General features: G+C 37.2%; 9 protein-coding genes and 1 long non-coding RNA gene across 10 annotated transcripts; 5 read left to right on the top strand and 5 right to left on the bottom strand.

The window, feature by feature from the left end:
- The first annotated feature begins 6,862 nt into the window (after positions 1-6,862).
- LOC138904449 (uncharacterized) lies at positions 6,863-19,263 on the top strand. Its single transcript, XM_070192949.1, has 3 exons — positions 6,863-7,460; positions 7,755-7,991; positions 19,205-19,263. Exons 1-3 carry the CDS (start codon positions 6,863-6,865, stop codon positions 19,261-19,263), a joined length of 894 nt encoding a protein of 297 aa, XP_070049050.1.
- A 4,573-nt stretch (positions 19,264-23,836) lies between these two features.
- Positions 23,837-26,610, top strand: LOC104112444 (polyubiquitin-like). Its single transcript, XM_009622374.4, has 2 exons — positions 23,837-23,976; positions 24,878-26,610. Exon 2 carries the CDS (start codon positions 24,878-24,880, stop codon positions 26,477-26,479), a length of 1,602 nt encoding a protein of 533 aa, XP_009620669.2. The 5' UTR covers positions 23,837-23,976; the 3' UTR covers positions 26,480-26,610.
- A 19,345-nt stretch (positions 26,611-45,955) lies between these two features.
- On the top strand, positions 45,956-49,189 carry LOC104107754 (aquaporin PIP2-1-like). Its single transcript, XM_009616636.4, has 4 exons — positions 45,956-46,383; positions 46,914-47,209; positions 48,574-48,714; positions 48,825-49,189. The coding sequence occupies exons 1-4, from the start codon at positions 46,077-46,079 to the stop codon at positions 48,936-48,938; spliced, it is 858 nt and encodes a 285-aa protein (XP_009614931.1). The 5' UTR covers positions 45,956-46,076; the 3' UTR covers positions 48,939-49,189.
- Positions 49,190-51,193: 2,004 nt separating this feature from the next.
- On the bottom strand, positions 51,194-53,577 carry LOC104107753 (putative serine/threonine-protein kinase). The gene is made up of 6 exons (XM_009616634.4): positions 53,354-53,577; positions 52,826-52,941; positions 52,412-52,628; positions 51,996-52,233; positions 51,745-51,895; positions 51,194-51,578 (listed from the first exon to the last, which is right to left on the bottom strand). Exons 1-6 carry the CDS (start codon positions 53,430-53,432, stop codon positions 51,213-51,215), a joined length of 1,167 nt encoding a protein of 388 aa, XP_009614929.1. The 5' UTR covers positions 53,433-53,577; the 3' UTR covers positions 51,194-51,212.
- Positions 53,578-69,104: 15,527 nt separating this feature from the next.
- On the top strand, positions 69,105-74,280 carry LOC138904448 (uncharacterized). The gene is made up of 2 exons (XM_070192948.1): positions 69,105-69,304; positions 73,827-74,280. Exons 1-2 carry the CDS (start codon positions 69,105-69,107, stop codon positions 74,278-74,280), a joined length of 654 nt encoding a protein of 217 aa, XP_070049049.1.
- A 13,546-nt stretch (positions 74,281-87,826) lies between these two features.
- LOC104107752 (fasciclin-like arabinogalactan protein 12) lies at positions 87,827-88,724 on the bottom strand. Its single transcript, XM_009616633.4, has one exon. It carries the CDS (start codon positions 88,707-88,709, stop codon positions 87,906-87,908), a length of 804 nt encoding a protein of 267 aa, XP_009614928.1. The 5' UTR covers positions 88,710-88,724; the 3' UTR covers positions 87,827-87,905.
- Positions 88,725-92,764: 4,040 nt separating this feature from the next.
- Positions 92,765-97,439, bottom strand: LOC138906394 (uncharacterized). Its single transcript, XR_011413727.1, has 2 exons — positions 97,208-97,439; positions 92,765-93,069 (listed from the first exon to the last, which is right to left on the bottom strand). It is a non-coding gene; the product is annotated as an uncharacterized lncRNA (long non-coding RNA).
- Positions 94,174-97,212, bottom strand: LOC104107751 (pentatricopeptide repeat-containing protein At2g32630). The gene has a single exon (XM_009616632.4). The coding sequence runs from the start codon at positions 97,101-97,103 to the stop codon at positions 95,283-95,285; it is 1,821 nt and encodes a 606-aa protein (XP_009614927.1). The 5' UTR covers positions 97,104-97,212; the 3' UTR covers positions 94,174-95,282.
- Positions 97,440-115,092: 17,653 nt separating the features above from the next.
- Positions 115,093-117,275, bottom strand: LOC104107750 (pentatricopeptide repeat-containing protein At2g32630-like). Its single transcript, XM_009616630.4, has one exon. The coding sequence runs from the start codon at positions 117,219-117,221 to the stop codon at positions 115,254-115,256; it is 1,968 nt and encodes a 655-aa protein (XP_009614925.1). The 5' UTR covers positions 117,222-117,275; the 3' UTR covers positions 115,093-115,253.
- A 1,842-nt stretch (positions 117,276-119,117) lies between these two features.
- Positions 119,118-122,048, top strand: LOC104107749 (uncharacterized). Its single transcript, XM_009616629.3, has 2 exons — positions 119,118-120,146; positions 120,745-122,048. Exons 1-2 carry the CDS (start codon positions 119,639-119,641, stop codon positions 120,759-120,761), a joined length of 525 nt encoding a protein of 174 aa, XP_009614924.1. The 5' UTR covers positions 119,118-119,638; the 3' UTR covers positions 120,762-122,048.
- Positions 122,049-144,179: the final 22,131 nt, after the last annotated feature.

Below are 144,179 nucleotides of genomic sequence, written 5' to 3'. Positions count from 1 at the left end.
ATGTATACCGATCACGAAAAATAAAATACTCCGTAAGAAAATGTGTTGAGTGAGAGAATGACAAAAATAAGATATTTTTATGCCATTATTAATTTTTGGACCCCAATAACAGACTTCGGAAAATAGACCAATGTCAGGATTTGTGTCAAATATTGACGATCACCAGAACTTTCAGCCACAATGCTGAAAAATCTGATAATCATCATGATTTTGCACAAATCATAATTAATTATATAGTATAATAACATTACAGAAATAAAGAAATATCTAGTATATTTACTCATATATAAATACTCGAGGAATTATTGTCAATTGGTTGGTGACAATCACACAGCTATAATTACAGCGTACATAACAACACAACTGAAATAGATGGCAACTAAAGAAAGCTTGAATTTGGTCTCATTTGACGTGCATGTTAATGGTAGTTTCTTCGTTAGTTTTCTAAATGTGCGATAAATTGTTAAACTTGGAGAAAACCTCTATCTAGAGGGAATATGCTGGAACTTTCTAGAATATCAATAGCAGACCTTCCAAACTACTTACGTAATAAAGATCAGCAGGTCAAAATCACTGTATTAACACTGAATTTAGAAAAAGTTTATAGCGTTTCACATTATAACAAGTAAAAAGCTATAGAAATGCAAAAAGAAGAATAATCAAAAGTCAATGTCTTACACAAGTCTAATGATTATGGTTCTAGAACAATCGAAGCTTTCAAAGTAGTAAAACTAATAGCACAATCAAAATGGACTTAAAAATTCTAATAAAATCATAAATTAATCGGTGGAAATTTCAACTCGCCTGAATGAGCTAAAACCATGTCAATAAGGTCTTGTCATGTTATTTTCAAGCCAAGGTTGAAAATGTTAAAATCACGAGTTCTAGTTTAATTATGGAATTGTGGATTTATTTTTAACCTTTTTCTTTTGTAGAAGTTGAACTCTTCTTATTTTATTAATAACTAGTAGTGCGATGCCCGTAAATATTTAGTTAACTATTATATATATATTGGATATTTTTGTACAAATATGTTAGAGTCTCATAAAGTACAAAATTCAGTTCTAGGGGTTAGTGTAAGGTCTAGTAGAAAGAGTATACCATGAGATATGTGGATTAGGCGCATGTAACATATAAGTATTTTGATAAAAGTTTGGTAATTAAATTAAACAAATTAAATTAAACAAGAAAAGAGAATAATTCGACCAGTTATGGTCTCATACCAATTATGTCCTCTCCAACATCTGCATCAACATCCCCAATCCTTCGTCTCTGTGTAATCTGCTAAAGAGAAAAAAGTACAGCAATCCAATAAAAAGTATAATAAAGAACAAGATCGTTTATAGTTAAAATATGTCGGAACCCAAAGTAAAGGCAACTCTTAAAGTTGCATCTTGAGATTGCCATTTAGTAATATACTAAAAACTTGTTAACTCGGAAGATATTTTTTGTCAATGTAATTAATAGTCACTCGTCCTCCATGGAATTACCATCAAGCGAATTGCATGTGCTTGATCGAGAAAATCCACTCACATATTTGTATAGAGCATAAATATTTGAAGCCAACAAAAATTATCCAAAATATTCAGATTGATTATTTCTGCCAATAACTTAAAGTCAAACTAAATTTTGAGAAAATACTTTTAGCAATTAAGTAGTTTAACAAAAGAATAAGAAAATCAAATATATTATGATTAATGTCCATTACTCATCAACAAACACACTACTTAAAACAGGAATAAGTATAACATAAAATAAAGTATACTTTAGAGAAAACAATGGGAGTACACAGCTGAAGCAGTTGAACTTAGGGAATTACACCATAAAGTTATACATTATAAAAAGCAAAGGTGAATACAATTTGTATTCAACAAGAACTACATACACTTGTCACTTTTGGACAGGGATTCAGAGTCCTAATTACCTGTATGTTCGGTGAGAATAAAAAGTATCAATGAAACTCTATGTAGAGATGGTAATAGGACGTCAAAAGTATTTTGTTTGATATGAAATTATATATATAGAATTCTATACAAATAGCTTTAAAAAGTTGAAATCGATACCTATTTGAATGATCGAAAGATTCACATTCCAATACAAATTATATGACTCCTAGTACTAAAAATTATTAGGCTACTATCGTCTAAACTGTATTCCCCTCTAAACCATGCATAGTGGCAGTGAGTAGCAGTCCAAAACGATTAGTTCCGAAAAAAATTATACCAAATTTTTAAAGTTGACGTATGTGTAATTTAAATCGAAAAAGAATTTTATCCTTGAGTTATTTATATTTTTATCCTTAAATTATATAAATATTTAAGGGTATAAAAGTTGATCAATATTTCGATGATATTTTAATTATTCAATATTTAGCATAAATTATTCGTGCTTTTATAATAATATAGATATAGATAGATATGATATGTTGTACATGATACTTCTTTCTGTCAACAATTTTATTTCATAAATTAATATTTATTTTGAAATATCCAACCACTACTAAAAAATCAGGTTTTAGCGACGGACAAATTTTATAGCTAAACAGAATAATTTATCACTAATCTCATTTAGCGACGGATTATCAAGAAATTTTTCTAGCTACGAGCATTTTAGCGACAGATTAGCGACGACGTTCGTAGCTAATTCCAGTTTGTTTTTGTAGTGAACGTGTTAGAACGGTAAGAAGTATTTTTCCTTCAAATTCAACGTTGCTGCTTAAATTATTGGACTGCTAATAGAGATAAATATATTTTAAGAAAAATATATAATAATTAGAGCTATTAATACCCTTCCTTGGCGAGTGCATACAAATATTTGAAAAACAATTAATGTTTTGCTCCTCCTGATAGAAACCTTGTTTCAAATATTTGAGTCTCCGCATTCCAATTTTGTATACCATCTTCTCAAAAGTTGAAGTTGGCAAAGATTTAGTGAATAAATCTGTGATGACCCAAAATGTCAATTTTAAATTTAATAATTAATTATGTGTTCTAAGACCTTGAAAAGTACTATTTATCATTCCTCGACTTGTGTGCGTAATCCATAAAATTTTATGAAAAGTTTTTATATGAAAAATAGATTAAAATGTGGATTAGAGCTTTAAAACTCAATTGAGTTGACGTTGGTCAACATTTTGAGCAAACGAACTTGGATCAGTATTTTGACAGTTTCGGTAGGTCCGTATCGTGATTTAGAAGTTGGGCATATGCCCGGAATTAAATTCCGAGGTCCCTAACTCGAGATATGAAATTTTGATAAAACAATTAAAAAGTTTAAGTTCAAATAGTGACCGGATGTAGAATTATGTGCAAATGACCCCGAAATAGAATTTTGATGATTCCAACAGCTCCGTATGGTGATTTTGGATTTAGGAACGTGATTGGAAGTCCGTAGTGAAATTTGGGCTTGAAATGGCTAAAACAAGAATTTAAGTTTGAAAGTTTGACCGGGGAGTTAACTTTTTGATACCGGAGTCGGAATATAGTTCTGAAAATTTTTATAACTCCGTTATGTCATTTATGACTTGTGTGCAAAATTTGAGGTCAATCGGAGTTGATTTGATAGGTTTCGACATCGAATGTAGAAGTTGGAAATTTTACGTTTATTAAGCTTAAATTGGAGCATAATTCGTGGTTTTAGCGTCGTTTTATATGATTTGAGGTTTCAAATAAGTTCGTATGATGTTGTAGGACTTGTTGGTATATTTGGTTGAGGTCCCGAGAGCCTCGGGTGGATTCCGGGTGGTTAACAGATCGAATTTGAAATTTGAAGAAGAGTTGAGGCAGCTGATATCTGGTGTGATCGCGGGTGCGAAATATCAACCGCGGATGCGAAAAATTCATTGCGGATGCAAAGCCGCGGGTGCAAAAAATCCATCGCGGGTGCGAATCCGCAGGTGCGAAAAATCCATCGCGGGTGCGAAAAATCCATCGCAGGTGCGAAAAATCCATCGCGGGTGCGAATCCGCAGGTGCGAAAAATTCATCGCAGGTGCGAAGCCGCGGATGCAAAAAATTTTGCCGCGGGCGCGATGATCGCTGGGCAGTGAGTGTTTAAAGCGGGGATTTGAGCATTTTTGCTCATTTCTTCATTCTTGGACGATCTTGGGAGCTTCTTGAGAGGAGAATTCACCTAGCAACTTAGAGGTAAGTTAATTCACACCTATTGCAAGTTAAATACATGGTTTATAAATGGATTTAGATATGTAAATTTGTAGAAATTTGGAGTTTTGAAGAAAAACCTAGAAATTGGTATTTTTGATTTTCACCGCGGAAATGGTTATGGAATTGGGTAGAAATTATATATTCAAGTTCTTGAGATTATGGGTAACGTTTTCATCCAAAAATTTCCAAAATTCGAGCACGTGGGCCCGGAGTGAATTTTAAAAATTTTACCATTTTGAACAGGGTAATTTATTTAATAGATGAGTTTCGAATTTATTGAACATATATTAATTATTTTTATAACTTTTGAATAGTTTCGGATTTTTTCGGCATCGAATCGAGAATTTTACACGACGCGATAATTGGAAAGTGGACCTTGAGACGAGGTAAGTCTCTTGTCTAATCTTGTGAGGGAAAAATTACCCCATAGGGATTAAATTGAATAATTATTGATAATTGCGGGGGCTACGTACGCACAAGTTGACGAGAATCCGTGCGTAGCTACTATTAATGCTAAAGTCCGGGTAGTTTAGTACTCAAAGCATGAATTACTTGTGTAAATTGTATTCCTTGTTTAATTAATATTATTTGATATATATATATATATTGTGAATTGTTAGATCACAATATTAAAGGATGAAAAAATTTATATGTTTGATTTTCTATTTAAAATTAATTAATTGTTAAAAGAAATTATTCTTCCTCCCGAATTTATCACATAATAAATATATTCTCCTTCTGGAGGTACAGAAGAAAATGTCCTCCTTTCTTGTGGAGCGGGCCGAACGCCTCGGCAGGATAGATGCATCTATTGATCGCGCCACACGTCCCTCGGCAGTGTACACGATACTCTGGATCGGGCCGTACATCTTCGATAGAAATCGTGCTTAATAATATTAATAATTACATGATACTTTAATAATTTATTTTAGCTTGCGAAGCTAATTGATAAATTGAAAAGAAAATCTTGGAATTTAATTAATATATTGAGAATTGTTGCATTTGAAGAAATTTGATTATTTCTGCTGATTTGATAAATTATTTTAAACTCTGTAAATCATACTGATTTAAATATCCTAGTTGTATTTCAATTATTATTATTATTGACCCATAGTGAGTGTCAAATTCGGCCATCTCGTCTCTACCACTTCGAGATTAGGCTTGATACTTACTAGGTACACGTTGTTCACGTACTCATACTATACTTGCTGCACTTTATATGCAGGAACTGAGGCAAGTACTAGTGGGGACCTATTGTCTTGCACCCACGTTATCCAGGGGCATAGTGGTGAGTTGTTTCTCTGATCCGTTCTGTAGCTACTAGTGTCTCTCTTTGTATTTTTTTCATTCTGTCTATTTTTATTTCAGACAGTATTTGAGGTTTTGTATAATCTACTAGATGCTCATACACTTGTGACACCAGGTCTTGGCACACACATTGGTCGAGTTTGGATTTTAATATATTTTTTTGATTTTAAATTTTATCAATGTATGCTTAATTTATCAGTTGGCTTGCCTAGCTGTGGTGTTGGGTGCCATCACGACTTATAGGTGAAATTGGGTCGTGACAACATGGTATCAGAGCACTAGGTTCACTTAGGTCTCACAAGTTATGAGCAGGCCTAATAGAGTCTTGCGGATCGGTACGGAGACGTCTGTACTTATCTTCAAGAGGCTATAGGGTATTAGAAAATTACCTTTCTTCATATTCTATCGTGCAATTAATGTAGTACTAAATATCCTTCTTTTATTCTCTCATAGATGGTGAGAACGCGTTCGAATGAAGTTCCAGACCAGGGAAGAGCTACTCCCCCAGTTGCTAGAGGCCGAGGTAGAGGCCGAGGCCTAGGTAGGGCTCCAGCCCATAGTAGAGGGCGAGGACGTCCCAGGACTGTTCCAGTTATGCCGCCAGTGGGTCCAGCAGAGAATCCCATCATTGAGGAGCACGGTGAGGTGCCTGTGGCAGAGCCAGCTCCGGTGGATTTCACATCTGTACCGGAATTTCAGAATGTCATGGGTCGCATGCTGCGGTTCATGGACAATATGACTTAGGCCGGTTTATTTCTGGCAGACCCAGCCACATCTCAGGCGGGAGGGGGAGCACAAACCCCTACCGCGCAGGCTCATGCACAGGCAGCTATTGTATATCAGACCCAGGGTACACTACCCGTGGGTGGAGCCCACCCAGTTACAGCAGCTACACCTGAGCCCAGGCCAGCTGTAGCCGCCGATCCTCAGAATCTATTGGACAGATGGACTAGACTACATCCTCCTGTATTTGGGGGTGAGCGGCATGAGGATCCACAGGACTTCATTGATCGTTGCAGGGACAGACTGCACAACATGAGGATATTGGAATCTCATGGGGTTGGCTTTACTACTTTTTAGCTAGAGGGCAGAGCCCGTAGATGGTGGCAGTCTTATGATCTTGGCAGACCAGCAGATTCTCCTCCTATGACTTAGGACATGTTTACCCGTATCTTCCTTGACAGGTATATTCCACCCTCCCGGAGGGAAGAGTTACGGTTTCAGTTTGAGTAGCTCCAGCAGGGTCAGATGTCAGTGACTGATTATGAGGCGAGGTTTTCTGAATTATCTCGCCATGCACTTATGATACTCCCTAATGAGGCAGAGAGAGTGCGGAGGTTTGTAGCTGGTTTACATACTGGTATTCAGGACACTATAGCTCGAGAGGTTGAGATGGGTACTTCTTATGAGCGAGTTATGGAGATAGCCCGGAGGATTGAGGGTGTGCATCAGCGGAGCCAAGAGCAGATTACGAGAGATAAGCGGTTCAGGTACTCTGGAGAGTTCAGGGGTGCTCTGTATGGGGGCAGAGGTCAGTTTGTGAGGGGGCAGTCTAGCAGACCCCCATATCCAGCACCACCACCTCCTCGAGATGCTCCAGTGCGACCTTATCTCAGTGCTATACCAGAGAGTTCTTACCGCCCACCGGCTATTCAGGGTCCTTCAAGTGGGCATTCAGTTCCCCAGGGCCAGACACTTAGTCAGCAGCCCATCGCACCGAAGAGTTGTTATGAGTGCGGGGATCCCAGTCACATGCGGAGGTTTTGCCCCAGGCTTCGGGGTAGACCAGTACAACATGGTCAACAACCTATGCTTACCGGACCAGTTGCTCCACCAGTAGTCCGACCACCAAGAGGTGGGGGACAGGTGGGTAGGGTCCGTCTTAGAGGAGCAGGTCAGCCAGGCGGAGGTCAGCCAGTTGGCGCTCCAGCTCGGTTCTATGCTTTTCCGGCTAGACCAAATATAGAAGCCTCAGATGCTGTGATTACAGGTATTATTTCTGTTTGCGGCAAAGATGCCTCAGTATTATTTGATCCAGGATCCACGTATTCATATGTGTCATCTCTATTTGCTCCATTCCTGGGTGTTTCTCGTGAGTCCTTGAGTACTCCTGTTTATGTGTCCACTCCTGTAGGAGATTCTATTATTGTGAATCGGGTCTACCGGTCTTGTATTATTACATTCTGTGGTTATGAAACTAGAGCAGATCTCTTATTGCTCGAGATGATCGATTTTGAAATTATTCTAGGTATGGACTGGTTATCTCCATATCATGCTATTCTAGATTGTCATGCCAAAACCGTTACCTTGGCTATTCCATCTTTGCCTAGGCTGGAGTGGAAGGATTCGTCTGTTAGTTTATTTAATCGAGTTATTTCTTTTATAAAGGCTCAACACATGGTTGAGAAGGGTTATTTGGCTTATCTAGCCTATGTCCGGGATACTAGTGCAGAGACTCCGGCTATTGATTCAGTGCCTGTAGCTCGGGAGTTCTCCGATGTATTTCCTTCAGATCTTCCAGGTATGCCACCTGATCGTGATATTGATTTATGTATTGACTTGGCTCTAGATACTCAGACTGTATATATCCCACCGTATCGCATGGCTCCGAAAGAATTGAAAGAGTTGAAAGAACAACTTGAAGAATTACTAGCCAAAGGGTTTGTTAGACCGAGTATATCGCCTTGGGGTGCACCGGTATTATTTATGAAGAAGAAAGATGGCACAATGCGAATGTGTATTGATTATCGCCAATTGAACAAAGTCACTATTAAAAACAAGTACCCGTTGCCGCGTATTGATGACTTATTTGACCAGTTGCAGGGTACTAGGGTATTCTCTAAGATCGATTTGATGTCGGGGTATCATCAGTTGAAGATTCGAGATTCGGATATTCCAAAAACTGCTTTCCGTACTAGATATGGTCATTATGAGTTTCTGGTAATGTCTTTTGATTTAACTAATGCCCCGACAGCATTTATGGATATGATGAACAGGGTATTCAGGCCATATATTGATTCATTTGTCATTGTCTTCATTGATGACATTTTGATCTACTCACACAGTAAGGAGGAGCATCAGCAGCATATGAGAGTAGTGCTTCAGACATTGCGGGAACAAAAGCTATATGCTAAGTTCTCTAAATGTGAGTTCTGGCTTGAGTCTGTAGCATTTTTGGGACATATTGTATCGGGCGAAGGTATTAAAGTTGATCCCAAAAATATTGAGGCAGTTCAAAATTGGCATCGTCCCACTTCGGCGACTGAGATCAGGAGTTTTCTAGGTTTGGCAGGTTATTATCGTCGGTTCGTTGGAAGGTTTTTCATCTATTGCAGCACCTTTAACCAAATTAACCCAGAAGGGTGCTCCGTTCCGATGGTCCGATGATTGTGAGGTGAGCTTTCACAAGCTCAAGACAGCATTGACTACAGCACCAGTGTTAGTGTTGCCTTCCGGTTCGAGGATGTATATAGTGTATTGCGACGCTTCACGCGTTGGCTTGGGTTGTGTATTGATGCAGGAAGGGCAAGTTATTGCATATGCTTCACGTCAGCTGAAGCCCCATGAAAAGAATTATCCGGTACATGATTTGGAGTTAGCTGCGATTGTTCACGCTCTTAAGATTTGGAGGCATTATCTTTATGGGGTGTCTTGTGAAGTTTACACTGATCATCGCAGTTTGCAGCATTTGTTCAATCAGAGGGACCTAAATTTGAGGCAGCGCAGATGGCTGGAGTTACTAAAAGATTATGATATTACTATCCTGTATCATCCGGGCAAAGCAAATGTGGTTGCAGATGCCTTGAGCAGAAAAGCAGAGAGTATGGGTAGTTTGGCTTTCATTTCAGCAGAGGAAAGGCCATTAGCCTCAGATATTCAGTCCTTGGCTAACAAACTTATGAGGCTGGATATTTCAGAGCCCAGTCGAGTTCTTGCATGTGTTGTGGCCCAATCTTCACTATTTGAGAAGATCAAAGCTCGCCAGTATGATGACCCATACTTGATGGTTCTTCGTGAAACGGTACTACGAGGTGGTGCCAAGGAAGTCACTATTGGTGCAGATGGTGTTTTACGACTCCAGGATCGTCTGTGTGTTCCTAAGGTGGATGAACTGAGGAAAAAGATCTTAGAGGAGGCACACAGTTCTTGGTATTCTATTCATCCAGGTGCTAGGAAGATGTATCGTGACTTGAGGCAGCATTATTGGTGGCGACGAATGAAAAAGGACATAGTTGAGTATGTAGCTAGGTGTCTAAATTGCCAGCAAGTTAAATATGAGTACCAGAGGTCATGTGGCCTACTTCAGCAGATAACTATACCAGAGTGGAAATGGGAACGAATTACTATGGATTTTATAGTTGGGTTGCCGCGGACCTTGCGGAAGTTTGATGCAGTTTGGGTCATTGTTGATAGGTTGACCAAGTCGGCACATTTTGTTCCTGTTGTGACTACGTATACTTCAGAGAGGTTGGCCTAGATTTATATTCAGGAGATAGTTCGGTTGTACGGTGTGCCAATTTCCATCATATCAGATAGAGGCTCTCAGTTTACTTCACATTTCTGGAGAGCAGTACAGAGTGAATTAGGGACCCGTGTAGAGCTTAGCACAACCTTTCATTCGTAGACCGACGGGCAGTCAGAGCGGACAGTTCAGATTTTGGAGGATATGCTCAGGGCATGTGTGATTGACTTTGGAGGTCAGTGGGATCGTTTCCTGCCTTAAGCCGAGTTTGCTTATAATAACAGTTACTAATCCAGCATCGAGATGGCTCCATTTGAGGCTTTATATGGCCGTCGATGTCGTTCACATATCGGATAGTTTGAGCCCGGCGAGGCTAAGTTATATGGTACTGATTTAGTAAAGGATGCCTTGGAAAAGGTAAAGTTGATTCAAGAGCGACTTCGTGCAGCACAGTCCAGGCAGAAAAGTTACGCGGATCAGAAAGCGCGTGATTTATCATTTATGGTAGGTGAAAAGGTTCTCTTGAGGGTTTCGCCGATGAAGGAATCATGAGATTTTGGAAAAAGGGGAAATTGAGCCCAAGGTTTATAGGCCCATTTGAGGTGTTGAGACAAGTTGGGGAGGTTGCTTATAAGCTTGCATTGCCACCCAATCTATCGAGAGTTCATCCGATTTTTTATGTATCTATGCTCCAGAAGTATCATGCCTACCTATCACATGTGTTAGATTTCAGCACAGTTCAGCTAGATAATAGCTTGGGTTATGAAGAGGAGCCAATTACCATTGTTGATAAACATGTTCGCCAGTTGAGGTCCAAGAGGGTTTCTGCAGTAAAAGTCCAGTAGAGGGGCCAATCAGTCGAGGAAGCGACTTGGGAGGCCGAGAAAAACATGCGGAGCAGATATCCACACTTATTCAGCACTTCAGGTATAATTCTAAACCTGTTAGAGGACGAACGTTTGTTTAAGAGGTGGAGAATGTGATGACCCAAAATGTCATCTTTAAATTTAATAATTAATTATATGTTCTAAGACCTCAAAAAGTACTATTTATTATTTCTCGACTTGCGTGCACAATCCATAAAATTTTATGGAAAGTTTTTATGTTAAAAATAGATTAAAATGTGGATTAGAGCTTTAAAACTCAATTGAGTTGACTTTGGTCAACATTTTGAGCAAATAAACTCGGATCAGTATTTTGACAGTTTCGGTAGGTCCGTATCGTGATTTGGCAGTTGGGCGTATGCCCGAAATTAAATTCCGAGGTCCCTAGCCCGATATATGGAATTTTGATGAAACAATTAAAAAGTTTAAGTTCAAATAGTGACCGGATGTCGAATTATGTGCAAATGACACCGGAATAGAATTTTGATGATTTCAACAGCTCCGTATGGTGATTTTGGACTTAGGAGCGTGATTGGAAGTCCGTAGTGAAATTTGGGCTTGAAATGGCTAAAACAAGAATTTAAGTTTGAAAGTTTGACCGAGGAGTTGACTTTTTGATACCAGAGTCAAAATATAGTTCCGAAAATTTTCATAGCTATGTTATGTCATTTATGACTTATGTGCAAAATTTGAGATCAATCGGAGTTGATTTGATAGATTACGACATCGAATGTAGAAGTTAGAAATTTTAAGTTTCATTAAGCTTGAATTGGAGCATAATTCGTGGTTTTAGCGTCGTTTTATGTGATTTGAGGTTTCAAATAAGTTCGTATGATGTTGTAGGACCTGTTGGTATATTTAGTTGAGGTCCCGAGGGCCTTGGGTGGATTCCGGGTGGTTAACGGATTGAATTTGGAATTTGAAGAAGAGTTGAGGCAGCTGATATCTGGTGTGATCGCGGGTGCGAAACATCTACCGCGGGTGCGAAGCCGTGGATGCGAAAAATCCATCGCGGGTGCGAAGCCGCGGGTGCGAAAAATCCATCGCGGGTGCGAATCCGCAGGTGCGAAAAATCCATCGCGGGTGCAAAAAATTTTGCCGCGGGCGCGATGATCGCTGGGCAGTGAGTGTTTAAAGCGAGGATTTGAGCATTTTTGCTCATTTCTTTATTCTTGGACAATCTTGGGAGCTTCTTGAGAGGAGAATTCACCTAGCAACTTAGAGGTAAGTTAATACACACCTATTGCAAGTTAAATACATGGTTTATATATGGATTTAGACATGTAAATTTGTAGAAATTTGGAGTTTTTAAGAAAAACCTAGAAATTGATATTTTTTATTTTCACCACGGAAATGGTTATGGAATTGGATAGAAATTATATATTCAAGTTCTTGAGATTATGGGTAACGTTTTCATCCGAAAATTTCCAAAATCCGAACACGTGGGCCCGGGGTAAATTTTAAGAATTTTACCATTTTGGATAGGGTAATTTATTTAATAGATGAGTTTCGAATTTATTGAACATATATTAATTATTTTTATAACTTTTAGATAGTTTCGGATTTTTTCGGCATCGAATCGAGAATTTTACACGACGCGATAATTGAAAAGTGGACCTTGAGACGAGGTAAGTCTCTTGTCTAATCTTGTGAGGGGAAAATTACCCCATATGGATTAAATTGAATAATTATTGATAATTGCGGGGGCTACGTACGCACAAGGTGACGAGAGTCCGTGCGTAGCTACTATTAATGCTAAAGTTCGGGTAGTTTAGTACTCAAAGCATGAATTACTTGTGTAAATTATATTCCTTGTTTAATTAATATTATTTGATATATATATATATATATATATATATATATATATATATATATATATATATATATATATATATATATATATATATATATATATAGTGAATTGTTAGATCACAATATTAAAGGATGTAAAAATTTATATGTTTGATTTTCTGTTTAAAATTAATTAATTCTTAAACGAAATTATTCTTCCTCCCGAATTTATCTCATAATAAATATATTTTTCTTCCGGAGGTACATAAGAAAATGTCCTCCTTTCTTGTGGAGCGGGCCGAACGCCTCGGCAGGATAGATGCATCTATGGATCGCGCCGCACGTCCCTCGGCAATGTACATGAAACTCTGGATCAGGCCGTACGTCCTCGGCAGAAATCGTGCCTAATAATATTAATAATTACATGATACTTTAATAATTTATTTCAGCTTGCGAAGCTAGTTGATAAATTGAAAAAAACAATTCTTGGAATTTAATTAATATATTGAGAATTGTTGCATTTGAAGAAATTTGATTATTTCCGCTGATTTGATAAATTATTTTAAACTCTGTAAATCATACTGATTTAAATATCCTAGTTCTATTTCAATTATTATTATTATTGACCCATAGTGAGTGTCAAAGTCGGCCATCTCGTCTCTACCACTTCGAGATTAGGCTTGATACTTACTGGGCACACGTTGTTCACGTACTCATACTACACTTGCTGCACTTTTTGTGCAGGAACTAAGGCAAGTACTAGTGGGGGACCTATCGTCTTGCACCCACGTTATCCAGGGGTATAGTGGTGAGCTGTTTCTCTGATCCGTTCTGCAGGTTCTAGTGTCTCTCTTTGTATTTTTTTCATTCTGTCTATTTTTATTTCAGATAGTATTTGAGGTTTTGTATAATCTACTAGATGCCCATACACTTGTGACACCAGGTCTTGGCACACACATTGGTAGAGTTTGGGTTTTAATATATTTTTTTGGTTTTAAATTTTATCAATGTATGCTTAATTTATCAGTTAGCTTGCCAAACTGTAGTGTTGGGCGCTATCACGACTTATAGGTGAAATTGGGTCGTGACAAAATCTGCCGGATCGTCACTTGAATAGATTTATTGCACATCAATATCACCATTTTTCTGAAGATCATGTGTGTAGAATAATTTTGGTGAAATGTATTTCGTTCTATCTCCTTTTATAAATCATCCCTTTAAATGGGCTATGCATGCAGCATTGTCTTCGTATAAAATTGTGGATCTTTTATCACATTCCAAACCATATTTTCCTTGAATAAAATGAATCACTGATCTCAACCATACGCATTCCTTACTTGCTTCACGAATAACTATTATCTCGGCATGATTTGAAGAAGTAGCAACAATAAATTACTTTGCGGAGAGTCATGATATGATAGTACCTCCACATGTAAACACGTACTCGGTTTGAGATCGAGCTTTATGTGGATCAGATAAATAACCTGCATCTGCATAATCAATAAGATCTGCACTACCTTTGTTAGAATAAAATATACCCATATCAAGTGTTCCCTTTAAATATCGCAATATATGCTTAATCCCGTTCCAATATCTCAGTGTAGGAGAAGAGCTATATCTTGCTAATAAATTAACAAAAAATGTTATGTCATGCCCTGTAGCATTAGCAAAATACATAAGTGCATCGATTGCACTAAGATAAGGTATTTCGGGACCAAAAAGTTCATCATCCTCTTCTGGAGGTCGGAACAAATTCTTATTCACTTCAAGTGATCGAACAACTATTGGTGTACTCAATGGGTGTGCTCTGTCCATGTAAAAGTGTTTTAAGACCCTTTCAGTATAGGCAGATTGATGGATAAAGATCTCGTCTACTAAATGTTCAATTTGCAGACCAAGACAAAGTTTTGTCTTTCCAAGATCTTTAATCTCAAATTCTTTCTTAAGATATTCAATTGCCTTTTGGAGCTCTTATGGAGTTCCAACAAGATTTATGTCATCAACATAAACAACAAATATAACAAATTCTGATGCCATTTTCTTTATAAAAATACATGGACAAATAACATTATTTATGTAACCCTCTTTCAACAAATATTTACTAAGACGGTTATACCACATACACCCAGATTGCTTTAAAACCATACAAAGATCTTTGTAATCTGATTGAATACATTTTCCGAGAATTTGGATTTGCTTCATGCATTTTAAATCCTTCAGGGATTTTCGTATAAATTTCATTATCAAGTGAACCGTACAGATAAGCTGTAACTACATCCATGTCACGATCCAAAATCCCACCACAGGTATCGTGATGGCACCTAGTCTCTAAGACTAGGTAAGCTTATTTCTATTACATTTCGAAGCCTTTTTTTTTTTTTAAACTATCAATTAAATAGGTAATCAAAACCAACATCGGAACACATATAAATATAACAACCTCCCAAGACTGGTAGTACTGAGTCAGGAACTCTAACTGAATACATGAAATGATTTCAAGGATCGAATACCCAATACTGTTTGAATAATAAATAACAGTACAATAAGATGGAAAGACTCCAAAGAACTGCGACGACCAAGCAGCTCTACCTTGAATCCTTGTGATCTCACTCTAACTCTGTCTGAGTCAGATATCTCCAATACCTGGCTCTGCACAAAAATATGCAGAAGTGTAGTATGAGTACACCACGGTCGGTACCCAGTAAGTATCAAGACTAACCTCAGTGGAGTAGAGACGAGGTACAGTCAAGACACTCACTAGTCTATTAACCTGTGCAATATAATATACAAAATAATAGGAAACAAATAACAATAAGGGCAACATAGTACAACCAGTGATGTACACAACAAAACAACAAGAACACCATTAATATTACTCAACGAATAATAAATACAAGTACACCAAATTAAATCAAGTTCTTCAAATAAATGTCTTTCCAATGTAAGTACTTCAAGTATAAATCTTTCAAATATAAGTTTTGTTTTTCAATAAAAATCCTTAGAATATAATCTTGTCAAATAAATATATATTTCGAATATACTCCCTTCAAATAAATTTCTTTCAACTATAATTCTTTCAAATAATATTTTTGGAATATAATTCCTTCAAATAAAAGTCACCTTGTGACATCTCATTTCATAATCATAAAAATACGGGTCTCAACCCACTTCCATATTTTCACGGCACCTCATGCCCATATTTCTATTACAACTGCATGGACAACTCACGTGCCAATAATATCAATGTATATAAGATCCACATGATCAATTAATTCCACTAAAGTGAGTTTACAATTTTTAAATCAAGTAAGAAATCAACAAAGAAATGAATTTATTTTAGAAATCATTTGGGTGAAGAAAATAACATTGCACTTAAATTAAAGCATCAGTTAAACTACTGATTTGGATGTAATACTATTTAATTTAAAATATAATAATAATTTTTTTTATTTAAATCAACTCAATCATCGAAAATCAGTAAGAAAACCCAGAAATATACTTCTTCAAAGTCTCGTACTAAAAAGCCAAAGCTAACACGATACAACTAGGAGCACAAAACACATAATAATAAAGTCAACTAGTACATCACGGAAGAAGACAAGAATTTACATATTAAATGGAACAAAATTACCCCAGACAAGAACATAAATAAAGATATATCAACAGGGCACTCCAGAGGTACCGCCTCGTAGTCCCAAGTCATAAATAAATTCACAATATCTCATTTACTTATATTACCGCGGGAGCCTTCACATTTAATATTTTTTAAAGAAATTATTTTTTTCAAAATAGCATCCCGCGTTTTAGCCACCCTTATCACACCGCATGACTTCTAGTAGTTCCCCTACTAGCCACGCGTTTCAAGCCACCCTTATCTCACCGCATGCATTTCAACACCCTGGCCTTATATCACCGCATGACTTCTAGTAGTTCTCCTACAAGCCACGCGTTTCAAGCCACCCTTATCTCACCGCATGCGTATCAATAGCATAATATTTCATAAATCGCACCTCAAGTGCTCAAATATCACAACATAATACAACTTGCACCTCAAGTGTCCCAATATTACAACATATCACAAATTGCACATCAAGTGCTCAAATATTACAACATATCATAAATTGCACATCAAGCGCTCAAATATTACAACATATCACAAATTGAACATCAAGTGCTCAAATATTTTAACATATCACAAATTGCACATCAAGTGCTCAAATATTTCAACATATCACAAATTGCACATCAAGTGCTCAAATATTATAACTTTTCACATAAATCAATAATACCTTATTTTTCCTCCATAAGGAGCCCACGGCTCGATCATAATGTGTACAACATCTTAACAAAATGTTCGGGAGTGAACAACTCAACCGAATAATATTTCACAATTTGGCACTTTACCTCGACATGATTCACGACCTTTATAATTCAATACCAAATTTTTCAACAACGTGAACTGAAAAGTAATTCATCAAGGAACAACACCTCCTTTAAATCACAACTTCAAGAAATAAATAGATTTATTCTTCTTATTAACTAAATTTTCCATTTAAATTATCTGTAGGAAAAATCAATAATGAAAGTGTTTCCCATAAAAATGGCAACTCAAACAAACACAGAGTTCACATAAAAATCAAGTGGCAATCACACCAAATTATCATATAAAAATAACCTCGGCAAACAAGGAATGGGGCATGACAAATAAGGGATTTAATAAGTTACAATAATTTTTCAATTTAATACTTAAGGGCGTCTACGAATTTCAATCGATATAATATGCACATATAAACCAAGTACGTACTCGTCACCTCGCGTTCATAATTTTCAATTACACAATTTTTCACATAAGACTCAATGCCTAAGGGTAATGCCCCACTCAAGGTTAGGCAAGATACTTACCTTTTTGAAGTTAGGTCGATATTCCAAAATAGCTTTCTTGCTTGAATTGACTTCTGGACGGCTCCAATCTTTCTTGAGTCTTCCTTACATTACTACGAATTTTCAAAAATTCTAGCAACTTCAATCTATTTAGAAACATAACAAAAGTGAACCATAATTAGGAAGATTTTCATGATTTCAGCTCATTTGAGCATTTTATCAATCACTAGGTGTGCAAATTTGGCTACAAGGTTCTTCTACAAGATTTTCTTCATTCCACAACCCAATCTTTACTTATTTGATCTCAACAATCTTCCCACAAACCTTATTGGTACAAGCATATGTACATAATACTCTTATACCCAAGAATCATACTCCCAATCACCAATCTTTTACCCCAAACTCGAAATTGAAGACTAGGGGTTGAATCTTACCTCTTTGATGAAGATCTTGTGATTAGCTTCCTTAATTCTTGAAGATTGGATGATTAGAATGTTAGATTCCCTCCTTCTCTCTCTAAAATGCTCTTACCTCTCTCTAAAACCCACAGAAAAACACCCCAAAATAAGCCCTAAAGCCTATTTATCAAAATGGGGACGTGTTATGAAAATAGAAAAATTAACCCTCCGAAAGCAGGTCTGCGGTCGCATAATGGACCGCAGAATGGGTATGCGGGCCGCAAAATTGATCGCAAAATCGGTGCCCAGAACTGGGCTCTTCTGGTCCATTCTGCGACCAGTTTACGGTCGCAGAAGCAGTTTTGCGATCGCATAACTGTTTTGCTATCGCATAATTGGTAGCAGAATTGCATTTTTCTAGCCTTTGGTAATTTAGTCATAACTTCTTATAGGAATGTCCAAATGATAAACGGTTTAAAGTGTTGGAAACTAGACACATGGAACTTTCTTTTGATAGGTAACACACCATATATCTCTTCATATAAAGAGACGTATGCTCGTTTGAAGTTAGGTCTTATGCGAACTCACTTGAAACTTTAGTCTATTATGAAATTTCCAACTTCAACATTCGATGCCGAAACCTAACGAATCAAGTCCGATTGACCTCAAATTTTGCACACAAGTCATAAGTGACATAACAGACCTATTTAAATTTCCAGAATTAGATTCCGACCTCGTTATCAAAAATTCAACCTTCGATCGAACTTTCCGAAAATCGTCTATTTTCCAACTTTCGCCAAAATAAGTCGAATTGTCCTACGGACTTCCAAATCCAAATCCGAATACGTGCCTAAGTCCAAAATCACCATATGAAACTATTGACATCATCAAAATTCTATTCCGGGGTCGTTTGCTCAAAAGTCAACTCTTTCCATTTAAGCTTCAAAATGAGAATTTCTCTTTCAATTAAATTCTAAATCTTCCGAAAATCAAACTCGACCACACCCGCGGGTCATAATACATATTATGAAGTTTCCAGGGACCTTAAGTCGTTGAACGGGGCGTTAATTCTTAAAACGACAAGTCGGGTCGTTACAATCCATTAGATATATTTCAAGCTTTTCATGTAGTGCTAAAATGATGAGATATCGAAATGTTATGGCATCCATAACAGGTGAATATGTTTCATCAAAATCGACTCCAGGTCGTTGTGAGAATCCTTGTGCAACAAGGCGAGCTTTGTATCTTTTAATTTCATTTTTATCATTCCTTTTTCGCACAAAACCCCATTTATGACCAACTGATTTTATACCACCAGGTGTTTGGACTACTGGTCCAAAGACCTCTCTTTTAGCAAGTGCATTCAATTCTAATTGAATTACCTCTTGCCATTTTGGCCAATAAGATCTTTGTCGACATTCTTCGACATATCGGGGTTCAAGATCCTCACTATCTTGCATAATGTTAATTGCAACATTATATGCAAAAATATTATCCACTACTACTTCAGATCGATTTAAATTAATCCCTTCACCGGTAGAACTTATTAAAATCTTCTCACTCACTTGAGTCTCGGGTTCATTGATTTCTTCAGGAATCTTAGAACTAATCAGATCTTTGGTCTCTTCAGGAGATCCATTCGTAGTATCGTTATCATTTGTCGCTTTTCTTTTTCGAGGATTTCGATCCTTAGAACCCAAAGGCCTACCACGCTTCAGGCGTGCTTTAGGTTCATTAGCTCTCATACTAGTAGATGGTCCTGCCGGGACATCAATTCGGATAGACACATTCTCTGCAGGGATATGTGACTTAGTTATCCTTTTCAAATCAGTAAATGCGTCTGTTATTTGATTTGCTATATTTTGTAAATGGATGATCTTCTGGACCTCCTGAGTACATATAGGGGTACGTGGATCAAAAATGAGATAATGATGAAACTTTTCACATAATTTCTCTTTTGATTTCCTTTTTCTCTCCCCCAATTGTGGAAAATTTATTTCATCAAACCGACAATCTGCAAATCGAGAAGTAAATAAATCTCCCGCCAATGGTTCAAGATAGTGAATAATAGAGGGTGATTCAAACCCAACATATGTTCCTAACCTTCTCTATGGGACCATCTTACTGCGATGTGATGGTGCTACTGGCACATATACAGCACATCCAAAAATTCGTAGATGGGCAATATCTGGTTCATGACCAAAAACTAATTATGATGGAGAATATTTATTATAATGTGTCGGTCTGAGACGGATAAGTGATGCTGCATACAAGATAGCATGGCCCCAAACAGTAGTGGGCAATTTTGTTTTCATAAGTAGTGGTCTTGCTATCAATTGCATGCGTTTAATAAATGACTCTGCAAGGCCATTTTGAGTATGAACATAAGCTACAAGTTGTTCAAATTTTATCCCAACTGATAGACAATAATCATCAAAAGCTTGAGATGGGAATTCTCCAGCATTATCTAGGCGAATAGCCTTTAAAGGATAATCCGGAAATTGTGCCCTTAATCGAATTATTTGGGCTAATAGCTTTGCAAACGCCAGGTTACGAGATGATAGTAGGCACACATGAGACCATCTTGAAGATGCATCTATTAGGACCATAAAATATCTAAACAGCCCACTTGGTGGGTGAATGGGTCCACATAGATCCCCATGTATATGTTTTAAAAAGGCAGGAGATTCAATGCCAACCTTCATTGGTGATGGTCTAGTGATCATTTTGCCTCTATAACAAGCATCACAAGAAAATTCATTATTTGTAAGAATCTGCAGGTTCTTTAATGGGTGCCCACTCGAATTTTCAGTAATTCGTCTCATCATTATTGATCCAGGATGGCCCAAACGACCATGCCAAAGCACAAAAATATTTGAATCAGTAAACTTCTGATTTACGATAGAGTGCGCTTTAACTGTACTAATGTTTGAATAGTATAAGCCAGAAGATAAAGTTGGTAACTTTTCTACAATGCACTTCTGTCCAGAAACATTCTTTGTAATACAAAGATATTCCATATTCATTTCATCTACCGTCTCAATATGATACCCATTTCGGCGGATATCTATAAAACTTAACAAGTTTCTTTGGGACTTGGAGGATAATAATGCATTGACTATAATAAGTTTTATTCCCTTAGACAGAAATATAGTGGCTCTTCCGGAGCCTTCAATCAAACTTATATTATCAGAAATTATTGAAACATTTGCTTTTTCCTTATGGAAATAAGAAAAATATTTCTGATCTTTGAATATGGCATGAGTTGTTCCACTATCAATTACACAAATATCTTCATGATTGGTCTTCGATCCAAATATAATTTAAGGATTATCCATATTCTCTGATACTTTCAAAGTATTTGTTCAAGATGACAGAGTCTCGTGCTGATAACGTGTTATAAAATAAAGACTGTAAAGTAAAGACAAGTATAGAGAGAAACTGATATATTATTCAAACTTCAAACTTCTGTACGTAATGAACTGAAATCTCCTCTATTTATAGAAGAAAGGAAGCTGTTGTGTAAGCTGCTTTTGCAAGCTGCTACTGTACCCGATATAGATAATCTTCTATCGGGGTAATGTTTATCCATAACGGAGTACCGAAAGGATAAGCTCATTGTACCATATATAGATAATCTTCTACCGGAGTACCGAAAGGAGAAGCTTCTTCGGGAGGCTTATTTCCAATAGAGTACTAAATAGATAAACATATTTACGGCAGAGTCTCATATAGATAAGCTTTTTCAGGAAGCTTATTTACAATGGATTACTAAATGAACATCCATAATATAATATATTTATAACAGACGGGAGGTATATTAGGAGTAATAAAAAAATACCTCCCACTCCGAAATGGGAAAAGAATGGGGTAACGATTATAATCCTTAGCTGGCAACTAGGGGTGTATAAATTGAACTGAAAAATCGCACCAAAGCGAAAAGTCAAACCAAACCGATTAAAAAATCCGATTAGGTTTGGTTTGATTTGGTTTGGTATTGAGTAAAAAAAAAAAAACCCAATTAAACCGACATATAAATATATAATTTTTATATATATTTTTAAGATTTTATATAGAATTTTCTTTAAAAAATATCTAGAAATATTTGGGATTCTCTTACGGGGTATAATATTTAATAAAATATGAAGTGCTCCATATTTATTAACCTTAAATAATGGGTTGTGTGATCATTTCATATCAAGTGTTACTGAAATGCGTCAATCTCTTTATTCTTCCATATTCATATATCAAGATCTATCTATTAAATTCTTATGTCTTTTTCGAATTTGAAGTGGTTATTATTATTTAGGTATAATATTGATTTTTATGTTTAATTACTAAATACGATTAACCTTGAAAGTGTACATCAACGAAAAATTATTGTCAGACGACTAAAAATATAACTATCATGTGTGACTAATTAGATTCTCCCATAAGAATATTTAATATATAATATGTTTGTCAATTTTTTTAAATTTTACTAAACATATATTTACTTATAAAAAATTGAACAAAGTAAGATTGAAACAATATCTAAGTAACAAAAACCCGAAAAACCCCGTCAAAATCGAACTAATCCAAACTGATATAGTTGGTTTGTTTGGTTTTGATAATAACCGAGCAACTCGGTCCATGCACACTCCTGACAACTACTCCTACTATTATTTAATTAGTCAATTTTATTTATTATTCGGTTGGCAGTGCATTATAGAATGGCGTAATGGCCTCATAAACACTCGTAGTTGTTCGCGTTTGTCATTCCGGTCCCTATACTCAATAACATTTCATCTAGACACTTATAATTATTCAAAATTGCTATTTTAAACCCCTCTGACCATTGACCAAGTTTATGTGGCAACTTAATTACTGAACTGGACAAAATACATGTATTTCACGCGTGTAAGGAGCGTGAGCATAAAAATTTAAACCAAAAATTATTAAAATAAGGAAAACGGAAAAGAAAAATAGAAGAATCAAATTAGAAGAAAGAAAAAATGGTCAAAGATTGCTTTTCTCTCACATATGTTCTGCTTGCCCTGCGCCGCCCCCTTCCCCCACCCTTACCCCCACCCCCTCCCAAATCCCATTTTTCTCTATCTCACTCCCTTCTCCACGATACTCCTCCTCCCCCATTTTAATCCAAAACTCACTGCAACAGCCCTCCCCACCACCTTTTCATCTACCAGTGACATCCCTCATCGCCACAGAAAAGTAATTTCCACGGCAACCACTAGAGATAGATAATTGGACCATTTCTATTGGGGGTAGGGGGGTATTAGGCGATAGTGGGTGGTATTACATTTCAGAATTTCAGATCTCGGTAACCTTTCAATTGAAATAACTGTGGCCATTAAATTTAATGGATGTTAAGATTGTATCCATAATTTTTTTTTTGGTGTCTTGCTTTATGAAGACAATGAACAGAAAGTGAAAAAAAGCTAAAGATGTGATTTTTTTTTCCTTAAGAGGATTTTGAAATTCTTCATTGATAACGTAGAGACTGATACATAGTGGGTTTTTCGGCCGGTGATGTTGTTTGTTGTTCTATATCTCTGGTCCGTTCGTTGTTTTTGTTTTGTGCGAGGAGACCAGCTACAATTGTTGAAGGGGGAGGCGGAAGCAGAAGAAAAGAAGGCATAAAAATGAATCTTGGATATATTGAAAAAATAATATTTTATAAAATAAATAATCATATGGTTTAATTTAGGTGAGGTGTATCTGATATGTTCTCTGGGTCAACTCGAGTAAGCAACACGTAGTGTCAAAAGTGCTTAAAACATATGTTTTGATCTGATTGAAACTTTATACAGTAGGAGGACCGAAATGTAAAAACTTTACGGTAGAAGCGTGGGGTATTCTGCCTTATAGAATCGCTTAAATTAATGGTTTACCTAAACCTATCCAAAAGTGGATCCCCCCCACTCCGTTATTTACAAGGAGAAGGTAGGCCATCACGTCCTATATAAAGGGACCCTTCTATTCTAATCTTCCTCACTTCTCGTTCTTCTCTCTATAATATATTTGTTCTGCTTTTCCTTCTCTAAGAAGCTCTCTTCTCTCTCTCGTTTGATTCCCAACAACCTTTTCAAGGTACAATTTTCTCCTTTTCTAGTTTTCTTCTTCAAATTCTCTTTCTTCTTTTGTTTTCCTTTATGTATGTTGTATATCTGATTATTTGTTTCAGATCTGTTAGTTTCGATCTGATCTTAGCACGGATCTGATCTGTTGTCAATTTTTTACCTTTCGTGAATTTGTTTAATCTCTGTTTCTGTTAAATATATTGATCCGGTCGATTGAAAATTACAGAATTTACTTGCTTGTCTTTATTCTCGTTGTCTTTGTTGAGCGCTATGTATTGGCCTTTTATTAGATCTAAGTTTTAATCGGTGATGTTATATTCCTGCGTCTTTTATTGATCTAGATCTAATTATTTCATTATTAGCAATCCTTGTGGTAAACTATCTTTTAGTCAATTAGTGCTTGTGTTTATATGTGAAAAAGCTGCTTTTTTAATTACTCTGTTTATATCAAGCCTTGGTAGATAGAGTTATCTGGTACCTGTTGCTGGTGGGAGGTGTCAGGTATCCCGTGGAATTAGTCGAGGTGCGCGCAAGCTGGCCCGCACACCACGGATATCAAAAAAAAAAAAATTACTCTGTTTACCTATAACATCATATATGAAATTATGAGGACGAGGGATTGAATTGGCTTATAGACCTATGTGGTATGATATATGACTTGTGTTTGAATCTAACCTTATTTTAATACTCCTCTCTTTGTAAATTTTGGGTTATTACTTCATGCTGTTATGTAGATCTCACGTAAATCAATCAATTTTTATGTTTATGCACTCTCTCGATATCTATATCCATGTGTTAAGGAATTGGTTCATGCTATGTGTTCTTATGTGCGTGGTTTTTATTTCCCTTACCTATATTTTTAAAAATTAGTATTTCCTTTTGTCTAATGCTTTTCTTTTGATTAAATATAGATGCAAATCTTTGTAAAGACCCTCACTGGCAAAACCATCACCCTCGAGGTTGAGAGTTCAGACACTATCGACAATGTTAAGGCAAAGATCCAAGATAAGGAAGGAATTCCTCCAGATCAGCAAAGGTTGATCTTTGCTGGAAAGCAGTTAGAGGATGGCCGAACTCTTGCTGACTACAATATCCAAAAGGAGTCTACCCTCCACCTTGTCCTTCGTCTGCGTGGTGGTATGCAGATCTTTGTAAAAACTTTAACTGGGAAGACTATCACTCTCGAGGTTGAGAGCTCAGACACAATTGATAATGTTAAGGCAAAGATTCAGGACAAGGAAGGCATTCCTCCGGATCAGCAAAGGTTGATCTTTGCTGGAAAGCAACTTGAGGATGGTCGTACCCTTGCTGACTACAACATCCAAAAGGAGTCCACCCTCCACCTTGTTCTCCGTTTACGTGGTGGTATGCAGATCTTTGTAAAAACTTTGACAGGAAAGACTATTACACTTGAGGTTGAGAGTTCCGATACAATTGACAATGTCAAAGCTAAAATCCAGGATAAAGAAGGCATTCCTCCAGATCAGCAGAGGTTGATCTTCGCTGGAAAGCAACTTGAGGATGGTCGTACCCTTGCTGACTACAATATTCAGAAGGAATCCACTCTCCATCTGGTGCTGAGGCTGAGGGGTGGTATGCAAATCTTTGTGAAAACCTTGACTGGGAAAACTATTACTCTTGAAGTCGAGAGCTCGGACACCATCGACAATGTAAAGGCAAAGATTCAAGATAAGGAAGGGATTCCACCTGACCAGCAGAGGCTTATTTTTGCTGGGAAGCAGCTTGAAGATGGAAGGACACTAGCTGATTACAATATCCAGAAGGAATCCACCCTCCATCTGGTGCTGAGGCTGAGGGGTGGTATGCAAATCTTTGTGAAGACATTAACAGGGAAAACCATTACCCTTGAGGTTGAGAGCTCGGACACCATCGACAATGTCAAGGCTAAAATTCAAGATAAGGAAGGGATCCCACCTGACCAGCAGAGGTTGATTTTTGCTGGTAAACAGCTTGAGGATGGAAGGACTTTAGCTGATTATAACATCCAGAAGGAATCAACCCTCCATTTGGTGCTGCGCCTGAGGGGTGGTATGCAGATCTTTGTGAAGACATTGACAGGGAAAACTATCACCCTTGAGGTTGAGAGTTCCGACACCATCGACAATGTCAAGGCTAAAATTCAAGATAAGGAAGGGATCCCACCTGACCAGCAGAGGTTGATTTTTGCTGGGAAGCAACTTGAGGATGGGAGGACTCTTGCTGATTATAACATCCAGAAAGAGTCCACACTCCATTTGGTGCTCCGATTGAGAGGAGGGATGCAGATTTTTGTCAAGACTTTGACTGGGAAGACGATCACCCTGGAGGTTGAGAGCTCGGATACCATTGACAATGTGAAGGCAAAGATTCAGGACAAGGAGGGTATTCCACCAGACCAGCAGAGGCTGATTTTTGCTGGTAAGCAGCTGGAGGATGGTCGTACCCTTGCTGATTATAACATTCAGAAAGAATCAACTCTTCACCTGGTTCTTCGTCTCCGTGGTGGCTTTTGAGAATTTAGTGTTGTGGCTCTTGGAACTATTGAAAAATGTTTTTAAACTTGTGTGATTTGCGTTGATGTTCGCTTGTTTTTATCCTGTTTGAACACTCGTTTCTTTAATAAATTTAGCTTGGCTTGAATCAATCTTTGATTATGGTCTTGCAACGTTATGCCATAATGGTATCTCTAGGTCCTTCATTCAGAATTGTGTTAAGTCAGATAATAACCAAGTGCCTTTGGGTCTATTAACTAATCCTACTCTACTCGTTTGCCATTTTATAGCTCCAAATCCTATATATGCTAAAGCACGTAAAATTAGTAAGTTTGTGTTAGCTTTTCTACTAGCTATTGACGAAGTTATTGTTCAATTTGTAACCTGCCTAGATATCGTCGAAGTATCTTTCTCCCTCCTGACCAAAACAAAAACTCTTTTTTATTAGCTATTGACGAAGTTATTGTTCAATTTGTAACCTACTCCGAGTCAATTGTTTTGTTTTTAGTTTTATGCCTCTTTTTTTTTTACACATGAGAGATTTATTTTTACACGTAAGAGTGATTTACACATAAAAGATCTAAAAAAGTCATTTTCTTAAATTCAAAATTGTAAAGAGTACAAATAGCACTACAATCAACTGGTACAAAAGGCACGATTGTTAGGACCAATCTACTCAATCTTCAAAGAACATTGTTTTTGGCATGTATACGTATTCTAGGGATATCTAATTAAGAGTTGGAAGTTAAGGGGCACAAAGAAGATGAAGAGCCTGGCGGTGTATGTGGAGGCTTTAAACGAATGACTGTCGATCCAGATAATTTGAAGGAAAACATGGATATCTCAAGACCTGAAAAAGAAAAAGTAGATAGCTTGATGAGATTGCAATATGTTTCTCCTCTCCGTTACATTTTATCTGATTTCATTTGAGTGGATACGAAATTTAAGAAAAAATAAAGTATTAGTATTATGCTTGTGATATTAAACATGCCATAGCATTTGTGCGGCGGCTATAAAAATATGTCATTAAGATTAATATGAGAATTTTAAGTTAAAAGTATTTTCAATATTTACTAAGGGATCATTTTTGTGAAACAAAATTTAAGAAAATAAGGTTATATTATATAAACTGAAACAGATGGAGTACTAAGTCGCGAATTAGAAAGTGTCTTATGATCTATAGAAGTAGAGTTAGGAAGGACCGTAGAAAAAAGAAATTCAAAGAAGATGGGACGAATTACAATTAAACAATTCGATGTTTCTTCCTCCCTTCAAAATCGAGCATCATATACGTACTTCATTGGACGTAGTTTTTGGCAGTTAAAATCGTTTCAGGTAAGTCATGAATGTATTCTATTTTCAAGGTGAGCCATTTGAAAGGAAAAATCTCACAATTGAATAATTCAAGAACCAGATTGAAGCATTGTCCTTTTCTTAAGGACTAGTCTACCACTAATTCTCCTTTCCGCACCAACTATATAATGCCCAACCAAAATGATCTCAATTCATCAAAAGATCAAAAGTTATCAAAGAATATATATATAATCTTCCTAAAAATACAACTCATTTTCCGATCTCTCTTTCTTCCACAAGCTAAGCTAGGAGGAAAGAGGGCAAATAAATCTAAATTTTAGGTTACTATTTGATTTATATCCGCTCTAGTTTTGGCTTTGACAAACAATTTCAATTAAAGATGGCAAAGGAAACTAGAAATATACGTTCTTGGGTAGAGGTTGTTCCAGCCCTCATAACATATCGACGAAAACCTTCACATACATCTGGATTAGAGACCATCAGAGAAGAGATCAACGAGGGGTTTGACGATGACACATAATGTATCTTCTATGTAAAAATTCATCACCTTGGAGCAACGGTAAAGTTGTATCCGTGTGACCTATAAGTCACTGGTTCGAACTATGCGAGCAGCCACTAATACTTGCATCAGGGTAGGATGTTTACGTCACACCCGCTGGGTACGGTCCTTCCCCGAGCCCTACATGAATGCAGGATTTTTTGGTGCACCGGTCCGCTCTTTTTTTATTGTCAAGTGTAGTGAAGCTAATCTCTTTTTACAAAATGTGTATACATTCTGAAAGTAGCTCTTAATTAGCTTTGGTCGATGTAAGATTGAAGTTTTTGGCCCCAGCTGAAGAATCGGAGAATATTTTAGCTAGAGGGATTAATGTATATTTTGCTTTTTATTAGCTTTTCGTTGTTTCATATATGCAGTGAACTAACAATGCTTTAGATTATGAATAGAGTTTAATGGTATTATTTAGAACTTAGAATCATTGCTATCAAATAATCTGATGAGGATAACAACTTGAAGTTTTTGCCACTTAATTTTAAAAACCATACAACTGGTGAGTTTGTTATAGCTGAAAATGTTTTTCTTATAAAACATGTTCTAGTTTAATTACTTGAATAGTTGAATTATTTTTCCAAGGGAATTTCTTTATTTCTGTAAAAGGAAGGAATAATTTCCTTCATCTGTAAAAGTTAATTACTTTACACATTTAAACTTAAATGCCATTGCTATTGTTGACTAGTAGGCAAGTTACACATTTGACCTTGTATACGGTCGAAATAGATTTCAGCCTTGGCATGTCCGATCGAGTTCGAAGGGTGATGTATCGAAGTAAGATCCCGAAGGGGGACGAACTAACCTCGAACCCGGGGAGGCCGGTCCGTGTCGAGATCGATATCATAATCAAACTCGAATAAGAATCGAACCATGATGCAGGGTAGACCTATCGTGCTGATAATCCAGAGACCAACCAACATTGACCTGGAATCAATTCGAGGGCTCGAACCAGGATCGGGCTCGAACCAAGATCACAAGTTCGAGCCGAAATCAAGCTCAAATCAAAATCGAGGATTCTAAGCAAGATCGAGCTCGCAGACAAAAGCCGTTGCAATCCCACTAGAGAGAATCTTGGCAGAAATTATGGAAAAGCTGACTTATCATGGGTCTTCCACTGAATATTTATTTTATTATGCTTGGAGCCGAATCCCTCCACTATAAAAGGGCTTGGTTATCATTTCTGTAGGACAAGTTTTTGAGACTTACATTGTAATAAAAGTACTATATTCTTCTACAGTAAAGAATCGCTCTTTCAGTTTCTTAGATTGATTCTATTTGTCGAATCCTAAGGTTCATTGTTCTTGATAACCTTATCTAAATTGCATTCTCTCCAATCTACATTTACATTTTATTTATCCTTGCATTTTGTATCAAGTTACGCCACATATCCTCGGAACTGCGTATAAATTCAACTCTATCCATTTTTCGGGTAAACAGTTTGGTGCCCACCGTGGGGCCGAGGATAACAGTGGTCATTTGATACAAATCTGAAAAAATACGCCATTGTGCTTTGCACTTATTTTCGAAAACATCTTGAATTTCGGGTCAGCTATGAATAACCACCGATCGAATGGCTTCACCGATCGATTACGAAGCCGGCCTTCAAGATGAAACCAACAACTTGGCAACCGAGGCTCGAATCGAAGTACCCGAAATTCGAGCCGAATTACCATTAGATGTCAATTCACAAATAGCTTTGGACGCGAACTAGCGTTCCGAATCGGAAAGAAGTATTCGGGGCGGTACTCGATCCGTAGCCCGAGACATCCAAAACCCAGGGAAAATCGGGGCCAGCTTACGTATGATCTTCGAGATGCTGCAAGCCCAACAAGTAGCGATAGCTCAGCTACAGAGTCAAACTCGCGCACAAAGCATGCCGGTTTCCAATCCACTTCGAGAAGTCACCCCCAGAACAGAGCGTGCCATAGTGAAATCTAACGAGCAAGAATTGGGGACTACTCCCGGAATTACTAAATTGCTCGAGGAACTCACAAAACGAGTCGAAGCCAACGACAAGAGGGTGAAAACGTACAATGCTAGGGTCGACCAAATCCCGGAGGCTCCACCAACGATAAAGGGGCTTGATTCAAAAAAATTCATATAAAAGCCTTTTCCGTCGAGTGCGGCACCGAAGCCAATCCCCAAAAAAATTCCGTATGCCCGAAATTCCCAAATATAACGGTACGACTAATCCTAACGAACATGTCACCTCTTACACATGTGCCATAAAAGGCAACGATTTGGAAGACGATGAGATCGAATCCGTGCTGTTGAAAAAGTTCGGGGAGTCCCTCTCGAAAGGAGCTATGATCTGGTACCACAATTTACTGCCGAATTCCATCGATTCTTTTGCCATGTTAGCAGATTCATTCGTAAAGGCACGTGCTGGTGCCATAAAGGTTGCAACGAGGAAATCGGACCTCTTCAAAGTAAAGCAAAGGCAGGATGAAATGCTGAGGGAATTCGTATCCCGATTTCAAATGGAACGCATGGAATTACCCCCGGTCACAGACGACTGGGCCGTACAAGCCTTCACCCAAGGGTTGAACGAACTAAGTTCGACAGCATCACATCGGCTGAAATAAAATTTGATCGAGTATCCAGCGGTAACTTGGGCAGATGTGCACAACCGATATCAATCGAAAATTAGGGTCGAGGATGATCAGTCGGGAGCCCCGTACAGACCCATTCATCAGAACAGGATAGTTATTAATCAAAAGCAGATCGACAGAGAACAAAGGTCGAATAGAGACCGATATCGACCGTACGTCGCAGATCGGGTGAACAACGGTTCAGCACGCAACACAGTTCGGAACAATCGAAGGATTAATCGAGGACAAAATTCTCAGGGGCTTATGAGTAAGAGCGGCTTCGATAAATATGCCGATCCTATAGAAGCACCTCGATTATCAGAATATAACTTCAGTGTTGGTGCATCCGCTCTCATGTCGGCCATCGGACGCATCAAAGATACTAAATGGCCTCGACCAATGCAGACTGATCCTGCCCGAAGAAATCCCAATCAAACGTGCGAATATCATGGTACCTATGGCCACAGAATGGAAGATTGCAAGCAACTAAGAGAGGAAATAGCTTGCTTATTTAACAAAGGGCACCTTCGGGAGTTTCTGAGTGATAGGGCAAAGAGCCATTTTAGAAGTAGAGATTTCAGCAAGCAAAATGAGAAAGAAGAACCGCAGCACGTCATCCACATGATCATCGGCGGCATCGATACCCCTCAGGGACCAATGCTTAAACGCACTAAAATATCGATGGTGAGGGAAAAGCGATCTCGGACTCAAGATTATGCACCCATGGGGACTCTGTCCGTTGATGATGAAGATGCGGAGGGGGTCATCCAACCTCACAGCGACGCACTGGTAATATCCGTACTCGTGAATAAAACTAAAATTAAGCGTGTGTTAATCGATCCAGGTAGATCGGCCAACATCATCCGATTGAAGGTAGTGGAGCAGCTCGGCCTACAGGATCAGATTGTACCCGCAACTCTGGTCCTAAACGGGTTCAATATGGCATGCGAAACCACCAAAGGTGAGATAGTCCTACCAATAAATGTGGCCGGAACCATCCAGGAAATAAAGTTTCACGTGATCGAAGGCGATATGAGATATAACGCCCTTTTCGGAAGGCCATGGATCCACAACATGAGAGCTGTGCCTTTGACCCTACACCAGGCCCTCAAATTCCCAATGTCGAGAGGTGTCAAAATGGTGTACGGAGAACAACCAGCCGCGAAAGAAATGTTCGCCGTCGACGAAGCTAAACCAGTGTCCTCACTTTCGCCGATAAAAGGATCAGGCCCGGAAGGAGAACGGGACACCAAATAGCAATCACAGACATCGGCTTCAACCCAGCCAGACAACCAGAAAATCGAAGAGGATGGTGATCAAAGGGTCCCTCGATCTTTCATGATTCCCGATGACTCCGAAGCCACAAAATCAACGATCGAGGAGCTAGAGCAAGTCATATTAATCGAGCACTGGCCCGAGCGAAAGGTATACTTGGGAACGGGGTTGAGCCCTGAACTCAGGAAGAAACTCGTTCAATTTCTTATCGATAACATCGATTGTTTTGCCTGGTCCCATTTAGATATAACAGGGATCCCGCCGGACATAACGACGCATCAGCTAAGTTTGGACCCCAGGTTCAGACCGGTGAAGCAAAAGAGAAGACCCCAGTCTGATAGAAAGCACGCATTCATAAAGGAAGAGGTAACCAAGCTTCTCAAAATAGGGTCCATTCGGGAGGTGAAATATCTCGAATGGTTAGCCAACGTAGTTGTAGTCCCTAAAAAAGGGAACAAACTTAGAATGTGCATGGACTATAAGGATTTGAACAAAGCATGCCCCAAAGATTCCTTTCCGCTGCCCAATATCGATCGCATGATCGATGCTACGGCCGGCCACGAGATCCTCACTTTTCTCGATGCCTATTCCGGGTATAATCAAATCCAGATGAACCCGGAGGACCAGGAAAAGACTTCATTTGTCACCAAATATGGAACGTATTGTTATAATGTGATACCCTTCGGGCTAAAAAACGCAGGGGCTACTTACCAATGCCTAGTAAATAAAATGTTCGAAGAACAAATAGGAAAATTAATAGAAGTTTATATTGATGACATGTTAGTTAACTCCCTGCACGCAGAGGACCATTTAACTCATTTGCAGGAAACGTTCAAGATTTTAAGGAAATACAACATGAAGCTCAACCCCGAGAAATATGCTTTCGGGGTCGGTTCGGGAAAGTTCCTCAGCTTCATGGTGTCACATTGGGGAATAGAGATTAACCCCGATAAAATCAAGGCCATCGAAGACATCGTTGTTGTAGACAGCGTGAAGGCCGTACAAAGGCTAACAGGTCGGATTGCCGCCTTAAGCCGGTTCATCTCAAGATCTTCTGATCAAAGTCATAAATTTTTCTCTCTACTTAAAAAGAAGAACGATTTTTCTTGGACCCAGGAGTGCCAACAAGAATTAGAAGAACTAAAGCGATATCTATCAAGCCCACTACTACTTCACACTCCAAAAACAGACGAGAAACTTTATTTGTGCTTGGCAGTATCGGAAGTCGCCGTAAGCGGTGTCCTAGTTCGAGAAGAGCAAGGTACGCAATTCCTCATTTATTATACGAGTCGAACCTTAGGAGAGGCGAGAACTAGATATCCGCTCCTAAAAAAATCACTTGCACTGATAAGCCCCTCAAGAAAGTTAAGGCCGTACTTTCAATGTCATCCCATATGTATATTGTCCACTTACCCGCTTCGTAATATTTTGCACAAACCCGAGTTATCAGGCCGACTGGCCAAATGGGCTGTCGAACTCAGTGGGTACGATATCGAATATCAACCCCGCATGGCCATCAAGTCTCAAATTTTAGCAAACTTCGTGGTCGATTTCACACCAACCCTCGTACCCGAAGTCGAAAAAGAACTGTTGAAATCAGGTACATCATCAGGGGTATGGATCCTTTTTACGGACGGGGCTTCGAACTTAAAAGGGTCCGGGCTGGGCATAGTTTTGAAAACCACCCACGGATAGCACTATTAGGCAATCTATTAAAACTATCAGGTTGACTAACAACGAGGCCAGTGTGAAGCCATGATTGCAGGTCTTGAGCTAGCTAGAAACTTGGGAGCAGAAGTCATTGAAGCCAATTGCGACTCCTTGCTGGTGGTGAGTCAAGTAAACAAAACCTTCGAAGTTCGAGAAGGTAGAATGCAAAGGTATTTAGATAAACTGCTTGTCACTTTGCGCCATTTCAAACAATGGACTTTACGGCATGTACCACGGGAACAGAATAGTGAGGTCGATGCGCTTGCGAATTTAGGGTCATCGGTCGAGGTAGATGATACGGGCTCGGGGAATGTTGTTCAACTTTCGAGATCGGTAATCGAAGAAGGTCACGCCGAAATAAATTCTACAAGCTTAACCTGGGATTGGAGAAACAAGTATATTGAATACTTGAAAAGCAGAAAACTCCCATCGGACCCTAAAGATTCCAGAACCCTACGGACCAAAACTGCTCGATTCACGTTGGCTTCGGACAGAACGCTGTACCGAAGAATGTTCGATGGACCGTTGGCGGTATGCTTGGGTCCGGGGGATGTTGATTACGTCCTACGGGAAGTGCATGAGGGTACTTGCGGGAATCACTCTGGAGCCGATACATTAGTCCGAAAAATAATCTGAGCAGGGTATTATTGGATCGATATGGGCAAAGATGCGAAGGAATTTGTTCGTAAATGTGACAAATGTCAAAGGTTCGCACCGATGATCCACCACCCCGGAGAGCAACTCCACTCAGTCCTATCCCCGTGGCCATTCATGAAATGGGGAATGGATATCGTTGGCCCTCTGCCATCGACCCCAGGTAAAGCCAAATTCATTTTGTTTATGACTGACTATTTTTCTAAATGGGTTGAAGCGCAGGCGTTCGAGAAAATAAGAGAGAAAGAAGTTATAGACTTTATTTGGGATCATATCATAAGCCGATTCGGAATACCCGCCGAAATAGTATGTGACAATGGAAAATAATTCGTTGGCGGCAAAGTAACAAGATTCCTCGAAGACCACAAGATAAGATGGATACTGTCGACGCCATACCACCCCAGTGGGAATGGGCAGGCCGAATCGACAAACAAAACTGTCATTCAAAACTTAAAGAAGAGGTTGAACGACGCTAAAGGGAGATGGATAGAAATCCTGCCCGAAGTCCTTTGGGCATATCGGACAACGTCAAAATCCAATACGGGGGCGACCCCGTTCTCCTTAGTATATGGGTCTGAAGCATTGATACCAGTCGAAGTTGGTGAACCCAGTGCCAGATTTCGATTCGCGATGGAAGAATCAAATAACGAGGCTATGAATACAAGCCTCGAACTATCAGACGAAAGACGAGAAGCTACTCTCGTCCGAATGATCGCCCAAAAGCAGCGAATCGAAAGATATTATAACCGAAGAACCAAGCTCCGCCATTTCAAGCCCGGGGACTTAGTGTTGAGAAAAATTACAATAAATACCCGAAATCCGAATGAAGGGAAGCTAGGACCGAATTGGGAAGGACCATATCAGGTACTCGAGAACATCGGAAAGGGGTCGTACAGGATCGGCGTTATAAACGGCAAACAGCTATCAAGCAGCTGGAATGTATCACATCTAAAACGGTACTACTGCTAAGGTACAACCTTTCTATATTCGTTTATATCTAAAAACTGACCCCTGCAGGAGTCCGAACAAGGGACGAATCTCTCGCTAGAAAGCACGCGTTGCACTCTTTTTTCCTTAGACCGATTTTATCCCAAATGGGTTTTTCGGCAAGATTTTTAATGAGGCAACCATTGATCGTGCAGCATTTACGACAATATCTGAGGTCCCGCAAGAAAGTTATTTCACAGCAACAGGGTCCCAATAGGAAAAACTGTAAGAGCCAAATGGTCGAAGAGAACCATGCTCATATAGATTGGCCCGATCCCAGGCGTGTAATAACATGCGAAGAAAGTTCTCTTCTTTATCGGCATCTTATATCCAATGAAAATTCCTCTATTTTGAGATTTATTGTGCAATCAGAATTAAGATACATTCGACCATTAAGCCTATGAGCTACATTACTTCGAGTTCGAATGATTCACTCGACCAAGCCTATGGGTTATTTTTATTTCGAGTTCGAGCAAACACTCACTCGACCATTAAGCCTACATACTACATTACTTCGAGTTCGAATCATTCACTCGACCAAGCCTACGGGCTATTTTTATTTCGAGTTCGAGCAATCACTCACTCGACCATTAAGCCTACGGACTACATTACTTCGAGTTCGAATCATTCACTCAACCAAGCCTATGGGCTATTTGTATTTCGAGTTCGAGCAAACACTCACTCGACCATTACGCCTATGGGCTACATTACTTCTAATTTGAACCATTCACTCGACTAAGCCTACGGGCTACATTACTTCGAGTTCGAATCATTCACTCGACCAAGCCTACGGGCTATTTTTATTTCGAGTTCGAGCAAACACTCACTCGACCATTACGCCTACGGGCTACATTACTTCGAGTTCGAACCATTCACTCGACTAAGCCTACGGGCTACATTACTTCGAGTTCGAATCATTCATTCGACTAAGCCTACGGGCTACATTAATTCGAGTTCGAATCATTCACTCGACTAAGCCTACGAGCTACATTAATTCGAGTTTGAATCATTCACTCGACTAAGCCTACGTGCTACATTTTCGAGTTCGAGCAAACACTCGCTCGACCATTACGCCCACGGGCTATATTTCTTCAAGATCGAATCATTGGCAACTAATAAGCCTAAAGGGCTACATTGCCCCAAGTTTGAGTAAACGCTCGCTCGGTTACAGAGGCTACGAGGTCTAAATTTGATTAAGTTGTTTAAAACATTGTGGAAATATTCATAAGGTGAATAAAGTCCTCGCAAGATGGGAAACAAAAACAGAAGCAAGTCGGCAAAAGGGGAGATATGTCTATACACAAATTTATCTGCATGGGTGATTACAACGTAAAAACTAAGAACTAAATTTCTCGACAGCGAGCAGTCTCTTCTTTATCAGGTTCCCCCCCATTTTCGAATCCGCTCTTGCTCCCATCGTTGTCGTCATCAGCATCAGAAACCAGAGCTTCAGCATCAGCTTTGAGTTCTTTTGCCCTTTTTATCTCTTCAGCGAGATCGAAGCCACGAGCATGAATCTCCTCAAGAGTTTCCCTTCTGGATCGGCACTTAGCAAGCTCGGCAACCCAATGTGCTCGACTATCGACGGACTTGGCTGCCTCTCTTGCCTGGACTTAGGCAGCTTCAGCATCGGCCCGATAGACGGCCACGAGCGCATCCGCATCGGCCTTTGCCTTTTCAGCATCGGATTCGGCCTTGGCAAGTACAGAGGCCAACCGAGCCTCAAGCTCCTCAATTCTTCTTGCTTGAACTAGGCCTTTTTCCTTCATTTTCTGAAGTTGGGTTTCGGACGATGATAACTGGGCTCGAGCAGTCTCTTTTTCTGTAGCAAAGCGGTCCATACCTTCTTTCCACCGCAAGGACTCCATCCTTATCACGTCGACCTCCTCACGAAGCTTCCCGATCATCTCGATTTTTTGCTGCAGCTGTGAGACAGAAATGTTAGCTATCATTCCGGTATCAAGCCCATAGGCTTTCAAAAGCATCATTACTTGCTCAGACAAAATCATTCTGATCTCGATAAGCCTTAGCCAGCTCAGCTCGGAGGTCTTTTATTTCCTCCTCTCTCTACCCTAAGGAAAGTCTAAGGGAGTTTCTCTCGTCAGTAACGCGGTGTAGGTCGGCCGCATATCGATGCAGCTCTATCTGAGAACGAGAACATTGTTCTCGATGGACTGCCGCTGCCTACAAAGAAACAAGAAGCGAAGTTACGAAAAATGAACATAAAGATAGTACCGACAAAATAATTTTAAAGGCTCACCTGATTCAAAGCATGCCGCAATCCGTGAAAAAAATCCGATTCATCACCAGCACTGGCAACGTCCTCAATACCGGTAAACAGGTCATGAAACAGATCTTCTTTATCGTGAGGTCTGTCTAGATCGAGGGCTCCCAGAGCTTGAGTTTCCCGAATCACCCCTGCGGAAAAAGTGGGAAAGGTAGGCGAATCCTCGATCGTTGTTGCCCCAAATGACTTGCTTGGAGCATTCCCCTCGGCTCGGAGGGGTTCGAGGGGCTCTTCGATCGTATCCCCTGCCGGTTGACTCCGATAAGAGGCATCTTCGACATCCGATAGTTCGGGGACTCTACCTGAATCTTTCTCCAGTATATCTTCAGTTCGAGGCGGAGCCTCATAGAGCATCATCGATCCAGCCGGCGATGAGGCATCGGTGGCTCTCTTCGTTCGGACCGCCAGCGCAGACTCATTGTTCTCTTCTTCTTCTTCTTCTTCTTCTTCTTCTTCATCTTCATCCCTTAGACGCAGAATGGATTCCACGGTCAAAGGAATGACATTCTTGTTCGGCTTACGAGCCGTCCTCTTCTTCGGTTTTGGATATTCGGGAACCAAGGCTCTCTTCCTTTTATTTTCCTTCACCGGCTTTGGGACAAAGGTCGAAACATCCTCCTCATTGGACAGGGGCCTCAAGACCGCGTCTTTACCCAAACCTGCATATGGGAAACCTTATAAAAAATATTTTGAGAAACGCCTCGTTCGGATCATCAGAGTCCGAGAAATGAGCTTACCGTGATTTTTGGCCTCCCACCGACCCTTTGACAAATCACGCCATGAGCGCTCGGCATATGTGGAGGTCGAAACAAGAGCTCGTACCCAGTTCTTAAGATCGGAAACCGCTCCGGGCATCCAGGGAACCGCTACATCACAAAAGGAGGAGTGTTGATAAGAGAATAAATGGAAGAACAAAATAGAAGCAACAGCAAGATCACACTTACGTTTCATATTTCACTCCTCGGAAAAGGGCATCTTTTCAGTCGGAATCAGGTCCGAAGTCCTTACTCGAACGAACCTGCCCATCCAACCCCGGTCCCTGTCCTCGTCAATTCTCGAGAACATAGCCTTGGTAGCCCGACGTTGGAGTTTTATTAATCCTCCTCGAAAAAGTCGGGGACGGTACAGCCGGATAAGATGATCGAGGGTGAACGACATCCCCTCGATTTTGCTCACAAAATATCGGATCAGGATAACGATCCGCCACAAAGAAGGATGGACCTGGCCTAGGGTTATTTGATATTGTCGACTGAAGTCAATAATGATGGAATCGAGGGGACCCAAAGTGAAAGGGTAAGTATATACATTCAAAAACCCTTTCACGTAAGAAGTGATATCTTCGTCAGGGGTAGGTATTATTACTTCTTTTTCACCCCAATTGCAATCCTTTTTTAACAGATTGAGGTGCTTTTCGGTTATCGAACACATGTACCTCGATACCGGCTCACACCGGTCAGGGACCGATGAACCTTTATCAACCTTAAAATCTGAAGTAAGGACACACGCCCCGGGAACACACTCCTCAGGCCGTGGTTCTGCCGGTGTCTCATCGGCGACACACTGTGAAGATGAAGCCTTCTCTTTCTGAGGAATGGTTTGCGATGTTTTTGCCATTTTTGAATTCAAAAGTAAGGAATAGAAGAAAGTGACAGAGATTTGGTAGAATTGAAGAGGGGTTTTTGCGGAAAGAAATTACAGCTTTACTGGTAAGTTGGAGAGTACGAAGAAGAACTTGGGAAATTTTGGAAGATAGAAGATGCAAAAATGGTAAAAGATAAAAGTAAGGGTTATTTATAGGTCCAAACGATGGCGGTTCAGTATCAGCAGTGGCCGACCACCGCCTGACATGCATTAAATGCCTTGAAAGACTAAACCGACGGGACAGCTACCAGATGCGTCATGGTCGAACCCGATGGAAACGACAAGATATCATCCCATCGAGCTGTTGAAAATCATATCGTTTCTCGCCATATTCTTTTTGAGAAAAGAGGGGACTATCTGTATACGGTCGAAATAGATTTCAGCCTTGGCGTGTCCGATCAAGTTCGAAGGGTGATGTATCAAAGTAAGATCCCAACGGGGGGACGAACTAATCTCGAACCCGGGGAGGCCGGTCCGTGTCGAGATCGATATCATAATCAAAGTCGAATAAGAATCGAACCATGATGCAGGGTAGACCTATCATGCTGATAATCCAGAGACCAACCAACATTGACCTGGAATCAATTCGAGGGCTCGAACCAGGATCGGGCTCGAACCAAGATCACAAGTTCGAGCCAAAATCAAGCTCAAATCAAAATCGAGGATTCTAAGCAAGATCGAGCTCGCAGACAAAAGCCGTTGCAATCCCACTAGAGAGAATCTTGGCAGAAATTATGAAAAAGCTGACTTATCATGGGTCTCCCACTGAATGTTTATTTTATTATGCTTGGAGCCGAATCCCTCCACTATAAAAGAGCTTGGTTATCATTTTTGTAGGACAAGTTTTTGAGACTTACATTGTAATAAAAGTACTATATTCTTCTATAGTAAAGAATCGCTCTTTCAGTTTCTTAGATTGATTCTATTTGTCGAATCCTAAGGTTCATTGTTCTTGATAACCTTATCTAGATTGCATTCTCTCCAATCTACATTTACATTTTATTTATCCTTGCATTTTGTATCAAATTACGCCACATATCCTCGGAACTGCGTATAAATTCAACTCTATCCATTTTTCGGGTAAACAGACCTGTCCGTCAAAAATAAGTACATCCGCTAGCCAAGTATACAAACATATGTATATTATATATATAATACATTAATATACAAAAAATATATATTCTGTTTGGCTATTATTTTGAAAGCTGTGTAATTTTCTCTGCAATATTATAGCCATAAGAAATTACCTTACAAATGCGACAACCATAATAATTGTTAACGTCATATAAAATTCGACAAAGAAAGTACCAAATCCTCTCGTAATTTTGAATCATGAAACAGAAGACAACATTTTTTTTTTCCAAAGTGGGTTCACTACACCATTTCCACACTCAAAAAATGAGGTTTCATTAGAGAAATACAATAGATAACCGTCCAATTAATAGAGTCCACAAAAGCAGCATTACCACTTTTACAATGATCCTTACTTGCTCTACATATGGCAAGCCTATAACCACTTTAAATGACAATACTTCTGGGGCGGAGGCACAAGCCGAATAGCCTGTACGACCAAGCTGAAAAAATCAACGAATTTTGAAAAGTGATTTTTTTAAAAATACTTTTAAAAAAAATATTTTTGGAAAGAAACACTTTGTATTTGGCTAATCATTCTGAAAAATACTTTTGAGCAATATTTTGTATTTAACCAAACTTTTCAAAAAGTGAATAGTTAATATTATAAGTAAATAAATATCTCAAAAATTTATTATTACAGGCAATAATTAAATTTTTTTATTTTATTTAAGTAAAATATGAAAATAAAATTAAAAAATACTTTAATTCTTTTAATAATATTCAAATATATTAAAAATCATTCAACAAATATAAAAGTATTCACCCCTAAAGTCACTATATATTAGAAAATTATCCTAAAAATAAGAAGAAATATGTATACATTAATATCCTAAGTACTAGACTTAACAGTTATTTTGGTATATACTATAGTTTGTTAAGTGTATTTTTGGTAAGAAGAAAAGTCAAAAATGTTTGTGCTTCTACTTTTGGGAATAAGCTACTTTTTCTGTTTCTTTCAAAAACACTTTTTTCCCCAAAAAAGCTTGGCCAACACCTTAAGGTAAGGAAAAAAAAAGTACTTTTAAGAAATAAAATACTTTTGGCCTTTGAAGAAGCTTGACAAAATATGCTAGAAATACGGGTTCGGCTGAACCCAATAATTTTTTTACTCAAACAGTGTATTTAGTATTTAGAATTCATTAAATATGTATAAATATTAAATTTATAACGGGTCAATTGGTTTTGTGGCTCATTACAAACTTGTATTTAGTTTTATGACTCCATCTTTTTTTTTATATGAGAGATTTAATTTTACACATAAGAGTTTTTTTTTTTTGACACGTAAGAGATCTAAAAAAGACATTTTCTTAAATTCAACATTGTAAAAAGCCATGAAGGCCTAAAATACCATTTAGAACTCAGTCACTAACACTTGAAATCATTTATATCTATACTATATTAAAAGCACGAAGGCCCTTAGCGAAATGTCGTTCGCTTTTTCTACCCTTAAAATTTGATTTTATATTGGACAAGATTATCATTTAAATTATCTCCTAATATTTTGAAGTTTTAAATCAAGTAAAAGTTTACTTATTAAAGTTTTTCTTATTTAAACGGTTACATATAAGTCTAAGATTTAGGACATTAAGTCAATTAAAGTTTGACCTTGTATTAGATCGAACAATTCATTTATAATAATTTGTTCGTACTTTTTTAGACCTACAAATTAGGAACGTGTATTTATAAATTTGATAAAGCAGGTTAAGATTCCATTCAATGTACAGTTTTCTTCCAAATTAAATATTTAAACTTTTCGTTATATATCAAACTTATATAATTATTTTCTTAAAAAGATAGTTTACCATTAAAGTTTATTCCATATTTTGACTATCTATAACTTTAATCCATTATATAGATTTGGGTGAGAAGTAAATGAATTAAAAAGTAAATTAAAGACTAATGTCTCCTTTATTGACATGTTTTGAGAGGCAACCAAGTTAAGAATTAAATAAATTAGCAAACAACATTTCCTCTTAGAGGAATAATTCACAATTACATATTATATTACCATCGTGTAATTCTAATCTATATCTATATTATATTAAAAGCACGAAGGTTCTTAGCGAAATGTCGTTCATCTTTTTATTATTTTAAAATAGAGTTCACACTAGACAAAATAGTCATTTGCTTATTCTCCTAGCTAATATTTATGAGTTTTAAATTTAATCAAATTTATTATTTATTAAATTTTTTCTTATTAGAATTGAGTAAGAAGCCCTTATAATTAGGACTTTAATATTTAGGCTTTTCAATATAATTTAAATTTTGACTATTAAAACTTTCCTTATTTGAGTTAGGTAAAAACTCTTAATACTTAGGAATTTAACATCAATTAAGATTTTACTTATATATAAATATAAATTCTTTCCTTATTTAAATTATTTTTTTGGTAAGAATTATTACTTAAGTTTTTTAATATCTTCCAAAACAATAGGAATTAAATGACTCTAGAAGTCGTTATCCAAGTTTTGAGAAATAATTTTTTGAATGGGATACAAAAATGTGTGTGCCTGTCAAAAAAATACTATAATAATTATTCTATTTGCTTAAACAACATAGTAGGTGGCTTTAAGAATTTCAAATATGTTGTGAATTTCTAGAAATGATTACAACTCTGTTATTTTGGCCATACCTTTTTAATTAAGCAAGAAAATAATAAAGCTCAAGCTAATTTTTTTTTATTGATTTAGCCCAAAAATAAAAATACACAATTAACATAGATAGTTATTTGCATCTAAAAAAATAACAGATAATACACAATTGGTATTTTATTATTTTAGCTAAACTATTTTTATGCTAATGTGTTGGAATTCCGTCTAAGTTTTTTTTATAAATTTGACCCGAAAATAAAATAAAATATACAATTGGATCAAATTGCCATTAAATCTAAAAAAGAACTTAAAAATACAAAACTGGATTAAATATGTTGTATATTAGATGCATTAAGAATAAATACATAATTGTATTGTAGCAAATAAATAATTATATTAACGATTGAAAAATATTACATCAGAAATTTGATTTTTTAATTTTTTTTCACTTTCACGCGCCTAAAGGAGAGTGTATGTATCCACGCTCTTTATCACATTAACATTCCGGAGTAACAATCAAATAGCCAACTTCGAGGGTTACTAAGACTACTTTATTTAGGTATATAACGATTCCGTGCAAAGTTTAGGGAATTTTTTTAACATAAGCTTCATATTTTTGGCTCATAGATTGACATGGTCCTTTTAGAATCTATTAGTGTTTATTAATTTCATTACAATCTTAGATTCTTACTTCCATAAAAGAAAATATTAGGATGCATGGTTGTGTGCTTGGGCAAAAAAAGAAAGTTTCCTCCAAAATAAAGAAATACGTTGTAGATTAATCAAAATATAGTGGTTGAATAATACATTTTGTAATAATAATTTAGACTTTTTTAATATGTTGGAAACAATTCATATGATATATCTTCTTGATCATAAAAATAGAAAAATTGTGTTTTGGTCTTTGAGAGTTTCTTCCTTCGTTGAAGTTAGCTAATTAGGATCAACAACTTGTAGAAACTTAAGCTTTTGTTAATTTTAATTTTATAACTCAAACCCAAATTCAAACATAATATTTATGTAATTTTCTAAAATTTTATATTCAATTGAGTTAGGTAACACACAACGCAAGTAACCTAATACTAGTAGTTCTAATATCGAGAACCCGTAAGGTTCATACCGCCTTTTTGTTCTTTCTCAAGTGGGGTAGACAATGTCATGATTTTGCCCAATTAACACGTACGAGTATATTAATCCTTAATAAAACCAAATGATTGGAATATGGCGGCTGGTGACATGGCATTAAATTAGTGATTGGTAATTACAATTGCTGGCTGAGTTGGACTGGACGGTGGTGGGAGCCACCATCAAATAAAATTTGTGGTTGATCATGATGTATGAAAATGGTCGGTCCACTTTAGCATTATGTTTTTTTTAATAATATTATAATTTGGTGGGTAATTATATTGATGCGCGGGTAAAATTTATTTTTGTGTGACCGTCAGCGGTTTCGAACCGTGGAGATATTCACTAACATTTGTATTAGAATAAGTTGTCTACATCACATTCTTGTAGCCATTTCTCGAGCCTTGCGTGACGCGAGAAACTTTGTGCACCAAATTATTTTTTTTCCTTTAATTTGATGAGCGGGTAATCTCAGTCTTTTTGTGTCCAGTTAACTATTATCCGTGGTATTTCAAATTCTCCATGACATAAGGTAAGAAAGGGAAATCGGGAAGAGAAGAACAGTGAGAATTACACGGATACTAATAATTACATAGAAGATTCTCACATAGAGTATATTGTATAGTTGCCTAGTATTTTGATTTTTCCAAGAAATTTATAGTATTCTATCTGCTAATGTATAATGTGCTGAGTGCTGAGTGCTGACCCTCTCCCCTACTAACTGCATACGGCCTGTCTCCTGGTATTCGTAGCTCGATCAGAGGTCAAAGGTCAAGACTGTGGTCGAAAAAACAGAAGTCATCTATATCAGGTTGTATTGTTAAGTAGCGATTGGTATCTAAACTCAAAGGCGGATCCAGGATTTGAAGTTTATGAATTTCTACCGTAATTTCAAATTAATATGTAATAATATCTGGGTTCACAGTTAGATATTTATAAATATTTAGTAAATTTCTTAATATAAATACAGGATCTACGCAAAAATTACTGAGTTCCCGGAAACCCATAGCCAATGCTCTAGGTCCGCCCCCGGCTAAACTATATAATCAAGACTAAATGGACACACTATTATTAATGATTGTATGGATAATTAGTATCCCCGTCAGTGGCAGATCCAAAATTTTCATCAAGGGGTGTCAAAATATAAATAATTAGATACATCGAAAAGTCAATGAAAGTCAACATATAGTAAATATATATAAAATAAAAAAATTATCTAGCAAAATAGTGTAATTTTCCGGCGAAGGGTGTTGCTTGACACCCCTTGCTTCAATGTGGCTCCGCCAATGATTCTCGCCCTCAAGACCCTGTAGCTAGAGGATGAGGCAAAGCGAAAATTTGGAGCTTACGAGAATTCTAGTACTTTTAAGTTATTGAGTTCTTAATTAATAATTCATATATACTCAATGAATTATTAAAGATAAATACAAAATGTGGACAAAAACTAAGTGAATTCAATCCAAATCCGTAACAAATATTCTAGCTCGGCTCCTGGCTAGAAGTGGGGTATGTTCACCATGAAAGTGAAGAGAATATAAATACAAAAAACAAAAGGTAAAATGGGTCGGCAGGAAATGAGTTAAATTAATGCTCCACTCAAGTCCAAACCCTCTATATAAATTTTCCTCACTCTCCAGCAACTCCACCTCAATCAATTTTACATATTTCTATCTAAATAAAAGCTCTCAAAACCAACATTATTCAAGATTAGCATAATCTTCTTTTGGTGAGCCTAATACAGAGACAGAGTGCAGGATTAATGGCCAAGGATATTGAATATGGCACTGATCAGTACGCCCCTAATAAGGACTACCAAGATCCACCTCCAGCACCACTAATTGATGCAGAGGAACTTGGAAAATGGTCATTTTATAGAGCCATTATTGCTGAATTTATTGCCACTCTCTTATTTCTCTACATCACTGTCCTCACTGTGATTGGCTACAAGAGCCAAAGTGACACTAAACATAATGGTGATGAATGTGGTGGTGTTGGCATTCTTGGCATTGCTTGGGCCTTTGGTGGCATGATTTTCGTTCTTGTTTACTGCACTGCTGGTATTTCTGGTACGTAATTTCTGTTACTGTCTCATCTAAAATAGCGGCTATATACATTACACTTCCTATTTGCTTAATTTTGTCTTTAACATGCCTTTTCATGTGTATGTCCGATTCTTTTTCATGGGTCAAATACATGAAAAATCTTTTTGATATGGTTGGTTTAAGCTTTATAGGTCCTAACCTTTAAAATTTTTAGCATTAAACCCATTGAATTTTCAAAGTTATGAGTTTATATCTACTAGTATTTATTATAATTTTAGTGTATATTTACACTTAAATTTATGCTTCATCAGATGAACCTGGTACTAGTATTCTGCATCTGCCTTTGTAAGTGGCGGTGAGACTTGAATCTAAGAGGTCTTACCTGCCCCGAACTACGTTGAATTGATTGACGATCTAATGTAACAACTTAAGTTTTCATGGATTAAATATTTTTATTTACTTAATTATGTCTTCAATAATACTTTAACAAAAAATGGTTTTGGAAAAGGTTCAGTTCAAGAGATTGATGGGGGGTTTTCATTTTGTGTATGCAGGAGGACATATTAACCCAGCTGTGACATTTGGGCTGTTCTTGGCTAGAAAAATCTCATTGGCCAGAGCAGTAATGTATATGATAGCACAGTGCTTAGGAGCCATTTGTGGTTGTGGTTTGGTGAAGGCATTTCAGAAGTCTTATTATGTTAGATATGGTGGTGGTGCCAATGAGCTTGCAACAGGCTACAGCACTGGCACTGGATTAGCTGCTGAAATCATTGGCACTTTTGTCCTTGTTTATACTGTCTTCTCTGCCACTGACCCCAAGAGAAATGCCAGAGACTCCCATGTTCCTGTAAGTAAAATTTTGCAACACTACATCTACTAATCTACTTAACATTTTGCCTATAGTTTCTTGAATTAACTTATATACATGGGCGTAAAGAAATTTTTATACTATCTAGTCATCTAAAAGATAATTACAAGTGACTGTTCACAGGGGCGGCCTGATGAATTTTGTGGCCTAAAGCCAAACTTTATAAGGGGCAACTTTTTTACAAAAAATATTTTTTTATTTAAAATCTACTTTCTAGCTTTTTTTAGATGCAAAGTTATTAATAATTTTCTTATAATCAATTTTTTCTAATAAATATTTCCCAATTGACAATATAACTAATTAATTTAACCTCTCTTGAGACATTGATCTTAGATAAGATTTTATCAATTTTACTTTTGAAAAACTTCTACTTGTACCCATGTCTGTTTAGTGCTTGTATCTAATATCATTTCGTGTAGATAATGGACTATGTAGTTGGGGATGTCAACTACTAGATAGGATCAGATTTAACAAAGTTGTGTGCAAGGCATGTTTTTATCAAATTTTCATCTAGTGATCTCAGTTTTTTACCGCTAAATAGAAAACCAAAAATATTTTCATGTGCTTCGAATTGTTCAAATCTCTTTTGAAGTAAAAACAAAAATAGCCTTGTATAAAAGGTAATCAACTCTAAAGGATTCTTAGAGTGATTTTGAGATTTCATTATCAATATTCTCGTCAAATTGTTTCTTCCAATATACCATAAGTTTTTTACGAAATTCGGGTTCGATATTCATTTTAAATCGTAGAAATCATAGCAGTTACAAATCTTTCTTCTCTATATTTGTTAAAGAAAGAAATCAAGCATTTTCACCTGACAAAATATTTTTTTAAACTTATATATAGCCGATTAGTTGTAAAAAAAAATGGGCCCCTCATAAATATGGGGCCTAAAGCAGGTACTGCTTTAGGGAAGGGCCGCCCGTGACTGCTCGTAATTCAAAAAAAAGGCAGCCTGATGCACTAAGCTCCGCTATGCGCGGGTGCGGGGAAGGGTCGGACTACAAGGGTCTATTGTACGCAACCTTACCCTGTATTTCTGCAAAAGACTGTTTCTACTGTTTGAACTCTGCATTTCTGCAAAAGACTATTTCTACTGCTTGAACCCGTGACCTTCTAGTCATATGACAACAACTTTACCAGTTATGCCAAGGCCTCCTTCTATTGCTCGTAATAAGTGGAGCCAATTATTTTTTTAAAGAATAAGACAGACAATTTGTTACAACAGGTTAAATTACATTGACAGTTATTTACATGGTCAATGTATGCAAGTTAAATCCTATTTTTAATGCTTCTTTTTGGTAACTTAAGTTGAAGAAGTCAATATTTGTAATTGAATTAAGGTATTGGCACCACTTCCAATTGGATTTGCTGTATTCATGGTTCACTTGGCCACAATCCCAATCACTGGAACTGGTATTAATCCAGCTAGAAGTTTTGGAGCTGCAGTCATATATGGCAAAGACAAAGCCTGGGATGACCAAGTAAGCAATATAATTTTACTTTAACAAGGAATTGCACATCCTTTGGTTTTTATTATTTTTATCCAAAATATACATTGGTAACTTATAATATTGCCTTTTTAATATGACAGTGGATTTTCTGGGTTGGACCTTTAATTGGTGCTGCAATTGCTGCATTATATCACCAATATATTTTGAGAGCTGGAGCAGTCAAAGCACTTGGCTCATTCAGGAGCAATGCCTAATTATATGATTCAGCAGTTAGAGCTATTTAAGGAGATGGAATAAATATTAAATGGTCAAAATTGTATAGTGGTATTGGTGGAGATGGCCTCTTTAAATTGTGCTTTGTGGTTTGGCACTTAATTTTAAATGTGCCAAACATTGTGATTTTAATGCTTTTCTTCTTGTTTGGTTGCATTTCCTACTTTTGTTTCCTTTCCCTTGTAAATTTCCTTATTCTGTCTTCATTCAATAATAATACTGGATTGAGCAAGGGCTTCTTTGTATTCTACTATAAATAAGAGGGTTTGGACAAGAATAACCTTTCACGTGCTTTCTGTTTTCTTGTTCTACACGCGCTTGTGTAAGGGTCTCAGACCCATATTTTACGAAAGTGGCGTTTATGGTTCGGTTTGGATATTTGTTTCCCTAAAAAAATCAAACCAAGTAAGTCGGTTCTTCAAATATTGGAATCAAATCAAGCCAATTAAGTCAGTTTTTATCGATTTGGCTTTCGTCGTTTTTTTGTCGGTTTTTCGGTTATTTATCGATTTTTTCTTAATATATGAGACATATACTACTAAACACATATTTCGGCGATTACATTTTCAACGTAACACTATCAAACTAATTGCTTTTTGAGAAATCTATCATTTATCAAGATATATTGATGATAATTGAATCAAATACTAGTGATGAATAATTTAAGTAGTCAATTAAAAATCGATTATTTTTAACATGAAATAAATTCTTGTACTTAGTAAAAGAAAACTACCAATCAAACTAGAATGTAAATGCAAAGAATTAGATTATTATAATAGTAAAAAATTAGACTAAAAATACAAACAACTAATATGTACCATAAAATTTTAGAAACTTTATATAAAAATATACACATATATGGGTATAATAATAAATTTAAATAGCTACTTCTATAGTCGGTTTGATTCGATTTTTTCGATTAAAACCAAACCCAAACCAAATTTGATCGGTTTTTAATGGAGAGGGGGAGAAATATATATTAAGCCTTCAGATAATATTTACATCTTTTCTGACGCCATAAAGAAGAACATTAAATATCACAACTGTTTTACAGTTAAAAATATTTAAATAGTGTTAGAAAAAATTATAATCGAAGACAAAATTTATTTGGCCCCTCAAATCCTAAAAATTGTTATCCTTGTTTGTTACCCAAGGATAATATCTGCAGCTTATGGAACTAAACATTCAAATAAAGGCTAAAAAAGAAAGAAGTCGGAAGAAAGACCTATTCTAAGCTACATTTGTTCAGAGCATTTTCATTTCAGTCTCTTCGTAGCCTGAAAAGTGAGCTCGGTGCACTAAGTTCTTGCGTGGAGTCACATGAAAGGGCCACACCATAATGATGTATTGTATACAGTGTTATCCTGTATTTCTGCAAGATGCTATTTCTACGGCTCGAACGTGTGACCTCCTGGTCACATAACGAGGGCCGGTTTGAAGCCAAAAAGTAAAGCATTGGCTTGAGGCCCCCAAATTCTAGGGGCCCCAAAATTTCTTATAGTTAGCTTTATGGTTTAAAAATATTTAGAAAATATTGAAATTTTTAGAGAAAAAAAGGTAAAAAGAATTTGTAAACTTCATAATTCATGTTGACCCTCCCCAAAAAAAGCTCAAAGAAAATGAGAGCAAGTGAAAGCTTACTGTAATGAAATGCATATAAAAATTTGATTTATTGGCAATACAAGTTCCCTTCTAATCTTATCTTCCTAATTCATATTCATACTAATGCTTTTTCTTTTCTTTTTTCGTAAGCATTTTTATATTGTGTCAAACAAAAAAGTACATTTATTAATATGAATTGCATATTCCTTCCATCCTAGTTTATAACAGGCTGTACTTTAAAACTTGTTGTCTAGAAAATATGAGTCATGTTAGAAACTCAAAAAAAATTTGAAACTTTAATACAATCACAATCTCAAAAAGGCACTCTTATTAAAGTATTAGTAAGAGAGTGTTCTTTTCAAAAGTGAAACTATTCAAAATCTTATATAAGATCAACATTATTTCAAGAAAAATAAATGGGTTAGCTTTATTATCATTGAAAAAATATTTATTGAAGAAATCAATTATAAGATATTAATTACTCATTTCAAAATCTAGAAAAAAAATTTACAAATAAAATATAAATGAAATTTATTTAAAATATTTAAGGCCTTTTCTTAAAGTTTCGCTTTAGGCCCCACTTATATTGAACCGCTCTTGCACATAGCAACAACTTTACTAGTTACGTCAAGTCTCTTAAAAGCCTCATTGATTTATATCTTCTCAAAAAATGTTGGCCAAGTTTGTGTGTTTGAAATATACACTTTGTACCAACACTTTCTAGCCATAGCTACAGCATTAGATAAAAAGCTGTTAGAACATTGCTTTTGACCTATCTTAACATCTTTCAGATCAGCAAGAATTCCAGGTTGAGTAATCTTTACATCCTCTAATTCCATATAATTGGTACTGCTCAACATCTTTATGACTGCTGACATTTTGGGGCGGAGGCTGGCGATTTCTTGCACACAAAGTAGGCCAATCTTCAAGAATCGGATAGCTTCATCGCCATGAAATTCTCCATTTAACACAGGGTCTACTAGCTCTAATAATTTGTCAGTATTGTACATTTCCCATGCCTGAAATAAGTACACCCGTGAGATTATTGCTATACAAAGTTACTTGTATTATTTTTCAAGTTCTAATTTCATTTATTGCTTGTAATTACCTTTTACATGACCTGATAGTATAGTATTCTTTAACACTGATGATGTATAAAAATTAAACGTAGCTAAATATGATTACCTTGTTAACTAGGAAATATTCTCCTCTCTCAATGTCAAAAGCAATAACAGGGCAACCGCTGACTATTTCTAGCAATAAGACTCCAAAGCTATAAACATCTGATTTCCGAGTTAAATGTCCACTGATGGCGTATTCCGGAGAAAGATAGCCCCTTTAGGCATAAAGTAATTAAGTCAAGAAATTTACAACATGATCAGCAATAAACACTCCAATGTAGAATCTAAAATGAGCAAAATGTGGTTTGAACTTACAATGTTCCGGCAACTCGGGTAGTAATGTGTGAAGTTTTCTCAGGAAATAGTCTAGATAAACCAAAATCTGCAATTTTTGGTGTAAAATTCTGATCAAGAAGTATATTGCTGGCCTTAATATCTCTATGTACAATGTGGGGAGTCACTTCTTCATGTAGATATGAAAGTCCCTTTGCTATTCCTTTAGAAATTTCTCTCCTAAGTTCCCATGTAAATTTACTTCTGTTGTGATCTTCCCCTGCTTGTCAAACAATTAATTTAAGCCATCTCGTTGTTATAGCCTCTTCCAAAATTTAATGAGAGAGATATTAAAGAATGCGTTTAAATTATATATACCATTAGCGTAACAAATTTTACACTATTAAATATTTTACATTGACGGTATATATAACTTAAACTGTTTAAAGAAATTTTACCTAGAAGAGATTGTGTTAGACTATTATTTTCCATGTATTCATAGACTAAGAGTCTGTCGGTCCCATCCACACAATATCCTCTGAGGGTGACAAGATTTTCATGTCTAATATCAGACAATGCAGCTATTTCTGATATAAATTCCCTTTCACCTCGCATTGTTTCTAATTCAATTGATAGAACCTTTACAGCCACACTGCTTCCATCTTCAAGCCGACCCTTTTCAAGAAAAAAAACCAAATGATCATCAGCATCGAATGCAGTCGAAAAAAATAGCCACCCCCCTCTCCCCGAACTCCACTACTCTAGTTGGAGTCGGCTATATGAATCCTCATTGTTCATGTCGTTTCATTTAAAACCGTTTCAATTCAATAGCACTAACTCTCAAAATGAACTTGTTAGGATAAGAAAATCACCTTGTAAACAGAACCAAATCCTCCCTCTCCAATTCTACTTGATGCTCTGAATCCATGAGTTGCAGCCTTTAATTCCTTGTAAGAGAACACTGAGAACTTCTGAGCTCTTTGTCCATCTGTTGGTAGAATTTATATCCTTAAGTAGTAGAAATAAAATTATAGGGAAAAAGGACAGCCCGGTACATAAGATATCCCGGTCAAGAAGTTGGCTCATTAGACGGATGGCTAGCCAGGGAGCTCGTAGCAGATCTGTACTTAGCCTCATCAAACAAGTGCGCCAAAAGTGGGGATCGTATCATATTCTCTTATTAGAGAGGCACGCGTAGGGTAATGGCCGCACCCTAAGGATGTGATGCAGACAAGCTACCCTAATGCAAACATTAATGGCTGCTTCTACAACTCGAAACCCGTGATTTATAGATCACACGAATACAGTTTTACTGTTACTCCAAGACTTCCAGGAATAATATTATCAAGACTATAAAAAATGATAAGAAGTTCAGGAGAAGAATTTGAGAAGTCACGTACCATATGGGTTAATTTGGCTGGTATCCATTGTACCAGATGAGGAACTAAAACAACTGGTAAATGGAAAAGGAAACTTCATGGTAACTCTTTGATGAACTCAAATCTTGAATTTGGCTTTCTGCAATTTAGTTTTTGGTATGTTGATATTTCCACATTAATAGGAAAGGACATGTAAAGCAAGAAGAGAAGAGGGTGAAGGGAAATGAGCTTCATTTAATGGAGAAATAACGTGCCCACAGATATTGACGATTTCTGATCTTTGAAATATACAGTGTTTTCTCCTTTTTTAGTAATATTTTATGTATCTTACTGGGAGTAGTACTTTTTTTTTCCCTTTCAATAAAGCCGTCACAATATATAAATTGATAGGAGTATATCAATCGATAGATACTTTGCCATGTGCTTTAATTTAATATATTATTGTATTGTAATGAGATTTGATTCGAAATCCACGACAAAGTTGACGTTCTGGTCAAAGTACTAATTAAAGTAGACTCGTGACATTTTAGTTTTAGAAAACTAGACATAATTTTTAACAAACTAACACAATTTTTAACAAACTAACAATAAAAAATTTACATTTTAAGTTATCGGTAATTAACAAATTATTTTGACAATCTCACAAAATATGGAAATATAGCTAAGATAAAAGTTGTCATAGGGAGAGTTGTTCAAAATCATATAATGAGACAATAACTGATTCTCTTGACCACACTGAACAGTTGATCATGTTTTGTTTATAAAATATAATACGAGTTATAAATGTTAACACTTCAATGTAACTATTTGATTCAATTCCCGTAGCTATTCGAAAGCTTGGTTTTCTGGATTACTTACAAGTTAGAACACTTCACATAATTCGTCAAAAATGTTAGGCTTCGATAAAGCAATAATCCACAAAGGATGATTTCACAAAATTGAAGTTGAAACTAGGGCGTGTTTGGGATGAAGGAAAATATCTTTCTTGAAAATAAATAGTTTTCTTACTTATTTATGATATTTGAAATAAGCATAATATATTGTCGCAAGAGTATTATTAATTAATATATAATCTAGGCATATACTATTGGGGAGCAGGGGTGGAACAAAAATTTCAATCTTTAAGAGTTTCGAAATTTTGAAAGATAGACTTTAAATGCTAATAACTATATACTATATTTAATATTTACATATATTTAATGATTGTTTTAATACAAAAATACATAGTTTGAATAAAAGGTACAGGGTTTGATCGAATCCGTAGCTTGGCTTATACCTGTTAATCGGGCCGGGCCAGCCCAATAACAACCTGGTACGCTAGGGGGTGGGACGGGTAGTTGTTTGGGGGGGGGGGGGGGGAGTCGGACGGGAACGAACATATTTTGGTAACTGGTGCCCCGGAACCCGCCGGAACCTGGTTAGCCCGGTTACCCACTATCGAGCTTTTACCGGGCTACAACTCGGTCTATCCCGGTTACCGTTGGAATTTATTTTATTATTTTTAAAATTTTTTGACCGTTGCCAACGGTCAAATTCAAAGGTGATCGTTGGGCAACAACCATTTTTTGCAAATTTGGCCATTTCGGCCTACCCCTTAAGAAAATAGCCCCCACTCCTAATAATTGATAAATTATAATTTTAACCTTTTAAAAATTATAAATAGCCCCCCCTTCTTCTTTATTTTTTCTCACAATATGCTCTCTTACTACTATAATTCTCTCTCAATTCTAGATAATATTGCTTATTGCTCTTAAATTTTCAATTACTTATTATTTCAAGTTTCATCAAATATTTACGTTAGTCACTACAAAATTATAATGATCAAATATCAAGTATTCAAGTGAAGTGTGATATCAATATTCAATATCATCAAATAGCAACTGAAGTGTGATATCAAATTTAGTGCGGCATCCTGAATCCCGGTACACTCGTTCCATCTCTTTCTCTTCTTTGGTGTATATTTTTATTTTATTATTTAGAATTATTAATTTAATTTCTTAATTTAATTTAGATAATGGATATATTTAGAGCAACCAAAAAAGTGTGTACTGATATGGGTGGTAGTAATAAGAGTAAAACTCCTAAAAGATCAAGAGGTAGTGCTGGTTCTTCTAGTAGCTTTACACATATTTCTGAAAGTTCACATAAAAATTTAAATGTAGATTATGAGCAACGTCAAGAAAATTATGGTATAGATGATAATTTAGATGATATTCAATCACGTGATAATCTTGAACACCACCAGTTACAACTGGTAATATTAGTCAAACTCAAAATACTAGGGGTGGAGGTCGTGCTAATACAGGTAGGCCTCCCCTCCCTATTAAGAGGAATCGAAGATTAAGAAGTAATTGTTAGAAACTTTTTTGAAAGACTAGAAAAAGATAAAAATTATATAAGATGTCAAATTTGTAAGGAAGTTTATAAATATGAGACTGAAGGTAAGCAAGGGGAACGGGTCAACTTCGTAGGTACATGATAGATAACCACCTTATTTCATGCAGTGCTGATGAGGAAGGTGGACAACAAAAACTTAACCCGGGTACTGCCAGTTTAATGGATAAATACGATATTGCGAAAGATCGTGAAGAATTAGCTAAAATGATTGTTTTAGGTTGTTTACCTTTTAGTTTTGCTGCTTCACCATATTTTGTTACTTATATTCAAAGAATTTATAATCCTTTATTTAAAGGTATTCCTAGAAGTATGTGTAGAGTTGTTATCTTTCGGCTTTTTGGACAATATCAAACATATATTTGTTATTTGTTCGCCAATCTTTCTTGTGGAGTTTCTCTTACTTCTGATATTGGTCGTACTGTAAATGGAAATGATTATTTGACTGTTACATGACATTGGATAGATGTTACTTTTTGTATGTAAAAACATATTATTGCATTTAAATATGACGAAGATCAAAGTCATACTAGTGCATTTATAAGTAATACTATCTATGAAGTTGCTATATTTTACAACCTTTCAGAAAAAGTTTTGTGTATGTCATTTGATAATGCTTCTAACAACAATTATGCTATTACAATATTAAAATTGCATCTACACCCACCACTTCCTGAAATATTTCATGTTAGGCGTGCATGTCATATTTATAATTTAGTTGTGAAGAGTGGCTTTGAATTATTTAGAGATGAGATCACTTTAGTTAGAAGAGTTGTTGGTGTAATTCAAGAAAATAATAGAAATGCTTGATTAAATGCATTTAAGGAAAAATGTGTACATTATGGACTAAAACCAAGACTCACGCCTGAAGAAATAGTTACTAGGTGGAATTATACTTATTTATTCTTAAAATGTTGTCATAAATATAAAATACATATAGTTGCTAATTCTCATTGTACCGATCCTAACCGTTTGTTAACATCTAGAACTTAAGTTTTCTGGAGCTTGTTATCTTACTATTGCTAATGGTTTAGTTCATATTGCTGAAATTTCTCTTTCACTCCATAATTTGAAGAAGAAAGAAGAATATACTTCTGTTGTTGAATCTATGCTAGTTAAATTTAAGAAATATTTCTACCCAATTTTCTCTATTTACCTAATTGGTGCTATTTTAAACCCTTATATCAAAATGGCCACTTGTCGTCAATTAATCACTGTTTTATATGTTTATATGGATATTGGACCAACTGAAACCCCTAATGTTGAAACTTGTATTTCTGATCTACACAAATATTTACAAACTTTATATAACTATTATGCTAACATTGTTGATGCTTCTGCTGCTATAGATGCAAATATTCCTTCAAGTTCAGTTTCAACATCTGCATCTGGTGCTTTGGAGGATAATGATGGTGTTGAAAATTATTTGATTTGGTCTACACTAGGAGTACATTAACAAACCAGTAGCAAGAATATTGATGAACTCCAATTCTAATTGCAAAAGTCACCAGAGTTCCGTACGAAGGAATTTCTATGGCTGGGTTGGTGGAGGAGCAACTCAAATCAATTTTCTGTTCTTTCGGCTATGGCTCGAGACGTGCTAAATGTGTTGATTTCAGCAGTCGCATCAGAGAGCGCATTTAGCCAAGCAAGGCAGCAACTAGGAGATACCCGTCATTTATTGGGCAACAACGCTTTAAAAATTCTAGTATGCTTCAGAGATTGGATAAGATCAGAACGGAAAAATTAAGGGCGTGAAGAGGTAGATGAAGCAGAGGACCAAGAAATTGGAGATATAATGATGGTCCTGATTCAAGCAATGTCGGAAACCAAGAACCTCATGTTGACATGGATGAACTTACAAATATGATGCAAAGCATGTTATGTACTCTTTCTTATTGTTTTATAATTGTTGTAAACTTTAATTTGCAAATTCAAAAATAAAAAAAATCAAAATAGAACTTGCAAATTAATTTAAAGTTTTATTTATTATTCAATGAAAATATAAAACGAAAGCCTTCAGAGTTTGATCTTTACATATTGGTCTTATTAAATAATTTTTTGTATCCACTGACTTTCAATTTTAAAATTTTAAAATTTAATTTCAAATTTAAAACTTTAAAATTTAATTTCAAGTTTATAAGTTTAAAGTTTAATTCTAAGCCTTAAAAGTTTGCAAACACTTAAGTATCAATAACATTGAATAAGAAAAATATAATATACTAAAAACAATATTAATTAACCCGGCCTGGTCCGAACTCGGACGAGCCCTAATTAACCCGGAATTTCCCAACACATTACCAGCCCGGTTCACCACCCCACTATCCAGCCCGGATCACTAACCGAGCAGGCTGATGTTTTTTGTGTCTAACCCGGACTAGCCTGTCCGGTTAACACCCATATTCCTTGACTTGCGCCTCTGCTCCTATAGGGGTGAGGTTGTGGTGGGAGCACGAGGGTGGGGATTCGGGGGGTGGTAGGTGATGGCGTGATGGCGTCGCACACCACTGTCAAACAAGCTAACAATAAATACTAAATAAATTATTATTTTAATATTTTTGAAGTCCTAGTTGTTCCCCTCAATTAAATAGCAGAAGATGACATTTACAAAATACGTACTAATATCTTTAAAAGCAATTCCAATATAGTGCAACCCATAATCATCCCAAAACCCGGTGTCACAAGTGCATGAGCATTTACTAGGGATTTAAAATAAAATACAGCATCTGTCTAGAATACAAATTAGACAGAAAAATATAATAACTCTGAAGGAGACTCTGTTAGCTGCGGATCGTAATATAGAATGCAACTCACCTATGTCCCCACAATTATTAACCATACCTCTGCGCCCACAAGGCCGCTATACATATATGTACCTGCACAATAAAATGTGCAGCAAGTGCAGTATGAGTACGAAAATAACGTGTACCCAGTAAGTATCAAGCCTAATCTCGAAGAGGTAGAGACGAGATGGCCGACTATGACACTCACTATGGGTCAATAATATTAAATAATCATGAAAATAGAAATATTTATATCAACGTGATTCACAGAGTTAACAATAATTTTATTGAACCAACAGAAGTAATTAAATTCCTTCAATTCCAATAATTTCTAATCTATTAATTAGATCCTTCAATTTCAATAAAAATTTCAACTTATCAAATAGCTTTACAAGCTGCAATTCAATTTCAATAAATTTTCAATTTATCAAATAGCTTTACAAGCTATAATAAACTGTCCAAGTATCGTGTAATTATTATTATTATTAAGCACGATTTCTGCTGAGGTCGTACGACCCGATCCAGAGTTTCGTGTACACTGCCGAGGGACGTGCGGCACGATCCATAGATGCATCTATCCTGCCGAGGCGTTCGGCCCGATCCACAAGAAATGATGACATTTTCTTATGTACCTCCGAAATACGAGTATTTATTGTAAAATTTATTCGAGATGATAACAATTTATTTCAACAATTAATTAATCTAAACAAAAAAAATTAAACATATGAAAATTTCATATTTTTCTACCTTTCATAACAATTCACAATATATACATCAAATATTTTAATTAATAAAGAATACAATTTACACAAGTAATTCATGCTTTGAGTCCTAAACTACCCGGACTTTAGCATTAATAGTAGCTACGCACGGACTCTCGTCACCTCGTGCGTACGTAGACCTTACAATTAGAAATAATTATTCAATTTAATCCATATGGGGTAATTTTCCCCTCACAAGATTAGACAAGAGACTTACCTCGTCTTGCTCCAATTTAATCTACTATAAGGCCTTTTCCACGATTATCCAACTCTGTTTGGCTCGAATCTAGAGAAAATAATTTGATACAATCACTAAAAATTATAGGAATCAATTCTATAAGAAAATACTAGATTTTTAATAAAAATCCCGAAATTAATTAAAAATTTGTCCGTGGGGCTCACATCTCGGAATCCGGCAAAAGTTATGAAATCCGACAACCCATTCAATTATGAGTCCAACCATACCAGTTTCACTCAAATCCGACTCCGAATCGATACCGAAATCTCAAAAATTTATTTCTATGAGATTTCTAAAAAAATTTCAAATCTCAAACTCAAAACACTAATTAAATGGTGAAAAGTGAAAACAATGATATATTTATGTTTATAGACCAAATCCAAGTTAGAATCACTTACCCCAATGTCTTTTCCTTGAAAATCTATCAAAAATCGCCTCTGCTCAAGCTCCAATTTGTTAAAAATGACGAATAGGACGAATGTCCTCTTTTATAATTCTGCCCAGGCAGCCTCGATCCACAACCTCGATCCTCAGCCACAGCCTCGATCCTCAGCTTCGATCCTCGACCTCGATCCTCGGCCTTGATCCACAGCCTCGATTCATAGACTAGATTCACAACCTCGATCCACAACCTCGATCCACAACCTCAATCCACAGCCTCGATCCACAGCCTCGATCCACAACCTCGGTCCTCAGCCTCGATCCTCAGCCTCGATCCACAACCTCGATCCTCAGCCTCGATCCACAGCCTCGATCCACAACCTAGATCCTTGGTCTCGATCCTCGATCCTCGGCCTCAATCCTCTGCCTCGATCTTGTGAGCTCGATTTTGGGCCTCGATTTTGGGCCAGAATTTCCAGCAGAAAGGAAAAATTGCAGCAACTGTTTTAAGTTCAACTTTTGATCCGTTAACCATCCGAAGCTCACCGGAGGCCCTCAGGACCTCAACCAAATATACCAACATGTGCTAAAACATCATACGAACTTATTTGAAACCTCAAATCACATAAAACGACGCTAAAACCACGAAGTATGCTCCCATTCAAGCTTAATGAAACTTAAAATTTTCAACTTCTACATTCGATGTCAAAACCTATCAAATCAACTCCGATTGACCTCAAATTTTACACACAAGTCATAAATGACATAACGGAGCTATGAAAATTTTCAGAACTGGATTCCGACTCCGGTATCAAAAGTCAACTCCTCGGTCAAACATCCAAACTTAAATTCTTGTTTTTAGCCATTTCAAGCCTAATTTAACTATGGACTTTCAAATAAAATTCTGAATACGCTCCTAAATACAAAATCACCATACGGAGCTGTTGGAATCATCAAAATTCTATTCCGGGGTCATTTTCATATAATTAGACATCCAGTCACTATTTGAACTTAAACCTTTTAATTTTTCATCAAAATTCCATATCTCGGGCTAGTGACCTCGAAATTTGATTCCGGGCATACTCCCAAGTCCCAAATCACAATATAGACCTACCAAAACTGTCAAAATATTGATCTGAGTCTGTTTGCTCATAATGTTGACCAAAGTCAAACTTGGCCTTTTAAAGCCAACTTAAGAAACCAAGTGTTCCGATTTCAACCAAAGCACTTCCAAATCCCGAACCAACCATCCCCACAAGTCATAAATCATTTAAAGCACATACGGAAAGTTTTATTTAGGGTAACGGGGTTCTAAAAGTCAAAACGACCGGTTGGGTTGTTACATTCTCTCCCACTTAAATATACGTTCGTCCTCGAACGTGCTAATGAGTGTTCCGGAGTTATCCAAAATTATTGTTTAACACCTCGTGCACCTACCCGTGCTACCATACCCTGTTGAGCACATAAACTCGAGCCTATATGAAAATTCTCCCCTTTATTTAGGCAAATAAGCCTTAGAGCCCAATTCTAACATCCAGAATTCTCCACCATGTCTGTTTCTAACCTTTGAATGTCATATCAATCACTACACGATGCACCAATACAGGATTGCATACCTTTGCTGAATTTAGACCATGCACCGCATCATTCACATGACTATAATAACATCCTCTGATAACAATAGCCAAAATTTCACGAATCTGATGTTCACAACACACCTCATGATACATATAAGTCATGTTCCAACTCTTTAAATGTGTCCACGATGGAAGAAATGTGTAGAAATTCATAATCAGCTACCGAGTCAACAATTATTGAGTTTTTCCTTCTGACAAGAACCATTGCCTCATTATAACCAAATAATGGTATTTGCTCTTTATTACACTCCATATAATCCGATCGCACTGATTCCAAATTCAATAATCTCGTCTCACCAAGTATAAGCTGCTCAGGCAATAAACCACCTCAGATATGATCAAAAAGCCTCATATGACGCCACAATTAGCTAATAAGCTACGGACTCGATTGAGATACATAAGGAAAACGAACTCTGGAAAGGATTACTCAACCCACGTGACTAATTAGACAACTAAAAAGGTGTCATGAACCTTCCTCAGAAAACGGGACACAAAACACACAAAATAGAATATAGGTGACTGTACTCGACATCACACTGTTGCGGCATGCAACCCGATCCACACATGATACCGTTGCGGCATGCAACCTGATCCGCACATGATAGCGTTGTGGCGTGCAACCCGATCCAAACTACATACTCGTGGCGGCATGCCACCCGATCTGCACAAAAAGGATCTATAAGAAAATACTTACCGAGCTAAAATGCTCATTACTACAAAATATCCGAATATCGAACACAAGCACGCTCACTGCATAATATCATCCCTGGAAGGACCGACAACGCCATACGCTACAAAACTCAAGCAAAACTAAGGTGCGATATATGATCTGAATCTCGAGATCCATCCTGCTCATATAACACCATCGCTATGCAAAACCTCAACACATAAGAAAATTATCATGCCGTTTCGCAACTCACACGCCATAATATAATATTACATGAAATAACCGACGACGAAATGACATCCAACGTCTGAATACTCCTTCATAGGGAGAGGTTATGCTGAAATGAACACATCCGGCCTGATATAGAGCCCATATTTAAATTCAAATCCATCCACAGACCTCAAGACGATTCTGATCGCATCGTACTAGGCTAATAACCTTTCAAGTATCTATAATAACTTTTTTTTCCCATAACATACAAGAATAGCCATCATAACTAGAACAATACTTCCACAGTCGACAACCAAATAAACCAAGCGCCATCTAGGCATAAATTCTCGAATCAGCGATATTACCACAATCTTCATACTTGGTTTCAATATTCACTCAATCAAGTGACTACATGTCACTCTTACACAATCTTTCCGTGAGACACGCTCCCACGACCTTCCGCACCAGGTAACAAGTCTGCACATCCATGCTACCGGTTACACTAATGCTGTAAAGCATATCAAGAATCCACAGATCAATACACAAGGTCTCTTACACCTGACATCGACCTTAGATGATGCCAAAAATAATACCATCTTACTTTCAACATTTAAATCCTTTTCTTGCTCATCCGAGCTTATAACATCCTTGTCAACACCGAACCGAAATCTTAAATTCTCAACTTTCGAATCCCATGCTATTTAGTGCACTTAACCACGCCAATGCACAGGAGTACAAGAATTCCATCATAACTCCTGAACCACTAATAGGGTAAACACTTCATCACATAGAAATCTTCTTCTTAACTCATTTCAAGAGAATCATTGCAACACGTGACTAAATTCCCATATCCGTAGAAAATACCAGCCTCAGGTAGTGGTCTAAACAACCATAACTCTTCTGGGATCCCTCTACACGTAACATGTCATAATACTTGAATTTATCCAAAATAAAATCAATTACGGTGGTCGTCAAGCCTTGCACGTACCGCCACAAATCACATGCATAAGTCAATGCGATGAAGGAACTGATAATTGCCACCATCATGCCGATTCAACCATTGTTAGCCGATTCAATTTGCCTTAGAAATAATAATAGCTCTATTCATTACATCACGAACTCAAATCCACACTCATCCCAAGTGACCTTATTTCACGAGACCACGCTATTTCAAAACCCACTAATTATCTCATATCCCTTCTTGTGCGCACTTTTTACATCTTCAACTGGTATACCCATTCTGATACTTCTTTTATGAATCCGAAGTTATTTTCTTTTGTTTTCTCTAATGCTACATCACAACCGGAAGATAATGCAGAGTACTCCGAGCCCCGTTTCATAATATGCTGCAAAAACTCGATACTCAACCATACTATAGACTCGAGATCCTTAGACACCACACTTTAAAATTTTGAATCCACTAGGACCGTTATTGAGAGTCACTTGCTCTGAATTGTTCCCATACATGATCAACAGGCCCTGCTAGCACATGGACACTTCCTCAAGGAAACACTCGAGTGTCTCACTCTCCCTGTGTATTACATCTACACGAAGCATAAACTCTGAGTCTTCCCACAAACCTGAATATGAATTGATAAGGCCAAATATGGCGCACATTCCCCGAATCCTTTGCTCAAATTACCACCAATGTTTTCTTTCCTTAGTCGTAATGACCCACCAATACACTGATAACCAGAAACTGCACAAGTTGACACTACATAATCCAATCATAGATAGTGGGGCTCTCCCACTTAGATTGAAGCTACAAATTACAAAATTCTGGAATCCACCGAGATTCTTTCTTCATCGTCGGCATGATCCTGCACCCGCTACTTGCAAAATTTCTCGAAATTCTTCTATTAACCTTTAATAAACACTCCGAATTGCTAGGCATATTTACACATTAAATCTCTTATCGGGTAGCCAGTAAAATTCTTCACAGAAGCTTCGTCAACACCACGTGGCCACTAACCTGCTCACATGAGATAACCCACTTGTGAAAATTACATGCCGAAATATTCCAACATCGTTGCACTGGGTGCAATTACTACGAAATCAGTAGATCATCCTGAGTTCAAGCTCATTCACTAGCTGCACCAGTCCGTTCACTCCTCATGGACGTCAACTAAAGGTGCGACAATACATTCCAATCCAAAGTCATGTTGTATTCTTCTTCATATCAAGCAACTCTCTCCTGTTGTATCCAATCTTCCTCAATATAGCAACCAATATTCTAAATTATGTACGTATACCTAGTCACTGTCCACCCTGAATCCCAAATCACTCAATTTTCCCCCAAGGTATGTGGCTATCCTACCACAGAACCCGTATGCTACCTTGTCACTCTCCCACTTTGGTCAACCATCTCCTTTAAGCAACTAGTCTGCTTCTATTTTCTTACACTTGGCCTTTTTGGAACCTAACCACCGCAAGGCACCTTCCATATGTCCTTCCTCATCCATCGCTGCCCAGTTGTTGCCCTAACTCAAAATCCGTCTCTGTAGCACTTGAACCAATAGCTCGTTACCAGTTTTAAACCTTTCTGACAATCATCCTTCTCGAGACATCAATACTAGGAACGCTGCTTCGATCCTGAATCACTGCACACCGCGATCTCTAACGACTGCTTCCCCTATACCAATTCCTAACACCTTGTCGTGAAGGCGAGTTGAAGAAAACCATAACACCGGCGAACCTTAACGCATTTTACAAGGCGATGACACCATATCAAAATTGAGAACTCTACCACGCTCGAAAATATCAGGCTTTGTTACTCTATCAACCTCAAACATGAACATTCATAGCCCGATTGCCTTTTTCTCTGCTGGAAATAAAACATGGAACCTATGAATCATGTACTGAGAAAAACCTTCTTTCAAGTCGTTTACTGCCCTGACACATAGACGGGCATTTTACCATCTCATAAACACTGTGCGATAACAACGCATGAATCATCATAACGATCAATGTCAAATCTCAAAACCTTAGGTAGTACTGATACTTAGTTTTAAATGATAGAGCGGAAACGACGACAATAGCCCAATTAATTACACAGGGAGAAGCATCATGTACTACATCTCTAGTACCATTAAAATTTTCCTCGATCCCCAATTTATAACAAGCGCTTCACGTCGCATAAGATTTAGTAGGAAGGAAATGAAAGCATAAGCCTCAAAGGAATCGAATTGAACGATGAGGAATCAAAAAGGGAAGTATTCCTAACAGCCCTGTAGCCTCTCGAAGATAAGCACATACGTCTCCATACCGATCCGCAAGATTCTACTAGACTTGCTCATGACTCGTGAGACCTACATGAACCTAGTGCTTGGATACCATGTTGTCACGACCCAATTTCACCTATAGGTCGTGATGGCGTCGGACACCACTGTCAGACAAGCCAACAATAAATACTAAATAAATTATCATTTTAATATTTTTGAAGTCCTAGTTGTTCCCCTCAATTAAATAGCAGAAGATGACATTTACAAAATACGTACTAATATCTTTAAAAGGAATTCCAATATAGTGCAACCCATAATCATCCCAAAACCCGGTGTCACAAGTGCATGAGCATTTACTAGATTTAAAATAAAATACAGCATCTGTCTAGAATACAAATTAGACAGAAAAATATAATAACTCTGAATGAGACTCTGTTAGCTGCGGATCGTAATATAAAATGCAGCTCACCTATGTCCCCACAATTATTAACCACAACTCTGCGCCCACAAGACCGCTATACATATATGTACCTGCACAATAAAATGTGTAGCAAGTACAGTATGAGTACGAAAACAACGTGTACTCAGTAAGTATCAAGCCTAATCTCGAAGAGGTAGAGACGAGATGGCCGACTATGACACTCACTATGGGTCAATAATATTTAATTATCATGAAAATGGAAATATTTATATCAACGTGATTCACAGAGTTAACAATAATTTTATTGAACCAGCAGAAGTAATTAAATTCCTTCAATTCCAATAATTTCTAATCTATTAATTAGATCATTCAATTTCAATAAAAATTCCAACTTATCAAATAGCTTTACAAGCTGCAACTCAATTTTAATAAATTTCCAATTTATCAAATAGCTTTACAAGCTATAATAAACTGTTCAAGTATCGTGTAATTATTATTATTATTAAGCACGATTTCTGCATAGGTAGTATGGCCTGATACAGAGTTTCGTGTACACTGCCGAGGGATGTGCGGCACGATCCATAGATGCATCTATCTTGTCGAGGCGTTCAACCCGATCCATAAGAAAGGAGGACATTTTCTTATGTACCTCCTGAATAAGAGTATTTATTGTAAAATTTATTCGAGAGGATAACAATTTATTTCAACAATTAATTAATCTAAACAAAAAAAAATTAAACATATAAAAATTTCATATTTTTCTACCTTTCATAACCATTCACAATATATACATCAAATATTTTAATTAATAAAGAATACAATTTACACAAGTAATTCATACTTTGAGTCCTAAACTACCCAGACTTTAGCATTAATAGTAGCTACGCACGGACTCTCGTCACCTCGTGCGTACGTAGCCCCCGCAATTAGCAACAATTATTCAATTTAATCCCTATGGGGTAATTTCTCCCTCACAAGATTAGAAAAAGAGACTTACCTCGTCTTGCTCCAATTTAATCCACTATAAGGCCTTTTCCACGATTATCCAACTATGTTTGGCTCGAATCTAGCCAAAATAATTCGATACTATCACTAAAAATTATAGGAATCAATTCTATAAGAAAATACTAGATTTTAAATAAAAATCCCGAAATTAATTAAAAAATTATCTGTGGGGCCCATATCTCGGAATCCAGCAAAAGTTATAAAATTCGACAACCCATTCAATTACGAGTCCAACCATACTAGTTTCACTCAAATCTGACTCCGAATCGATACCGAAATCTTAAAAATTCGTTGTTATGAGATTTCTAAAAATTTTTCCAATTCTCAATCTCAAAACACTAATTAAATGGTGAAAATAATGATATATTTATGTTTATAGACCAAATCCAAGTTAGAATCACTTACCCCAATGTCTTTTCCTTGAAAATCTATCAAAAATTGCCTCTGCTCAAGCTCCAATTTGTTAAAAATGGCGAATGGGACGAATGTCCTCTTTTATAATTTTGCCCCAGGCAGCCTCGATCCACGATCTCGATCCTCAGCCACAGCCTCGATCCACAACCTCGATCCTCAGCCTCGATCCTGGGCCTAGATCTACAGCCTCGATTCACAGCCTAGATCCACAACCTCGATCCACAACCTCGATCCACAACCTCGATCCTTAGCCACAACCTCGATTCACAGCCTCGATCCACAACCTCGATCCACAACCTCGATCCTCGATCCTCGGCCTCAATCCTCAGCCTCGATCTTGAGAGCTCGATTTTGGGCCTCGAACTTGGGCCTCGATTTGGACCAGAATTTCCAGCAGAAAGGAAAAATTGCAGCAACTGTTTTAAGTACAACTTTTGATCTGTTAACCATCCGAAGCTCACCCGAGGCTCTCGGGACCTCAACCAAATATACCAACAAGTCCTAAAATATCATACGAACTTATTTAAAACCTCAAATCACATAAAACGACGCTAAAACCACGAATTATGCTCCCATTCAAGCTTAATGAAACTTAAAATTTTCAACTTCTACATTCGATGTCGAAACCTATCAAATCAACTCCGATTGACCTCAAATTTTACACACAAGTCATAAATGACATAACGGGGCTATGAAAATTTTTGGAACTGGATTCCGACTTCGGTATCAAAATGTCAACTCCTCGGTCAAACTTCCAAACTTAAATTCTTATTTTTAGCCATTTCAAGCCTAATTTAACTATGGACTTCCAAATAAAATTCCGAATACACTCCTAAATTCAAAATCACCATACAGAGCTGTTGGAATCATTAAAATTCTATTCCGGGGTCATTTTCACATAATTAGACATCCGGTCACTATTTGAACTTAAACATTTTAATTTTTCATCAAAATTCCATATCTCGGGCTAGGGACCTCGGAATTTGATTCCGGGCATACGGACCTACCGAAACTGTCAAAACATTGATCCGAGTCTGTTTGCTCATAATGTTGACCAAAGTCAAACTTGGCCTTTTAAAGCCAACTTAAGGAACCAAGTGTTCCGATTTCAACCCAAGCACTTCCAAATCCCGAACCAACCATCCCCACAAGTTATAAATCATTTAAAGCACATACGGGAAGTTTTATTTAGGGTAACGGGGGTTCTAAAAGTCAAAACGACCGGTTGGGTTGTTACAACCTTCTTCATAGCTATAAATAATAAGCTCAATGATCATTGTTAGGCAGGAATTTTCTGGCTAACTTATACTACATTCTATACAGAATTTTAATACCATTTTGCTTTCTTGATTTTTGATCTCATCATTATTGTGTCTGGAAACCCTTTTCCCGGACTTGCCAGTTCTGTCATTTCATCTACATTCTAGGTTGAGTATTTTATATTTCATCAGTTTTTTCGTTACTTTTTGGATAAAATTAATTTACTTGTCTAGAAACCACGAACAAATTCAACTGTACCATTTTACGGGTAATCAGCTTGGTACCCACTGTGGGGCCTAGACAGCCGTGCAATTAAATTGATCCTTGCCTTTTTTACTAATAAGCTTTGATCATTTTGTCTTAGCAAAAATCACAAACAAATGGCTGACAATACTGTTAACAACCCTCACAATCCTGAAATTCAAGGGGAACAACCTTATTTTGAGGATTCAATTAGTGACACTCGTAATGAGGGGAACGACATCACACCGGTGCATGACAGGTGGTACCCTCGACAGGTTCGAGAGACGACTCCAAATGATGATGATGAAGAACATGTAGTGTATGTAGTGAGGGTCCTGTAAGAATAACATGCAATCATTTTAGGCCATCTCACGCGGCAAGATCAGGTTATGACAGAACTAAATCATGTGCTATCACGTGCTTCAAATAAATGCGAACATGCAAGATCCAATTCCTCCCGATGTTCTCGCAAACCAAACGACGCATAGAGTTGACAACAACACTCCAGGGGTGAAGTTGGCTCCGATGAGGCCGGGGGAGTAGATCCGGCCTCACAACGGTAACGATCCATTCAAGGATGAACTTTTGCGGTTCATGAAGTAAGTAAACGCCCGCATGGATCAAATTCCGGGAGCGCCACCAGTATTGAAAGGCCCTAACTCGAAGAAATATATTCAGTTACCGTACAAGCAGAGTGCGGACTCAGAATTAATCTCGAAAAGGTTCAAAATGCCCGTAGTGCCGAAGTATGACGGAACTTTAGATCCATATGAACACATTACCACCGACACAACAACGGTAAAAGGAAATGATTTGGCTCCTCACGAAAATGAGTCTGTGTTGCTAAAGAAATTTGGTGAGACTCTCACGGGGGGAGCTTTAACGTGGTATTCATTATTGCCTGAGCATTCCATAGATTCCTTTGAGATGCTCGCAGTTTCTTTCATGAAGGCCCATGCCGGTGCCATAAAGGTACAAGCCCGAAAGGCCGGCATATTCAGGATCGCGTAGGGAGAATCCGAGTTATTACGAGATGTTGTTACCCGGTTCCAAAAGGAAAGGATGTTACTACCGAAAAACATCGACCAAAGGACGGGAGAAGAACAAAGAAAATAGAAAGATGATATTGACACGGATAGACGAACTTCAAGGGGCCGGTTTTTACCCTACGAGCGGACAGAAGGTCGTGGCAAGAGCTTCCAGATAGAAGACAAGTTCACCCAGATAGAAAGACCGATCATGGACGGAACAACAGATCGCTGCAGGATAAAGAAATCTCGGGGTCGCGAGATTATTCTTATCTAACGTTAACAGATTATAACTTCAATGTTAGTGTGGTGGAGTTGGTATCACTCATGAGAAATATCAAAGAGGCACCATTCCCGAGACCTTTGAGATCTGATCCCAGCTGGAGGGATCCCAATTTATGGTGTGAATACCATGGCACTAATGGCCACCAGACTGGGGACTGCCGACACCTCCGAGAAGAAGTGACAATACTATTAAAGAATGGCCATCTCAGAGAATTCTTGAGTGACCGAGCTAAAAACAATTATGGTTGGAATAGGGGTGACGCAGAACCCTCGAAACCAATAACAGAACCCCCACGCCAAATGGTCAACATGATCTTTGGAAGGAATGGGATTAATGGGGTCACCTTTTCGGCAGCGAAGAAGACAAAGTATTGATAACTCATAGTAAGAGGATCCGGGAAGACGATATCACATTTACGGACGAAGATGCAGATGGATTACTACAACAACACAATGACACACATGTAATTTCTTTAAATGTGTTAGATTTTAAAATTAAACGTATTTTAGTGGATTTAGGAAGTTCAACTAATATCATACAATGGAGAGTACTTGAGCAAGCTAAACTCACCGGAAGCATTATCCCGACAACCAAACTCCACGCTGGGTTCAACCTCATAAGCATGACAACTCGGGGAGAAATTTTGCTACTCATGAACGCTGAGGGAGTAATGAAGACAACTCTCTTCGAAGTGGCAGATGGAGACATGAGGTATAATATCATCTTGGGAAGACCATGGCTGCACGAGATGGAAGCTTAGACTTCAACATATCACCAATTGTTAAAGTTTCCAACACCCGAGGGGATCAAACAGATAAAGGGTGATCAACGAGATGAATGCAATTTAGGTCTCCAATAGGAAAGGAAAGAAACGTGCGACATATCAATTACTGGAACCAGTATCTGCCCCCGAACCAGAGGAAGTTAGCCTGGGGACAGAAGAGTCAGAACAATACCAAGTACCAAGGTATTTTCCGGTGCCATAAGAGACGGAAACGACGAAGTCCACGACAGAAGAATTAGAGCAAGTTGTGTTGTTCGAAGAAGTTCTAGAAAAGAAATTCCATTTGGGAATAGGACTGCATCCGGAGCTCAGGTTTGCTTTTATTGGATTCCTTAAAATTAACGCCGATTGTTTTGCATAGTCACATGAGGACATGACAGGAATTCCGACGGAGGTAGCCGTACAAAAGTTAAGCTTAGAACCCAACATACCTCCGGTAAGGCAAAAGAAGTTCCCTATTGCTGAAGCAAGGAATAAATTCGTCAAAGAAGAGGTAACCCGTTTATTTAATATTGGTTTAATCCGAGAGGTAAGATATCCAGACTAGATAGCCAATGTAGTAGTAGTTCCTATGAAAAATAATAGATTTCACGTGTGCATAGATTATAAGAATCTTACTAAGGCGTGCCCTAAAGACTCATTCCCATTGCCAAATATCGATCAATTGATTGATGCCACGACCGGGCACGAGTTAATGAGTTTCCTCGATGCTTATTCTGGGTACAATCAAATCAAGATGAACCTAGAAGACCAGGAAAAGACTTCGTTTATAACAAATTTTGGTACATATTGTTACAATGTGATGCCCTTTGGGTTAAAAAATGCCGGAGCCACTTATCAACGACTTGTGAATAAGATGTTCAAAAAACAAATATGAAAGAATATGGAAGTATATATAGACGATATGCTCGTTAAGTATTTGAATGCAGGTGACCACCTGAAGCATTTGCAAGAAACATTTGACATCCTGAGGGAGCATAATATGAAGCTTAACCCCGAAAAGTGTGCATTCAGGGTCAGTTCGAGTAAGTTCTTAGGATTCCTAGTCTCATAAAGGGGAATTGAGGTAAATCCCGAAAACATCAAGGCCATAGAGGACATCCCGAATCAATTGCCTAACGTAAAGGATGTCTAGAGGCTCACAGGAAGATTGGCAGCTTTGAGAATGTTCATTATCCGATCATCGAAAAAATGTCATCGCTTATTCGCACTACTCAAAATAATAATAATTTCAAATGGACACCGGAGTGTCAGCAAGCCTTGAAGGAGTTGAGGAAATATTTGTCAAGCCCTATGTTGCTCTCAAAAGAAGGTGAAATATTGCTAGTCTACCTCGCGGTTTCCGAAGTTGTTGTACGTGTAGTTTTATTCCGAGAGGATGGTTGTACACAATTTCCCACTTATTACGTTAGCAAAATTTTAACGGGAGCAGAAACTCACTACCCACATCTAGAAAAGCTCTTGTAGTCGCCCCTTGAAAGCTGAGACCTAACTTCAATGCCACTCGATAGATGTGGTGACTACTTTTCCTTTGAGGAATATCCTCCATAAACCTGAGCTCTCGGGTAGATTGGCCAAATGGGCTGTCAAAATGAGCGAGTTTGACATAAAGTATAAACTGAGGACTGTAATTAAGTCACAAGTCTTGGCTAACTTTGTGGGCGATTTCAACTGAGGACTATTGCCTCTGGCAGCCAAGGAGGCAATAATGGTGTCAAAGTCGACATTGGGAGCTTTGACCTTATTTACGGATGAAGATTCAAACATAAAAGGGTCCGGGCTCGAAATAATCTTGATCACGCCTTCGGGGGAAACCTTAAGACAAGCCATCAGAATGATTCCTTTAACTAACAATAAAGCAGAGTACGAAGCTTTGATTGCAGGGCTCGAATTTTCCTGGGGACTTGACTCCGAAGTCATCGAAATCAAATGTGATTCGCAGTTGGTGGTAAATTAGGTTTACGTAATTTTTGACACCAAAGAGGAAGGTATGAAATAATACGTGGTAAAGGTTCAGGTGTTATTGGCACGATTCTGGGAGTGGTCAATTACTCATATCCCGAGGGAAGATAACGCGGAAGCAGATGCATTAGCAAATTTGGGCTCATCGACAGAGATCCAGGGATTAGAATTAGGGATGGTAGTACAACTAATGAACTCAGTCTTGGACACAGATGGTCACTATAAGGTGAATTCGACTAGTTTGGTTTAGGACTGGAGAAACGAAATAATCGATTATCTCGAGCATGGAAAGCTGCCCGAATACCGGAAGGCATCAAGAGCGTTACGCACCAAAGCTGCACGATATAGCTTCAAGAAAGGCCAATTGTACAGAAAATCCTTTCAAGGTCCGTTGGCTGCTTAGGAGCAGCAAAAGCTAACTATGCCATGAGAGAAGTCCATGAAGGGATATGCGGCAACCACTCACACGCAGATTCTTTGGTGCTGAAATTAGGTCTGGCAGGATATTACTGGCCTCGTATGGAACAAGATGCGAAAAACTTCGTATGAAAATGTGATAAGTGCCAACGCTACCACCACTAGTATATCAACTGGCAGAACCTCTACATTCGGTTCTGTCCCCGTGACTGTTCATGAAATGGGGGATGGACATCGTCAGACCGCTACCACCGGCTCCTGGAAAAGTAAGGTTTCTTTTAATTTTGACTGACTATTTATCTAAATGGGTGGAAGTAGGTCCTTATCAAAAGATTGGAGAATGCGAAGTGGTCGACTTCCTATGGGAAAATATAATTTGCAGGTTTGGAATACAAAAGGAGATTACATGCGACAATGGGCCACAGTTTATCGGCGCAAAAGTTACAAAGTTCCTTAAAGATTTGAAGATAAAGAGGATCACCTCTTCACCTTATCATCCGAGCGCGAATGGTCAAGTAGAATCAATAAACAAAGTGATTATTCAAAATCTAAAGAAAAGGTTGGAAGCAGCAAAAGGCAACTGGCCCGAAGAATTACCTAGGGTTCTCTGGGCCTGCCGAACAACGACCAACTCGAGCACATGGGAAACCCCTTTTTCCCTTGTTTACAGCGCAGAATCATTGATACTGGTGGAAGTTGGGGAACCAACCTTAAGGTATTTCCAGGCGGACGAAGAATCAAACAACAAAGCAATGCTAATCAACTTAGAGCTGCTCGAGGAGCGCAGGGACATGGCTTATGTAAGAATGGCAGCTCAGAAGCAGAGAATGAAGTGATATTATAATCAAAGAGCCAACCTCCGTTATTTCAAAGTGGGAGACTTGGTCTTGAGGAAAGTAACTCAAAACACCCGGGAACTTAACGCGAGTAAGTTAGGCTCAACATAGGAAGGCCCTTACCAGGTTTCAGCTATCACTGGGAAAGGATCATACGAGTTAGAGAACCATAACAGAGACAAGTTGCAAAATAACTAGATGGATCACCTTAAAAGATATTACTGCTGATGAAGAACATTCAAACGGGAAGTATGTGCTGCACTCTTTTTCCCTTCGTTCAATTTTTGTCCCAATTGGATTTTTCTGGCAAGGTTTTTAACGAGGCAACGACAGAAAGCATACTACAAAGATAGCAGTGAAAAGACCTTTGATAACAAGGCAATCAAACAAGTTTCCACTCGGGGACGATTAGATAATCTTTGCTTCAATAGAAAATTCCCACTTGGAAGTTAAGTTTGCTGCCGAACAGAGGTTACCCGACCGTTCACGAGCATAAACCACTAGATGACTGTTAGGTATTATTTCACTCGATAGCATGGATTCCTAAAGGGAAACAAGATATGTTGCCGAGTCAAGGATTACCTAGCAATTCATTGGTGGAACCTTCGAAGATACAAGACCTTAGGTGTTCCAATTTGCATTCGAACACTCGGGTGGGGGGATGATATGAGGATACAACAACACTAAATGCCACGTCAACCGGGGAACAAAAATCCGGGAACAGAATTAGATGGGACCGATACATCGGACCTCGTTTGAAGGCCAGTCTTAGCAGTTAACTCAAGCTCGCGTGATGTCATGTAAATCGGGGAAGGAAAATTCGGTAACAAATACATCATCGGGACCGGGGACTGCGCAACCAGCCCCATAGAAATAAGTTATACAAGATAGCCACAAGTCATGGCAATTTTTGTTTTGCATAGAAAAATGCTTATGTAATCTCTAAAAATAGAAGGAATAAAATGAAATCCTTTTACTTTTATCTTGTTTCTTGTCTGAACGATGAGCTAACCTTGTAATTCGAAAGTTAAATAAGTAATTCAAATGTTAGTGTCGTAATGAACATGAGACATCCTCTTCAAGAGCACCGTAAACATAAGAGTGCCCTCTCTTATAAAAATTCTCACGTTAAAGGGTTGGTTCCGGAAGAATCAATGCCCGAAATCCAAAATGCCATCAGGAAAAAATACACTCAAAGCCACCTATGAAAATGACGTAAAAAGCAAACTTGCGCAAATATTCATAAAAACCCTCATGTAAAAGGGAAACTTGCGCAAATATTCATAAAGACCCTCATGTAAATGAAATATTCATAAAGACCCTCATATAAAAGGGTAACGTACGCAAATATTCATAAAGAACCTCATGTAAAAGGGAGACTTGAGAAAATATTCATAAAAACCCTCACGTAAAAGGGATAATACTCGGAACCAAAATATTTCAAAGAAAAGGCATCCGAGACTACACAAAGTAAAGCGCGAATTGAACAACATGCGCAGAATACTTGAGCAAATGCAACAGTTAAAAACTTGCACAGATATTCAAGCAAAAGTAAGACTCAAACAAAACATTTTGAGAAAAAATATGTCTTCATTTATAAGAGCGTGCCAAAAGAAATTCAAAACGGAAAAGATAAGTAAATCTAAACTGCAGTGCCTCCGAGACCAGGAGAAAGAGAAGTGTCCACGCCCCCGGGAGTGGTAGACGGTTGCACCGATGGCAGGAGATGTTCCCCAGTCTGATCTTCAACATCGTCGCCCTCTGATTCTTCTTTAGTTCCTGAAAATTCGAAACTAGAACCAGATGGGCCCGATACATCGGACCTCGATGGAAGGCTAGTCTTAGCGGCTAACTCAAGCTCGTGTGCCTTAGCAATTTCGGCATCAATATCAATGACACTATATTTGGCTTCTTCCAAGGTTTTTCTCCTTATGTTGTACATGGCATAAATTTTTTCAATAACGAGGGAAGCCTCTCGGCTCTTGAGTAAGTTTTTTCAACAACGAGGGAAGCCTCTCGGCTCTTGAGTTTTTTTTTGAGTTGGGTTATCTCGGCAGAAATATTTTCCCCGGCGGACCTAACTCATTTAAGGATGACGTCAAGCTTGCGAATAATTGAACTAAATAACATATTATGCTCGATAGTTTTCCTGTACTTCTCTTCTAGCTCGGCATGTTTCGCCCTCGCGGCAGCAAGCTCTTTGACTTTGGAGTTCAAGGCTGCTTCCAAGTTAGTTACCTTTTCAGCAGCAACATCCTCGCACTTGGTTGCAGCAAGAATGGCGTCCTGGACTTCAACCCATTTAGCCTTGGCTTCATCAAATCTAACCCTCAGCGGCTCAACTTCTTGGTCGAGGGTTATCACTTTTTGCTCGCTTTGCTGAAAACGAGCTTCCAAAACATCGGCCTTGGTGGATCTAGTTTCCAGTTCTTAGAGACGGAGAATGGTTTGGTCCTGTTCCACTAAAAGTTGATCACGTTCAGAAGTAAGTCCTTCCTTCTCACGAATCAACCTTTGAAAGCCCTCAGAAGCAATGAAGTTGTTCTGCAAAACAAGAAGAGGTAAAACTTAAAATACATTCACTCAAAAGTAGTAGAAATAATAGAGGAAGAAAGAAACGTACCATTGCGGCGTTATGCATAGAATTGTTCAACAAATATTCTCCCGAGAGTGCCTGAATCTTTTCCCAATCCTTCTCTGAAGCCAAAGGCTTCAGATAGTTAGAAAGCTCCATCGGCCGGGAAAGAAGAATGCACATGGTAGAGACCGAAAGAGTAACATTCCTCCTTCTTTGAGGATCTTTAGAAGGAGCAGCATAATTTTACCCCAAATTCCCATGAACTGGGGAATGTGGAAGAGGAGCGCCTTTTTTATGGTCGGGTACGACCGCTGGAAATGATGTTACTGGTGGAAGAGTGGATGAAGATGAAAGAGATGTAGCAGTTACTAGTGTTGGAGAAGGTGGTGATGAAGCTGATGGGGTAGAAGAATGAGAAACAACTGTGTCAAAAGCAGAACTGGATGTTGGATGCTCGCCGACCGAAGACAGCAAGGACCCGATACTCTACCTCGCAGTACCGGGAACAATAATTAGGGACCAAGAATAGGAGTTGGCATTATCTACCAAATCAAATTCTCCCCAAAGTACCGAGACATCATCCTCGGTTGGTATGACTGTCTCAACAGATTGAGCATCATGTTGAGATGATAAGGATCGTCGCCTTCTATGAAGATAAACTTCATCATCACTAGCTTCTTCACCATCATCTTTCATCAATGTGTCTATGACCGTCCCAAAAGGAGGACCAGACGTCTTCGCCACTAGAGATAGCTCGAGGATAGCAATCTTCGTCCGCTTATTCTTCTCCCCATCCATGGAGGAACGTCTTCTCTTCGATTGTTTATCTTCTGGCCGAGGACTCCGTGAAGATGTGGTTGCACCCAAAGCAGGCCCAGAGATACTTGTTCGAGCGAGAGCGTCTTGAAGCAGCCTCGCTGCATCAGCGGGATCAGCCAAAATGCCCTCATCGGGGACATCAATAGAGCCCGCAAGTAGACCTAATTTCATAAACAAGTCAGAAGGGCTCAATCGATATGCAAAGTAGAGAAAGCTGGAAGTGAGGTAAGTTCAAATTACCATGATTTTTAGCCTTCCACTCGTATTTCGGGGCCACCTCTTTCCACAAGCGAGTTTCCGGCATTGTGACGTCCAAAATTTTCTAAGCTTGCCGGTCTAAGCCTTTCACCACTGGCGAGATCCATTGAGTTGCTGAAACATACAAAGAATGAAAACACGACCATATAAGAATATTTAATGATAGAAGAAATATTAGAGATCTTACGAGCGCGGTACCAAGAGGCCAGAAAAGATGAAGTCGTTGTTGGAATGATACCGCTAGTGAAAACCGCGGCAAACTATTCCGTCCACCCGTGGTTACTAGTCAACAAAGTACGGTGTCCACGTTTACACAGATTTATCACCCCCCCCCTAGAAAATCTTGGGGGAGTAGAAATTCATCACGTGAGCTAGTGTTAGCTCTTCTCTAGTTTCTTGGCACAAGCGTCGAAGGCAGGCAACCGTCCTCCACACAGAAGGACTTACCTGTGCCAAACACACCTGATAGGGGAGGAAAAATTCCGCAATCATGGAATCAAGCTCTCCACTCAAAGAAAACACACCCAAAGTAAAGGGATACATGTAAAAGCATGTAAAACCTTCCTTAGGAAGGGTCACTTGCTTCGATAGATCGGAGCGATGATATCCAATTCATGGCAACGACAATATTTCTTCACAGCGGGAATAATAGAAGGATGAATGAAAGAAGGGTACCTCTTAACATCCATGTACGAGGGTTAGCAGAATGGAATTTCTCTTAAGAATCCTTTGCGGTATTGAGTCTTTTTTGGTATGGAGTCTGCGGTTAGAGCGACAAAGTTGTCGGTTTTGTTTTTGCCTTTTGAAGAACCAGTACGTTTTGAGGAGGAAGCCATCGAAAAAGAGAAAAGGGTTTTTGTTTGAAGAAGATGAAGACGCAGTAGGCGAAATAAGATGAAGAAAGTTGAAATACAAGGGGGGAAGTTGATACGTATGAGTAAAGTTTTGGCGGCTAAATCCTTGGCTAAGAGGCATTGAATGTGGAGAGACAGATGCCTAATCAACCGTCAGTGGCCTTCAAAAGGAATTATAGTAATTACCGCCAAAAGAGTGTTTCTACCAACTTCCTGGTAACACAAAGCTATGTCACCGGAAAGCAGGGGGACTATCTGTATTAGGTAAAATATGTTATGGCACGTGGCCACTCAAGAATGGGATGCGTGGAACCTAAGACGAGAGGACGAAGAACCGGACGCAGATATCCCGTGTGTCACCGAAAAAGATAACGTTCATGAAGGCATTGAATACTCGGCGCTCGGTAGCATTCAATGAGGAATATTCCACAACATTAAAGAGCAACGACCCGTTATAGAGAATTTGGCATTTATGTTCACTGTTACGTCTTCATCAATGCTCCTCATAATTGACATTAAAGAAGGGCACGACCCTAGTACCTTCTTCATAACTATAAATAATAAGCTCAATGATCATTGTAAGGGAGGAATTTTCTAGCTAACTTATACTACATTCTATACAGAATTTTAATACCCTTTTGCTTTCTCGCTTTTTGATCTCATCATTATTGTGTCCGAAAACTCTGTTCCCGGACTTGTCAGTTCTGTCATTTCATCTACATTCTAAGGCTAAGTATTTTATATTTCATCAGTTATTTCATTACTTTTTGGATCAAATCAATTCACTTGTCTAGAAACCATGAACAAATTCAACTGTACCTTTTTCCGGGTAAATAGAGTCATCATCACATGGCTTAGGATTTTAACATAACAAGAGTACCAATATTCTACTTAATCAATGCCCTCTAAAGACTTTTAGTGTTCAGGGTATCAAGTTATTTAAATTATTCGTTTTAAGGTATATACAAATATATATATACAAAATCTTTGCCGAAATTTACATAATTCGGTAACCCCTCAATGTTATACATAAGTCTGTCTTTGCGAGTCATGATCATAAATATGTACACTAGAAGATATCACATCAACGATATTTCTGCGAGAAACTAAAAACTACGTGAATTTATCAAATGCAACCTCTATTATGTTTTTCTTGATTTCATTTTTATTTGTCAAAAGAATTACTACTAAAAACTTGTACTATATGATACCTTAAAACATTAAGGGGTCTTTTGGTTCCAGGGATTAGATAGAAAATAGTATATTATTTGTTACTTCATTTGATCGGCATTTTATTTTATGTTTAAGTAACCGATATAATTTTATATAGTAATTCTAATTTTATTTTATATTGTACATGATAAGGGATAACTTTAAACGGATATTATTTTTACGGGGATAAAACACTAAAAAGAGTACAAAACCTTAATTTCATCTTTCTATTTTTATTACTCTAAGAATAAGGTTAACATTGATTTTTTTTAAAATTATGTACCATATATCCTATTTTAAATGCAATACGCCAAAATTTACAAAAAAGAAAAAAAATTATACACTATATAATCTGGTGACTATTAAAACCATGAATTATAATCCCTCCATCATATCCATACATAACTTTGTCCATGAATATTCTATAATTTGTTTTTTTTTTTTGGGGGGGGGGGGGGGGGGGGGGCTGAAATTTGTATTTTCTTAAGAAAATTTCCAAAGTGACATGCTATGCTAGTCGGTACTACAAGCAACTTGTAATTTTTTCAAAAGTAAATTGTTGACTACTTTGCTTAAAAAATATATATTTCTTCACAAACTTGAAATTGTCTCCTTTAGAAAACCTTTTCCAAACTTCTTTTCCTCCCTATAATTAAAATATTGACATAGTCTTCTCCTTATAGCTTGAAGGGGAGATGAACTCAATATTGGGTTGATGCATTCACTATTTAGTGTGGACGGTGCTGTAAGTAGCCTCCCCCGCCCCCTTCCAATTTCATCGGCGGCGACAATCAAATTTGTCCTTAGAATTATGTTTCATTTTATATTGTCAGTAGAAAATTAATAGTCTCATTTACGCTTTTGACGGTTGGGAGTAAGTATAAACTATAATTAAAAGTAGAAGAATAAATTTGAACATTTTTCCTCGAAATATTTAACATGCGAGACAATTTGCTAACGATAAATATATACTATGGATGATAAACTCGAACAACTTCAATAGTAAATAAACAACTTTAGACTTTTATTACAAATAATGACAAGATCAATCTTCACAAACAAACAAAGAAGCTGATCTCCTTTTAATTTTACCCTGTTGGACAAGATGGGGCCGCCTTTTAGCTAGGGTCGAACATTGAGAAAAAGAGTAGAATCTGTCGATGTGTGAGAGAAAAACTTTTTTTGCTCTTGCTAACATTAAGAATGATATTCATTAAATTACTACCCTTTTGACCTGTGGAAAAAGCTTTTTGAATAGAAAAATATGTGAAATTTAGGATTATTGACATCTTAAACAAACAAATTAAAACGTTCTCAATTTCCAAAATATCAATCAAACACATATATAATTTCTCATGAAAATTTTTTCCAATTTTTTTTAAAACGTTTAGTTTTCTTAAAATTTGATCACAATCAAATCCAATGCCACCTAGGAATTCCAAAGAGTACGAGAAACTAAGAATATCCAATAATTAAGGGTACTCGTGACGTGTTAAAAAGGAAAAGGGATTATTATTTTTTAAGTAAACCACTAGCGGAACGTGCTCAAATTTATTAAACTAAACATGCAAAAATTGTAGTGCGTTTTACACCAACAGCTCTAACTGATAGAGCCCACTAAGTAACTGCCAGGGTGAAATGAATAATTTCTGAAAGTGTGTTATATATATCTCTTTAATTAGTATATATATATATATATATAATATATATATATATATATATGAGAAAATTTCCAAATTGATCGCCACTCATATACTCAAGTGCTCCACTATTTGACGTCAAATATCTCATGATTTTGTAGATCGTAATTTCTTCATGTTGTTAATCCTTCAAATAACAATCCATATATACTTGTTATCATAAATGGTAGCTTTATTCTCCTCAACAAATAATGTAGAGTATGGATACGTGTTTAACATACGACATCAGAATTATTTCTTCATTCCTTGCTGTATCACAAGAACCTATTAATTATCTGGTAAATGATCAAAATTGACTGCCATTTGATTCTAAGTATAGTTTCTCTGTCATATCTTGGTCCATTTCACTATCGAGTTAAAGGAGAATTTGATGACCACACACTCAGATTAATATACGATAAGAAAAAATTTTGCAAAAAGAAAAGGAAAGTGAACAAGTTGATGTGTAGGTCGCTCAACAATTTTTCAGCTTCCTTCAACGAAAGTTCATTAAGGAAGGGAAATGGACATGAAAAAATATTCATGCCCTCATGCAAAGCGGATATAAAATTTAAAATTTATGGATTTCTACGGTTACTTCAAGTTAATATACTGTAAATATTGGATTAACAGTTAAATATTTATAGATATTTAGTAAACTTGGTAAGTGGGCAAAGTTTTTGCCAAGGGGATACAAAAAATAAAAAAATAAATGTAATATGGCCAATATTTTGGCTAATGGAGTCCATCTCACATGAGCATAAATATATTTGCAAAGTATAAACTTTGTTGGCAATATTCTTTGGGACCCAAAAATATTGTACTGTGTAGTGGATATATCATTTGCACAAGTTGTATATTTTCTTTTACAACTAAGAGACCAATGCTTTTTTGCCTATAAAAGGAAAGGTCATTAGTTCATTAATTTTAAACACACCAACAAGACTTGAGTCTTCATTTCTTGTTTCTTCCTTTCCTTTTTTATTAAGAGTGTTTTGTATGAGAGTTGAGTGTTGGGAAGCACTTGTGTGAACCCTTTCTTTGGAGTGATCTTGTGAGGTTATTCTCTTAGGGTATTTGGGATTAATTAGAGTATTTACTCTAATTTTGTACTCTCTTTTGTACTCTTATTGGTATAGTAAAATTGCTCTTCTCCGCTTGTAGACGTATGTCACTTTGACCGAACCACGCTAAATTTGTGTCTTCTTTATATGATTTAATTGCCGTTATTATCAACTTGCATTGTCTTTGTTATTGTTATTATAACGTTGTTTCGCTAAATTCCGCACTACCTAGGTTCCCGATCCTAACAAATTGGTATCAAAGCCGAATCTAACCGGGTTTGTTTCAGTAGCCAATATGACTTTAACAAAGACTTATGTTGAGAAATTTTATCGAAGTGCAAACTTCGGAATGTGGCAATTAAAGATGGAAACTATCCTAATTCAGGATGGCTTAGATTTGGCGTTGCAAGAAAAGGAGAAGAAGCCGGATAAAATGACGGACGAAGAATTTGTCGTCATAGACAAAAAGGCAAAAGCAGGTATCATTTTAAATCTCTCAAATGAGGTTTTACGTCAAGTTTCTGTAGAAACCACAACCAAAGGCATGTGAGAAAATTAAAAACTTTATATATGAAGAGGACGGTGGAAAATAGACTTTACCTGAAGCAGAAACTTTATACAATTCGTATGGGTGAAGGTACCTCTATTATCTCTCATCTTGACACCTTTGATTCCATTCTTATGGATTTGAGTAATATAGATACTGAAATTAAAGATGAGGATCAAGCCGTGTTACTGCTTTGTTCTTTACCCCATCTTTTAAGCATATAAGAGATACTATGCTTTATGCAAAAGATAATATCTCTTATAAGGATATTAAATCGATCTTAAAATCAAAAAAATAGATAGATAGTGATATTACTGGGGAAGCTAGTGGAACTCAAGAGAAAGTTGGCTTATTTGTTAGGGCGACTCCATATCCAGATACAATAATTTAGAGTGTCGCTATTGTCATAAGAAATGTCACATTATCTTTGAATGCTATAAACTGAAAAATAAAGAAAAGCATAAAGAAAGAAAAAATAAGCACAAAAATACTGACACTGCCGAAGCAAGTGTAGCTGCCGATGAGACTGAGGGAATTATTTTTTAGCAACTAATAATAGTTTCAAATCTAACAATGAGTGAATTTTAGATTCGGGTTGTTCTTATCATATGTGTCCCAATCGGGATTTATTCACCACATATGAATCTATTGGAGGTGGAGTTGTCTTGATGGGCAACAATGTTGCGTGCAAAGTTTTTGGAAAAGGTACAGTCCGAATCAAAATGCACGATGGTGTGGTGAGAATTCTCACCGATGTTAGACATGTTCCTGACTTGAAGAATAATCTCATCTCTTTGGGCACTCTAGAATCTCTTGGGTGCAAGTACGCATGTGAAGGTGGAGTTCTGAAAGTTTCTCATGGTGCTCTTGTGATCATGAAAGCACACAGATTTAGTTCGTTGTATACTTTATTGGGGATTCACTGTTATAGGCCCTACTACAGTTTCGATATCAGACAACTTATTTGATTTTGATGGCATTAAATTTTGACATATGCCCATTGGGACTTTTGCAAAGAAGGTGAAGCAAATTTACTATATCAGCCAAAATTAGGCCAATGTGGAGATTTGTAATATGACCAATATTTTGGCTAATAGAATCCATCTCACATAAGTATAAGTATATTTGCAAAGTGTAGACTTTGTTGGCAATATTTTTTGGGACCCAAAAATATAGCATTGTGTGATGGATTTCATTTGCACAAGTTGTATCTTTTCTTTTACAACTAAGAGGCCAATGCTTTTTTGCCTATAAAAGGAAAGGCCATTAGTTCATTTTAAACACACCAACAAGATTTGAGTCTTCATTTCTTGTTTCTTCCCTTCCTCCTTTATTAAGAGTATTTTGTATGAGAGTTGAGTGTTGGGAAGCACTTGTGTGAACCCTTTCTTTGGAGTGATCTTGTGAGATTATTCTTTTAGGTTATTTGGGATTAATTAGAGTATTTACTCTAATTTTGTACTCTCTTTTGTACTTTTATTGGTATAGTGAAATTGCTCCTCTCCGCTTGTGGACGTAAGTCACTTTGACCGAACCACGTTAAATTTGTGTCCTCTTTATATGATTTAATTGTCATTATTATCAACTTGTATTGTCTTTGTTATTGTTATTATAACGTTGTTTGGCTAAATTTCGTACTACCCAGGTTCACGATCCTAACAATAAACACAAAAAGAAATTAAAAAAATTCAACAGGTAATATATGTACATAAAAAATTAACTTTATATACGTGTAAATTTTCAACGATGAATCCTGTAGCCGCCATGCACGTTTCTGTATTATATTTCGTCATCCCATCGTGGTTCAAGTGTCTGGAGACACTTATTCTACTAGAAAAAAGATATGCAATTGATCCTTCGGATATGTCCATGTAAAGAGTGGCTAATGTACAATATACGATCCATATAATCCGCATTTTTACTAACACTCCACTGACTAGAACAGTAAAGATAAATTTGAAAAAAATAAAAGGCTGTTTTTTCCTTGTAAAACATCAAATATTTTAGGATCGGACTATTAGCCTGTTTGGCCAAGCTTCTTTCAAGGTCAAAAATATTTTTTTCTAAAAAAAAAACACTTTTTTCTTAACTTGAGGTCTTTAGCCAAGCTTTTTTTTTGGGGGGGGGGGGGGGGGGGGGGGGAGTACTTCTGGAGAAGCAGAAAAATTAGTTTCTCCCCACAAGCGAAGCAGTTTTGAATTTTTTTTCCAAAAAAAAAAAAATACCCTTAGCAAAGTATTGTATATACCAAAATAATCTTACTTAGTTTAAACTATTAAGTAATATATAATGACTTTTGGAGTGAACTTTCATATTTGTTGAATGGTTTTTTGATATATTTAAATCATCTTGAAAGAATAAAGTACTTTTCAATTTTATTTTTATATTTTACTTAAATAAAATAAAAAACTTAATTACTGTCTTTAATAATAAATATTTGTGATTATTTATTTATTTATATAATATTAACTATTAAGTACTTCTCTTCGTGTCCTTAGCACTTTTTGAAAAGTTTGGCCAAATACAAATTGTTGTTCAAAAGTGCTTTTTGAATTCAAAAATAAGCTGATTATTCTAATAGTCTTGGTGAAAGCAACACTATTGAAACAGAGAAATTAAACAAGATCCCTTATTAAGAACAAAACACTTTCAAGCCTCCAGAGTGTATGAAAAGATCTTTTTTAATCAAAGATTAACCATATTTTGTCTAAAGAGACTGCAAAGTGCATGGTCATCAATTAGTATTTTCTAATATTTAATCTCTTTGTTTTTCTTTTTTTTACTTTACCACAAGATCAAATCAAATTTTATATCTGCAAACCTGTATTCTCTATATCAGTCATTTTTTCTAACATGTGCTTGTGTTTGTCAATGTTTAGGGGGATTTTCAGGTTAATCTTCTAGATAAGTTCAATGGAAGTAAGAAGAATTTGACGATCAAGGGTTTTGCTCTCCTACAGTAAGAATTTTGGAAAATTACTACCTCAACTTTCGGAAGGGAAAATCGAACAGTGTTTTACACTATTACTTGTTAAACGCGAATTTAATATGCATGAAAAGTTTTCCCTATAGGTTAATTCTTTTGGCCACTGGCAGGTCATTTAGCAGTTTTTACGCATATATAGAGGAAGTTGGGAATAGCATTTAACAGATTAACACATTTTTTTATTCTTTTCACATTTCATGACTGAATTTTAATTCAATATCTACTGTTTATTGCCAATAGCCAAACACATCCGTAGGTTATATCTCACCGGTGGAGAATGCATGGTGTGTTTGATTGCACATGCAAAGTTCTGTTCTAATATATATGGAGCGGGGGTGGCCTTCCATAAATCAAGTAAATCAACTGCTTTAGGCCCCATATTTGCGGGGCTTATTTTTTGTTATACATAATAGGCTATGTATAAGTTTAAAAAAAAGTTTTGTGAAGTGAAAAAATTACTTTCTTTCTTTAACAAGTATAGAGAAGAAGGATTTGCAAATGCTATGATTCCTGCTAAGAAAATTGCACTTGAAATGAATATTGAACCCGAGTTTCGTAAGAAACGTATGATATATAGGAAGTAACAATTAGACGAGAATGCTGATAATAAAATCTCAAAATCTTTTGAAGAGTCCTTTGGAGTTGATTACTTTATACATAGTAGACAAGGCTATTTTTTCACTTCAAAATAGATTTGAACAATTCGAAGCATATGAAAATATTTTTGGTTTTATACTTAGCGGTAAAAATTAAGACCACTAGATGATAGAAATTTGAAAAAATATTGCCTTAATGTTGAATGTTCCTTAAAGTATAATAATCAAGTCGATATCGATGGTGTAGATTTATTTTTATAATTAAAAATATTACGAAAAATAGTACAATTAGAAGATAACAATTTAATTGATACACTCTATCAAATAAAAAAATTTGATTCTTTTTTCAATGCCTATATTACTTATGGAATAATGTTAATAACTCTTGTTTCCGTCGCTTCAGCGGAAAGAAATTTTTAAAATTAAAATTGATAAAATCTCACCTAAAATCAACAAATGTCTCAATAAAGGTTAAATGGATTAGCTATATTGTCAATTAAAAAAGACTTATTAGGAGTTATTGATTAAAGAACATTATTAATTTGTATCTAAGAACGTCAGAAAAATAGACTTCAAATAAATAAATAATTTTTTTTAAATAAAGTTAAGGCCCCTTATAAAACTTGGCTTCAGGCCACAAAACTCGTCGGGCCGCCCCTGATGGAGCCACGATGGGGTGTCACGAGATATATCATTTTCGAACTCCTTACAATAAGGCCAATGCACTAGCCAGCTAGTTGAACACGTTGTGCTTGTGCACTAAGCTAAGTTGTTTACCTTGTAGACGAAAGAGATATGAAAGTGTGCCGCATTTGATTTTATGGTTCCTTAATTTTCTTTCTTCCCCTTAAAGGAAAAAGGGTAATGTTAATTACCTGTTAACAAGGTTATCTATGGATGTTTAAATTCTTTTAAAACATAGGAGTAACATAATATCCAAAAGCATGCTTGAGTACACACGAAAAGTAACATCTTATTAGGTTCCACTTAAATGTACAACATAACAAGCATAGAGGCATTGCTTGCCCCTAATTAGCTCATACACACAAACCAAACAGAGAAGAAAAAGCAGCTAGGATAGACCATAGCCCGAAACATCATGTGGGGAAGAAGTGAAGTAGCACCAGATGAAACAACATTAACAGATGCAGAATCCGAAGAAGGATCCTTCTTTTTCGGCTTTGATGGTGCTGGAGCAGGTGCTGGTGGTACAAAGAATTGCAAAGGAAGAAGCACTTTGTCAACTTGATAAATAGCTAACTGATTATCAGTGTAAATTGTACTGGACACACTTGCATTCACAATTCCAGTTGTTATGTTCACTGCTGTCCCGTTTGTGGTTATGTTGATTGGGAATTCGCGATTAGTGGTTCCACCAGCTTGTGTATGTAAAGGGTTGCTAGCAGTTTGGAACTGTGATAGGGAGAAATATGAAGGGAGAATATGGAATTTAACCAATTCAGCTTTCTGCTGATCACTGAAAGAGTTGAGAGTGCCAATTTTGAGGTTCAAAAAAGCGCCATCTGATGGAACAAACATTGTTATGCTGTTGGAGTTGTTTAGTAATGAGGTGATTTCGCCAATTTCTTGAGTGATTTGTAATAATTTGATGAACGTCGAATATGGACCAGCTTTTCCGAGGATTTTTACCACATTTGGCGGACCAGGTGGCCCTGGAGCGGGAGCAGAGACTATAGCTGGGGGCGATATTGGTGCAGGAGGAGATGATGGAGCTGGTGGCATTGGTGACATAGCAGGAGCTTGAGTGAAAATACAAGTGCATTGGAGCAAGAAGAAGAACAAGAAAAGAAGAGGTGACACAAATATTGGTTTCATTTTTCTTGATTTAGCTTAATTTGAAGTTGTGAGATGGAGGGAGAAGGAGAATGTGCTCCACTTTTATAATGAGGGGGGTGAATTTCTTGCTCTAAAATTAATTAAGAAAACAAAAAAGATGGGATAAGAGGTTCAGGGAAGAAGTTTGTGGGGTTATTGGGATGAAAGCAATTGTTAGGTGAAAAGGTGCAATTTAAGGTGAGCTGAGAATTTATATGTTTCTGTACTGTTATAAAGCAGCTAACAGCTGGAGAAGTGAAGTAAATTCCTTAGTAGATACAAACCGAATCGAAAAACCGTACCAAATCGATTAAAAAACCCGACTTGATTTGGTTTGATTTGGTTTGATATTGAGTAAAAAAAACTGAACCAACCCGACATATAAATATATAATTTTTATATATACTTTTAAGATTTTATATAGAATTTTCTTTTAAAATGTCTAAAAATATTTGATAATCTCTTGCGGGATATAAATTTTAATATAATATGAAGTGCTCCATATTTATTGACCTTAAATAATTGGTTGTATGATCACTTTCTTATCAAGTGTTACTGAAATGCGTTTATCTCTTTGTTCTTCCATATTCATATCATATGTTAAGATTTATTAAATTCTTATATCTTTTTCGAATGTGAAGTGATTATTAATATTTAGGTATCATATTGATTTTTATGTTTAATTACTAGATTCGGTTAACCTGAAAGTGCACATCAACGAAAAATTATTGTCAGACGACTAAAAAAATAACTATTATGTGTTACTAATAGAATTCTCCTATAAGAATATTTTAATCGATAATATGTTTGTCAATTTTTTATATTTTTACTAAATATATATTTACTAATCAAATATTTAACAAAGTAAGACTGAAATAATATTTAAGTAACAAAAAACCGAAAATCCGAAAAATCCGACAAAATTGAACCAATCCAAACCGATATAGTTGGTTTGGTTTGATTTTGATAAAAATCGAACCAACTCGGTCCATGTACACCCCTAGTAGATACCATTCAGTTTATCTTCTTGTGATTTTAGGAGGGTAAAATAGCTGAAAAAGGCAGCCTGGTGCACTAAGCTTCCGATATGCGCAGGGTTTGGGGAAGGGCCAGACCAAAAGGGTCTATTGTACGCAGGCTTACCCTATATTTCTGCAAGAGGTTGTTTCCACTTTCCACGGCTCGAAGCCGTGACCTCCTGATCACATAACAACAACTTTACCAGTTACACCAAGGTTCCCCTTCGTGAGTAAAATAGCTAGTGAAAAATATTTTTTTTTTCTTTTTTGCTTTATGCGTCCGGTAATCGAAACTTACTGACTCAACTAATCCAAATTCGTGTTGCTTAGGGGTCACTAAAGAGAAAATCTCTCTGCCAAGAATTTCTTCATTCCTAGGGCTCGAGACCGAAATCTCTAGTTAAAGGTTAAAGGATCCCCTCTATCCTACCACACTCCTCAATGTTATATTACAAGTTGCATGTAGTTACTGGAGAACCATAAATCATTAATCATGGTAATGGTTGGAGAGGAGGCTAATTTAGTTGCAACTGCACTGGTCACTATCTAGAATATCTTGGTACAGCTGATTATAATGTAATGTAAGATAACAAATGATAATCCACCAAAACATTTGTTGTGTTATCTGCTATCTTTTTGCAATGTCAATGCGTGACAGGATAGTACAATCATTTTTAGTAGATGAGCTAAAATTTTCAGGATGATTTGATAATGACGCTGAGATTCCATCAATCTGAATCTGTAAAAGCATCGATGCCATATTTTTCTAAGAGGAGAGGCAGGATTTAAACTTTATGAATTATGTACTTGTCACTGAAAGCTCGTCTTAGTTTTTGATTGCATAATTAATTATTTAAACATATTTAATAAATTTCGTAATATAAATACAGGGTTTATGTGTTTAAACTCGTACCCCATGTTCTAACTCCGTCCCTGCTAGACATTAACGGCAACAAACCACTCCTCAATTCCAAGCAAATTAAAGTAGACTATATGAATTCATAATGTCCTTGTTTCTCCATTTTAAGTCCGCGGCTCCCCCTTTAACCCCTAGCTGGATCAGACAAGAACTTTCACTTCTTATACTAGTTGCTAGACGATTACAAAATTCTTGCCTTGGTATAATTAGAAAACAAAAGGGAAGAAAGAAGAGGTCTCTTCATTTCCTCAGTTTCTCTCGTGCTACACTTTTTATGCAAGTGCTGGCTTGTATCCCCTAGTTCAAGAGACCTACAAAGCAAAGCTTATTATAGTCTACTGTGGACAACAGGGTGGTTAACCTTACAAGTGCGCTACTATTAAAGTTAAAACAATATCACAGTCACTTGAAACACAAGAATGATGAGGGATTAGGATAGAAACGATATAACTCCAGTGTGAATGATCCCTGGGTTCACATATTTCGGCGAAGAAAGTCGATTGGTTTCCCTTCACTTTTTCTTGCGGCAGTAGGAATTATGTGAAATCATGTAAACAAGTACCACAGAATGGATAGCAAAATGGAGTACTTGATATGCATGTTTTGGCCACTGGACTTCTGAAGATCAATTCAATAATGTAAAAACCTGTTATCTGGTATATGATGTACCATCCTAGATAGTGTTACAAATGAACCTGTTATACGTCCGGTACTGGGGTCTTTTGTTACGTTCAATCAACTGCTAATTAGACAATTAGTATTTCATAAACAGAAAGATACCGCCAAAACAAAACTTTTTCTATAGGAGCATACCCTTTTTTTTCGGGGTGTTAAGTAGGACTGCAGGAGCATACTGTACTGCACGCGCCTTATAGTTGGTCTGTAACAACTTGACCGGTCGTTTTGAGCTCTAGCGTATCGTTCGGTGGTTGAGGCCTTGAGTAGCTACACTTCATGTATTATGACTTGTACGAGTAGTCGGAATTTAATTTCGGGAAGATCGAAGTTGAGTTGAAAAGAAAATTCTAATTTCGGAAGGTCTCCGCATGTGTGAGAGCGCAAGAGCGTGTGGTGGACCGCAGAAGCGGTCGAACAGGAGCGGAATTTGGTCCGCAGAAGCGGATTTGGCTAGCTTGGAGAGAACCGCACATGCGATGGATTTTTCCGCAGGTGCGGCTGGTGGTCCGCCGGTGCAAAAGTCCCTGGGCATGAATCTTGCCCGAAGCATTTATATTGAGGGATAAATCTTCCCTGGGCATGGATCTTGCCCGAAACATTTATATTGAGGGATGGATCTTCCCTGGGCATGGATCTTGCCCGAAGTATTTATATTGTAATGAGTTACCTGGACATGGATCTTGTCCGTATCATTTATATTCGGGGATAAATTACCCCAGGATTGGATTGGCCTTATACGGTACTGAGTGACTGATTGTCAGTCAATGCGTATTTATATACGGGTTGGAACACCCCTGAGCTGGATTGGCCATAAACAGTACCGAGTGACCGGTATTTACAGGAGATCTTTTATTGAGATGTCATATTCTTCATATCATGCAATATTGATCTATTTCACTTGTACTGAGTTTAACTGATAAATTTGGAAGCATGTCTACGTTTTGTACCATTATTTATACTGGATTGTATCTGCGGAGCTCGTCATTGCTTTCAGCCCAGAGGTTAGTCTTGTTACTTATTGAGTTGGTTGTACTCATACTACACTCTGCACCTCGTGTGCAATATCCAGGTGCTTTCGGACACAGAGATTGTTAGATTTCAGAGTACTATCGATTTGAGATTATCAATGTAGCTGCTTGACGTCCGCTGATCTTGTCTCTCTTTCCTTCAGTTATTGTACTGTTCTATACTTTCAGACAGTGGTTTTTATCAGTCAAACATTTTATTCATATTAGATACTCATGTACTCAGTGACACCGGATTTTGGGAGTGTTATATTTAAAATTGTGAGATTTCTCCCGCTGAATTTAATTATTTTGTTTTCAAATTTAAAAGAAAGGGTGGTTTATTGAGATTTTCGGCTTGCCTAGTATTGAGATAGGCGCCATCACGACATGTGAAATTTTGGGTCGTGACATGGTCACATCACACAGTAGATATAAACCGCAGCAATGAGAATTTCTTGGTTAAGCAGCAACAACAACTATAACAACCAATGCCTCAGTCCCAAGCAAGCTGAAGTATCTTAGTTAAGTATGAAGACAAATTCCATCAAGGTAAAAAATGGAATCCACTACCTGAACACTCGCCAAATCCATTACAAGGAAACTCCCCTCCTTCAAAGTGGGAATATAAACAGCTGCCTCCTCCACTAAATGGATTTTATCCTCCTACCATTCCCCAACCAGTGTCGTCAATGTTCACCCTGGTCATATATCCAACATTTCTTCTCATCACTAAAAATCTGCAAAGGGAGCCAAGATACTCAGACAAACAGAAGCAAGTCCAAAAGGCAACATTCTTTTCTCACTTCACTATAAAAGCATATAGAACGCAGAGCATATGGGGCAGAGAAGTACCACAGTTAGGGGAAAAAATGATTTTCAAGAAAAATAACATTTCATACCGCAAAATCTTTGCATATTTGCATACAAATTGAAGCAAACAGTGAAATGCCACAAGCAACATTAGTTCTTCATCAAACTATAGAACCTGAAAAGCCTTTTTTTTTTTTTTGGGGGGGGGGGGGGGGGTGGGGGGTAGTGGAGGAATTGCTAGTCAGACACTTAACAGGCATAAAATAGTCTTTTCAAATGGCAACAAGGATATCTCATAGCTAATATAATATAAGATGACCCCAATGATGTTGCTAAAAATTTGGAACTATTAGGCGTTCGGAAAATTCTTGGAAAAAGTTTCTTGATAAAGATTTTCAAAGAAAAAAATTTGTGCAAAAAGAAAACGTGGATAGAGAGTTAAAGACAGCTTCAGAAAAGGTAGTGATCTAGACAATTTGGAGCTTTAAGTGTTTTGTGAGAGGTACTCCACTTCAAAAAAAATCCAAAAAATTATAAAATAATTTCAACAAAACAAGGACAAACAGAACCTCATCCTTCAGTTCTTTCAACAGTTACAGACAACTTCAAAACAGGTTATAATCCCTCCTGGAGCATCTGCTTCAGCAGGTATGAAATTAGAATATCGAAAACAAGTACGAGAAAGATGCATATATCGCTAGTTTACCGCTTGCCCTGGAAAATAACAAGGAAGCCAGTACAATAATCAGCAGAGAGTGTCGGCAATGTTGACAGTTGTGATTGGGTCAAATCCAAGTCGAGGAACAAAGATACAACATATTGACTTATCACACATTCACACTATGTCAACATTTTATCAAGCATAAAGAACAGAGATTGAATGGTTGAACTGAGTGCTGCATAGGTTTGCGCCTCAGAAGCCACAATGAGAAAGTTGTCAGATGATATGCTGATTTCTAACTATTTGACATTTACTCTTTCACCCCTAGTATTAAAACACACTGCGTAGCTGAAGAGTCTTTTCCATCATCTGGTACAAGAAACACAACTTATTATGTTCTCTTTTAACTGACAATTAATATCACATTATTGTTGTACAAGAATGATCCAACTTCTAACCACATCCTGCATTTGGTAAAAGCTTGCCTCTGGTATTGATTAGGATAAGAACTGGGCACTCAGCCAAAAAAGATACATAACCTACAAATTTGCTATCATCCACCAACATCTCCAGGGTGACGCACTTCTTTTGTTCTGGTTCTTCCATTCTCAAGAAAATAGTGTATTGGACGACAAAGGAAGCACTGTTTCCTAAAGGAAAAACATGTAAACTAGAAAAATATTGACATCATGACCGCCTAACAAAACAAAACTTATTTTTAAGACTGTACTTGCCTAAATCAGTCTAGTAGCCTGTTTGGCCAAGCTTTTTTTTGGGCCAAAAGTGCTTTTTTTGACCAAAAGCACTTTTGGCCAAAAATTGAGGTGTTTGGCCAAGCTTTTGGAAGGAAAAAAAGTGCTTTTGAGGAGAAGGAGAAGCAGAAAAAAGTAGCTTCTCTCAAAAAGCACTTTTCTGAGAAGCACTTTTGAAAAAAATACACTTAGAAACAGTTTTCAAAAGCTTGACCAAACACTAATTACTGCTTAAAAGTGCTTTTCAAATTAATTAGTCAAACACAAACTGCTTTTCACTAAAAGCACTTTTTTTAAAAGTACTTTTGAGAAAAGTACTTCTCAAACTAAGCTGATTTTAGAAGCTTGGCCAAACAGGCTATAGGTCTTTCACGTAGATTCAAGAAATAGAAGGTTTAAAGGCCTATCATCCTCTCAGGTAAGGTCATTGTGCTAAAACCATGAAAGGAATTCAAGCAGCTTAACTCTGAGCAGCGCTTTAGCTCTTTCCTGAATCTCAAATAAACAACAACCTTGAGTTCATGGCTGACCATGTCCACGGACAACACTCAGATCTGCAGTAACAAGCAAAAAGCCAGGCTGCCGAATCTCTGCAGAATGTGCTCATGTAAAATGTCTTGAGGATGTATTGAACAGTCTGCTATTGTCTCCAATTAGCTAAATTTGATTTACATGAAGCTTACAACTTACAAGTTCCTAAAGAACGACTTCTCACACTAGATAAATGTCAACTATGCAGGCTACCCACAAGAGCAGAGTATGCAGCAGCATCAGGCGTAAGGCCTGCCTCTATCATCTCATCATACAATCTGAAGGCTTCATCTGATCTGCCCTCTTTCGATAAGCCAGAAATGATTGCTGTGTAAGTCACCACATTCGGAGCTAAACCCTCTGTAGGCATCTCATTGAAAAGTTTCAGAGCATCGTCTACCTTCCCTGATATGCATTCCCCGTGTACAAGTGAGGTGTATGTATAGACATCTGGTATCAGGCCCTTAGATTCCATAAGAATTCTTAGCTTATATGCTTCCTTCATCAAACCTTTTTTGCAGTAACCATCTATCACGGCATTGTATGTTGCCGTATTAGGTTTAACTCCCTTACTTTCCATCTCACGGAGGGCCCTTTTTGCTTCAACAAAATTTCCTTCCTTGCAATAAATATCGATCAAAGTTGTATAAGCAACTTCATTTGGAGCTACGCCTCGATCCACCATCGAGAACAACCACGTCTTGGCTTCCTCATGCCGATCTAACCTACACAGCCCAGTAGCAATTATATTGTAAACATATACATCAGCCTCATGTCCTTTGCCCTCCATAATCCTCTGCAGCCTCCATACTTCATCCATATTACCTTGCTTACAGTAACCATCCATCATTGTATTAAATATAACTCGATTTACGTCAATCCCCTTACTTTGCATCTCATTAAGTAAAACTTCAGCCGCTTGCATCTGTCCAGATTTACACAAGCCATTTATCAAAGCTCCATATGTGTGAGCATTCGGAACAAGGCCCCTCTCCACCATTTCATCAAACACCGAAAACGCCTTTTTGACATCACCTAACTTACAATAACCACTAATCATAGAGGAGTATAAATGGACATCTGGCTCTATTCCCTTCTCTTTTATTTTCCTAAACAATCTCTCAACATCTTCAAGATTTCCAAAATTAGAATACCCGTCAATCAGAAGTGTATAACTTGTCACATCAAGATTCACACCATCCTTTTTCATTAGCCTCAAAATTTCTTTCACAGCCACAAAATCTGACTTCTTCATATAAGCATCCAATAATGTGTTGTAAGTGTATTCATTTGGTTTCACCCCTTTGCTAATCATTTCATCCATAAGCTTTCTTGCCTTGTTAACCTCTCCCACTTTACACAACCCGTCGATAACCATTGTCATCGTATAAACGGTAATTTTCACATCATATTCAACCATCTTTTCGAAAAACTCGAACAACGAGTCATACTGTTTTCGCCTTTTCATAGCAAGTAAGTATACCATACAAGATCTGTCATCCAATTCAAACCCACCATTCCTCATATACTCAAAAACCTCCCGAGCTTCCTCAAACCTGATATTATCAACATAAACCCTAAACAACATATCTAACATCTTCCCCATAACCTTGTGCTCTACATTATTCTCACCCACTAAAGAAGCTATTTCTGAAAAGGGTTTCCTCAGCCCATCAGCAGCAGCAACATCATACAAAATATTCTTTGCTTCAGCAAACTTCCTGGCTTCGAGCAAGCGCAAAGCCAAGGCTATATGTGCTTCAAGATTGGGTCTTTGGTGAGTCAAAGATAGGTCTTTTTGGAGGAATTTAAAGAAGCTTAAGCAAGATTGTGTAGGGACAGATGGGTTTGAAAGAACAAGATGAATTACTTGGGGATTAAGCTGGGACATTAGAGGAGGAATTTCCCTAATAGACGTCGAATTTATGAGGGTATTGGAGATCAATTTGGCAATTTCTTCATTCGGTTTTTTGGGAAAAAGTTGTTTTACAGTTCGGTAAAACTTTTGAGTCGACATTTTGTGCACAAGTCAATATCTTATAAAGGTGTAATTTTTACAATGGAAGCTTCATTCGAAGTTTTAATAGTCGACTCGAAATAGTCAAATAAATATAGGATTACCTCTATTACCGCAGGGAAGACACGGATGACATGTTTTCCGGTGACGAGAGTCCAGTTTCCGGCGGGGTTTATGCTTAAACGAGCAGAAGGTGTAGTTTGTTTCGTCATTTTATAGTTTTGAAAAAAGTTGAAATTGGCCCAAATACTTTTTGAAACTTCCATTAAGTCCTCATTTTTTTTACGCTTTTGTTTCAAAAGATGTCTCTTAATGTTGCTCTGCTTAGCCACTAGCCAGCCAGTGATTTGTGTAATAATTATTCCTCTTCATTAACTCACTTTCAAATTTGCACGTCTGGTTCGTGTATTTTTTCAAAGCATTTTCTTATTCTTGTTTTGACAAGAGAAAAGAAAGATGAAGACCCTAAACAGTCATAAATGAATTCCATTATTTTTTACCTTGATAGATGAGAACACTATCGCATTTTATCATTCTCCAGTAAGCGCAAACGAGATGATGCATCGTAAGATATGTTCCACGGACATAGTCGACATCGACAATCGCCATTTCTTGAGCTTGATCAGTTATGAGAATAAATAACTTTAATTGACTTTAAAGTTGTAGAGAACAACCATTTGAATGATTCTGCGGACTCACCAGACAAAAAGTTCAACAAAAAATTATATTTTGCCAATGATGATTTATTCCAATAAATGGTTGCAACAAATCATGCGACACTTGTTTAGTAATATCTGGTATCAATAGAGACAACATCACCGAAAATATTATAGTTAATTTTTGATTAAACTATCTTTCAAGAAAAAGGTAGCTATACGCCCTTTCAGAATCAAGTCGAACATCCCAATAAAAGAGACTGATTGGCACTGCAATGGTTTAAACAGAGAACATACTGCAAAGTGATGCTGAAAGCTGATTCCAAGGGGAATGGGTTGTTCCTTGGAAGATATCGTCTTTAGTGAGAGACATTCTTTAAAACTGAGATGCAATTAGTTTTGGTTCATAAATTCTGAGAAAGCAATGCACTAGAAGAGTTCTAGCAAATGATACAGTTCAAGCTCAACATCACCTTTCATTTACTTCATTAATGTCATTTCCTACTCAATCGAAAAAATGAACTGCCATATATCAGATGTAAAACAATGAGATGAAGGCAGGCGCTCATTCGGATATTGGGTTCATCTCATTCAATAGCCAAAGTAATAGGCATGTGCCTAAGGAAAATTTCTTTGGTTTGGTAGCCAACTTTATTGAATTTCTTTGATTTGATAGCCAACTTTATTGAATTTCTTTGATTTGGTAGCCAACTTTGTTGAATTTCTTTGGGTTAGTAGCCAACTTTCTTGAATTGTCAACATTGAAGAAAAAGAAGGAAAAGTGTGTGCAAATTATCAAATATAATAGGCTTTAGAGAGTGAGGCTTCGGCTATAAAATGAGAGCTTCAACTCTCATTTCCACACACCAACAAAGATAGAAAGAAAGAGTCAGGTTTCACAGACAAGGTATAAGAAAATAGTCTGTGAGAAAAATAGAGAGTGAGCGATATTGTAGTGAGGTGAGAATATCAAAAGAGAGTTATTTCTTTTGAATGTTGTAGTGGTTTTTGGAGTATTTTACTCGGACCTACAAAGTGTAAAATTCCTTGCAATAGTGATATCAGTTGCTCGTCTCGGGGCCGTAGTTTTTTCCCTTATTCAAAGGGTTTTTCACGTAAAAATCTTGGTGTTGTTGTTATTTTTTTCTTGCTAATTACCGTATCTCGGTGCTACGTGATTATTCCGCTTTTATTACTGTGAATATTATTTTTGTAGGGGATTTATTCCCAACAACTGATATCAGAGCACATGTTCTGCTTGTTTACAAAAATACTATTCACTGTCGATACTACTATACTCAGTGAAAAACAAAAATATCCGGAGTAAAGTATGAGGTAGCAAAATTTGACGTAGATAGCGGTTTCTCAACATCGCAAAGAAGGATGAGAGATCTGCTCATCCAACAAGGATTACACAAGGTACTAGATGGTGATGTCAAAATACCTGATACCATGAAAGCTGAGGATTTGGCTGACTTGGATGAAAGGGCTGCTAGTACAATCAGGTTGCACTTATCAGATGATGTGGTAAATAACATCATTGATGAAGACACCGCACGTGGTATTTGGAGAAAGCATATACATGTCCAAAACGCTAACAAATAAATTGTACCTGAAGAAGCAGTTATACGCCCTACACATGGGCGAAAGTACAAATTTTTTGTCACATTTAAATGTGTTTAACGGACTAATCACACAGCTCGCCAATCTCGGAGTAAAAATCAAGGAAGAAGATAAAGCCATCTTGTTGTTGAACTCGTCGCCATCTTCGTATGATAATCTGGCAACAACCATCCTGCACGGTAAGACTACCATTGAGTTGAAAGATGTCACATCGTCTCTTCTACTCAATGAGAAGATGAGAAAGAAGCCTGAAAATCAAGGACATGCTCTCATCACAGAAGGTAGAGGCAGGAGTTATCAAAGGAGTTCGAGCAACTATGGTAGATCCGGAGCTCGTGGGAAGTCTAAGAACCGATCCAAATCAAGAGCTAGAAATTGCTACAATTGTGATCAACAAGGTCACTTCAAAAGAGATTGCCCAAATTCAAGAAAGGGCAAATGTGAAACCAGTGGCCAGAAGAATGACGACAACACAACCGTCATGGTGCAAAACAATGATAATGTTGTCCTCTTTATAAATGAGGAAGAGGAATGCATGCACTTATCAGGTCTAGAGTCGGAATGGGTGGTTGATACAGCAGCATCTTACCATGCCACACCGGTAAGAGATCTTTTTTGCAGATATGTAGCATGTGATTTCGGTCTTCTGAGAATGGGTAACACAAGTTACTCAAAGATTGCGGGGATCGGTGACATTTGTATCAAGACAAATATTGGATGCACATTGGTTCTAAAGGACGTGCGATATGTACCTGATTTGCGGATGAACTTGATCTCAGGAATTGCTTTAGACCGAGATGGATACGAGAACTATTTTGCAAATTAAAAGTGGAGACTCACCAAGGGATCATTGGTGATTTCAAAGGGAGTTGCTCATGGCACGTTGTATAGGACAAATGCAGAAATATTCTAAGGTGAATTGAACGCGGCACAAGATGAGATTTCTGCAGATTTGTGTCACGGTCCAAAATCCCACCTCAGGCGTCGTGATGGCACAAAATTTCACCTCAGGCATCGTGACCTCCGAACGACTCCAATCTTTCTTGAGCCGTCCTTACATAACTACGAGGTTCCGAAAATCCTAGCAACTCCAATCTATTTAGAAACATAACAAAAGTGAACCATAATTAGGAAGATTTTTACGGTTTCAGCTCATTTGAGTATTTTATCAAACACTAGGTGTGCAAATTTGGTTACAAGGTTCTTCTATAAGATTTCCTTCATTTCATAACCCAATCTTTACTTATTTGATCTCAAATATCTTCCTATAAACCTTATTGGTACAAGCATATATATATATATAATACTCTTACACCCAAGAATCATACTCTCAATCACCAATCTTTTACTCCAAACTCGAAATTTGAAGACTAGGTGTTAAATCTTACCTCTTAGATGAAGATATTATGATTAGCTTCCTTGATTCTTGAAGATTAGATGATTAGAATGTTAGGTTCCCTCCTTCTCTCTCTAAAATTCTCTTACCTCTCTCTAAAACCCTCAGAAAAATACTCCAAAATAAGCCCCAAAGGCTATTTATTAAAATGGATCGGGTTATGAAAATAGAAAAATTAACCCTACGAAAGCAGGTCTGCGGTCGCATAATGGACCGCAAAATGGGTATGCGGGCCGCACAATGATCGCAAAAATTGATGCCCAGAACTGGGCTATTCTGGTCCATTCTGTGACCAGTTTGCGGTCGCAGAAGCAGTTTCGCGATCGCATAACTATTCTGCGATGGCAGAATTGGTCGCAGAATCACATTTTTCAAGCCTTTGGTAATTTGGTAATAACTTCTTGTAGGAATATCCAAATGACAAACGGTTTGAAGCGTTAGAAACTAGACTCAAAGATATTTCATTTGGTAGGTAATACACCATATAACACTTCGTATCATGAGAGTTATGATCATTTGAAGTTAGGTCTTGTGCGAACTCACTTGAAACTTTAGTCTATTATGAAATTTCCAACTTCTACATTCGATGCCGAAACCTATCGAATCAAGTCCGATTGACCTCAAATTTTTCACACTAGTCATAAATGACATAACGGACCTATTCTAATTTCCAGAATCAGATTCTGACCTCGTTATCAAAAATTCAAACTTTGATCGAATTTTTTTGAAAATCGTCTATTTTCCAACTTTCGCCAAAATCCGTCGAATTGTCCTACGGACTTTCAAATCCAAATTCGGACATACGCCTAAGTCCGAAATTACCATACGAAGTTATTGACATTATCAAAATTCTATTCCGGGGTCGTTTGCTCAAAAGTCAACTCTCCGGTCAACTCTTTCCATTTAAGCTTCTAGATAAGAATTGTTCTTTCAATTTATTTCCGAATCTTCCGAAAATCAAACTCGACCTCACCCGCGGGTCATAATACATATTACGAAGCTGCTCGAGACCTTAAGTCACAGAACAAGGTGTTAATTCTTAAAACGACAAGTCGGGTCGTTACATTCTCCACCTCTTAAACATACGTTTATCCTCGAACGTGCCAAGAATCTTTCTGAGGATATTAAATTACTGAGTGTATTCTTACGCACATACTCGTGAGTGATTCTACGTTCCGTAATTTATCATGGGTCCGACAACACCATCTTAGTTGAGATTATTTCTTTTATCCATACTTATAAACTTCAAAACCAATTTTCTTACACTCCAAATATTTCAAAAGGTCCGATTTTCACATCAACGCACAGTATTAGTCTCAGCTGGCTATATCAACTCGTGCCTATGCACACATCAACTTATCAGAAATTTCGGCAGAGTCTCTCCTGTAATTGGGCCCATCCACCTGCCAGAGTAACACCAAAACAACTCCTAACAACACATCCACAACCCCACAAAGCACCACAATGTATATATCAATAACACTAACCTCATCATTACAAGTACTACATTATCATAATGATATCAGGGCATGAAGCACATCATATGTATGCCCATCACCACATCTCTGGTCTTAATAGTTGTTCATAATCGATTACAATATCGCCAATTAACCTCATATTAACCAAAACCTCGTTTCAAATTTTCACAACACTGACGGCAAAATGTGAGGCATGAAACCTCATAACTATTTACCCGACTTAACGAGTCACATTTAATGCCACCTGGGCACTTACCTCGTAGGCTAAAACTCAATAATTACAGCACAATTATGGCACGAAAACACATAAAAGAATTATCACATAAGCCTATCAGGCATAACATCCTATTAGTACTATAATACAAATTAAACTTCACAAAGGGAGAATTTAAACTCATAAATATTTTACCACAAGGACCTTGTCCTTATATAACTTCCACTGCGGCTTGTAGCCCGGTTTTAATATTTCACATCATATAAAAATGCAAGGATCTTGTCCTCAACTCCGAATCACAAGTATTTTGCACATTGTGCCAACTGAAATTTCAATTTCCTTTCTTTCTTCTTTTCAATAAATTTCGTAAATATTTTTCATAACACATAATGAACCCTCATACCGGTAGGGCATAAAATTCATAAAATTGGAATCAATTATTCCGAAACATATCAAACCCACTGTAATGAATAATAAAAATTACTTTTGGACTTATAGCCATCAATGGTGCCCAAAAATAAAAATGACAGACACAAGCTCACATCTTCAAATCTCCCAACAGGGATAAACATATAAGTAGGTCACAAAATTATGAAGCTCACCCATAAGCGGAGCATAATAGAAGGACTCACCTCAATATTCAGATCCGAATCAAATTAAGGGAAAATATTCTTTTATAACAAATCGGGATCGTACCTGTAACGACACCATCTGGTGTATCGGCCCTAAGCTAAATCATAGCGATTATATCAACGGGTCGAGCCTCCACCTCTTAGGCGCCCTTTACCCGTCTATCTTCCACCCCTAACTGGCTGTGCACGTGGGGTAGTAGTTGCACTGGGGCCGATAGTCTGAGTGTTCTGATAAAATCCACCCCTCCCAAGTCTGGGACAATCTCTCATAATGTGCCTAGTGTCACCACACTCATAACAGCCTCTCTAAGGTCGCGGTTGCTCATATTGAGTCTGTATCGGATAACTGGAATAACCATGATAGGAATCCCGTGCCGGTGGTGCATTGTAAGAACTTACCGGAGCACTCCGAGTAATCTGATATGTATACTGAGCTGGCCGACTACTCGAGCCTCCGCTATAATAAGTCCTAGCTGAAGAGTAAAATCTATTGAACCCTCCAGAGCTTCGAGACCTTTTGGCCTCCTTAGACTCCTTTTCCACGCCTAGAACACCCTCAATCTTCCTCGCAATCTCCACTACTTGTTGAAATGGAGTATCAGTTTGCAACCCTCGAGCCATGCATATTTTAATATCATAATCGAGCCTCTCAATGAATCTGCGGACCCGCTCTCTGACTGTAGGAACCAAGATAGGTGCATGACGGGCTAACTTACTAAACCCGATAGCATGTTCTGACACTGTCATAGTGCCCTGACGTAACCGTTCAAACTCTGTGCGCCACGCATCTTAGAGTGTCTGGGGAACAAACTCTTTCAAGAATATTTTCGAAAATTGAGCCCAAGTTGGTGGTGTTGCATCGGCTGGTCTACCTTCCTCATAGATTTGCCACCACTGATATGCTGTGCCTGACAGTTGAAATATAGTAAATACAACTCCGCTCACTTCCACAATACCCATGGTACGGAGAATACGGTGACAATATTCTAGAAATTCTTGGGCATCCTCTGTAGCTGTGCCACTGAAAGTAGGTGGACTATACTTCTTAAACCTCTCAAGTCTCTTTTGTTCTTCTTCTAATGCCTCTGGCCTGACCTCAGGCCGAACCGGAATAATAGGTTGTACCGGTACTACACCCGGAACCTGACCAACGTGAACCTGCTGCTCAGGAGTTGTGCTATGAGTCTGAGCTACTCCCCAAATCTGTGAAATATTTGGTGCAACAGAGATCAATCTCGCATGAGTTAATGTACCAAACATACTCAGGAACTGTGTTAAAGTCTCCTGAAGCCCGGGGGTAATAACAGGTGCTTCGGGTACCTGTCCCCCATCTGGAGCTACTAGCGGCTCCTCAACTGCTCCTCAACTGCTGCTCTGACAGGTTCTCCAGTCGCGGCACGTGCCCTTCCTCTACCTCTACCTCGGCCTCTACCTCGGCCATGACCTCTTGCATCCCTAACAGTATGTGCGGATGCCTGCTCAGCTAACTCGGTAGCACATGTCCTCACCATCTGTGAGATAATAGAGATACAAAGGCTCAAATTCCAAATTTAACAAATTCCGCACGACATGAATAAAAGAAGTGAAAATTTTCTAGCAGTCCTGTAGCCTCTCGAAGATAAGTACAGATGTCTTTGTACCGATCCGCAAGACTCTACTAGACTCGTTCATGACTCGTAGAACCTATGAACCTAGGGCTCTGATACCAACTTGTCACAATCCAAAATCTCACCTCAGGCGTCGTGATGGCACCTAGTTTCTAAGACTAGGTAAGTCGATTATAATCACATTTCAAGCCATTTTGTTTTTAAAACTAACAGCGGAAACTAATATGAAAATATCCCAAGACTGGTAATACTGAGTCACGAACTCTAACTGAATACATGAAATGATCTCAAGGATCGAATACTCAATATTGTTTGAATAATAATTAACAGTACAATAAAAATAAAAAGACTCCAAGGAACTGCGACGACCAAGCAGCTCTACCTTGAATCCTTGCGATCCCACTCTAACTCTGTCCGAGTCTAATATCTTCAATACCTGGCTCTGCACAAAAATATGCAGAAGTGTAATATGAGTATACCACAGTCGGTACCCAGTAAGTATCAAGACTAACCTCAGTGGAGTAAAGACGAGGTACAGTCAAGACACTCACTAGTCTAATAACTTGTGCAACATAGTATACAGAAAAATAAGAAAAAATAACAATAAGGGCAACACAAATCAATCAGCGATATGCATAGCAGGCAACAAGAACACCATCAATATTGCTCAACAAATAGTAAATACAAGTACACCCAATTAAATCAAGTCCTTCAAATAAATATCTTTCACATATAATTTTTCCAAATAACTCTCTTTCAATTATAATTTCCTCAAATAAATATCATTCAAATATAATTCTTTCAATAAATCTCTTTCAAATATAACTTCCTCAAATAAGTATCTTTCAAATATAATTCTTTCAATAAATCTCTTTCAAATATAACTTCCTCAAATAAATATTTTTGAAATATAAGTCACACTGTGACACCTCATTTCAAAATCATAAAGTATGGGTCTCAGCCCAATTTCATATTTTTCGTAAACAAGGGTCTCAGCCCACTTTCATATTTTCACTGCACTTCGTACCGATAATTAAATCATCATATCTCCCTGGCACCTCGTGCCAACTTTTTATATTATATCTGCACGGACAGTTCACGTGCCAATAATAAAACCATCATATTTTCCCCGGCACTTCGTGCCCACGTTTCATATCTCAATTGCACGGATAGTTTACATGCCAACATCATCATTATTTACTCATGGCACCTCGTGCCCACATTTCTTTTCATAATCTGCCTGGCAATAGCCACAGGCTCCTAATTTCAACATAAATCAGACTATTATCAATTTACCAACAACAAGACAAATTGCACAAGGTATAAAAATAAACACAAAAAAAATCACAACATCACATAAAAATCACCAATGCAACCACTCCACATCATCACATATCATCCCTGATAATAGCTACCCTTATCTCTCTTATAGCCAGCCTTATCACTCCTATAATAGCCTCCCTTATCCCTCCGCCCTGACAATATTAATAGCCACCCTTATCGCTCCTATAGCCACCCTTATCTCTCATATAGCCAGCCTTATCACTCCTATAATATCCTTCCTTATCCCTCCTCCTTGACAATATCAATAGCTACCCTTATCGCTCCTATAGCCACCCTTATCTCTCCTATAGCCACCCTTATCTCTCATATAGTTACCTTTATCGCTCCGCCCAGACAATATCCCAAGACACATAACAACAGTGAAATATCACCCTTATACCTACATTATATCAATAGTGGAATGCCACCCTTATATCCTCAAAATAATAACTCAAATAGCACAACAATTTACACGAAATATTCTCACGGCAACATAACAAAATCAATTCATATCACAATTTGCCCAATGGCCACAACCAATTCCAAAGATATAATAAAATCAATTAACTTCACAACAAATAGCCCAAGGCTCCAAACAATGTGTATAAAACCTTAAAAACAATCAACAACGATAGAAAAATAATCAACATAGGGCAACGTCTTCATTAATCCAAATTTTGATAATTATACTAACACTCCTTCTTAAGCTTGTTTAATTAATTATTTGAGACGAAAAATTCATCATGAAATTAAATTCCAAGAAATATCAAATCATCAAATTCACGGAATCCACATAAATATACAAGTAATAATCACCTCAAATTGTCATACAAAAATAAATTCAACAAACGCGAATTGATTCATGGCAAGTATATGATTTATAAATGCCAACAATTATTCAATTTACTACACAATATGCCCAAGACTTTAACTCAATATATTTTGCACATATAAGCCCGAGTACATACTCATCACCTTGCGTACACGGCTTTTCATATTTCACAAATGGCATATAAGACTCGATGCCTAAGGGGTAATTCCCCCCACTTGAGGTTAGGCAAGATACTTACCTTTTTGAACTTAGGCCGATATTCCAAAATAGTTTTCTCAAGTGAATTGACCTCCGGACGGCTCCAATCTTTCTTGAGCCTTCCTTACATTACTACAAGGTTCCGGAAATCTTAGCAACTTTAATCTATTTAGAAACATAACAAAAGTGAACCATAATTAGGAAGATTTTCATGGTTTCAGGTCATTTGAGCATTTTATCAAACACTAGGTGTGCAAATTTAGTTACAAGGTTCTTCTACAAGATTTCCTTAATTCCACAATCCAATCTTTATTGGTACAAGCATATATACATAATACTCTTACACCTAAGAATCATACTCCCAATCACCAAACTTTTACCCTAAACTCAAAATTTGAAGACTAGGGGTTGAATCTTACCTCTTAGATGAAGATATTGTGATTAACTTCCTTGATTCTTGAAGATTGGATGGTTAGAATGTTAGGTTCCCTCCTTCTCTCTCTAAAATTCTCTTACCTCTCTCTAAAACCCTCAGAAAAATACCCCAAAATAAGCCCCAAAGGATATTTATTAAAATGGGGTCGGGTTATGAAAATAGAAAAATTAACCCTCCGAAAGCAGGTTTGCGGTAGCATAATAGACCGCAGAATAGGTATGCGGGCCGCACAATGGTCACAAAAATCAATGCCCAGAATTGGGCTGCTCTGGTCCATTCTGCGACCAGTTTGCAGTCGCAGAAGCAGTTTCGCGATCGCATAACTATTCTGCAATCGCAGAATTGGTCGTAAAATCGCATTTTTCCAGCCTTTGATAATTTGGTCATAACTTCTTGTAGGAATGTCCAAATGATGAACAGTTTGAAGAGTTAGAAACTAGACTCAAAGATATTTCATTTGATAGGTAATACACCATATAACACTTCGTATCATGAGAGTTATGCTCATTTAAAGTTAAGTCTTATGCGAACTCATTTGAAACTTTAGTCTATTATGAAATTTCCAACTTCTACATTCGATACCGAAACCTATCGAATCAAGTCCGATTGACCTCAAATTTTGCACACAAGTCATAAATGACATAACAGGCCTATTTCAATTTCCAGAATCAAATTTCGATCTCGTTATCAAAAATTCAACCTTCGATCGAATTTTTCCGAAAATCGTCTATTTTCCAACTTTCGCCAAAATGCGTTGAATTGTCCTACGGACTTCCAAATCTAAATCTAGACATACGCCTAAGTCCAAAATCACCATACGAAGTTATTGACATTATCAAAATTCTATTCCGGGGTCATCTTCTCAGAAGTCAACTCTCCGGTCAAACTCTTTCCATTTAAGCTTCTAGATAAAAATTGCTCTTTCAATTTATTTCTGAATCTTCCGAAAATCAAACTCGACCATACTCGTGGGTCATAATACATATTACGAAACTGCTCGAACATTAAGTCACAGAACGGGGCATTAATTCTTAAAATGACAAGACCGGTCATTACAATTTGTGGCACAAAAGAATGGGTCATATGAGCGAGAAGGGATTGCAGATTCTTGCCAGGAAATCACTCATTTCTTATGCCAAAGGTACAACAGTAAAACCTTGTGACTTCTGTTTATTTGGTAAGCATCATAGGGTCTCATTTCAGACATTGCCTGAAAGAAAATTAAATATGCTTGATTTAGTATATTCTGATGTTTGTGGTTCAATGGAAATTGAATCGATGGGCGGTAACAAATATTTTGTTACTTTTATTGATGATGGTTCACGAAAATTATGGATTTATATTTTGAAATCCAAGTATCAGGTGTTTCAAGTTTTCCAGAAATGTCATGCTATGGTGGAAAGGGAGACATGCCAAAAGCTAAAGCGTCTCCAAAGTGACAATAGAGGTGAGTACACTTCAAGGGAATTTGAAGAGTATTGTTCGAGCCATGGGATCAGACATGAAAAGACAGTTCCTGGAACCCCACAACACAATGGCGTAGCCGAAAAGATAAACCGCACCGTTGTGGAGAAGGTGAGAAGCATGCTCAGAATGGCTAAACTGCCTAAGTCATTCTGGGGTGAAGCAGTTTAGACACCTTGTTACCTGATCAATAGGAGTCTATCAGTTCCGTTGGCATTTGACATCCCAGAGAGAGTTTGGACCAACAAGGAAGTGTCCTACTCGCATCTGAAGGTGTTCGGTTGCAGAGCTTTTGCACATGTACCAAAGGAGCAGAGAACAAAGCTGGATGATAAATCTGTTCCCTGCATATTCATCGGATATGGACATGAAGAGTTCAGATACAGATTGTGGGATCCTGTAAAGAAGAAGGTCATCAGAAGCAAAGATGTAGTCTTCTGAGAAAGTGAAGTTGGAATTGCTGACGATATGCCAGAGAAGGCCAAGAATGGTATTATTCCTAACCTTGTTACTATTCCTTCTACTTCTAATAATCCCACAAGTGCAGAAAGTAGGACCGATGAGGTTGCCGAGCAGGGGGAGCAACTTGGTGAGGTTATTGAGCAGGGGGAGCAACTTGATGATGATGTCGAGAAAGTGGAGCATCCCACTCAAGGAGAAGAACAACCTCAACCTCCGAGGAGATCAGAAAGGCCAAGGGTAGAGTCATGAAGGTACCCTGCCACAGAGTATGTCCTCATCAGTGATAAGGGGGAGCCAAAAAGTCTTAAGGAGGTGTTGTCCCATCTAGAAAAGAACCAGTGGATGAAAGCCATGCAAGAAAAGATGGAATCTCTACAGAAAAATGGCGCTTACAAGCTGGTTGAACTTCCAAAGAGTAAAAGACTACTCAAATATAAGTGGGTCTTTAAAATCAAGAAAGATGGAAATGGAAAGCTGGTTAGATACAAAGCTCGATTGGTGGTTAAAGGCTTCGAACAGAAGAAAGGTATTGATTTTGATGAAAGTTTCTTACCTGTTGTCAAAATGACTTCTATTCGAACAATCTTGAGCTTAGAAGCTAGCTTAGATCTTGAAGTGGAGCAATTGGACGTGAAAACTGTATTTTTTCATGGAGATTTGGAAGAGGAGATCTATATGGAGCAGCCAGAAGGATTTGAAGTAGCTGAAAGAAAACACATGGTGTGCAAACTGAATAAAAGTCTTTATGGGTTGAAGCAAGCATCAAGGCAGTGGTACAAGAAGTTTGACTCATTCATGAAAAGTCAAACTTACACAAAGAAATATTCTGATCCATGTGTATACTTCAAAAGATTTTTTGAAAATAACTTTATTATATTGTTGTTATATGTGGATGACATGTTAATTGTAGGAGAAGACAAGGGGCTCATCGCAAAGTTGAAGGGAGATTTGTCCAAGTCATATGATATGAAGGACTTGGGCGCCCAACATAACAAATTCTGGGTATGAAGATAGTTCGAGAGCGAACAAGCAGAAAGTTGTGACTGTCTCAGGAGAAGTACATTGAACGTGTATTGGAACGCTTAACATGAAGAATGCTAAGCAGTCAGCACACCTCTTGCTAGTCATCTAAAGTTTAGTAAGAAGATGTGTCCTACAAGTCTGGAGGATAAAGGGAACATGGCTAGAATTCCTTATTCTTCAGCAGTCGGAAGCTTGATGTATGCAATGGTATGCACCAGACCCGATATTGCTCATGCAGTTGGTGTTGTTAGCAGATTCCTTGAAAATCCTGGAAAGGAACATTGGGATACACTCAAGTGGATACTCAGGTACCTGAGAGGTACCACGGGAGATTGTTTGTACTTTGGAGGATCTCATCCAATCTTGAAGGACTATATAGATGCTGATATGGCATGTGACATTGATAACAGAAAATCCACTACTGGATATTTGTTTTCATTTTCAGGGGGAGCTATATCATGGCAGTCTAAATTGCAGAAGTGTGTTGCACTTTCAACAACTGAAGCAGAGTACATTGCCGCTACAGAAGCTGGCAAGGAGATGGTATGGCTCAAGTAGTTTCTTCAAGAGCTGGAATTGTATCAAAAGGAGTATGTCGTCTATTATGACAGTCAAAGTGCAATAGACTTGAGCAAGAACTCCATGTACCATGCAAGAACAAAGCATATAGATGTGAGATATCATTGGATTCGTGAGCAGGTGGAGAACAAATCTTTACAGGTCAAAAATATTCATACGAGTGAAAATCCTGATGATATGTTGACCAAGGTGGTACCAAGAGATAAGCTCGAGCTATGCAAAGAACTTGTCGGCATACACTCAAACTAGAAGACAATGCTACCTCATCTAGATGAATAAGACTGGAGGGGGAGATTGATGTGTTCCATCTCATTAAATAGCCAAAGTAATATGCATGCCTAAGGAAAATTTCTTTGGTTTGATAACCAACTTTGTTGAATTTCTTTGGTTTTGGTAGTCAACTTTGTTGAATTGTCAATATTGAAGAAAAAAGAAGGAAAAATGTGTGTAGATTGTCAAATATAGTAGGGTTTAGAGAGTGAGGCTTCGGCTATAAAATAAGAGCTTCAACTCTCATTTCCATACACCAACAAAGAGAGAAAGAAAGAGTCAAGTTTCACAGATAAAATATAAGAAAATAGTCTGTGAGAAAAATAGAGAGTGAGCGATATTGTAGTGAGGTGAGAATATCAAAAGAGGGTTATTTCTTTTGAGTGTTGTAGTGGTCTTTGGAGTATTTTATTCGTACCTACAAAGTGTAAATTTCCTCGCTATAGTGATATCAGTTGCTCGTCTCGGGGCCGTGATTTTTTTCCTTATTCAAAGGGTTTTACACGTAAAAATCTTGGTGTCGTTATCACTTTTTTTTTGTTAATTACCGTATCTCGGTGCTACGTGATTATTCCACTTTTATTACTGTGAATATTATTTCTGTAGGGGGTTTATTCCCAATAGTACCGTCAAAACAAAACATATTCAAGGGAAAAACTGTAGGAGCATGCAGTACTGCACTCGCCTTATAGTAGATATAAACAGCGGTTATGTGAGTTTCTTGGTTAAGCAGCAACAACAATACCTCGAGTATCTTAGTTAAGCATGAATACAAATTCCAGTAAAGTAAAAAATGGAATCCACTACCTCAACACTCGATATAAATAGCTGGCCCCCTCCACCAAATGGATTTAATCATCCTCTCATTTCTGAACCAGTGTCGTAAATGGTCATATTGCTACCGTTTCTTCTCATCACTAAGAATCTGCAAAGGGAGCCAAGATACTCAGACAAACAGCAGTAAGTCCAAAAGGCAACATTCTTTTCTCACTTCACTATGAAAGCAGTACTGCAAATGGGGCAGAGAAATATCACGGTAAGGGAAAAAATGATTTTCAAAAACAGAACATTTCATACTGAAAAATCGTTTTGCATATTGGCATACAAATTAAAGCAAACAGTGAAATTCCACAAGCATCATTAGTCCTTCGTCAAACTACAGAACCTGAAATGCTTAGGAGGGGCAAAATGCTAGTCAGAGCTAATAAAACATAATATAATTGTTTACCCGAAAAATCGGATAACGTTAAATTGAGATATGGTTCTAAGGGTATGCAAATTCCTTTGATACAAAATGACAATACAGGTATTTTTGCTATAAAATGGGAATGATGGACGGGAAGACTGAAATGAATTAGAAAAACAAGCACAATGAAATCTTAATATATCCTGGAAGACCTGTGTCTATTGCAGTCTATCTCCCTTTTTATAGTAGAGGGTCACTGCTTTATCTATAACAACATAATAAAATAATACATTAGTGTCTATTGCAAGCACAATGGGAATGTTTGTCTCTTCCTTGATTCTCGCCAAGATTCTCTCCCTCGGTGCGGTTGTAACGGCTCTTGTCTGCGAGCTTGGCACTGGCTCGAGCTCAGTGTTAGATCGAACCCCCAGTCTTGATTTGAGCTCGGTTCTGTCTTGGGGCATCAATATTCGGGGCCTGTGTCGATCGGTGTTGCCCCGTAGTCCGATTCGGACACGGGCTCGATAATGATATCGAGTTTTGCCGTTGATTGGTCTTATAGCTCGAAGCTCGACGTCTCTACATCGAAATTCGTCCGAGCTTGTCATGTGGATACCCTTCGATTGAAACGTCATTGTCTCGACCGGTCTTTTTGATTGAGAATCGGTTTTGACCGTACACAATAATATGAACCCATGATATTGCTAAAACTTTGGAGCTATTAGGCGTTCAGACAATTCTTGGAAAATTTTCAAAGAAAAAAAATTTGTGCAAAAAGAAAACGTGGATGGAGAGTTAAAGACAGCTTCAGAAAAGGTAATTATCTGGACAATTTGGAGCTATAAGTGTTTTGTGAGAGGTACACCACTTTAAAAAAAATCCAAAAAATTATAAAATAATTTCAACAAAACAAAGACAAACAGAACCTCATCCTTCAGTTCTTTCAACAATTACAGACAACTTCAAAACAGGTTATAATCCCTCCTGGAGCATCTGCTTCAGCAGGTATGAAATTAGAATATCGAAAACAAGTACGAGAAAGTTGTATATATCGCTAGTTTACCGCTTGCCTCGAAAATAACAAGAAAGCAAGTGCAATAATCAGCAGAGAGTGTCGGCAATGTTGACAGTTGTGCTTGGGTCAAATCCAAGTCGAGGAACAAAGATACAACATATTGACTTATCACACTACGTCTACACTTTATCATGCATAAAGAACAGAGATTGAATGGTTGGCCTGAGTGCTGCATAGGTTTGTGCCTCAGAGGCCACGCCGCCACAATGAGAAAGTTGTCGCATGATATGCTGATTTCTAACTATTTGACATTTACTCTTTCACCCCTAGTATTAAAACACACTGCATAGCTGAAGAGTCTTTTCCATCATCTGGTACAAGAAACACAACTTACTATGTTCTCTTTTCTTCTTGCTTGTGTAATTATTCCTCATCATCAACTCACTTTCAAATTTGCACGTCTGGTTCGTGCATTTTTTTAATGCATTTTCTCATTCTTGTTTTAACAAAAGAAAAATTAAAGATGAAGGCCCTAAACAGGCATAAATCCATTCCTTTATTTTTCACCTTAACAGATGATTAGACTATATATCACATTTTATAATTATCCAGTAAGCGTAAACGAGACGATGCATTATAAGATATGTTTCATCGACAGAGTTGATGTCTACTCTCTAATGACAATTGCCATTCCTCGAGCTTTGCAGGAGAAATAAACATTTCATTGACTTTAAAGTTGTAGAGAACAACCATTTGAATGATTATGCGGACTCATCAAACAAAAAATACAACAAAGAATTATATCTTGCTGAGGATGACTTGTTCTAATAAATGGTTGCACAAAACATGCGACACTTGTTTATCGATTGTGGTAACAATAGATACAACATCACCAAAAATATCATAGTTAATTCTTGATAAACCATCTCCCCTAAATAGATAGCTATACGCCCTTCACAATCAAATTGAACATCCCAAATAACAGAATGGCTCGCTTAGCTCTGCAATGGTCACTTTTCAGCTATACTGTAAGTTTTAACAAAAAAAAACCAATGTACTCCATTCATCTTATACTTTTTAATTTTCTTAAAGCTAAGTTTTATTCTAAGTTACAATTTAAAATTTCTACAGATTTTAATAGAATATAACAGTTGACATCCATGTTTATTCATATTCTTTCCTTCTACAAGGTTGAACTTTATTTCACCGCTCAATTTTACCACTTGAAATTAGAGGACATAACCAAGAACATGCGGGAATCACGATTACCATCAGGGTATATGCCGGTAGTAACATAGAAAAGGGAAAACTAACTCCTTTTCAGGTTGCCAGAAGGAACCCCGAAGAAATGAAGAAAAAATAGATGCACCATAAAATTGATACGCAATCATGAGATTACCCAACATAACTTTCCGAGAGAATAAACCATCCAAACTAAATCGACAAGCTATGATCTCAACGGAGCACATAATTATCGCCACCGTCATGTCTAACATTCAATTGTTTCAATTGTTTTCTTTATATAATTCCTCACGCTCAATTACTTTATCCTACAATTTCATTCCTGACAGGTTGCAAGATACTCAAAAGATAGAGTAGCGATATACCATCCATAAAATCACGCCATTTACAAGAGATTGAACTTGTAAAATAAAAGTTGTTGACAAAATATGCCCAAAACAGTTTACAAGATCCTAGAGAAGAAATTCTTACACTAAATAAATTTCAACTATGAAAGGCTACCCACAAGTACAGATTATTCCGTGGCATCGGGTGTTAGGCCTGCCTCTTTCATCTGATAGTATAATCTGCAGGCTTCATGTGTTCTTCCCTCTTTTAATAAGCCAGAACTAAGTATTGTATAAGTCACAACATTTGGAACTAAACCCTTTGTGGGCATCTCGTTGAAAAGCTTCAGAGCATCATCTACCTTTCCTAATTGGCAATTCCCGTGTATAAGCGAGGTGTATGTATAGATATTAGGTATCAGGTCATTAGCTTCCATGACAATCCATAGCTTATAAGCTTCCTTCATAATACCTTTCTTGCAATAACCATCTATCAGCGCAGTGTACGTCGTCGTGTTAGGCTTAACTCCCTTAGTTTCCATTACATTAAGTGTCCTTTTTGCTTCAACAAGTTTTCCCTGCTTGCAATAACCATCTATAAAAGCAGTGTACGTATAGACATCGGGTATCAGGTCATTAGCTTCCATGTCAATCATTAGCTTATACGCTTCCTTCATAATACCTTTCTTGCAATAACCATCTATAAGCACAGTGTATGTTGTTGTGTTAGGCTTAACTCCCTTAGTTTCCATCTCCACAAGTGTACTTTTAGCTTTAACAAAATTTCCTAGCTTGCAATAACCATCTATCAGTGCAGTGTAGGTTATCGTGTTAGGCATCACTCCCTCAATTTCCATCTCACTAAGTGTCCTTTTCGCGTCAACAAAATTTCCATGCCTGCAATAACCATTTATCAGGGCATTATACGTTGCGGTGTCAGGCTTAATTCCCTTAGTTTCCATCTCATTAAGTGTCCTTTTGGCTTCAACAAAATTTCCCTGCTTGCTGTAAATATCAATCAAAGTTGTATAAGACAACAAATTTAGAGCTACACCTCGATCCACCATCGAGAGCAACAACCTCTTTGCTTCACCATACCGATCTAGCTTACGCAGCCTAGTAGCAATTATATTGTAAACATTTGCATCAGCCTCATGTCCTAAGCCCTCCATAATTCTTAGCAGCCTCAGTGCTTCATCCACATTACCTTGCTTACAATAATCATCAATCATCATACTAAATATGACTTGGTTTATGTAACTTCCCTTGTTTTGCATCTCATTAAGCAAGACTTCAACTTCTTGCATCTGTCCAGCCTTGCACAAGCCTTTTATCAAAGCTATATACGTCTGACCATCAGGAAAGAAGCATTTCCCCGTCATTTCCCCAAAAATTGAAAATGCCTTTTTAACATTACCTATCTTACTATAACCACTAATCATATAATTATACGCACGAAAATCTGACTTCATGCCCTTCTCTTCCATTTCCCTAAACAACCTCTCAACCTCTTCAAGATTGCTAATAGTAGAATATTCGTCAATCAAAAGTGTATAACTTTTCACATAGAAATCCAACCTCTCACTCTTTATTTCCCTCAAATTCTCACTCACAACCGCAAAATTTGGTTCCTTTATATATGCATCTAATAATGTGTTATAAGTGTATTCTTTTGGTTTCATCCCTTTACTAACCATTTCATCCATAAGCCTTCTTGCCTTACAAACCTCCCCCAATTTACACAATCCATTAATTACCATTGTCATAGAATAAACTGTAATTTTCACATCAAACTCAACCATTTTCTGGTAAAACTCAAACAACAAGTCATATCGCTTTTGCCTTTCCGTAGCACGCAAGTACACTTTACAAGCTCTAACAGCAATTTCAAAGCCATCTTTTTTCATATAATCAAAAACCTCCAAAGCTTCCTTAAACCTAATATTTTCAGCATAAGCAATAAATAACATATTAAATACCTTCCCCATAACGTTGTGCTGTACTTGATTCTCACCCAATAAAGAAGCTATTTCTGAAATTGGTTTCTTCAGACCATTATCAGCACCAACAGCATGCAATATTTTCTTGGCTGAAGCAAAATTCCTGACTTCAAGCAAACGTAAACGCAAACGCAAAGCGCCGTGTAATTTCGACATATGGGCGCAATTCAATATCTTGTAAAGGTGTAATTTTTACCATGAAAGTTTCATTCAAAAGACGGCGCAACTAGAAATATATTATTAATAAATATCCCTTCTTGTTTTATAGGAGTAGAAATTGGCCCAATATTTTTCTGACTTTTTGAATACTTACGTTTAGGGGTGTTCGTAAAAAAAGATTTAACACAAATAGCCGTACACCTAATCTCTTGAACTTAAAATAGCCGACGAATGTATAATATATATTATATATATACAATTAATGTACAATATATGTATAATTATGTATAATCTATATATAATCTATGTATATCGGATAAAAAAAGTAAACATTAAATCTGGACGACTATTTGTGTAACAATCCCTTCATAAAAACCCGAAAAATCGAACCAAAGCAAAAACCAAACTCAACGACCAAAAAATCGATACTTTTTAGGTTTGGTTTGGTTTTGAATTTGAATTTTAAAAACCGATCAAATTTGATTTTGTTTTGGTTTTAATAAAAAAATAATCGAAAAAAATCCGAACCAAACCGGTTATTTAAATTTATTCATACACCTATATATATGTATATTTTTAGATAAAGTTTCTAAAATTTTATAGTATATATTAGCCGTTTGTATTTTTAGTCTAGTTCTTTACTGTTATAATAATCTAATTCTTTTTCTTTACATTCTAGTTTGATTGGTAGTTTTCTTTTGCTAAGTACAAGAATTTATTTCATGGTAAAGATAATTGATTTTTAATTGAGTACTTAAATTACTCATCACTATTTAATTCAGTTATCATCAATATATCTTGGTAAATGATAGATTTCTCAAAGAGCAATTGGTTTGATGGTGTTACGTTGAAAATGTAGTCAGCGGAAGATGTGTTTGGTAGTGTATATTTCATATTTAAGAAAAATTCGATAAATAACCGAAAAACAAAAAAACCGACAAAAACCGAATCCATAAAAACTGACTTAATTGGGTTGGGTTGGTTTCAATATTTGAAGAACCGACTTACTTGATTTGATTTCTTTTTAGGAAAAACCCGATCCAAACCGAACCATAAACACCTTTACTTACTTTACATGATTATATGACACTTGGATAAAGTTGGTTTCATGGGTAACTAGAGTTTGAAAGGTAGCAATGACTTGACACACCCTTACCCCCTTAAGAAATAGTAATAAACAACGTCGTAATTTTACTATATCCTATTTATTATATATTGAAAAATAGATTAAAAATAAGTAAACTTTACTAAGAATGGTAAATTAGGTATAAAATAGTAAATTATTTATTATTTTTCAAATTAAACAAGTAAAAGAAGACATCTATTTTTAGTATAGTGGACAAGTAAACTTGGACACAGAAAGTATATTTATTTTTTCATACACACATTTAGCATTTAACTTAAGTAATGTAATATTCCCTTAGTCCAAGTTTACTTATTCACTATTGACTTGACACACCTCTTAAGAAACAATATAACATAATAATTTTATTATGTCACCCATAATTATTATCATTGAAAAACTAACTTTGACTATTATAAATCTAAAATATGAAAAATAATAAGGGTAAAATATATAGGTATAAGATGGTAAATTATTCATTGGTTTTTCAAACTAGACAAGTAAAATTGAACATTTATATTTATTAGTATAGTGGACAAGTAAACTTGGATGGAAAGAATAGATATTCTTACTTTTATTTTTAACTATTAAGGTTAAATTATTTAATTTGAAATAAATACTGAGGGCGGATAAATATTTACCGTTCTCTTTGTGTCCAATATGCATGTTTTAGTTTTCTGATCATTAAATGAGAGTAAAGACAGAATAAACAATGCTGAAAAAGATTGTTATGTTCCTTTGTCAGACCGATCGAATTTAGACTGTTATGAACGAGATTGACCAGAAGACTAAGGTGAAGGGCCAGTTTGGAATATTAGAAAACTTTGTGTGGGACCCGGGCAAGAAGACTAAGGCGAATGGCTTATTAAAAAGAGAATCGATGATGCTGTAAAAAGGGTATGGATATTGTTGAGTAAAATGTCTGCTTCTCCTCGTCTCCCTTCTCTAATGTCTGTATTCTCTCATCCCATTCTTAGTCTGAGCTTCTCATCCCTTCTTCTCTATCCTTTATACTTCAATTCCGTCATTTTCGTTTCATTATTAGTACTAGCAGTAGTTGTTATATTTTGAGCTGAGTTGTAATCTCATTTCTCTGTTGAAGTAATAGAAAAGGGTGTTTGTGAGTTTAACTGTTACATTTAGCTACTGGTTGATTTGGGATCATTACATTGGTGCTTTCATTGATTCCTACTCCATAGATTGCCGTAGTCTTGCCTTGCTACTGCAAATGCATGCCAATTACTCGAGTATGTATAAGCAAATCCAATAAATCCAGTGTTGTCTTTCCCGTATGTCTAAGGGTTCGCCACTAACAGTTATGCAGGATTCGGCTGTAGAATATGCATCGGTCAGTGCTCCTACAGTCTTTATCAGAGAGATGGATTCTGTTTTGGTTTATGGAAACTCAAACCCTATGGATAATTCCGAAGTACTTACTGAGCTTGTAAATCCAATTGGTAATTCTTCGAACTCTATTCAATTTCCTACTGTAGTGGCTTCATTAGGTTGCCTTGGGACTTTGAGTACCCAACTGGAAACTAAGTATGATGACGAGGAAAATTCAAAAGTCTTTGCATGCAAGGTGTTCACTGAAATACCTGTTAGGGAAATTGACATGGAAGTTGAAGATTCAGTGGAGTATGATTTCATAAAACCTGAAATCCAGGTGTTTGACGAAATATTTCACACAATTTCTGTTGTTAAATGTGATTCCAGAGACCTTGACAAGCCTGATGGAATCCTGTTGGCACTGCCTTGTATGTTTTCAGCTTGTAGTCATGTCCAACTTATTGGCAGAGGTACATTTTCTTACTTAAATGAACTCGATCATACTAAACTTATATTATCCTTGCATTGATTTCCACTTGATCAATTCGAATTAGCTTTTCCGTTTGATCCTGGTTCTAGATTATTTACCTCATTTCTTGACGTTGCAAGATTTTATTCCACCATGGTTGTGAATGATTTCAAGGAGATCATTAGAATATTAGAGTGTGATGTTGGTTCCACCTCCAATGATCGATGTATTTTGACTCCTTTTCCATTTGATCCCGGAGCGAATTTGTTCATTGTAACCCCTGGTGGATTCCTTCACGTTCCTCAATTACAACCTGAGACATCTACACATACTCACGTACTTGTGAAGCTTTACATATTTCAGCTTTTCAGGGCATTGTCCTACATTCTGAAGTAGGGATGTGATGTATGTTTATTTTTTTCACAAATTATAGATGCAAGCCGCGATATACAAATTGTTCTAGAGGGGTTGAACAAGGTGGTTGAATTCGTAATCTCCAATCATGGCATGCGTTTGTTTATTAATGCATGTGTCGTTGCATTTGTGGCTAGTGCTAATGATGTTCTTGATATTGCTCTAACAAGCAAATCGTTGTCCAGATTTATGCTTATACTAGTTCACAGGAGAATAGACCTTGAAGTAGCTGAAAATGGGATTACAAGAATAACTGATGTTTACAATGCAAGTCCAGCTAGTATCGACTGCAAAAGTAAACGAGTTTCTGTACTTGGGGACATGCTTAAACTTGGTCCATCAAAATTCAAGTTCCATGGGTTGATGATACAAAATTCTTGGGATCACCATTTTAATGTCGTTGCACATATCGGACCATGGTTTCTAACTGCAGCTGAGATTGTAGACTGTTTTGAGGAGATAAAGCTGGTATGCAACTATTTAGTTAGAGGTCATATTATCCTTGTCAATGACAGTAGTGAACGACAATTGGGAGTGAATTTGGATATTAAACTTATTTTCCCTATAACACTATGTTGTTCAATGGTTAGAGAAGATGCATCAACTGAATCATCTTTAATGAGTTTGAATTTCTGGAAAATGAGATTCATACATGCACATATTCTTGGGAGTCGTTATATATTAGATATCCGCCATGCTGCTCCGCTGCCGAATGGTTTCTTGATCTCCAATCTGTCGTTGGTGATGATGGAAGGTGCTATTGTCATTTGTGGATAACGAGCCTTATTAACTAACCCCAAGATCATTCTGCTTATTGAGTCCACCGCTGCTCTTGCTACTGGTTTGCAGAGAATTGTCCAGTAAGCTCAAGTCAAGTATGACCCTCTCCATGGCAAGCTGCTAGCTTGCTGCCTCATGCTCTGTGTTGACGTTGTGCCAAAGGTTGTCAATACTGCATTGACCACCATCACATGTCACTTTGACACAACGATGATAGCTCATATCTTCCCTTATCACAGGGACTACCTTTTTATAGACACATTTGGCGGAACAAGTGTTATTAACATTGTTTTTATCCCGAACCTTGAGGACAAGGTTCTTATTGAGGACGGGGTATTATTATGAACGAGATTGGCCAGAAGACTAAGGTGAAGGGCCAGTTTGGAATATTAGAAAACTTTGTGTGGGACCCGGGCAAGAAGACTAAGGCAAATGGCTTATTAAAAAGAGAATTGATGTTGTAAAAAGGGTATGCGTATTGTTGAGTAAAATGTCTGCTTCTCCTCATCTCCCTTATCTAGTGTCTGTATCCTCCCATCCCCATTCTTAGTCTGAGCTTCTCATCCCTTCTTCTCTATCCTTTGTACTTCAATTCCGTCATTTTCGTTTCATTATTAGTACTAGCAGTAGTTGTTATATTTTGAACTGAGTTGTAATCTCATTTCTCTGTTGAAGTAATAGAAAAAGGTGTTTGTGAGTTTAACTGTTACATTTTGCTACTGGTTGATTTGGGATTATTACATAGACAGTGATGGTTGAGAAAATTTACTTTGAGTGAGACTCAACGAACAAAATTTGTACGAGGCACCTCTAATTATTGGACATGTGGAAAATTAGGTCCCACATTATTGGTTCCCTCTTTTATACCTCGAGTAGTTACGTGTTTCCCATTTCACGAGAAAATGATCAAAATAATTATTAATGTATTGGATTTGAATTGTCTTCGTCCTTGATATATACCTCTTAGCACGTATAGTCCTTAATGTTTAGAAAAAGTAAACACTTCTGGTCAAAACAATCGTTAACTTTAACATCTAAACCACGTGGCACTCACGTGAGAGCAAAACAAAAACAGAAACACGTTGATCGATCGGGTTGTCAAAGAAACTCAGGCGGAACAAAAAAAAGGAATTCAACCGGATTGTTACTCTATCGAAACAAAGGGGTTCTACCACCAACTCCGCCGAATTCGATAAACTCTGATCGATGGCGAAACTAGTTGAGCCGCAGTCCGCCGACCTAAGCTCCGGTAAAAAAAACTCAGCACCAACATGGTGGAAAAACTTGTGGGGTGGTTAAGGCTTACTGGGCGTCTGTAAAACTGATGAAGAAGGGTAAAAAATTGTGTCATTTTCAGTGTTGGATTTGAAATGTGCTTCTTACTATGTCACTAGAGCTTGAACGGAACCGGAAAAGTCCTTTGGCATCGGCACTTCGATGTTACACCGATGAAATTATTCTGGTTTATAGTTAGGCAAATGGGTATTCAATTTCAGGTGAAATTTTTGATACTTTTTCAAAGTTTCAGTGAGAAAAAAGAAAGAAAGAAGATCTAATGCTAGATATTTCTCTTTTCTGATTCATAAATTACAGTCTACATTGTAGTGCACCAAGTGAAAGTAAATGTTGAAGTTAAGAATTATAGGAAAAATTTATGTAAACACGACACCAAATTTGTGGTTCTTGGGTGACCATCTGATGCATTTGTTAGTTGCTGAGAAATGAGGAAAGTGATTCGGGTTTGGGAATCTCATGGAAGGTAGTATTGTCACGACCCCAAACTTCCTCCGTAGACCGTCGTGACAACACCTAATCTCTACGACTAGGTAAGCCTAACAAATTACGGAAATAACAGAAATGGAAGTAAAACTTAACAACTAACTGCAACAGATAACTAAATAACTGATAACCATACCGTTCGGCATGTACAATAACCAACGCTCTAGAAATACATAGTATTCCCAAAACCCGAAATATCATAAGTCACAAGTTACAAAAGGAAAACTAGTATTTTTATACACTAGAGTCTAATAAAAGAAGTAAGGAAGGTAAATGACATAGGAGAGAATAGAGGGGGACTCCAAAGTCTGTGGACGCGGCAGATGTACCTTGAAGTCTTCATACAACAGCAAGCACTCTCAGCTAATAACGGGGCTGATAAGAAACACCTGGATCTGCACACAAAATATGTGCAGAAGAGTAGCATGAGTACACCACAACGGTACCTAGTAAGTGCCAAGCCTAACCTCGGTAGAGTAGTAACGAGGTCAGGTATGGGCCCTACTGGGATATAATAATAAGACAGATGTTATAAATAAAAAATTGAAGTAAAACGGAGAATTTAGCAGAAAGAATGCACAGAGAAATAACAATACAGCACAATGAGATAACAACAGGGGCGCTCCTGAGATACCGTCTCGTAGTCCCAAAAGTAAATACTCAACAGGGGATCTCCCTAGATACCGTCTCGTAGTCCCAAAAGTAAATATGCGAGGAGATCTCCCGAGGTACCGCCTCGTAGTCTTAAAAGTAAATGTGCAGGAAAAACTCCCGAGGTACCACCTCGTAGTCTCAAAAGTAAATGTGCAGGAAGAACTCCCGAGGTACCGCCTCGTAGTCTCAAAAGTAAACACACGGCTCAACAAATAAATACAACAGTTAACAGCAAGAATTCTACAGTTAAGACTGATAAAGATCAAGGAAGAACAGGAAATCAACTAGGCATGCCGCACAGAGTTCAAATAAGCACTTAAAACACGTAGGCATACGATATTAGACTATACAGGATAACTACACATGTTGGTATAACTCAATTAAGATGAAAACAGGTTGCTACTCATTAAAAGTCGGGTTTTACAACAAATAGCCTGTGTACGCACTCGTCACCTCACGTACATGGCGATCACATATCACAACAGTACCAAATCCTAAGGGGATTTCCCCCACACAAGGTTAGGCAAGCCACTTACCTCGAACCAAGCTCAATCAATCAGTAAGAATGCACTTTTCTCGATTATCCGACTCCGAATGACCCAAATCTAGCAAAAAGCAATTACATATCATAAATACAACTATAATAGACTAATCTAATTAATGAAATCAAGACTTTAACAAGAATTTCAAAAATCGTCCTAAAACGTCGACCCGGGCCCACGTCTCGGAATCGGATAAAAGTCACAAAATATGAGCACCCATTCTCTCACGAGTTCACTCGTACCAAAATTATCTAAATCCGACATCAAAATCCGAATCAAAACTCAAAAACTTAGTTGAAGAATTTCTCCCATTTTCCCCAAATCTTTCAATCTAAATCCGAAATTAAAGGATGGAATTAATGATAGATTAGTGGGATATAATAAAAAATAAGTGAAGAATCCTTACCCAATCGATGTCTCTGAAAATCCCTCAAAATCTCGTCCAAATCCGAGCTCTCAATCTCAAGTTTTGATAAAAATAGCTAAACCCTTGTTTTAGAAATGTTATAGACTGCCCAGGTATTTCCTTCTTTGCGAACGCAATCACACCCTCGCGTTCGCGTTGAACAATTAAACACTGACCAAAAATCCCTCCTTCGGGGACGCGAGTGACCTCTCGCGAACGCGTAGCTTCCACTGCCTGCTGCTTCGCGAACGCGTTCTCCATTACGCAAACGGTAGAACAAAGCGTCGGGGTCCTAGCTGCTCTATTACCTCTACGCGAATGCGATGCCCTTCACGCGTTCGCGATGCACTGCTGACCCAAACCTTCGCGAACGCGACACCCACTTCACTAACGCAAAGAACAATTCTTCTCCTGCCTCCAGCTCCTCTTCGCGAACGCGGGACTCCCCTCACGAACGCGAAGAAGGAAACCAGCAACTGGAAAACCAGAAAAATCTGCAATCTTTCACAAGTCCAAAATGATCCGTTAATCACCCGAAATCAACCCGAGGTCCTCGGAACCTCAACCAAACATACCTACAAGTCCTAAAATACCATACGAACTTAGTCGCGCATTCAAATCATATCAAGCAATACTAAAAATACGAATCACCATCCAATTCAAACTTAATGAACTTTGAAACTTCAAACTTCTACAACTGATGCCGAAACCTATCAAACCATGTCTCTTTGACCTCAAATTTTGCAAACAAGTCATATTCGACATTATGGACTTACTCCAACTTCCGGAATCGAAATCCGACCCCGATATCAAAAAGAAGTCCACTTTCGGTCAAACTTCCCAAAAATTCGACTTTCGCCATTTCAAGCCTAAATCAGCTACAGACCTCCAATTCACATTCCGGACACGCTCCTAAGTCCAAAATCACCCAACGGAGATAACGAAACCGACAAAACTCCATTCCGGAGTCGTCTTCACACAGTTCCAACTACGGTCAAAATCTTAGATCTTAAACTTCCGTTTTAGGGACTGAGTGTCCCATTTCACTCCGAAACTACAAACAAAACCTCCCAGCAAGTCACTTAAGTAGAAAAAAATACTGGAAAAGCGATAAATAGGGGATTGGGGCTATAACTCTCAAAATGATCGGCCGGGTCATTACAAGTATTTTTTTTAAATATCACGTGAGTTACACGTGGGATCAGATGTTAAAGTTAACATTTATTTTTGAAAGGCGAAATGGCGCCACTTAAACTTGTACTACTTTGTAAACTCGATATATGAACTCTTGGGTTTCCCATTTGAATACCTTTACTTGAGAAAATTGTTGCTAATAAACACTTGTGATGGTGCGTGTTGTTCGGTTGTTGCTGACATGGATTTAATTTGATATTTTGTATAGCCACATCATCCATTCATTCACATTTTATTGACACTGTATGTTCAAGGTCCCACTTCTTTTTTCAAATTAATTTTTTCTATACATGTCCCTTCCACTCCCTCAGAACCCGTCGGAAAAAATATTTCCGAACTGGAGTTCAATTTAAAAACCTTTAGATTTTATCATAGGCAACTGGTCAAATATCTCCGTCGATTGTCTTTTTTCTCTCCCACCTAATACCTTTCACTTTCATTGTTTATCATCTCCTCACAAAGAAAATATGAACCATCTGCAAAACCTTTTACCACAAAAAATTATAAAAAAATAATTACCAAAACTCAAGGACAAAAATCACCAACTCCAAAGATCAAAGAGAAGAATCACGAAGCAGTGAACAACTTTTACCATGATCGAAATCAGACCTGATTTCTCCCAAAAATCAGCAAATAATTTCAGCAAATCAGAAAGCAGCAAACACCGTTTGCTTTTCAATTTCTTTTGACCCATTCATACTACAAAATCAGACCTGGTTTTTCCATATTTCTTGATCTGATGAGTTTGCCTTTATGATAATGGGTGTAGACTTTTCTCTAATACGGAACTTTGGACTGTGATTGATAGTGAAAAACTGAAGAATAGACAAATATGACGGTTTAAAATGGAGCTTTGGAGTGTGATTTATCAATTTTTTTATGGACTTAATTTGGAATAAAGGGGAAAGAGAGGGAAAAGGAAGAAGAAGAGAAATGGAGGGGGGAGGGGGGGGGGGGGGGGATTAGGGGGCGACAATTAATGAGGGGGAGAAAGGAACATGAGTGAAGAAAAGGAAGGGGAAGGGGGTAAGGGTACGAGGAGGAATCAATAGAGCTGGATCTATTTTTATTTTTCTATAGTTAAATTTTATCGTATTCACGCGTTTTATACCCGTGATTAACACGCAATTGACTACATCAGCTATAATACTGTCATATAAGCATAGTCAGCGGTCAAAGGTGTTTATTAATAATCATTTCCTCAAGTAGAAGTATTCAAATGGAAAACCCAAAAGTTCATATATCGGTTTTACAAAGTGATGCAAGTTTAAGTGGCCGCTAGACCATTTGACCTTTTTGAAAATCTGTTAGTTTTTGGGGTTGAAGACGAAACATGTCCACTTTTTCCAAACATTAAGGAATGTACCCGTTAAGGGGTATATATCAAGGAGCAAGATAAACCAACCCCAATACATTAAGGGCTATTTTGATCATTTCCTCCCCATTTCACCGTCACTTTCTCAACTTTTTACCTATTTTTACTGAATGCATAACAAAAATCAGTCATTTTTAGTTCTTTCTCTTCCTTTTTTTCCCAGAGTTCTCTCTCTTCCTCACTTCTTAATTATCTTCTCCTCAATTTGTCAAAAAAATTCAAAAAGGGGATCGAGTAAAGGATTCAAGAATTCAAAAAGAAGACTAACTGAATTTTTTCTCCTGAAATTTTGGGAGAGAAAAAATAATGCGTTCAATACTTTTGTGAAAGAATCACTTATTTTTAAATTTCTATGCTTTCTGGTTCCTATGTAATACGATTATATGATAAATAGTTTGGTTGAATTTGATTAACTTGGACATCACACTAGTGTGCACTATAAACTCAACTTAACAGTTATCTTTTTATTTTGGTATTACTGCTTGGGTACATCTTTGAATTTCTTTGGGTTTGAAGACCTTTTCTTTTGTGGTGATCTGATGTTCTGTTTTGAATTCTTATGTGTACTTTATTTTTGCTATGATGTAAAATTGTAGAGTATTTTTTTAGTGATGCAATGCTAAGTTTGTAGCGTAGTATATTGTAGTTTGAGCTGAATGTGTTAATTAAAATATTTGATACTCGATTCTTTGATCATATGCTCTTTAGATATCATAAAGCTCAGATAGTTTGGAAATTAAGTCCTATTAATTGGCCTAACTTAGAATATACTTTAGATTTTGCTGCGTGGTCGTATGATGTTTTCATTAATGCTAATAAATATCCTGATTCTATTGAAATTGTTAAACTAAGCATTTCAATTATGTGGCAAATTTGAAAGGCTAGAAATTTGTTGAGTTTTAATGGGGATATATGTGAACCTAATGAAATTGTAAACAAAGCACTTCTTGATTTTCATGAATATGAAAATTCTATGTTTACTATTTCTTCTCCTTCCCACACATCTGACTGTTCTGAAGATGGCGAGCATTGGAGTGGCGGCTATGGATAGCTATGGTCATTTGCTTCAAGCCTTTGGCACCCCAATTCAATTTGTTGGGAAAGCCATTACTGCTGAAGCACTAGCAATTCATGAAGCTCTGGAAAAAGCTACAGAAAATGGATGGTCAAAGGTGCATATTCTATCATATGCAAAGAATGTGGTGGATATGATAAGAAAAAGGATAGTGGTCTCATGGGGAGATAGAAACTACTTGTGAAGATATCTCGAAGATGATAATTTCTTTGAAGATATAAATATTGAATATATTCTTAGATCTTGGAATGTCTTAGCACATAATTTAGCCAAGTGTTTTATTTCGCTATTACATAGAATTAATTGGGTTTTTACTTTTCCTAGTTGGATTGTAAACGATGCAGTTGCATCATTTGACTCTTTGAGAGTTATTATTATATAATATAGTAAACTTGTTTGTTTGAAAAAAAAAAAAAAAGGTATCATGGGACCCACTTTTCCACATGTCCAATAGTTAGAGGTGCCTTATACAAGTTTTGTTAGTTGAGTCTCACTCAAAATAAAATTTCTCGTGATAGTTATTTGATTTGATAGTGGATAATTTGTTCTGTAATTATAAATATCACCTACCTCCATTCTGCATTGTAGCAAAACTATTACTATTATTATGATATACAAAGGGACAAGTCACCTGTTTAAAGGGGTAACTAACTGGGTAAATCTGTTCCTTTTTAAACCACTTCAAGATTAATTTTGTTGAAAGAAATCATGTGTTAATTTTTTGTTGAAGGCACTAGAATTGGTATAGAAATCTCAAGTTGGATAAAGGCAAAGAGATTGAAAAGAAAAAAATTCAAATAAAGTATTCGATTATTTTAATTTATGTGGTGTAGTTTGACTGGACATAAAATTTAAGAAAAAAAAGAATAATTTTGAAACTTAGGATCTTAAACATACTATAAATTTATGGCTATAAAATATTCTATTAAAGATAAAATAAAAAGTTTAAAATTAAATTATTTTTAAATATGTAAATGTGATATTCTTTTTGGAAAGAATTAATAGAATATCATATAAAATGAAATGGGGATGTAACATGTTAAATATGTTCTTAAAGAAGGTAATTAAATTGAAGCCTATGTTTTGGTTGTTCCTATCAAGAATTTGACACCATACGATCTCAAAATTAACCAGCACGACAATAGAGGAATAAAAGATTAGGGACGAATAGAGAAAGAAACTCTAATTAAATGTTCACCCAATTACACAATAAATACTGCTTATGGTCCCGATTTAGTTTCCAGAAGATTTCTGACAATAGTGAATAAGGTTATGACTGTTGGAAACTTTAAGTTTTTTGTAATAAAAAAATAAAACAATAAATAAGTAAATAAGACAAAAAATTAAGCGAAGTCAAACAATGCCTTCAACCACTCGAGTACAGTTTGGAATGGTAGGTTTAAGATGGGAATTATTAGTAGTTAAATTACTTTATTACAAAGAATTTGTGCAAATTTATTAAACTTATGGAAGATGTTGAGAAGACGGTTGGCATTCCTTTGTGTATACTCTAAACTTTTTGACACGTTCAATATATTTCTTACTACATATAAACCTTTCTATAACATCATCCCTGTATAACAACACTTCACTATAAAAATCAAATTTTTTCGGAATCAATTTTTATGTTATGTTATAATATATGTTCTCTATAAGAGTACTTCGTTATAACATCTAAAAATATTCGGAACAAACAAGACTGTTATAAAGATGTTTGAGTGTATCGCCATAGTAAAAGGACAAAAAACAAGAGTCAACTGAAAATCATTTCTTAACCTTTCATTATTTTTAGATGATTCCTGTTAGACATGCAGGGGCGGAGCCAGAGGTTTCAGATATGTGTTCGGTCGAACACAGTAACTTTTGCTCAAATAATGTATTTATATTAGAAAAATTCATTAATTATATAGACATATTAAATTTAGAACTCAATTATTAACACTTGAAGTCGTTTTTCTACAATCTGGAACCCACAAAATTAAAATTCTAGCTCCACCTCTCACATAGACATGATAAGTTTTGTTCTACATTATTGCCTTGTTAACTTATGAATCTAAGGCTGTCACTCAACTAATAAAATTTTACCTTCCTATACAATATTTAAAACTTTATTATCTTCCTTACTCAAGTTTTAATTTAATTACATAGGCATATACAATTTACCAATTATATACACTTTAATAATTAAATGAGTATCCATTTATATTAGGAATTGAATAAGGAATCAATTATTTCTCATCCTTATTCTCTCTCCCTCGTGCACTCTCTCTCTCTCTCTCTCTCTCTCTCTCTCTCTCTCTCTCACTCTTTGTCTCTCAATCTCTCATTCTCTGTTCTTTCTCTAATTTTTCTTCCTCTGATGTCCTCTATTTTTTATCCTTTCATGTTGTATATATTTTTAATGGAATTCATCAATGGATTTCAATCGTTTTACTATAGAGTTTTAACTTAGCAATTTTCTTTCATGTTGCACAATTGGTGTTCAAATTGAAATTGTCAATCAATAAATTTTGAAGGTGTTTGACTCTCCACCATTGACAGCCATTAAAAAGTTTTGAAGTTTTGAAATTGAATTTGGGTTTTCAAAAATTATTATTTGTTTGGATTGGAGTGTTATTGTAAATAATTGAGAATATTGTTTGGAGTTTATATCTCAATTTTGAGGATGTTTGGTGAAGAATAGACTTGATTTTGGTTGAATTTCAGATTGAAACTCGAAGAAGAAGAAGAAGAAGAAGAAGAAGAAGAAGAAGAAGAAGAAGAAGAACACATGACATACCATATACTTACGAAATTATAGTAAAGTTGTAGTATAATTGTATGTAAATTATATTCTGTTATAGTTATATATATATTTTTTATTTGAATGTTGTATGAAAGTTGAAAAATAGTTGTATAATGTATGAATCGTTGTATAAAATTTATATTTAAGTTATCAATACAATCTTTTTACATAAAGTAATTGATATGTATCAAAATTGTATTAAGAGAGAAAGTTTTGATTGAAAAATTAGAGAGGAAGAAACACACACTACATTTAAAATATATACAAATCAGATACAAAATATACGAAAAGACATATTGTATAAAATTTATATGAAAATTATATTTAAGTTGTATGCTGTTGTAGATGTATTTTAACTAGGTAAAAATAATGTATGACTTGTAGATAAGTTATAAATAAGTGTATACTATATAATTAGTTGCATGAAATTTATTTTGAGTATGTATGTTATTGTAGATATATCAATTGTATTTAATTTGTACGAAATTTGTTTTTAAATTTGTATGTTATTGTACCATCAAATTATATAATATTAATTGTAAGTACGATGTATCCATTTTAGTATTGATTTAAATAGGTTTCCTTAATTTGTGATAGATTAGTGTATTGGGTAAGTTAACCAATCAAGTGAAGCATAATATTTTACTAGCTTCGCACGATAGTTATTAACCTCGTAAAATCTTTAGACAAATTTTGATACATATCAATAACTTTATGCAAAAAGATAGTATTGATAACTTAAATACAAATTTTATACAACGATTCATACATTATACAATTATTTTTCAACTTTCATACAATATTCGAATAAAACAAAATATATAACTACAACGGAATACAATTTACATACAATTATACTACAACTTTGCTATAATTTCGTAAGTATATGGTATGTCATGTCTTCTTCTTCTTCTTCTTCTTCTTCTTCTTCTTCGACGAGTTTCAATCTGAAATTTAGCCAAAATCAAGTCTAAGCTTCACCAAACACCCTCAAAATTGAGATATAAACTCCAAACAATATTCCCAATTGTTTGCAACAACACCCAATCCAAACAAATAATGATTTTTGAAAACCCAAATTCGAATTCAAAGCTTCAAAACTCTTTAATGACTGTCAATGGTGGAGAGTCAAACACTTGAATACTAAAAACTCTTTATTGCTCATCGTCGAGGAGGATTTTCATCCTACTCATTTCATCCAACTTTGGACAGTAGTACAATGCTTCAACAGAACCATTCAATGGAAAAGCCAATCACCTTCAAAGAGTTCAATGCCAAATTTCGCTTATCACTTGTACATACAATTTCTTGAAATGTTTGGAGATGTGGTAAATATTTTCATCAGTGTCTTTACCTGTTCTAATATTTCTTTTTTATTTTAATTTTTCCTACATTTCTTGAAAGGGGAACAAACTGCTGGTCAAAATATGTTAGTAGATTTTATCTCATATGGTTCTCGCGGTCCTCTGTTTGATTGAATTTGGAAAGGAAAATGCTTGTTGAAAGAGGTATGGAGAGAAAATAGGAAAATGATGTAACTAAATCCCCTAATTTAAGGCATTAATAATGGATTGTATATAATTTATAAGTAATCTTTGTTTAGGACGGGGTAATATACAAAATTAGAACAATTTTGATAAATAAATTTCAAATATTATATAGGAAAGAAAAAATTCCATAAAAATTGTGCACGAAAGTTTTTTTTTTAGTTTGTAACAAAAAGTCACTAACTCTTACCATTTCACATAAAAATCACTTTTCTTTAGCTTCTAACATAAAAATCACTCAAACTCTCGTTATTTCACATAGAAAGTCACTCAACTCTTGTCATTTCACATAGAATGCCACTAAAACAACACTCAGGTGGTATTTTCGGCAACTTGGCTGATGTGGCAATATTTTTTTTTGAAGCCAAACGTTAAAAAAAAACACCCATTACAAGCATTTTACTGACCTGCTCTTGATCCGACCAGCTACCTCTTTTTAACATAACAGAAGCTCCATTAGGGATTAGAAATTTGAGGGACTTTTCTATTACAAATTTTAAGAAGAAAAAATAAAAAACTTTAAAGAACAATTTTCTTTAGTTGAATGATCGTACAAGCAATTAAATCTCCGGTATCTTTCTTTCCTGAACATTTCAAGGAAGAAAAAGAATAACTTGAAAGAGTATATATCAATGGAATATTTATTCATACAAACAAATGAAGCAAGTTACATTCTTTTAATAATCATTGTTAGAATCAGTTTGGAACAATAAATAAATTACACAAAACTAGAGAGGCATTCAGGCATACCCCTCAGAAAACACAATGAAGCCAAAGAAAACCTACTTAATTTTGTGTTATTCTCCATTAACTTGAAGCTGCTTGTGCAATCTCTCTTAGGAAGTTTGACAACACTCACTAGCTCCTCATTAGGAGGTTCAGCAAAAATTTTAACTTTGACAATAGATCCATCTTTGATATTATAAGCAGATAGAAATTGATCACTCTTCATTTTTGTAGACTTGTGATAAAGATTCATGTATTCATCTCCCCATACCTTTATAATAATCTTCATTAATTCTCTCACTCTACTTTTTTCTCTTACTTCAACATAAAATTCTGATGTTGGAGACTCCACCTTAATCCTTATTCTTGGTTCTTCGACGGACACCAACTTGCTCGGGATTGAGACGTTATTATTGATGTTATTTGATCCTCCGGCCATGAGGTATACAAAATGGGAAGGATGAAATTGAAAGAGTTAGAAGGCAGAAAGTTAAGATTGAAATAATAGTTGTGTTGGAATTGTTGTTGAGAGGATAATGTTTTCAACTATAAATAGACATTTGGGATGGGAATTAAGAATTTATAACGTGGATTAAACTATTCCACACGCCACTAGGTTTCTCCCACAAAATTTATTTGCGTTCACATGGAAATCGATCCAAATATTATTAAATCAATTTAGCAATTTGTATAATTTTTTATTTACAGCAGAAAGACAATAAATGCGAAACCCTAAGCAATTGGAATTAGTATATATACATATGACACGACCCAGTTTCACCTATAGATCGTGATGGCGCCCAACACTATAGCTAGACAAGCCAACTAATAAATTAAACATATATCGATAAAATTTAAATCTAAGAAAAATATAAATACCAAATTCTACCAATGTGTGTGCCAAGACCTGGTGTCACAAGTGTATGAGCATCTAGTAGATTATACAAAACTTCTAATACTATGTGAAATAAAAATAGACAGAATGAAAAATACAAGGAGAGACACTGGTAGCTGCAGAACGGCTCCTCACCACTATGCCTCTAGATAACGTGGGTGTAAGATGATAGGTCCCCCACTAGTACTTGCCTCAGGTCCTGTACAAAAAGTGCAGCAAGTGTAGTATGAGTACGTAAATAACGTGTACCCAGTAAGTATCAAGCCTAATCTCGAAGAGGTCGAGACGAAATGACCGACTTTGACACTCACTATGGGTCAATAATAATAATTGAAATACAACTAGAATATCTAAATCAGCATGATTCACAAAATTTACAATAATTTATTTAACCAGCAGAAATAATCAAATTCCTTCAAATGCAACAATTCTCAATATATTAATTAAATTCCTTCAATTCAAATAATTTCTAATTTATCAATTAATCTCATTTACAGGAATAACAATTAAATCCTTAACAAGCAAGCATAATAATTCATTAAATTTCAAGGATTCTCCAATTTATCAATTAGCTTCGCAAGCTGAAATAAGCTATTAAGGTATCATGTGATTATTATTATTAAGCACGATTTCTGTTGAGGACATACGGCCCGATCCAGAGTGTCGTGTACACTGCCGAGGGATGTGCGGCACGATCATGGATGCATCTATCCTTCCGAGGCGTTCGGCCCGCTCCACAAAAAATGAGGACATTTTCTTATGTACCTCCGAAGGGAGAGTATATTTATTATAAGATAAATTAGGGAGGAAGAACAATTTCTCTTAACAATTAATTAACTTAAATAGAAAATCAAGTATATGAGATTTCCATCCTTTAATATTTTTATCTAACAATTCACAATATATATATATATATATATATATATATATATATATATATATATATATATATATATATATATATATATATATATATATATATATATACCAAATAATATTAATTAAACAAAGAATATAATTTACACAAGTAATTCATGCTTCGAGTCCTAAACTACCCGGACTTTAGCATTAATAGGAGCTACGCACGAACTCTCGTCACCTCGTGCGTACGTAGCCCCCACAATTAGCAACAATTACTTAATTTTTAATCACCTATGAGGAAATTTCCCCCTCACAAGATTAGACAAGAGACTTACATCGTCTTGCTCTAATTTAATCCACTAGAAGGCCTTTTTCACGATTACCCAACTTTCTCTGGCTTGAATCTAACCAAAATAATTCGATACAATCACTAAAAATTATTGGAATCAATTCTATAAGAAAATACTATATTTTCAATAAAAATTCCGAAATTAATTAAAAATTTGTCTGTGGGGCCCATATCTGGGAATCTGGCGAAAGTTGCAAAATATGAATGCCCGCTCAACAACGAGTCTACTCATACCAAAATCACTATATTCCGATAACAATTCGGCCCTCAAATCCTCAAATCGATCCAAGAGGGTTTTCAAACATTTCCAACTCAATTCACCAACTAAATGATAAAAATAATGATGGATTCGGGTAATTTAACCAATATTGAGTTAAGAACACTTACCCCGTTGTTTTCTCTGAAAATCTCCCAAAAATCGCCTAAATCCGAGCTTCAAATCGTTATTTTCAGAACTTAAACTCTCTACCCAGTGATTTCTTCTACGCGATCGCGAACTTCCTCACGCGATCGCGTAGCACAAATCTTTTTCTGCCCAAACATTAACCCTACGCGATTGCATCAGGTTCCATGCGAACACGATGCACCAGGTTCCGACTCTACGCGATTGCATCCCTATTCACGCGATCGCTTAGCACAACGCGTGGCCCAGCTTCCTCTCAAATTTTCCCTACGCGATCGCAAATAATGACACGCGATCGCGATACACACACTGGCCATTCCTACGCGATTGCGGACGTGTCCACGCGATCGCAGTGAACAAATTCCCAGCTGCCCAAATTAATCCTACGCAATCACAACCCCATTCACGCGATCACGTAGAACAAATCCACCTCTGCCTAAATTACTCTACGCGATCGCGTATAAGGAAATCACAAGAAAATACCAGCAGTTATCAGAAGTGTTCCAAAGGCCAAAAGTGATTCGTTAGTCATACGAAACTCATCTGAGCCCCTCGGGACCTCGACCAATTATACCAACAAGTCCCAAAACATCATACGAACTTAGTCAAACCCTCAAATCACACCAAACAACGCTAAAACCACGAATCATCCCCAATTCAAGCTTAATGAAACTTAAGATTTTCAACTTCTACATTATGTATCGAAACCTATCAATTCAAGTCTGATTGACCTCAAATTTTGCACACATGTCATAAATGACATAACAGAGCTATATAAATTTTCGGAACTGGATTCCGACCCCGATATCAAAAAGTCAACTCCCCGATCAAACTTCCAAACTTAAATTCCTATTTTAGCCATTTCAAGCCTAATTTAACTACAGACTTCCAAATAAAATTTCGAACACGCTCCTAAGTCCAAAATTACCATACGGAGCTGTTGGTATCGTCAAAATTCTATTCAGGGGTCGTTTTCTCAAAAATATTGACCGAAGTCACACTTGGCCTCTTAAAGCCAACTTAAGGAACCAAGCGTTCAGATTTTAACCCAAACACTTCCAAATCCCGAGCCAATCATCCCCGCAAGTCATAAATTATTAAAAGCACGTACAAGAAGTTTTATTTTAGGGAACGAGGTTCTAAAAGTTAAAATGACCGGTTGGGTAATTACATTCTTCACCTCTTAAACAAACGTTCGTCCTCGAACGGGTTTAGAATTGTACCCTGAGTGCTGAATAAGTGTGGATATCTACTCCGCATATCTTCCTCGGCCTCCCAAGTCACTTCCTCGACTGGTTGTCCCCTCCACTGGACTTTTACTGTAGAAATCCTCTTGCACCTCAACTGGCGAACCTGTTTATAAACAATGGCAACTGGTTCTTCTTCATAGCCCAAACTATTATTTAGCTGAATTGTGCTAAAGTCCAACACATGTGACAGGTCAGCATGATACTTCCGGAGCATAGATACATGGAAAACCGGATGAACTCCCGATAGACTGGGAGGCAATGCAAGCTCATAAGTAACTTCCCCAACTCGTCTCAACACCTCAAAGGGGCCTGTAAACCTTGGGCTCAACTTGCCCTTCTTACTGAATCTCATAATTTCCTTCATCGGCGAAACCTTCAAGAGAACTTTTTCACCTACCATAAATGATAAATCACGTGCTTTCTGATCCGCGTAACTCTTCTGTCTGGACTGTGATGTACGAAGTCGCTCCTGAATCAACTTTACCTTTTCCAAGACATCCTTTACCAAATCAGTACCATATAACTTAGCCTCACCGGGCTCAAATCATCCGATAGGTGAATGGCATCGACGACCATATAAAGCCTCAAATGGACATCTCGATACTGGATTGGTAACTGTTATTATAAGAAAACTTGGCCAAAGGAAGTAAACGATCCCACTGAACTCCAAAGTCAATCACACATGCCCTGAGCATATCATCCAAAATTTGAATTGTCCGCTCTGACTGCTCGTCGGTCTGCGGATGAAAGGTTGTGCTGAGCTCTACATGGGTCCCCAACTCACTCTGTACTGCTCTCCAGAAATGTGAAGTAAACTGAGGGACTCTATCTGATATGATGGAAATTGGCACGCCGTGCAACCGAACTATATCCTGAATATAAATTTGGGCCAATCTCTCTGAAGTATACGTAGTCACAATAGGAATAAAATGTGCCAACTTGGTCAACCTGTCAACAATGACCCAAACTGCATCAAACTTCTGCAAGGTCCGCGACAACCCAACTACAAAGTCCATAGTGATGCGTTCCCATTTCCATTCTGGTATAGTCATCTGCTGAAGTAGGCCTCCTAGCCTCTGGTGCTCATATTTAACTTGTTGGCAATTTAGACACCTAGCTACATACTCAACTATGTCCTTTTTCATTTGTCTCCACCAGTAATGTTGCCTCAAATCACGATACATCTTCGTAGCACCTGGGTGAATAGAATACCGAGAACTGTGTGCCTCCTCTAGGATCTTTTTCCTCAGTCCATCTACATTAGGAACACATAGACGATCCTGGAGTCGCAGAATACCATCCGCTCCAATAGTAACTTCCTTGGCACCACATTGTAGTACCGTTTCTCGAAGAACCATCAAGTGTGGATCATCATACTGACGAGCCTTGATCTGTTCAAATAGTGAAGACTGAGCTACAACACATGCAAGAACTCGGCTGGGATTTGAAATATCCAGTCGCATAAGTCTGTTGGCCAAGGACTGGATCCAAAGCCAATGGCCTCTCTTCTGCTGAAATGAAAGCCAAACTACCCATACTCTCTGCCTTTCTACTCAAGGCATCTGCAACTATATTTTCTTTACCCGGATGATATAGGATAGTAATATCATAATCTTTCAGTAATTCCAGCCATCTGCGCTGCCTCAAATTTAGGTCCCTCTGCTTGAACAAATGCTGCAAACTGCGATGATCAGTATAAACTTCACAGGACACCCCATAAAGATAATGCCTCAAAATCTTAAGAGCGTGAACAATCGCAGCTAACTCCAAATCATGTACCGGATAATTCCTTTCGTGGGGCTCAACTGGCGTAAAGCATAAGCAATGACTCGCCCTTCCTGCATTAATACACAATCCAAACCAACACGTGAAGCATCACAATACATTGTATACATCCCCGAGCTGGAAGGCAACACTAACACTGGTGCTGTAGTCAATGCTGTCTTGAGCTTCTAAAAGCTCACCTCACAATTATCGGACCATCGGAACATCGGAACGGATCACCCTTCTGGGTTAATTTGGTCAAAGGCGCTGCAATAGATGAAAAACCCTCCACGAATCAACGATAATAACCTGCTAAACCCAGAAAACTCCTGATTTCAGTCGTCGAAGTGGGACGATGCCAATTCTGAACTACCTCAATCTTTTTGGGATCAACCTTAATACTATCACCCAATACAATATGCCCCAAAAATGCTACAGACTCTAGCCGGAACTCACATTTGGAGAACTTAGCATATAACTTTTGTTCCCGCAATGTCTGAAGTACTACTCTCATATGCTGCACGTGCTTCTCCTTACTACGCGAGTAGATCAAAATGTCATCAATGAAGACAATGACAAATGAATCAATATATGGCCTGAATACCCTGTTCATCAAATCCATAAACATTGCTGGGGCATTAGTTAAACCGAAAGACATTACCAGAAACTCATAATGACCATATCTAGTACGGAAAGCAGTTTTCGGAACATCCGAATATCGAATCTTCAACTGATGATACCCTGACCTCAAGTCGATCTTAGAGAACACCCTACACCGTACAACTGGTCAAATAAGTCATCGATACGCGGCAATAGGTGCTTGTTGTTAATAGTAACTTTGTTCAATTGGCGATAATCAATACACATTCGTATTGTGCCATCCTTCTTCTTCACAAATAATATCGGTGCACCCCAAGGCGATACACTCGGTCTGACGAACCCTTTAGCTAGTAACTCCTCAAGCTGTTCTTTTAATTCTTTCAATTCTTTCGGAGCCATGCGATACGGAGGAATAGATATAGGTTGAGTATCTGGAGCCAAGTCAATACAGAAATCAATATCACGATCAGGTGGCATACCTGGAAGATCTGAAGGAAATACATCGGAGAACTCCCGAACTACAGGCACTGAATCATTAGCCGGAGTCTCTGCGGTGGTATCCCGAACATAAGCTAGATAAGTTAAACAACCCTTCTCAACCATGTGTTGAGCCTTTATAAAAGAAATAACCCGATTAAATGAACTAACCGACGAACCCTTCTACTCCAGCCTAGGCAAAGATGGAATAGCCAAGGTAACAGTTTTGGCATGACAATCTAGAATAACATGATATGGGGATAACCAGTCCATACCCAGAATAATTTCAAAATTGGCTATCTCGAGCAATAAGAGATATGCTCTAGTTTTATAATCACATAATGTAATAATACAAGACCGGTAGATCCGGTTCACAATAACATAATCGCCTACAGGAGTGGACACATAAACGGGAGTACTCAAGGACTCACGAGAAACACCCAGGAATGGAGCAAATAGAGATGCCACATATGAATACATGGATTCTGGATCAAATAATACTGAGGCATCCTTGCCGCAAATAGAAATAATACCTGTAATCACAGCATCTGAGGCCTCCGCATCTGGTCTATCCGGAAAAGCATAGAACCGAGCTGAAGCGCCAACTGGCTGGCCTCCGCCTGGCTGACCTCCACCTCTAGGATGACCCCTACCCACCTGTCCTCCACCTCTTGGTGGTCGGACTACTGGTGGAGCAACTGGTCCGGTAAGCATAGGCTTCTGACCTTGCTGTACTGGTCTACCCCGAAGCCAGGGGAAAAACCTCCACATATGACTGAGATCCCCGCACTCGTAACAACTCTTCGGTGCAATGGGCTGCTGACTAAGTGTCTGTCCCTGGGGAACTGAATACCCACTGGGAGGACCCTGAATAGCTGGTGGGCGGTAAGAACTCTCTGGTATAGCACTGAGATAAGGTCGCACTAGAGCACCTCGAGGAGGTGGTGGTGCTGGATATGGGGGCCTGCTGGACTGCCCTCTCACAAACTGACCTCTGCCCCCAGACGGGGCACCTCTGAACTCTCCAGAGTACCTAAACCTTTTATCTCTCATAATCTGCTCTCGGCTCCGCTGACGTACACCTTCAATCCTGCGGGATATCTCCACAACTAGCTCATAAGAAGTACCTATCTCAACCTCTCGAGCCATAGTGGCCTGAATACCAGTATGTAAACCAGCTACAAACCTCCGCACTCTCTCCGCCTTAGTAGGGAGTATCATAAGTGCATGGCGAGATAATTCAGAGAACCTCGCCTCATAATCAGTCACTGACATCTAACCCTGCTGGAGCTGCTCAAACTGAAACCGTAACTCTTCCCTCTGGGAGGGTGGAATATACCTGTCCAGGAAGATACGGGTGAACCTATCCCAAGTCATGGGTGGAGAATCTGGTGGTCTGCCGAGAACATAAGACTGCCACCATCTTCGGGCCTTGCCCTCTATCTGAAAAGTAGCGAAGTTAACCCCATGAGATTCCAATATCCTCATGTTGTGCTGTCTGTCCCTGCAACGATCAATGAAGTCCTGTGGATCCTCATGTCGCTCACCCCCAAAGGCAAGAGGATGTAGTCTAGTCCATCGGTCCAATAGTTTCTAAGGATCGGCGACTACAGCTGGCCTGGGCTTAGGTGTAGCTGCTGTCATTGGCTGGGCTCCACCCACGGGTAGTACACCCTGGGTCTGATATACAACAGCTGCCTGTCCATGAGCCTGCGCAGTAGGGGTCTGTGCTCCCCCGCCCGCCTGAAATATAGTTGGGTCTACCGGAAATAAACCGGCCTGAGTCATATTGTCCATGAACCGCAGCATATGACCCATGACATCCTGAAATCCCGGAGCAAATGTGAAATCCACCGGAGCTGGCTCTGCCACAGGCACCTCATCCTGTTCCTCAATAATGGGGTTCTCTGTTGGACCCACTGGGGGCATAACTGGAACAGTCCTGGGACATCCTCGCCCTCTAGCCAACTGGGGGAGTAGCTCTTCCCTGGTCTGGAACCTCATTCGAGCGCGTTCTCATCATCTGTGAGAGAATAAGAGAAGGATATTCATTACTACATTAATTGCACGAGGGAATATGAAGAAAGGTAGTTTCCTAACACCCTATAGCCTCTCGAAGATAAGTACAGACGTCTCCGTACCGATCCGCAAAACTCTATTAGACCTGCTCATAACTTGTGAGACCTACGTGAAACTAGTGCTCTGATACCATATTGAGATGACCCAATTCCACCTATAGGTCGTGATGGCGCCCAACACTATAGCTAGGCAAGCCAACTAATAAATTAAACATATATCGATAAAATTTAAATCCAAGAAAAATATAAATACCAAATTCTACCAATGTGTGTGCCAAGACCTGGTGTCACAAGTGTATGAGCATCTAGTAGATTATACAAAACTTCTAATACTGTGTGAAATAAAAATAGACAGAATCAAAAATACAAGGAGAGACACCGGTAGCTGTAGAACGGCTCAGAAAGGCAGCTCACCACTATGCCCCTGGATAACGTGGGTGTAAGACGATAGGTCCCCCACTAGTACTTGCCTCAGGTCCTACACAAAAAGTGCAGCAAGTGTAGTATGAGTACGTAAACAACGTGTACCCAGTAAGTATCAAGCCTAATATCGAAGTGATAGAGATGAGATGGCCGACTTTGACACTCACTATCGGTCAATAATAATAATTGAAATACAACTAGAATATCTAAATCAGCATGATTCACAATTTATTTAACCATCAGAAATAATCAAATTCCTTCAAATGTAACAATTCTCAATATATTAATTAAATTTCTTCAATTCAAATAATTTCCAATTTATCAATTAATCTCATTTACAGTAATAACAATTAATTCCTTAACAAGCAAGCATAATAATTCATTAAATTGCAAGGATTCTCCAATTTATCAATTAGCTTCGCAAGCTGAAATAAGCTATTAAGGTATCATGTGATTATTATTATTAAGCACGATTTCTGTAGAGGACATACAACCCGATCCAGAGTGTCGTGTATACTGCCGAGCGACGTGCGGTACGATCCATAGATTCATCTATCCTGCCGAGGCGTTCGGCCCGCTCCACAAGAAAGGAGGACATTTTCATATGTACCTTCGGAAGGAGAGTATATTTATTATAAGATAAATTTGGGAGAAAAAATAATTTCTCTTTACAATTAATTAACTTAAACAGAAAAGCAAGTATATGAGATTTCCATCATTTAATATTTTTATCTAACAATTCACAATATATATATATATATATATATATATATATATATATATATATATATATATATATATATACACACACACACCAAATAATAATTAAACAAAGAATATAATTTACACAAGTAATTCATGCTTCGAGTCCTAAACTACCCGGACTTTAGCATTAATAGTAGTTACGCACGGACTCTCGTCACCTCGTGCGTACGTAGCCCCCACAATTAGCAATAATTATTTAATTTTTAATCACCTATGAGAAAATTTTCCCTCACAAGATTAGACAAGAGACGTACCTCGTCTTGCTCCAATTTAATCCATTAGAAGGCCTTTTCTACGATTATCCAATTCTGTCTAGCTCGAATCTAGCCAAAATAATTTGATACAATCACTAAAAATTATTGGAATCAATTCTATAAGAAAATACTATGTTTTCAATAAAAATTCCGAAATTAATTAAAAATTCGTTCATGGGGCCCACGTCTCGGAATTCGGTGAAAGTTACGAAATATGAATGCCCGCTCAACCACGAGTCTACCCATATCAAAATCACTAAATTTCGATAACAATTCGGCCCTCAAATCCTCAAATCTATCCAAGAGGGTTTTCAAACTTTTCCAACTCAATTCACCAATTAAATGATAAAAATAGTGATGGATTCGGGTAATTTAACCAATATTGAGTTAAGAACACTTACCCCGTTGTTTTCTCTGAAAATCTCTCAAAATTCACCTAAATCCGAGCTCCAAATCGTTAAAAATGGAAAATGGGACGAAATCCCATTTTCAGAACTTAAACTCTCTGCCCAGTGATTTCTTCTACGCGATCGCGTAGCACAAATATTTTTCTGCCCAAAAATTAACCCTACGCGATCGCATCAGGTTCCACGCGATCGTTCTGCACTAGATTCCGACTCTACACGATCGCATCCCTC

This window comes from Nicotiana tomentosiformis, chromosome 2 (genome assembly GCF_000390325.3).
Source record: "Nicotiana tomentosiformis chromosome 2, ASM39032v3, whole genome shotgun sequence".
NCBI classification, from domain to species: Eukaryota; Viridiplantae; Streptophyta; class Magnoliopsida; order Solanales; family Solanaceae; genus Nicotiana; species Nicotiana tomentosiformis.
This window is presented reverse-complemented; position numbering and strand designations above follow the sequence as displayed.

Coding starts and splice junctions, on each gene's coding strand:
- LOC104107750 (XM_009616630.4), bottom strand. CDS start 117,221: ATGTCGAAATTACACGGCGCTTTGCGTTTGCGTTTACGTTTGCTTGAA.
- LOC104107753 (XM_009616634.4), bottom strand. CDS start 53,432: ATGAAGTTTCCTTTTCCATTTACCAGTTGTTTTAGTTCCTCATCTGGT. Junction 52,234..52,411: donor TCTAACACAATCTCTTCTAG/GTAAAATTTCTT, acceptor TTTGACAAGCAG/GGGAAGATCACAACAGAAGT. Junction 51,579..51,744: donor AATATTTCCTAGTTAACAAG/GTAATCATATTT, acceptor TACTTATTTCAG/GCATGGGAAATGTACAATAC.
- LOC138904448 (XM_070192948.1), top strand. CDS start 69,105: ATGGCTGACAATACTGTTAACAACCCTCACAATCCTGAAATTCAAGGG. Junction 69,305..73,826: donor GTGTATGTAGTGAGGGTCCT/GTAAGAATAACA, acceptor TATAATTTGCAG/GTTTGGAATACAAAAGGAGA.
- LOC104107749 (XM_009616629.3), top strand. CDS start 119,639: ATGTCTAAGGGTTCGCCACTAACAGTTATGCAGGATTCGGCTGTAGAA.
- LOC104107754 (XM_009616636.4), top strand. CDS start 46,077: ATGGCCAAGGATATTGAATATGGCACTGATCAGTACGCCCCTAATAAG. Junction 46,384..46,913: donor CTGCACTGCTGGTATTTCTG/GTACGTAATTTC, acceptor TTGTGTATGCAG/GAGGACATATTAACCCAGCT. Junction 48,715..48,824: donor ACAAAGCCTGGGATGACCAA/GTAAGCAATATA, acceptor TTAATATGACAG/TGGATTTTCTGGGTTGGACC.
- LOC104107752 (XM_009616633.4), bottom strand. CDS start 88,709: ATGAAACCAATATTTGTGTCACCTCTTCTTTTCTTGTTCTTCTTCTTG.
- LOC104112444 (XM_009622374.4), top strand. CDS start 24,878: ATGCAAATCTTTGTAAAGACCCTCACTGGCAAAACCATCACCCTCGAG.
- LOC104107751 (XM_009616632.4), bottom strand. CDS start 97,103: ATGTCGACTCAAAAGTTTTACCGAACTGTAAAACAACTTTTTCCCAAA.
- LOC138904449 (XM_070192949.1), top strand. CDS start 6,863: ATGGGTACTTCTTATGAGCGAGTTATGGAGATAGCCCGGAGGATTGAG. Junction 7,461..7,754: donor CTCAGATGCTGTGATTACAG/GTATTATTTCTG, acceptor ATGCTATTCTAG/ATTGTCATGCCAAAACCGTT. Junction 7,992..19,204: donor ATTTCCTTCAGATCTTCCAG/GTATGCCACCTG, acceptor TTATACCACCAG/GTGTTTGGACTACTGGTCCA.